The sequence below is a fragment of the Haliotis asinina genome, chromosome 2 (genome assembly GCF_037392515.1).
Source record: "Haliotis asinina isolate JCU_RB_2024 chromosome 2, JCU_Hal_asi_v2, whole genome shotgun sequence".
NCBI lineage: Eukaryota > Metazoa > Mollusca > Gastropoda > Lepetellida > Haliotidae > Haliotis > Haliotis asinina.
The window spans coordinates 3,833,080-3,969,960 of record NC_090281.1 but is presented as its reverse complement, the minus strand read 5'-3'; the positions used below and the strand labels follow the sequence as shown (position 1 = coordinate 3,969,960).

At 42.9% G+C, this 136,881-nt stretch overlaps 4 protein-coding genes across 4 annotated transcripts; 3 read left to right on the top strand and 1 right to left on the bottom strand.

Moving 5' to 3' along the window:
• Positions 1-10,067: 10,067 nt before the first annotated feature.
• Positions 10,068-16,359, top strand: LOC137272199 (uncharacterized). The gene is made up of 3 exons (XM_067804553.1): positions 10,068-10,881; positions 11,915-12,022; positions 14,665-16,359. The coding sequence occupies exons 1-3, from the start codon at positions 10,673-10,675 to the stop codon at positions 15,350-15,352; spliced, it is 1,005 nt and encodes a 334-aa protein (XP_067660654.1). The 5' UTR covers positions 10,068-10,672; the 3' UTR covers positions 15,353-16,359.
• Positions 16,360-19,620: 3,261 nt separating this feature from the next.
• Positions 19,621-31,769, top strand: LOC137273152 (cytochrome P450 3A6-like). The gene is made up of 12 exons (XM_067805628.1): positions 19,621-19,769; positions 21,886-22,079; positions 22,622-22,701; positions 23,464-23,598; positions 24,320-24,432; positions 24,712-24,827; positions 25,254-25,366; positions 25,984-26,129; positions 26,992-27,113; positions 29,543-29,715; positions 30,600-30,713; positions 31,149-31,769. The coding sequence occupies exons 2-12, from the start codon at positions 21,903-21,905 to the stop codon at positions 31,411-31,413; spliced, it is 1,554 nt and encodes a 517-aa protein (XP_067661729.1). The 5' UTR covers positions 19,621-19,769; positions 21,886-21,902; the 3' UTR covers positions 31,414-31,769.
• LOC137273149 (breast cancer type 2 susceptibility protein-like) lies at positions 31,738-112,416 on the bottom strand. The gene is made up of 28 exons (XM_067805622.1): positions 112,296-112,416; positions 109,291-109,424; positions 108,357-108,512; positions 99,057-99,171; positions 92,676-92,836; positions 83,113-83,144; positions 79,870-82,648; positions 73,266-79,559; positions 72,746-72,790; positions 71,417-71,495; positions 69,763-70,516; positions 54,312-54,487; positions 53,560-53,688; positions 52,744-52,815; positions 51,557-51,671; positions 51,110-51,268; positions 49,565-49,744; positions 46,909-47,059; positions 46,174-46,283; positions 45,211-45,327; positions 44,923-45,004; positions 44,333-44,429; positions 43,954-44,062; positions 42,818-42,906; positions 42,021-42,099; positions 36,004-36,189; positions 35,435-35,530; positions 31,738-32,934 (listed from the first exon to the last, which is right to left on the bottom strand). The coding sequence occupies exons 2-28, from the start codon at positions 109,385-109,387 to the stop codon at positions 32,659-32,661; spliced, it is 12,735 nt and encodes a 4,244-aa protein (XP_067661723.1). The 5' UTR covers positions 109,388-109,424; positions 112,296-112,416; the 3' UTR covers positions 31,738-32,658.
• A 2,146-nt stretch (positions 112,417-114,562) lies between these two features.
• On the top strand, positions 114,563-117,423 carry LOC137272198 (uncharacterized). Its single transcript, XM_067804552.1, has 4 exons — positions 114,563-114,638; positions 115,727-115,908; positions 116,757-116,870; positions 117,373-117,423. The coding sequence occupies exons 1-4, from the start codon at positions 114,563-114,565 to the stop codon at positions 117,421-117,423; spliced, it is 423 nt and encodes a 140-aa protein (XP_067660653.1).
• The last annotated feature ends 19,458 nt before the right edge of the window (positions 117,424-136,881 follow it).

Genomic DNA, 136,881 nt, shown 5'->3' with positions numbered 1-136,881 from the left:
GCTTTGAGCACGTGTTATGAAGAACTATCATAACTGTGACATCTTCAGAAGCACCGTACAATCTTCCATTTAACGTATGTTTTAGCTGGGACTTCTCAGTAAAGTAAACGGCATTGTGTCTTCATGTCCAGTTTGGCATGATAATCTCAATAACATGATGAGTATTCACAGACGGTGCTAAAGTTCACGATGTTGTTACGCGACAACGGCAAACACGTGAACGCCAGCTGTGAACCTGCTTGGGTTCTTCTCTCACATCGGTGATTGCACAGTTTTGTTTTCTGTTAGCCGAAGTTTTGCGTTTCAGGCACTGAGTACGTAAGTCAGTATCTTGCAGTGGTGGTTGTTATCAGGGAGTATGTGACGTTACGAAATGTTGTATGCTACATCTATATAGACTGTAGAACAAACAGTCCTCAATTCATCATGTCCTTGTGTACGCACCTTTAACTGAATATACCTGTCATGTATTTACAGGTACATTGTCTTCAGTTATGATGTAATTATGTAAATTATGCAGTTTTAAAAACAGATAAATTGACTTTCAGTTAATGCAAACATGTCATTATATCCTAATTAACAATACCAGTTTGAGAGAGGTATATGCTCGTCTTTGTGAACATAGCGGAGATGCTGAACACTACCTACTGTAGGCTAAATAGGCAGAGTTAACTCGATTCGGAATACCAACCTGTCAAGATGATTCTACCAACTCCACATCAAACCTTGCGGATGTTGCATCATACGATTAAAATGATTAGATTCTTTGTGAAACTAGTGTTATTTGTGTATTTGGTCACTGTATCGCTCCTTACTTGACTGAAACAATTTTGGAACTTACCACTACCGAAATGATGACGGGTGATTCCTGGATATATCTTACTCCAGTTCTGTTATTGCTGAAGGAACATTTGGACTGACACGTATTTAAACGGGGGCATTTACTTGTATGGATGAAACAATGTGATTATGATTTATTCAACAGTTCGTCATTAGATCTGACCCGAGATGGAATAATAAAGGTAGTATAGAGTAATAGAAACTTAGGTGTTATTTGTCAAATATGACACTGTCGATATCGTCCCTCCATGAGTTAGATGACATATGTACAATAATGTTTTACACCATGTATGCTACTTGGTAGTAGCTGTGTAGTTGCTAACTATAGGTTATATCCCTTGTATATCTATCAAACGGAACCCGAAGGCCGCCATAGTGCAGCAGTAATACACGTACTAAGTACAGTATCAAGAAATATCCCCAACCTCTCCCTGACACCACAGAGGTGTTTGTATACCACTTACCCTGCGCGGAAGACACATTCGTTTGCCCCCAACGGGTAAGGGGGTTGTTCGTGCGTCTGTGTGAAGTGAAAGGGGAATAAAAAGTAGAGATAATCCATTAATACATTAATCCGGTAGGCTCCCCGCAGAGATCCTGTACCACCAGTTTGACGTTATAAGTCTGTCTCACATTCCTTGAACCATATCTTTTCCCTTCCACCCAGACCGGACCCGTGAAGGTCCCGGGGTAGAATAGGCCTTCAGCAACCCATGCTTGCCATAAAAGGTGACTATGTTTGTCGTAAGAGGCGACTAACGGGATCGGGTGGTCAGACTAGCTGACTTGGTTGACACATGTCATCGATTCCCCATTGCGCAGATCGATGCTCATGTTATTGATCACTGGATTGTCTGATCCAGACTCGATTATTTACAGACCGTCGCCATATAGCTGGAATATTGCTAAGTGCGACGTAAAACTAAACTCACTCACTCACTCACTCCACCCAGACCTCTCAATAACAGTCCCAGAAGGCACAAGTCTGTTTTGTACCAGCGGGCCTCCATTTCAAATGAAATGAAGATATTGCTAAAATTAAAAGTATATAAATTCAAAGGATGCGTCTTTGTCTATCTTTGTCTGGACTGTGTCTTCGAATTATGGAATCTTGCTATTTAGCTAACTTTAGCACATAATGGGTATATATGCTACAATACTGGCAACCTTACTCTTATTTACATGGAATTGTATAGCATATAGATGATTGTTAACTTGTATGTGCTGAAATTGAAACATTTAGCTTGCGCCAGTATTGTGTACCTAATAGTTGATGTATCATGATATTTAACACTTATCAATGATTTATTATATGTCTTTTCTATATGTGTTAGGACACTTCGTACGTGTTCTCTTGTCTAACTGGGAAGAGAGGAGTCGGAGTTTATATGTTGTTGCATTCAGGGAGACAGTGTTTATAAACAAAACAATTCTGGCTGTCCTCTTGTCTGTCTGGTACAGCTTCAGGACCCCATTGGTTGATAATTTGGTGTAATACCGTCTTCTGACACGCCTCACTCAACCATACTCATGCTCACTCTTTCCCTCACTAACGCACCGGAAACATTTTCACTGTTGCTGTAGGTTTTGTTCGTCTTGTCACCTTGTGCAATACAGTATCATGTCAAGCCTTCACACTTAGCATGCCTAGACTAGAATAACCTGACAAGCGCGAAGACAGAGCGGGAGTTACACGATATTTACGGTGCAGGAAAGCCACATAGAAAACATCGATAGGAAAATGTGAGGATGCTTCCGGTCATTGGACGCCGTTAGGTGGCGTGTTAGTGTCGGGACTGCCAACATGCACGAGATATTCCCTGCCGGATCGATATATACAAATGAGCATTAATCAAGCGCCACCCACCTTTTTATTGGCTAAGTACGAAAACACTGCACGATGTTGCATGTGATTTGAACATCAAGGTATGCCTATTTACATGGTAACTTTAAGAGATGTTACTCTGATTAAAACGAAAACAAATCTGAAGTTGAAATTTACTTGCAGACTGAGAGGGTGGCACAGAAAAAAGATGAATGCTAACAGTGCTGAAAAGTGTGGTCACGCCACAAATAATGATTGCTGTGATTGTATGAACCACTATTGGCAACCCCATTAGTTCAACGTTAACCCTGAGTGTATGAACCACTACTGGCGACCCCATTAGTTCAGCGTTTAGCCTTAGTGTATGAACCACCATGGCCAGTGGCGACCCCATTAGTTCAAGGTATAGCCATTCATAGCTAGGATAAGATCTGCCAGTCTCATCCAATGCTGGCAATCAAGCATCGAATTCCCTGTATCGGAATCCTCTGTCCTCTTGGAGTGTCTAACAAGCTCGAACGTGTCGTCCAAAGATGTTTGATGAGGTTCATGACGGAGGTCCTGGAAAGCCGCGGTAATGTTGTATTGGCGTTGTTCTGAAGATTGACGATGACAGCTCGAGAACGGTGACATCTACCATTGTTATGAATCGTGAGCTGATGTAATTCGTAACGACATCTCCATACGCGAATATGGCCTTTGGTAACACATAGAGGGCTTTCTGACTTTCATCAGACCGAGGAACCCAACACCATGTTCTGAAGCTACAATTCTATCGAAAACAGATGTTCCTGTCTGCCTATCTGTGAGGACGTCATGTCGGGTTGGAAGACGCACGCGGGGCATCTTGTCAGATGGACTAGGTCTCGACCATCAAGATCTTTTTCCTTCCTAGGTATTTGCCGTCCTTCGTGATCCTTTACTTTTCCCATGTGTCCATGTTCTTCCCCGTAAGAAGACAAATAACCCTCTAGTTAACTTTAGCACCGATGTTGCGACTGGACATCTTGGCGTCATGAGTACTTGTTTCACTGTGGTCTGTCAGCTGAGAAAAGCGTAGCGCATTATTGCAGCTGTGAAATGTAAAGCCATCTCTGCTTGGCGCTCTTGCAGCAAGTGAACATGCGACCTATAGCTCTTGAGATGTTGTGTGAAGAACACGTATTACATAATGCATTCGAGTATGAATGCTTTTGGATTCAGGTGAAACTGTGTTAATGCTGATGATATAATGTCACTTGGTTGATAGTATGGAGACCATCCAACCATCCAATCTCCTTACTATCCATTTAGACATTATCCACATAAAACAGTACAAACTGGACCCGTTCAGCAAGTCCTGTTTGTCGTAGGAGGCGGCTAACGGGATCGGCCGGTCAGGCTCGCGTACTTGGTTGACACATGTCATCGGTTCCCAGTCGCGCAGATCGATGCTCATACTGTTGATCACGAAATTGTCCTCTGCAGTATCGATAGTTTTCAGATAATCGCCGAATGGCTGGAATATTGCTGAGAGCGGCGTAAAACTAAACTAACTCGCACCTGGGTGACTGAAAATTGGTTTTCTTTACCACTGTGCATGCCACAGTACAACACTGTCATCTAGCCCTCCAGTCGTTGTTCCGTCAGATCACTCGGTTCATAGTGTCAGCCTGACATCCACTGCATGGTGGACTTCTCTGCTATATATGGGTGCACTGTTCAGTCATTCACAGGTCAAGTGTCTCGTAGATTCACAGCTGGATTATCGCTACTTGTGGGTAATCCCCCACTAAACGGCCTAGACCTTGACAAGAAATCGAAGACGAAATTGTTTTGGAATCATATCTGATACGAATCTAGCAAATTTGTACTTATGAAAAATACAAATTACTAAAGATTTACAATTGGATACAATATATAATAATTAAACATCTGTGCACGCGGTGAACTGTTCTACTGACCTGTTCCTGATCGAACAAACTATGATTGTGTGAATGACGTTTAATGCTGTTGGGGAAAACTCAAGCCCCATTACTTTCTGAAACTGTTGGACTCTAGATCCGACAGGCCAGAGGTCGAGGTCGATAGTGAGCATGACCATAGTCATCCCAGGCATTGTCTCAGCGCTGTAGCTGACTCCAGCTTGAGGGAGATAGTCCTGGGGATGTTCCCCATATAGACCTTAAATCTAGCGTTGGCTGCACCCCTACTCCAACATAGGTTTCTTGGTGTTTTCTTCTAGTTTGAACAATGCATTTTTCAGTTCAAAACATAAACTAAAAATATATCCGTCCGTTCTGTTAAGAAATGTGTGTTTACTGTTGATGACTGTCGTAAAATGACCAAACATCAACCAGAAAACGCAGAAAAAGAAGTATCAGAATCCAATACGTCTGAGGAAACTAATTAACATTCCGGTATACCTACCAGTGACAACAGCAAATGTGAGTTAAAGATGAGCCCAAGAACATTGAGTCATGGAATCTGTGAGCAAACGCAACGCATGCTGTATTTAGATATTATGCAATTTATTTACTGCAAGTGTGTCAGATAACATTACCCAGCGAAATAGGATGAAGTCTTGATTACGTGACTGGCAGCAGAGACCATATAATAGATCTATTATATGGTCTCTGCTGACAGGTTGTGATTTCAAGATCTAAGTGATGGCGTCTAAGATATAACGACCTCGTAGAGCTTGTACTGGCGAATGGAGTGAATGTTTTATGCCATGGTAACTCACAAAATCCGGGAAAATTGGAAATATTTACATAACTATGGTGGAACACATTCTGTAGTGCTGCAAAACCTCGGAAAGACATGAAGTTGAAGGAGCATATTGAATTGAGTTACCCAAGGCTGTGACAGAGTTGCAACTGCTATGCTATAGAAACCTTACGGAACAGTATTGAACTCTGAACAAGAGCAGAAACAGGAACAAAGTGAAACAACAAAGTGTAGCTCAAGCTTTGTGCCTCTTGGTGCCTGATCTGACAATAACACCACTGACACGATCCAGTGTTTCTCAATCAGATATATTAAAGTGCATCATTTGCCAGAAGGACAAACGTCTGCGTGGAGACAGGCGCAGATTAGCTCACGGCACAATGACATTGTACTCAGCTGTAAAAGCATTACGGCAAGCTGCGACAATCAGAAACGAGTAGAGGGCACTCATGCATCAGTCGAGAGGCGCAAGAGGAGAAACCGTTAATACCGCTGGTGATGTACTTTTGCACAGATCATGTCGTAGTTCGTATTCGCACTGTACAAGTCTCACCTTTGTCCCAGCACACAATCCACAGACAGTGCCTATGATTCAAACATCTTTCAGATAAAATTCTAAAGGAAATCATTGCTGGCTGTGAAGTTTGGAAGATGTCTGATATTAGAGATTTACTGAAATTCTTCAAGATGTGGAGAGCGATCAGACAAATTTCAAATATAAAAACCCGAAGAGATGTATTATAAAGACATTTCGAAAGACGGTTTCTTCCTGACATCCAAAGTGTCGACGTGAATCTGAGATGATGTTTTTCTGATATCGTCCCAAAAGCATGTATGTCAAGTGTCAGACATTAGCAGACGCAAGATATGGAACATGGTGTTGAACTACATCCTGATGAGAAATCTGGAAATTATGCTTAGTATCACAGATGGATGACCATAGGGTGCAAACAGTGAGAAACATTGAATATGGAACATCCGCCTAAAGTTCTGAAGAAGGTAGAGAGGCAAATTCTTTCAATTCCACAAGACACAGTGTACTGCACCTGAAGAGAGCCACTGTTATCTTGCATCTGGGCGAAATGCTACTCTCTTTGTACGCCTGGTGATGACTGGTCACAGCCGAAGCATACCTCTCTAGTCGAGCTCTTCAAGTATTTCATCTTTCTATTTCAACACCAGAGGGTAGTTTCGTGAAGACAGTCCTCTCTCCTGACAGAGCTTGAGAAAGATTCTGAACCTGTAAATGTAGTGCTTTGTCATAGTACATGGATTACATAGTACATGGCCGTCCTACAGGCACTTAGGCTAAATACAACTATGACCTACAAGGAAGGAATTGTCACAGCTCGTCCTGAACATTATTTTGAGAGCTGCTGGAGTATCTTCGAGAACTGACTTGGTTGTATGCACATATCCAGCTATTTCAATCAATCAATATGTATTTGTTGTAGCGGAGGTCACAGGCACATTCTACATTTACACATGACCATGAGAGAGTGTATACTATATGCAATACAAACAGTAAATTTACAGTTCGGTTATGTTACAATATGAATTATGTAGAAATGACTGTTTAGCGGTAAATACATACACTGCTAGATGTTTAAAATGTCTAGATTTAACATGTTAAATTTAAGTACAGTAGGATACAAATAATATTTCTCTCTTTGGCAGAAGTAGGGAACTTAGAATGGTATACATTACAAACTAATAAACAAATGATACTAACAGCTGCGGTGGAGGTTTAGGAGTATTCAGAACAGAATCACTGCATCAGTTAGCTGTACCAGTGAGTTTAGTTTAACACAGCTTTGAACTGTGAATTCCTCTGTATCAAACAAGCCCAAGTGATGCAGTTTACCGCACTTGGTGAACCCCACCAAAGCCGATATATGGTGCTAACCAGTCTGCGACTGGAACCGCTGATAGTAGGTGTCTACCATCAAGCACGCACCACAAGCTTCCTCTACGTTAGACTTCAGTGACACATGCTTGTCGTAAGGGGTCAGGCTCGGTTTACTCTCGTCAGCGTATCCCAGTTGCGTACATTGATGCTCATGCTGTTGATCACTGCATTGCCTGATCCTAACTCGATTCTTTTCCGACCGTCGGCATATAGGTGAGTGTGACGTTAAACAAACGGTTTTTGTAAACGGCTTCAAAATCGGATTGTAAAATTAATCTCTATTCGGATTGTCTCTGACACATGACACATGCTTTGAAAAGAAACAATTTGTTTTTACTTTATATTTATATATCTATATATTATTTATCTATTTATTTACTTGTTAATTATTTGTTGACGGGTGGGCTTTCCTACGAAAACATAGACTTTGAAAATAATACAGAATGATACTGTATATGCTGAAGCAGTTTAGGGTCGTGGCCTTCTTTATTTTCCTTTTGAAATTTCAAGATAATTCATTTCAGTTGATCTAATCTTGTACTGGGTAAATAAAACTGGCATACATGTGTAATATATTAGTCCGAAGGTCTTAGCGACCTCTCTCCTTGTGTGCTAGTAGGAAATCTCATAATCGATATATAGTTATTATTAATTTCTAGATTCATTTATTCTGGATTTTCCAAATTTATGCTGTCAAAGATTTATTTTTTACTTTGTATAAAATAATATTTGACAGGATAGTGATTAATGACGCCAATTAATGTTATCAGGAGAACTTTGATTAATTTATGTCAGCTTTAAATCATTTTAAATTTTCAAATCGGTCATTAATTAAACTGAATAAAGACAATATTCTCCTTATATGGCGGCATGTCGGCTTCATGTTTGTGTGAGTTGTGGGGAAGCGAAGAAGTGATGCACTTTTACGGATTTACTGAAACCCACGAGTCAGTCAACTTATATCACACAAACAGATCTTATACATAACACGAAACAAGGCATTTAATAGTCGATCGTCCCTGTAAACCTTTATAAAACGGATACGTGTTTAGATACTTGAAACAAAAATGTATAAATGGTTTTGAAAAAACAAAAAAGCCCCATAATTTCTTTACTTGAAGTTGACTAGAAACAGTTAGTTCTGACGCATGTACCGGACATAGATACCTGGCCGTTGTTTTAATCAAGACGGACTATCATCCGCCAATAGTCGTGTATAATTAAACATCAAGCCGGTCGCCAGGCGATAACAGTCGACCATCAGACAGTACAGAACCTGGCCAGTGTAGGGAGTGGAGGCAAGTGTTTGTTTATCCCGATAGAGATGTTACACAATGTGGACGGTACGGGCAACATGGATACAGATCCTTTTTGGGGTGGTTGGGGGCTTGGGGATTGTGGGGTTGTAGGTAAGAGCAGGAAAGAAAGGAAGATGGAGGTGGTGAGTAGTGTGTGTGTACGGTTGATATTTAGATACCACATTACATGTTTTACACGTGATGCATTTCATAATCATTGCTACACCCAATCTTACTGAGAAACTTGTACAGATTTTAATGAAGACCATTGCCATTGGTATCGACAAATAATTGCTGACATCGTCTCCGTATATGCTCCACAGACCACGGACAAATCTGTGACTACTTCGACGATATGTCTTGTCAGTTCAAACAGAAAGAGAGTAACTGAGATTTCATTTCATGGCTAAGCGTAAACGACTTTCCAATACAAGTAGAATATAAATTTACTGGTGCAAGACTCGACATTTTTATTTGAAGTAAAGCCCCCGTTTCCTGCGCTAATTTGGTCCAAGCCAATGCTCACATAATACCTATCATTGTCACAGAGTACATAATGCAATATCGAAGATATAATATGCAGGCATAAGACCATGGGACACAGACATTTTTACAGCAATATACTTTACATGTGAGTATTTTGTTTCACCCTGAGTGAGCTGACTCGGACTTGATTAAGCCCTATATTCTGGAGACTTGATACAAGTCACCAGGCTTACTGTTAAGTCAGCATCGACCCGTTGCTGTGCCACGCCAGAAGCGGAAACAACCATAAGGCTAAATAGTCACGGTGGGGGGGATACGTCCATATCATAATGCCGACAATATTGCCCTGTTTTACCAAAGTCAAGTTAGAGGACTATTCTGAAGTTCTTATATAAACGTAAAAGATAGATTACGTTGTTCTTGCATATCGCATCTCAGGTTTATACTCTGTAGAGGTCGCGAGCCTATATATATTCATATCGCGTGTGTATTATATAGACTATAATCTGCCTTACTGAGTCACAGAGGGAATTAATCATGTGTAGCAGATCGCCGGGATTATTGCATAGAAGTGCGGACTCCTATTCCCAGACTGTTTGTTACTGTTACTCTGGGTGGAGATGGGATCAGATTAGCTTGACGACGGTTAATGGAGCATGGCTTCATGGAAGACTGTAGGTGGCAGCACAGCTCTCCTATATCTCCCGGGTAGTGAATACAACATGGAATACACATGGATACATATGAGATAATACCACCCCTAGCTTCACTGCGAGCAGGAGGCTCTAGGACACGACTGATAAGTGTGTTGAGTTTGTGCACATCAATATTGTTACTGTTCCTCAATATAGTGACTTACTGCTGTGGGTATCGGGGTTACCAGGATTCCAGTTGTAGGTTGCAATGACTTCTCGCAGGTTATAATCGTGTTAGACTTAATACCCACCAGCAGTACACACAAAATACGTGTTCCGTGGTGGGTATCTCTGGTAAACTCAAGTGCTGATTTTTCTTTTTAAGGTGTCTGTGGACTCAAGCAGATATGGAAGGACGGTGTCACACTGGATATTTACAATATGGAATGTGACTGTAGAATATATACACCAGGTGAATCTCAGAACTGATCGAACAGTTTGCAATTAATCTGACGAAACAGGAGCTACGAAGAAGGGGTGGTAATCAGAGGAACTGTTGACCTCTCATTGCAACTATTAACAGGGATCTAATTATTCTCCATAATTAATTTGGGGATTACGACCGGTTCGGTCGCCAAAACGAGTAATTCAAAGGAAAGCTATTAAGATACAAGCAGTGCACGGGGTGATTGTCGTAGCGGCGGTGCTTCATAACATGAGATAATTTATTGAAATAGTCGGATTAGGTTTTTCGTCTGGAGTAATCACTTCTTGACGTCTTTTCTACTCACCAAGACACTTTACGTATGGGCTCTGTACCTGCTTTAGGATAGAATATATCACAGACAACTGATCTCTCCATGAACTGTCTGTGGTCGACTGTTAACACACCACTGATACAATAAGATCGTCGTGAGAAAGCAACCAGGATTATTGGTTTTCGGCTAATGTGAAGATCTGGTTTAGGACGATGTCTCTGCTTCTATTAAAGACGAAGAACCTGTCATGGCAGGACCATACGTTGAACGTGGAGGTAATGCTTTCTCCCAACCACTCTCAACTGTTGTTCAACAAGCACAAGACGCTGGGGACTCAATACGTCAAAGAGGTTGACCTGTACCAGAAGCAGATCAGCACGTTCGTCAAGGACATCACTGTGGAAAAGAGGCTGATGGAGAGGTAGGTTAGCGTCATCCACTATAACTGTGATAGTGCACTACCCATGTGGTTATCACACTCTCCACACGCCCGTGTTATATAGTATTTACCCATTCCCTGTGCTCCCGTGAAGGTCCACATTTGAGTACTGGCCTTCGTTAACCCATGCTTGTCGTAAGAGGTGGCTAAAGCGATCGGGTGGTCAGGCACGCTGACAGGGTTGACACATGTCATCGGTTCCCCGTTGGTGCAGATGGATGTTCATGCTGTTGATCACAATATATCACCCATGGTCTGTCTAATATAGCACCATCCTCTCATCTAATTGAAATAGCATTTACCTCTCTCCTTTGAAATAAAGAATTTTTCTCTCCTGTGTAATATAGAATTTAACTCTCCCTTGTGTAAAAAAAATCATTTTACTCTTCCTCGTGTAATGAAGCATTATCTTCCCCTCCGCGCGATTTAGCATTTTATGCTGCTCGTGTTACAAAGAGTAACAGGAACGCAATATGCTGTCGAACACTCCATATACTAAACATTCAAGGATATGGGACAGGAGATATCCTTTTTTCTGTATCCCAGTCCCTCGTAATACAACGGCACCTCCATCCTAATATTGCCTTCACCCTGTATCCTGATGATTTCACCTTCTTCCGTGGGTAAAGTAGCTTCCTCTTCCATGAGTTATTCTTCCCCACAGCAATGTGACTCCACAGGTATAAAGCTAAGCCCTCTGTGTCACAGTAATATAAGCCTCAGGTGTCATATTTGTGTCGTTTGTGGGGTTATATTTTCTCAGGTAAACCTCCTTTCAGGGTCATATACAATATAGATTGTCCCAGAGATATTCTATACAGTACAACAAACTTGGCCCTGAAAGTAAATTTTCACGAAATGAATGTTTCAACATTAACATTCAAAATCAATTGGAAAATGCCGGAAGTCGTCGGGTTTCTCTCGTCCTCATGTTTACATTTTCAACCAAAACCTCGGATCGTGTTATATCCTTCATGTAGAAATCGCCCATCTCTAACACTGCTCCTGTGTCCAGGTACCGTCATCGACTGGTGTCCAGACAGAAGGAGCTGATCGTCCAGAGGTCCTACTCCGCCCAGGAGATGAGGAAGCTGCAGCAGCTCGACATGAAGGACAGGAGCAGGTAGAGTGGATCTGGCGCCATGTTAGCGGGGTGGGGTTTGTGGATGTTCAGGGGAATCTGAAGACGTGGGGACCGGGTGAATCTGAGAAAGGGTGGACCCGGTGAATCTGAGGTAGTGTGAGTGGATGCTTATCAGAGTAGGCTTGGAGAATGTTCAGTATGTGAATGCATCTGGTGGATCTGAGGGTGGGTGGACCCGGTGAATCTGATGTAGTGTGAGTGGATGCTTATCAGAGTAAGCTTGGTGAATGTTCAGAAGGTGAATGCACCTAGTGGATCTGAGTGTGGGTGGACCGGATGAATCTTAGTAAGTGTGACGCTTATGGGAGAGACATTGACAGATGTTTTTAAAGAGGGGGCTTCGGGCACACTTGCAAACGTCTGGTTTAGGTAAACATCTAGGAGAGTAGGCCATGAGCATGGAACTAGGATTTGAAGAACGGTAAACTGGCGTGGGTGTGTCTGTGTAAAGGTGGATGGCATGGGTCTTCGGAAAGGTAGACGTGGTGGGTCATGAAATTATATTTAAATGGGGGTTCTGTATTTTACAATTTTTGAAACTAAATGGAACTCTATACGAGGGACCTGGAGGATCTGTACAGAAATATGGACCGCGTATGTCTGTACAAAAAGTGAATAAGGTGGACAGAATGGTGAATGATGTTGATGTTTAGAGAGATGATCTGAATGGATATGCAAAACTGGGTCAATGTATAGTAGTATGGGGTGTGTGGATCTGTTGTAGAGGGAGGGTGGTATGTAGAAAAGGGAAAGGACGGAATGTGGTCTCCCGGGGAAGGATAACATTGACTGATCTATATTGCTGGACTCTAGAGACCTATATATAGCTGAGTAAGGAAGAAATCGGTTTTGTAAAGCCGGATAGGCAGCGATTTTAAATCTGAGTAAAAGGGTTCAGAGTGGACTTATAATTCTGGGGAATACGAAATGAAACTGTTACTTTCCTCCAAATCCAATGAATATGATGTATCAGCATGATTGTGTGGATTTATGCAGGATGTTATTTACAAATTAATTTTGATTTGACACTTTTATACCGCCGTATTTCTATATTATATGTCCAGGTTTAGGCAGCTTACCTTAACTGAGAAATCGCAGACTTCCCTTTTTGATGAGGCCGTAAAATGATTCACAATTAATGCATCTGGCTCTGGTAGACAGGAAACGAAACTGTTCTGTAATCTATGTTTTCAATTGAGAACGACCTGTGTATCTTTGCACAAGTCTAGATACCCCTAACATGACAATCCGTTATGTCTCGCCTTTTTTCTGACATGAAATCGAAAATCATGAACACAAACTTGATATCCACCTTGATTTGTGCGTTATTCTATTGAATCAAATGCTCCCCAATGATTGTTACACTTTTCAATTATCATTACTACTACACATCAGTCGATAGCGGTCGATTCGGTACCTTGAAACCAAATCGGACATCGTATCTGCAACAAATAGGGGGTGCAAAATATACTGGGTGGTCGTTTTCAAGTCAAAACATTGAATACAGAACGATCTCGTTTCCAGTTTACTTGACCCAGAAGCATTGCGAATCATTTCACTATCATTCTCATCAAACAGGGACAGTGTTACTGTTAAGAATTTAACGTGAGAAACGATGTAAGAAATCCCCTTGTGAACCAGCAAAACAGAACAAAGACAAGCCATAAACGTTCAAATTATGTATTATTATGCAACGAGAGCAAGGTATACATAGTCACAAGTCAATTTCACAAAGCTGATTACAAATTCAATACAAATGAGACAAAATCTAAGGCAATGGGTGACAAGATATAATATATCAAACTCACCAAAGTCTCAGTACGAGAGGTAATCAACTATACAGAATGTAAACACAGCGATCGGTCTGACAGCAGATAATGTAGATTCAGGCGTTGACGGGTATTGATGATCAAGCGTTGACAGTGATGTATATCCTCCAGTTAATATGAATGAGTGTCCCCCACAGCACGGCAACCAGCCTTTTTATATATACTAAGTCATTTCCCGAAGGTTTGGGCACATAGGACCATTGTCAACACTGTAGAATGCCCTCGAATAAGTCTCCCGGAAGTAAACACATAGAAAACTAGGAGCAGATAAGTTCCGGAAAACCAGAATCCTAAACGTGTTGACCAGCTATTAAAACGAAATGTGACCCATCATAATTATTATTCAAAACAATAAATGTTGTGACCCAATAATAATTATTACTTAATTCATAACAAAAATGTACAGAAAATACACACTCCTAACAACAGTCTGTGATTTCTCAGTTAGGTATGCTGCCTAAACCTTGAAATACAATATAGAAATACATTATTATTAAAGTTTAAATTAAAAAAATTGTAAATAGCATTTTCTTGTGAAACAAGGAAATGGAATTCGGTGTAACTGGAGTTGTTGGTGGTTTATATTTTCACTTTCATAGGAGAAATTTAGGATCGGCTGAAAAGGAGGTCATTGTCTGAATAGGTTTATGAAACTCATGTTTAAGTATGTGAATTCTACAACTGTACTTCAGATTTCAGAATTCTATTGTCCTATATTTCATTTATCAATATTCACGTGACCTATTAATCATATACACCAGTGTCGTCATTGTCCCTGTCTGCTCTCCACAGGTCAGCCCCAGTGGGTTCATCCCGAGACGCGAGTCCACAACGACCACCAGGGAGGAAATCCCGTGGTGTCTTCCTGACAGAGATAGAGGAAGACAAGATGGCCAAGTTGCCAGCTCTTCCCTCCAAGAGGGGAAAGCTACAAACGATTGTTGTTTTACCCAAAACTCTCGAAAAACCCAAACCCAAACCTAAGCCCCCTAACCTGGGCCCCAAGAGGTATGTGACGTTCGGTGAGCGTCCGCCGTCTGACTCTGAATCAGAAGAGTCAGCGGATGAGGCAGAACCAGACACAGCCTACCCTTTGGAGGAGAAGATCAAGAACTTCCTGGACGAGGTGAAATCATTTAACGAGAAACCTGTTCCCAAAAGACGATTGCAAGGATCTGCTGAGCTGTTTCGCTATTTGAAGGAGAACGAGAGCGTCCCTACCAGCCCTGTGGGCAAGAGATACAACACGTTGACTCTCGATAGACAGAAACTTGAAGCTGCCTTTGACTCCTTCTGTAAGAGCCAGGCCAGGGAGGACTTGGTGAAAATGATGCGTTTGGCAGCTAAGATGAAAGCGAACGCGGCCCAGGCAAGAAACACGTCCATGGTTCCCACAATGTCGTCTATGAAGTCTTCCCGTGCCTTCCTCTCACTGAACGCCAACAGAGTCTCTCCATCAAACTCGAAACATCCTACGTAGAACCAGATCTGATCTATACCTTAAGCCAATGATCTATAGAATTTTTTTCAATGCAGAGACTGTTACATTGCGAGCTTGTGTTTTAACAATATCTGTCTGCACTAGCAAGGAGAGTTACTGAAGGTGTTAAGCCTGGCCATTGTTGCAGAAAGTGCTACAGTGTGTGGGATTTACAGGTATATTCTACAGTGCGTGAGCTAACATCCTATCTGTAAGTCGTCGACATGTCCCAATGACCTTGACACCTTGTGGAGACGTTGGTGTGCTATCTGAGTGCATTTAGTCTTCGGTCAGATATGTTCTCATGACCAAGGACAGTTGCTAATGTACATAACACTGTGGCACATTGGAAATGACTGCAGACAACTTGTGTCCTGGTGAAAGGTATGTCTGCTCACAAGATTCGTGTTTTCCATTTCGTACTTTTATATCGGCTGACAGTAAATCTTCCACGGTGACTTGCAAGTGTAATGACACTGATTTTATAAGGCATATCAGCAGAATAAGTTGTACTGACGTCCCATTTAAGTCACAATCCTTGTGGTTCCAGACTGACTTGACATTGAAGTCACATGCCTTGTGGCTTCAGACTGACTTGACATTGAAGTCACATACCTTGTGGCTCCAGACTGACGTGACATTGAAGTCACATACCTTGTGGCTCCATGCTGACCTGACACTGAAGTCACATACCTTGTGGCTCCAGACTGACATGACACTGAAGTCACATACCTTGTGGTTCAAGACTGATTGGACACTGAAGTCACATGCCTTGTGGATCCAGGCTGACCTGACACTGAAGTCACATGCCTTGTGGATCCAGGCTGACCTGACACTGAAGTCACATACCTTGAGGTTCGGTATACTCATACTTGTGTCCCTCTGCTTACACTTGTGTTCAGGTGCTACTCGCCAACAGGATCTCTGCTTTTCGAATTTGCTTTTGCGAGGATGCTGTACATATTTGAATGCATTTATTGATTAAACTTTCATTGTTTGAATTACAAGACTGTCTTGGAGTCTTCAGTCAATGTCAGTCATATCATGTTTACGTTTTATGAGTGATGGAGAACATTCCATATCAGAATTCCTAAATAATAAGAAGGAACTGGCAAATGTACCGAATTGCTAACCCCGAGATGTGCAGGACGGAATCTGTAGGGGGGTTGTAAAGAAACACATGCAGGCGGGAAGTAACGCTGCTCTGGACTTGGAAACCGTGCTCTCAGAGAAATGTTAATTGTCTTTCTGAAATACCAGGCAAAGCATACACTTCAAAATTGGAATTGACCCCAAAAATATAATATCACGTCAATATAGCGTCATTATGAAAATATCAACACTATGGCATCGGTATCACTTGTATCGCCTTTCCCTGTTGGTTTCACGTCGCCACCAACAGTACGTGAGCGACTGAGTATTGGTTTACGCCGCTGTCAGTAATATTCCATCAGTATCACGGCGGGAGACACCAGAAATAGGCTTCACACATTGTACCCATGCGCGGATTCGAACCCGGGTCTTCGGCGTGATGAGCGAACGCTTTAACCACAAGGCTACCTCACCGCCCCTCATGTTTGTGTGTGATTTTCTTTTGTAAAATTACAAACTCGAACAAAACAAGTAAACACATCAAGACGTCTGAAGTTATATTCCAATAAATGCATAGGTTCGGAAAAATCTACAAACTTCTCTAAGTTACGGAGGGGCAGTACTTTAAATTAACTTTGCTTGAAAGAAACACATCATTCACAAGAAATGTTAAGTGACAATATAAATTAGTGCCCTATTTCCAGGCGACAGGCAAGAGAAACATATAACAACATCCGCGGTGTGTTGCTTGAATATTGCTACAAGCGGCGTCAAACCAAACTCAGTCTGGCACATTTTTTCACGTTTTAAAACTTACTGCAAGTTTCGCTACATAAGTGACAAGGGACAGTATTTGAATGAAAGATTTGAAGATAATGCGTTACCTCTCCCAGTGGAATACAAAACATGTACACAGTTTTCGAGTACTTTCTTACCTTTTGCTGAACTTGGCAGTCTGATTAGCAGGCAAAGTAACAGCTTTATAACAAGGTATCGTGATACTGACAAATGTGAGATATTTCTTGATGGGTGTAATATTATAAGCTCAACAAAAATAAAAACTTTACACTCGTTTCAAAGTCATTAATTTGAACATTTTGGGAAATGGGTTTGAAATAACGATAATTGTATTCAATTATCTCGTCATTAAAGATGCTACAGATCATGTTTGTGATGGAATCGGTTCCACCGGAAATGCGACTACCATGTCCATGATCAAAAACTGTGAGTCACAACTTAATGAAATCATTTCAAAATCGGGTGTGTCCTCCATGTAACTGCCATACAACCACTCCTCATTGATTGGATGATGCGTCTGAACACAGCTTAGGAATGCGCCGCCATATTCGTACCAGCATGGCAATAAGCGCCTGCAAGTTTTGTGGAGGGTTCCTTTCTTGACGGAGTCGCCTGCCTAACACATCCCAAACATGCTATATGGGGTTGAGGTTGGTAGATCTTGAGGGCCATTCCATGATATTGATGCCAGCGCTTCTGAGAAAATTCGTTGTTAAATTGGCCGTATGAGGTCTGGCGTTATCCTGTTGGAAAGTCAGACCTGGGCCTTGAGCTGCCATGAATGGCAAAAGCTCTGGAACAAGCACCTGATCGATGTATGCTGCCGCATTAAGGTTTCCCTGGATGACAATGAGTCGGGATCGAGCATGGCCGTTGATATCACCCCAAACCATCACGCTATCGCCCCCAAATCGATCCACTTCCTGTACGCAAAAACTGGGCATTGTGTTCTCCGCGTCTTCTCCAAACTCTAACCCTTCCATCAGCAAAGGTTAATGTGAACCTTGATTCATCACTAAACACAAACCTATTCCAATCTTGCTGGTTCCATCTCAGGCGCCGTCGTGCCCAGAGAAGACGTTGGCATCGATGGAAACGGGTTAGAATTGGTCCACGATATGGTTGCCGTGCATGAAGGCGATTTCGAATAGTTTGGGCAGTCACTCGACCTCCAAACAATACATTCACAGTGGATGTGGCAGTGACACAGCGATTACGCAAATGACGTAAGACAATTTGTCGGGCATCTGCGTGTGACGTCACACATGGTCGACCAGGACGGGTGGCGGTCAGCTGTGGTGCCAGTTTGATGGACACGTGTCTGGAGATTATGGATGGTCTGTCGACTGCATCCCATAACCCTCGCAACATCAGTGACGGACGTTCCCGTATTAAGCATGCCAATGGCACGTTCACGCTGAATGTTTTACAGTCGTGGCATTGCAAATTAACGAAAAATTAACCATCAAACCGTGTTTTTCTGAGATGACACTAGTACTGTACTCTGCTACCGTGATATCAACTGCACGTGTATCAATAAGTCAAGTGACTTGTGGCACGTGGAAACGTGATTTTAGCGTGCAAAGCTCTCGTGCGTGATACGTAGGCCCGACCAGTAGAATGAATATGTGGCGTAATGCCATTCACAATGCATTTAACCATAATCGCAACAAGAACTCTTTCAAGAAAAGTTTCAAAACACTATTTGAAAAACAATGAGTGTCAAGTTTTTATTTGTGCTGAGTTTATTTGTATAGGACAGCGATGACTTGATCAGGTTCGGCGTGTGAATGTGACCAATCGCTGAGAGCAAAACACATATGTACATTTTGAAACAGTGTGGCCTGGGCTTGAACCCTGCGGTACTCCATGAAAGTAGTAAGCAATTCGGTTTCCTATTTAGCAATGTTCCTTTAAATATATTACAAACCGTAGAAGAAAAAGAAAAGTTTGGTTATCCTGTAAAGCGCCGTCAAGTATCCAGCTTGTGGAGCCAGCTGTCTGTACCTCTAGTTGTTGATAGTGCTGGGACTGTGGGGGAAGCCTGGTGGCTAAAACGTCCGCTCGCCACGCCAAGTTGGGTACAACTCCCCTCGTGGGTACAATGTGTGCAGCTCATTTCTGGTATCAGACGCCGTCATGTTGCTAGAGTATTGCTAGAGTATTGTTATAGATAAAGGGAAAAAAAAAACATAGCATGATAGATAACTAAACGATATAAAACATAAAATATGTTACATTGTGTAACACATGGATATTTACTAAGACAATTCCGTTTGATAAAGTTTTGCATTGTCCCGTGTGTATTTCCTACAGTGTCTGGTGTACAAATGTCTCGAACGCCTGTAAGGGATCTTGTTCCGGGTTCGTGCCGATCCGTCTTTTTACATCTGTTGTGATCAGCTGGGCATGGACTGTGAACCAGGTGAGAGTTCCGTTTGCTGTATGTGACGAGGAAGCGAAAACACTTCTCACAGCTGATGTCATGCACTCAGTTTGAGTTTGGGTGCATCTAGCACATATCCAGGTAATTTTATCATCTATTCATTTCGTCTTATGCAGAAATACTCGATCTTAGAGGCTGCATTTTCAAGTATCTTGTTACTTGAACTTACTTGTAAACACTGAAACACCATTACAGTCACAATCAAGTTATCACTGGCGGTCTGGTATTGGTAAGCGCAGACACGTCACGGTGAAATTCAATGGAAGCAGAAATTCACCGAAGACCATACCAAGAGTTTAATGTGTAGATTGTGAAGTCGGACGAGCGATAACTGACATGGTACCTGTTCATGGTATATGTCAAAAGGGACATCGTATGTTTTTGTTCTGGGTTTGCTATCAGTGTATTGCAATAGAGCGTATTGTTAACCAGCCACAGGTGCAGTATTCGTGGACAGAGTTGTTCCATCTGTATAGTCTGCCTGCAGATAGTCTTAATCCCATTAACTACCTGGATACAACAGGTACACATTCAGGTTGATGAGTATTGTGAGTAAGGGTTCAAAGTACAAAAGTTGTTGTGTTTTCTGCAGAGTAGCTGTGATTTTCACCTATACATTTGTTGTCTGATGTGTACTATGTGTTGGCTGGCTGGCATTGATGCTGCACTTCATATTCCACCTGCATGGCAGCTGCTTGTAAATAATTGAGTTTGGACTAAACAATCACTGTGATCAATATCATTAGCCATGTATTTTGGATGTGATCATACAAGTGAATCAGTAGTCGCCTCTTATCCCAAGCATTGGTCGCTGAAAAACAGTTCTTGCTCTGATCTTCACAGGTACGTCACTGTGACCTCACTGAAATTCATGTTATAAAATGTTACACTGTGAAATAGACAGATGAAACAACTTGCATATCTTATTTAGCCATCAAATCATGGCACCTAAATCTTATTTGTGTCACATGAAAGTATACATAATAGCATTTATCTTTTAATATATTTCATTAATATATTTTAATCACATATTGATAAAAATGTATCTGTAATTTATCCTCGATAATCTCTGAGTATATGTTCCAATAAATCTCCTCTAGTATCCGGGATGCATTTACAGCTCAGCCCATGATTGTTTTACCTGCCTTTCTACCTTTTGTGTACCCAGGAGATCATCAGGTTCTTGTATGTAAGAGTGACAGGGTGTCTTTGAATCAGCACAGCATCATGTGTTATAGCACTGTGAGCATGTTGAAGTCCTCACACAGTGATGCCATGTTTTGAAGCATCAGTTTCACATGTTTTATATGGGGATTACATGGTTTGAAGCATCAGTTTCACATGTTTTATATGGGGATTACATGTTTTGAAGCATCAGTGTCACATGTTTTATATGGGGATTACATGTTTTGAAGCATCAGTGTCACATGTTTTATATGGGGATTACATGTTTTGAAGCATCAGTGTCACATGTTTTATATGGGGATTACATGTTTTGAAGCATCAGTGTCACATGTTTTATATGGGGATTACATGTTTTGAAGCATCAGTGTCACATGTTTTATATGGGGATTACATGTTTTGAAGCATCAGTGTCACATGATTTATATGGGGATTACATGTTTTGAAGCATCAGTGTCACATGTTTTATATGGGGATTACATGTTTTGAAGCATCAGTTTCACATGTTTTATATGGGGATTACATGTTTTGAAGCATCAGTTTCACATGTTTTATATGGGGATTACATGTTTTGAAGCATCAGTTTCACATGTTTTATATGGGGATTACATGTTTTGAAGCATCAGTTTCACATGTTTTATATGGGGATTACATGTTTTGGTTTCATGTGCAGCTCTGCATCTTCATGCCCTGTGATTCTCAGTGCCAGCTGATATAGACTGATGTCCATGGTGTCATTAGACCACTACCTTATGCTCTTGATGTTGATCACTGGATTGTTTGTTCAAGTTTCAATGAATATAGAACTGCTTCTAAACAAATGCACAGGAGAAATAACAGTGTTAATAACACTGTATGTACATGACAATTTCACCCCAGTGTCCCTGACTATATTTCTTTACATATTGTAATTTGCAGTGTACCATATGTAAGGCTTATTATCACCTTTTCATGTATTCTGTTAACCAATTTGATCACCTCTCAGCACTGTATTTCTATATGATATTGTTTTCAGTACAGAGTATACCATCAATGGCCGCTTCCTCCAACACAGTCATGGAATGCACGATGGAATGGCTGAGAGATGTGTACATCCGACTGAACCAAGGGGTGACGTGGCGAGATGTGGGAGTGTACTTGACAGTAGGGGGCAGCACATGGCTTGTGTACAAAGTGCTAGTCAAGCCCTTTCTCTCGCCACTCAGACAGGTAATACTGTAGAGTACATTGGGAAAAGTGACCAGCTGACTCAGTCTTAAGAGCTCATTTGTCTTGTGAAAACTGACCATTGCCATAACAGATCAGCTCTCGGGTTATATTGACCTAATTGACCAGTATGCCACACTTACCAATATTTCAGCTATTTGGTGGCGATCTGTAATAACTGAGTTTGGACCAGACAATCCATTGATCAACAACATGAGGATTGGGATATGATGACATGTGTCAACCCAGTCAGAGAGTCTGACCACCTGTTCCATTAGTTACGTCTTACGACAAGCATGGTTTACTGAACACCAGTTCTAACAGGTCTTACATATGAGATGTGAGGTCAGTAACAATTCTATAACTGGAATACGACATGCTGTGTCACAGACTACAGGAACAATGAAGAAACATTAATGTTTAATTTAACATTATTTCTTAATGCAAATTTAAATTCTAAATTAAAAGTTAAGGTGACTATAAAAATGACTTCTCCTATACAAGACAGTGCATACATCTCAACAAATGTCCTCTCCTCCCTGCAGATACCTGGTCCGCCGTACAAGCCCATCGTAGGAAACATGTTTGATGCTCTCCGAGCAGAACCCATGACCAACACCATTGAGTAAGTGGACAGACCTTGTGCTCTGAGTGAGAGAGACAGTGTTTCTGGCAGACAGTGTTTGGGACATTATTGAAAAGGCAAATGTGTTGATCATGGAAAGTAGATGGCAATCTAAGTGTGGTAGTTTCAGGCTTAAGGTCTTCTGGACTTTGGTTTGCTCACTCTAAAACTAATGTACCACATGAGGGGACTTATTCCGAATGACTATGGCAGCTAAGGACTTTCTTTCATATAAAATTGAATAGTGCATACTGGAAAACTGATAAATTGGAAATTTTCTCTGCTGCCATTCATATTTGGAACAGTGGGATATCGTATGATGTTTTCATTAATTATGTCATGCTGAATGATAAGGTGTATGCATAGTTACTTGTAGTTAATGAATGTGTGGTAGGATATGATAAGAATGAACGGGAAGGAGATAAGTGGTTTGGGGGTAACCTGGCGGATAAAGTGTTTGCATGTCACGCTGAGGACCCGGGTTCTATCCCCCACATGGATACAATGTGTGAACCTCATTTCTAGTGTCCCTCTGCTGTGAATTTGCTGTTATATTTCTAAAAATGATGTAAAACTAAACTCGCTCACTATTTATATAAATATGTAAATGGTGATTAGATCAGTCCATGAAACCCTGGCCATTGTTGTTGGATTGCAGGATACTCATGGATGATCTCATTCCACAAGTATGCTTGCTTAATAATACTTATGTCACAGTGCTTACTGTGGACTCAAATGGCAAATGTGTCTGCATGTCACCAGATGGATGAAGACGTATAAGTCTCGCATCATTCGCTACTACTTCCTGTACGGTGAGGGACGTGTCCTGGTTTCCGATCCTGAAATTGTCAAGTACATCAGCGTCACCAACAGCAGGAACTATAGCAGACTTTCATCGTAAGTCACAGGGAAGGATCATTCAGGATTTTATCTGACAATGGCCTTGGTCCCTGGCTGTTAGATCTGAGTGTGTCATGTCATTGGTGCGGTAAAGGGGTAACAATTGCAATGTGATTAGGGGAGGATATGGAAGAGAGCACACTTACATTGGTGGGGGGGCTCGCATCAGGAAGATTGAATGGCTGGAAACCATGATATCTTGAGTTTTTGTACCCTATGTACACATGGGTACATGGGTCATGATCACCAGATTCTTATTCGGCTCATACAATGATTTGCTATAACTGCCAAGTGAGCTGATTACCCATGCTTCTCTTCAGAAGTGGAAATCACATGCAGGCACAAGAATTCCAAGTACGAGACAATTCCATTGATCTGAATACAAAGTCATTACCATGAGAATGTAATACAGGAAAATAATATGTTGGAAATTTGCTGACTTGGTTGATATGTCATCGTATCACATTTATGTAGATAGATGGAGTACAGCTGGAATATTGCTGTGTGCGACTTTAAACAACAAACAAAAAAAAAAAAAACCCAATCCATTACTGATCAGTGTCATGTACCAGGAAATTAATTCTGAGTGCATCATTATGCACCCAGCTAGCCAACATCGATGTGGTGGAAGTTCAGTGCACTCATTAAAAGATACCAGCAAGTTTCGATGTTAGATCTTGTGTCGCAGTATCAAGAATAACTATCTTGGTTGTTGCAGGGGCTTTACTATCCGTCGTCTGGCCCCAAGATTCGTGTTGTTCACGGACAGAGATGAGCATGTTGCCCTGAGGAAGCTTATGAACCCTGCCTTCTCATTGAACACAGTTGAAAGTAGGTGACTGTTTGAACCCCATCTGAGGCACGTGATGCTATGGTTGGGTAACTGTAGAGAGAGGATATTTACATGAGTAATTCTCACATAGCCTTAAGTGAAAACTGACTTGAACGCCTGCTACTGTGTGAGAAACTGTCAAGATGAAGCAGTGATAATGCTGCTTACTTGGCTTTATTGGACTCCTGATAACCTTCTAGAACTGTTCATGCAGCAAGTTTAGATATCCCCATGCATGTTCCCTTTCGACGTATTGATGAAAGTGTGTTGTTCTGTAGGCTTCCTACCAACGTTTGTGAAACACACACAGAAGGTTGTCGCCATGTGGGACGCTGCCATAGGACAGCAGGGTGACATGGCTCAGGTGGATGCTCAGATGATGATGATGAGGCTGGTAAGGCTGGAGATGATAATATTAGAACAGATGCCTTGAAATAGGACAGCGACAGACTGCTAAGGGCTTAGTTTGGTATATTTATCTGTACATTTTGTGGTATTTGACTGATGTTTGGTTGATGGGAGGTCAAAATAACTGCTTCAAAATAGGCATAAAGGATAACAACTGTTGCATTGTTGAGAATCCAGTGACTGGTCCCCTTCTCTGACATGCTTCCATGTTGTGAGCCCAATAACTTGTCCCTATGTCTGACATGTATCAATATTGTGAACCCAGTAACTGGTACCTTTGACTGACTTACTTCTGTGTTGTGAACCCAATGACTGGTCCCCTTGTCTGACATGCTGTGAACCCAATGAGTGGTCCCCTTGTCTAACATGCTTCCATGTTGTGAACCCTATCTCTGGTTGCTATGTAATTCAGACCCTGGACCTGATCTGTGAGTGTGGGTTCGACTACCAGCTGCATGCTTTGGAGAGCCCAACAGCTGCTGGAGTCCAGAGTTTTAGAAGAATACTTCAGGGTAGTAGAATCAGGTTGGTTAAGTCAGTGTTTCAGTACCAGATCAGTGAAACAGGGGTTATAAATCAGGCCTCTTAAATCATCAAACTGCAAAACCATTATCATGATTATACCCCACATAACTGTTTGCACAATGCACTAAACCCGCAAAGAGAAACTGTCTTAAGATTGAACTTGTGCTCATCCTGTCAGTGATTTCTGGACAGAATTCATTCAGGATTTACAGGAAGACCTATTCCAGTTATTTGCATGGAATTTCATTTTAATACCAGACCCTCAGCACCCTGTGTTGATTTTTGGACATGTGGTAAAGAGCAAAATATTCAAACCGACAAATTGTTGCTAGTTTGAAGAATGTTTTTGTGTATGGCGTGATAACATGTAAACTTCACGTCATTTCTCACATATTTATGCATATGAACTCCACATACTAGAATTCCAATCGGTGATCCTACCTCAGTAGTTTCAGAGATGATAGAGGGAATCATTGATGTAATGATGTGTACATGACTCCAGGTACCCCACATTTCAAGTGCACAGAGAAAGGAGTAACATATATTCAGAAACCCTCAAACATTACTTGTGGTGATAACCTTTGGGTGAATTTATGTATATTCTTTCAACATTCCAGATTGATGCAGATGATTCCATTCTTTCGTTCACTTCCGACCAAAGAGAACCGTCAGCTGTGGCAGGACAACAAGACATTTGTGTCGGCCATCACAAACATGGTCAGTAAGAAGCGGAACCAGCTGGAGAACACACAGTTGGGGCAGGGTGAGCACTTTACCTTCAACAACTGTCTTGTCAGTCTTCAACAGTTGCTTTGTTGATCTTATTCGACAGCTGTCTTGTTTATCTTCTTAAACAATTGCTTTGACCTTCTTCAACAATTGCTTTGTTCATCTTATTTCACAACTGTCTTGTCTGTCTTTCAACAATTGCTTTGTTCATCTTATTCAACAACTGTCGTGTCTATCTTTTTCGACAACTTTCTTGTGTATCTTCTTCAACAATTGCTTTGTCAGTCTTCAACAATTGCTTTTTTCATCTTATTCAACAACTGTCGTGTCTATCTTTTTCGACAACTTTCTTGTGTATCTTCTTCAACAATTCCTTTGTCCATGTTCTTTAACAATTCCTTTGTCCATCTTATTCGACAGTTGACATGTCCATTTTCTTCAGTGCCCTTGTCCACCTTCTTCAACAACTGTTTTGTACATCTCCTTCAAGAAGTGCTTTGTCCTTCTTCAAAAACTTTTTTGTCCACCTTAGACAACTGCTTTGTCTATCTTCTTCAACAACTGTTTTGTTTCCTTGAAATATAGCTTTGTCTGTCTACCCGAAGTACTGCTTTGTCCATCTCTTTCAGGAACTGTTTTGTTCTTCTGACCAAAGATCTTTTATAAAAGAAAACGTATCTTACATTAAATGTGCTTATTTGATCATTGGTGACAGGTTGTATGTGTAGCAATGTTTTTGGATGCATATGGTTATTTGTCTTAGTTCATCATCTGATGTTTGTAGAGGAGAAACTTGATTATTTGTTTGTGGAATGTAGGCAAGTTATGGTTAATCATTGTTTGTAGAACTGTGCAATTTGACTTTGATGCTGGACAGCTGTGCATCTGGGTTTCAGGAGTGGAGCATAAGGGAGACCTGCTGTCCATTCTGTTCCAGGCAAAGGATGAGAATGGCAAATGTCTAGAGGACAAAGTGATCTTTGATCAGATTGCTGGATTCCTCTTTGCGGGGTTCGAGGTGAGTTCAGACTGCCAAGGTGTGATGTCTACGGAAGTAAACAGTGACTGCTGGAGTTGTCCATGCCTCACTGTAACCCTTTCCAAGGCACTCACAGCACCTTACAGACCTGGGCATACATTTTCGAAGTTCTCTTAGCACAAAGATAGTCGTAAGTTAATGGTAATGTGTGACTAAGAGAGCTTTGTAAATCTAGGCCCTGGACACTACTGGTTGTGGTTGAGTTGCAGCTGTCCACTTCCATGCTGTACCTCTGTAACTCTCAGACCACCAGCACTGTGTTGTGATGTGGATAATGTTGTTGTTGCTGCTGCTGCTGCAATCCACTTATATAGTTTTACACTCTCACATAAACTTCTAGCACCTTTCTGACATGGAAGATGATACTGCTGGAGGAGTACTAGCTTCCACTTTTACAATTTACTTTTCTTGCTTAGACTTCAAGCACCCTGCTGACGTGGACACTGTCGAAGCTGGGAGAGTTACAACTGTCCACTTACACTCCATTCCTCTCTCACAGACCACCAGCACCCTGCTGACGTGGACACTGTCGAAGCTGGGAGAGTTACAACTGTCCACTTACACTCCATTCCTCTCTCACAGACCACCAGCACCCTGCTGACGTGGACACTGTCGAAGCTGGGAGAGTTACAACTGTCCACTTACACTCCATTCCTCTCTCACAGACCACCAGCACCCTGCTGACGTGGACACTGTCGAAGCTGGGAGAGTTACAACTGTCCACTTACACTCCATTCCTCTCTCACAGACCACCAGCACCCTGCTGACGTGGACACTGTCGAAGCTGGGAGAGTTACAACTGTCCACTTACACTCCATTCCTCTCTCACAGACCACCAGCACCCTGCTGACGTGGACACTGTTGCTGCTGGGAGAGTTACAACTGTCCACTTACACTCCATTCCTCTCTCACAGACCACCAGCACCCTGCTGACGTGGACACTGTCGAAGCTGGGAGAGTTACAACTGTCCACTTACACTCCATTCCTCTCTCACAGACCACCAGCACCCTGCTGACGTGGACACTGTTGCTGCTGGGAGAGTTACAACTGTCCACTTACACTCCATTCCTCTCTCACAGACCACCAGCACCCTGCTGACGTGGACACTGTCGAAGCTGGGAGAGTTACAACTGTCCACTTACACTCCATTCCTCTCTCACAGACCACCAGCACCCTGCTGACGTGGACACTGTTGCTGCTGGGAGAGTTACAACTGTCCACTTACACTCCATTCCTCTCTCACAGACCACCAGCACCCTGCTGACGTGGACACTGTCGAAGCTGGGAGAGTTACAACTGTCCACTTACACTCCATTCCTCTCTCACAGACCACCAGCACCCTGCTGACGTGGACACTGTCGAAGCTGGGAGAGTTACAACTGTCCACTTACACTCCATTCCTCTCTCACAGACCACCAGCACCCTGCTGACGTGGACACTGTCGAAGCTGGGAGAGTTACAACTGTCCACTTACACTCCATTCCTCTCTCACAGACCACCAGCACCCTGCTGACGTGGACACTGTCGAAGCTGGGAGAGTTACAACTGTCCACTTACACTCCATTCCTCTCTCTCAGACCACCAGCACCCTGCTGACGTGGACACTGTCGAAGCTGGGAGAGTTACAACTGTCCACTTACACTCCATTCCTCTCTCACAGACCACCAGCACCCTGCTGACGTGGACACTGTCGAAGCTGGGAGAGTTACAACTGTCCACTTACACTCCATTCCTCTCTCACAGACCACCAGCACCCTGCTGACGTGGACACTGTCGAAGCTGGGAGAGTTACAACTGTCCACTTACACTCCATTCCTCTCTCACAGACCACCAGCACCCTGCTGACGTGGACACTGTCGAAGCTGGGAGAGTTACAACTGTCCACTTACACTCCATTCCTCTCTCACAGACCACCAGCACCCTGCTGACGTGGACACTGTCGAAGCTGGGAGAGTTACAACTGTCCACTTACACTCCATTCCTCTCTCACAGACCACCAGCACCCTGCTGACGTGGACACTGTTGCTGCTGGGAGAGTTACAACTGTCCACTTACACTCCATTCCTCTCTCACAGACCACCAGCACCCTGCTGACGTGGACACTGTCGAAGCTGGGAGAGTTACAACTGTCCACTTACACTCCATTCCTCTCTCACAGACCACCAGCACCCTGCTGACGTGGACACTGTCGAAGCTGGGAGAGTTACAACTGTCCACTTACACTCCATTCCTCTCTCACAGACCACCAGCACCCTGCTGACGTGGACACTGATGCTGCTGGGAGAGTTACAACTGTCCACTTACACTCCATTCCTCTCTCGCAGACCACCAGCACCCTGCTGACGTGGACACTGTCGAAGCTGGGAGAGTTACAACTGTCCACTTACACTCCATTCCTCTCTCTCAGACCACCAGCACCCTGCTGACGTGGACACTGTTGCTGCTGGGAGAGTACCCTGCCGTCCAGGACAAGTTGCGGTCAGAGATTCAGTCCCTACTGACACCGTCTTCATGTCAGCTGACCAGCAAGATGCTTGACAAGATGACTTTCCTTAACTGTGTAGTGAAGGAGTCTCTCAGGTGAGAACAGCAAGCAGCTTCATACGTAGAGCACTGGCTGCCTTCCAGTCAAACATGAAATTATTGTGGTTTATATATCATGTTTATCACAGGAGTGAGTGAGTACGTGAGTTTAGTTTTATGCCACACTTGGTAATATTTTAGCTATATGGAAGTGACCTTTTTGGGTGAAATGCTAGTATGACAAGTTGTGAGTTTTCCATATTCGAAATTTATGTAGGGTGTCCCACATTATGACATTTTGCAAGTTTAATTTGTCTTCAGAGACCAAGTTCTACTGAACAAACTTAAACTGTGAAATTGAAATATAATCTATTTCATGAGTATGTTTTCTGTAAAAGCTGTTAATGATGTTCACATGAAAATACAGCCTGCTTCTAAATTGTCTCCCATGTACAGGTTTGATTATTAAAATTGAATGTAAATATTGATCAATGTCATGAATTGGAACAGGGGACCTGATATAGATGCTTATTTGTACAAACAGTCTGACTGACTGGTCCGTCATTTTGTTCTGACCATGTAAAATGGTACCATTTTTGTATATTGAAATCTGGTACCAGATTGTGTGGAATGTGAGGGTTTTTCATACTCTCAGGGTTTTGACAAAACTTCATGTACACATACAGCAGCTGAAGGTACAAAGAAAATAGAAGCGACAAATTCCTTTCCATAAGAAATCTCTGATAAAGGCAGACTTGATTGTACAAGTGTGACTATGTCATGACCATGTGCTTCAGCTGGATTACGGCTGTACAATGTTTGTGAAAAACGTCAGGTCCCAGTCTGCTGTCAGTGGACATACATCTTTAACTTCCCATAATGTTCAGTGTGAAGAGAGAGATTCCAGCAGGAGCTACTAAACATGCTGTCTTCATCGTCAGATTGTATCCACCAGCATCTGCTCTGTTCCGTCGGGCAAGAAGTGATGACAACCTGGGAGGCTACTTCATCCCAGCTGGGACCATCGTTGGGATCGGCATTGGGGGCCTGCATAGGTGAGTGGTGACACCAGGGGTCTCCATGTGGGTTCATCGTTAGCATCGGTATTGAGGGAGAGGAGGGCTTGGTGGCTGCCTAGTTCAATGGCGACTCCAGGTGTTCTCACCTGGTACCGTATTTGGCATCATAATTGGGGGTCTGCATAGGTGAATGGTGACACCATGTGTTTCCATCCAGAACCATATTTTTTTATCGGTATTCAGGGTCTGCACAGGTGAGGTCATGACAAGGCTTGAATTGTCTGTCTTGGCATGGCCATCTTAAGGTGGGTTATACAGAGGGTGTTTTTAACATCTTTTGAGTAGTATATAAATAAAACCATATGTTTGTGTATTCAAGAGTTGAAATTTACTGCTGAATGTAAAACATCAGAGAGGTGTGTCAGATTCGTTCATGTGACCTTGAAGATTAATTTCATTCATCATCTGCAGACACCCTGAGAACTGGGAGGATCCAGAAACCTTTCGACCTGAGCGCTTCCTCCAGGAGGTCAACCCTTACAAATTCCAGCCCTTTACTGCTGGTCCCTACATGTGTATTGGGCACCGCTTTGCTATGATGGAAGCCAAGGCAATTCTTGTTACTTTACTGAACAACTTCAAGTTTGACATGGTTCCTGGCTACAAATATAGAACAGTGAGATATCTGACCATACAGCCACACCCACCTCTAGTGCTGAATGTGTCACGGGTGTGACATCACCTCTTGTAGTGATGAATGTGTTACATACATCACATCTGAACACACCCACCTCTTGTAGTGCTGAGTGTGTCACATGTCTGACTGAACACACCCACCACTTGAAGTGCTGAATGAGTCAAATGTGTCACAGCTGAACACATCCACTGAACACTCTGGCCAGCTATAAATCTACACCATGTTGGGTGGTCAGACAGGCCTTATTTCATACACTGCAATTACAAATGTATGTACGTTTTTGATGTCTCCTGAAATGAAACATTCCACTGGGCCCAGTGCGTTAGATCTCTCAGGGATTAATACTTGTAAATACTCAACAAGTGCAACAAATAAAATATTTATTTTCAACAACATTAAAGTTTGTAATTTTTGTAACATGGAACAATTTAAAGTAACATTCAGACAGCCAACTCAACAGGTGCTTGCTACAGTTTTGTTAAACAACACACACTTCTTTCTTACAGAAAAGCCAGACGACCTTTACACATTAATATAACATTAGAAAAAGGGCCTTCAAGGATAATTCTGATTCCTAGGACTACAAATTTTCTATGTTTGGACAAACTTAATTTTAGTAAGTAAACTTGGACACTGTTTCACGGATAGTGTAATTATGTTGTTTATCAAGTACTGTCATTATCAGGAGCTGTAGTGACTGTGCTGTAAGGAATTACAGATAAACTACTCAACTCAAATTTAGAACTCATGATCAGCATTCAGTCATTAAGATTTCTCTACACTTTGTTCATAATACTACATTCACAAGTACGAACAATGCACATACCTGATCATTGTTGTGTTGATGACAATCTGTGCCTTTGTACAAAATGGTGATTGCTACTCTCACACAGATTTACAATAGTCGTGGTACTGAGATTGTTTTGTGTAATAGCACCCACGTCTTGACAGATCTATGAACTGTGTGACTATAGGGTTATGCTGCTTTTAGCAAATATTGTGGCAATATCACGGCAGAAATGGGCTTCACACATTGTACTGATGTGGGGAATCAAACCTTCGGGGTGAAACGTTTTGACCACAAGGCAACCCCATCACACACACATATTTGGAACAATCTTTGGTTTATAAATAACACTGGAATAATTGAATAACTATAGATAAAGACTTCATTCTTTGGTTTCCTAGGAAACTGTCTCATAAAATGACCTTAGCTCTAATGAAAGTCCATGTAAATCTTAATTGTGTTCCTAGCAAGATCTCTGTAAGGAACAGACACTCACATCAGTTGAAGGAATTCTTCATATTTTTGGCAAGTCCAGACGGCAGTTTGAAAGCCCTGGCCACAGCAGGTGATATTGGACAGCTGATGGGTGAGAGGGGATGCGGAGAACCATATGCCATCAGTTTGGCTGACTTCTCTCGGAGAATTGACCGTCTTTTCTTCACTACATGATCTGGTGTTGCAGAATTATCCCCCTTTGAGAGTTTTTCTCCCTGGTCATCCATTGGTGAGAAGAGTTTCTGGAGGCACTCCGAGGGAATATCGGAGAAATATTTCTGTGAAAACAAATATGAGTGAGTTTATGGTGACTGCCGTCAGAACATGTCACTTGCTAGTTGGTCTGTGATATGCTTTTTAACCTTTTACTTACTGAATTTTCTTTGTGTGTTCCAGTACAAAAATACATAAGAGAAATAGAGTTTTGCCTTTCTTATGAAATACTCAGCCTAGCATATATCCAGAAATTTATTCACAAATGATTTTTGTCAAAACTGCTGGATGCAATGGTGGTAGTAACTCATCTCTCACTTTGGCGACGCTGTATCTGTGATGTCTCGACATGTTGCGTAACATTTACTTAAGTTTGTAGAGAAAATGATCCATGAGTAGAATGACTGCCGTTTCAAGCTGTCTGTTGAACATTCTCACAAGCATAGTGGAACCGTTCCAGGAATCCATGGCGCTTACCCACTATTTCAAATCTGAAATGCTATCATGTGTCCAGACTAATGTTGATTCCCATGTGTCTTTGCTCGCAAGAAGCCTATAAACTGATCTAAGCTTCAGGTTTCCTGGAAATAATACTCTACAGACAGAGATACATGGCCTGCAAGGCATGATAAATGTATAGCCCCAATGTAAGGGGCATATATGGTTCTCCGAATGCCCTTCTTCAACCTTCTCACTTTGTGATTCAGAACCTTTAGAACAGGCATGCTGTTTGGTCCGACAGTCCACCAAGAACCGGAGAAATTCCCTTTTAATTACTAGGCGTGAGAGATGATTTGTCATAATTTATCACCCATCCATCACCCTGATCCCACCAAGAAGTGTTCTTTTGAAAGGATGGTCTGTTCTGGCAAGTGTGCTAAAATCTACACCCTGAGCTTTGGTAACCTTGGACATAACCACCCCTTCAGCTGAACCTGCTGCTTTGTGGTGGCCTGAAAGCAGCCGCAATGGTGGTAGTGTTACAAGGATTCCTCAGTAATTGAACATGTATTTCTCTGCAATGTCCTGTATATCCCTGCAGTATTGTGGTCAAACTGGCCTTGTACTATCAGAGATAACTGGTCCTCATGCAGATAACGTATCTGTGCGAGCTAACATGACATAGTTTAACCAAAGTGTCCTGCATGAGGTTTCTTGTATCATTCACTTGAAACAAAAGTTTCAATGTTGTTTCACTATAACACACACACCTTGCTACAAGTGCTGTATGTTGTTGATCCTCACGTTTAATACCCTGTTTGGAATCAGGTACTTTCAAATCTGCAGGGAGTTTTACATTATTTACAGTGTCAGGTATCATGTGATACTCTCCCTGAATATCCAAAACTGCACTTTGTACCAAAGCGGCACCTGGGCACTATTGTGTTGAATACTGTCAGGACTTCAGTTATCTCTTGACATATCATCAGTTTGTCTTGCATTGTTGCTATGTCTATCCTGTGCACATGCAGTAGGGTCAAAGGTCACTGAACAATGCCATCCCGATTGCCTAGCAACGCCCTCAAAGTCATTAGTCAAGGGTCTGAGAGAACAGATATCATGGTCTAAAGGATCTAACCTATGTCTTGTTGTGTCACTATTCTGCACTTTTAGCTCCTTCAAAGCTTCAAGAATATCATTTAACTTGCAATTTTCTTTGTCAGCCTTTTTTGGACATGTCGGTGGACATAGCACCAGACAAAAACAACTAGTTAACCTTCACTGACTAGAGATTCCCTTCAAGGGAAGGAAGGTATCTCTGCGTAATCTGCTAGACTACTAACTAGTGTCATCTCTGTTTGATGCATTTTCTTTTCTTTAGTAGTATATCATCAGTGTATGAAATAGTGTCTGCTGGCTGCTTGCTAGTTACATTGCGCGCTTACAACTTTATTTTATAGCTGGCCCTGTTGGCCAATTCATTTTCCATGGGTATATATTTTACCATGTCTCTGACTATGGATGATATTTTGAAATAGTTAAACTGTGGTAGCTTGACGATGTCTGTATGTATAGTTCATGATCAATCAAACCATAACTTCCACAGATCAGCCTACCCTTTTTTTCTAACTCTTAACGAGATTGGTCTAAAAATTCCTTTAGCGACCAAGTCGTTTTTGTTAAATTTGCTATTGCACATGTTTACTTTTCACAAGGCGAGTTACAAATCCCCTGTGCTAACTGCATGAAGAACATGTAGAGACCATTCTTGCCAAAGATACTGACCATTCTGACTTTGCCTGTTTGTCTCATTCACAGGGCAGCGACACTGAATGAAACAACACGGACCACAAAGCTATGTGTTGTTTATGTGCTTTTGCATATGTTTAAGTTGACCTCACAATAAGTAATTCTTTGATAAGAGTATTTTAATACCTTACCTAAGTTTCTTATTTTTAAAAAGGGCTGATTACATGTTCACAGGTCCAGCAACATCTTTCAGTCATCAGCCCGATGGGCTTCCTGGTGTTTTTAGGAGTTTCATACACAGATATCATGCCCATGACACTGAAAGGTTTGTTACACAGTTGAATCATATAAAGACTAGTTGCTATGGATACCCACCTCGGGAGTTGCTAGTTGTGTTTGGGGAGCCTGTGACTTCCTCTCATGTTCACTGAGTTTCTCTCTGGCTGCAGCCAGGAACTTGTTCTTCTCGGCCTGAAAGGTGATCAGAAACTTGAACATAAACATGCAAGATGGTAATGACTGAGTTAATGATGCAGTTTTATACCACTCTTAAAAATATTCCTGCCCAATGAACTTTCATACAGAAGGAAAGAGCTGAACACACTTCTATGTGGAAATCAGAAATGTGAGAACTTGGTTAGTTAAACAAACACTATCATGACATTGATGGAATGTTACGCTGCTGTTGCTGTCTGCAAAATGACTATTACCTCATCAGTCTCAATGGAGACATTTTTGAAATATGTAAGATATGACTCAGAATTAAGAAAGACAATGAGTGAGTGTGGGCTAATGTTGCTTTTCGAAGTCTATCAGCAAACCAGGAAGAATCATGTGACTTGCACAATATAAGGGAATGATAAGCAAGCACCTGAACCTCCAGAACTACCCCACCTTGTTCAGTACTCATCTCATGTAAAGTTTGTTTGAGTGACGTCTTGTACCTGTTTGAAGCTCGTGAACCTGGCCAGATACTTCCTGTGGTCAGACATCTTGGTCATGGAGGAGAAGCGGGTCACTTCACTGCAGGCATCGGCCGAGACAGGACCAGAACCACGAGACCACTTAAGAATGAGGTTGGTGGCGACAATACTCTTCCCAGCCACCAAATGATCCTCCAGGCCAAAACTCTGTGACACAGATTAATAAATGCACAGCTTAGTGAATTTCTGTTTGAATAGTATTTCAGGGCAAATAAATGTCAACTGAATGGCCTAGCCATCATCTAATAGGGCTGGCTATTGAAATATGCTACAAACAAAAAGTATGGGAACACCTTAATATTTGGTAGTCACCTATAAACTTAAACATTGTGAGGTCATTCATACTCTAACATAAATGCAACTTTTGTGTGTTTAATGGGCACTTTAAATGACACGTTGGAACATGCAGTGATAAAGATGCAATGATTCTATAATGTAAATCTGGACTGAAAAATGACAGTGAACGAAAGAAAACATGATGCACTTGCTGTATAAAGTGCTTGAACTGGTAGAGTCTGTATCAGCACAGAATGGAAGGTAACATCTGCCCACTTCCTGTATAAAGTGCTTGACCTGGTAGAGTCTGTATCAGCACAGAATGGAAGGTAACATCTGCCCACTTCCTGTATAAAGTGCTTGAACTGGTAGAGTCTGTATCAGCACAGAATGGAAGGTAACATCTGCCCACTTCCTGTATAAAGTGCTTGAACTGGTAGAGTCTGTATCAGCACAGAATGGAAGGTAACATCTGCCCACTTCCTGTATAAAGTGCTTGACCTGGTAGAGTCTGTATCAGCACAGAATGGAAGGTAACATCTGCCCACATCCTGTATAAAGTGCTTGACCTGGTAGAGTCTGTATCAGCACAGAATGGAAGGTAACATCTGCCCACTTCCTGTATAAAGTGCTTGACCTGGTAGAGTCTGTATCAGCACAGAATGGAAGGTAACATCTGCCCACTTCCTGTATAAAGTGCTTGAACTGGTAGAGTCTGTATCAGCACAGAATGGAAGGTAACATCTGCCCACTTCCTGTATAAAGTGCTTGAACTGGTAGAGTCTGTATCAGCACAGAATGGAAGGTAACATCTGCCCACTTCCTGTATAAAGTGCTTGAACTGGTAGAGTCTGTATCAGCACAGAATGGAAGGTAACATCTGCCCACTTCCTGTATAAAGTGCTTGACCTGGTAGAGTCTGTATCAGCACAGAATGGAAGGTAACATCTGCCCACATCCTGTATAAAGTGCTTGACCTGGTAGAGTCTGTATCAGCACAGAATGGAAGGTAACATCTGCCCACTTCCTGTATAAAGTGCTTGACCTGGTAGAGTCTGTATCAGCACAGAATGGAAAGTAACATCTGCCCACTTCCTGTATAAAGTGCTTGACCTGGTAGAGTCTGTATCAGCACAGAATGGAAGGTAACATCTGCCCACTTCCTGTATAAAGTGCTTGACCTGGTAGAGTCTGTATCAGCACAGAATGGAAGGTAACATCTGCCCACTTCCTGTATAAAGTGCTTGACCTGGTAGAGTCTGTATCAGCACAGAATGGAAGGTAACATCTGCCCACTTCCTGTATAAAGTGCTTGACCTGGTAGAGTCTGTATCAGCACAGAATGGAAGGTAACATCTGCCCACTTCCTGTATAAAGTGCTTGAACTGGTAGAGTCTGTATCAGCACAGAATGGAAGGTAACATCTGCCCACTTCCTGTATAAAGTGCTTGACCTGGTAGAGTCTGTATCAGCACAGAATGGAAGGTAACATCTGCCCACTTCCTGTATAAAGTGCTTGACCTGGTAGAGTCTGTATCAACACAGAATGGAAGGTAACATCTGCCCACTTCCTGTATAAAGTGCTTGACCTGGTAGAGTCTGTATCAGCACAGAATGGAAGGTAACATCTGCCCACTTCCTGTATAAAGTGCTTGACCTGGTAGAGTCTGTATCAGCACAGAATGGAGGGTAACATCTGCCCACTTCCTGTATAAAGTGCTTGACCTGGTAGAGTCTGTATCAGCACAGAATGGAAGGTAACATCTGCCCACTTCCTGTATAAAGTGCTTGACCTGGTAGAGTCTGTATCAGCACAGAATGGAAGGTAACATCTGCCCACTTCCTGTATAAAGTGCTTGACCTGGTAGAGTCTGTATCAGCACAGAATGGAAGGTAACATCTGCCCACTTCCTGTATAAAGTGCTTGACCTGGTAGAGTCTGTATCAGCACAGAATGGAAGGTAACATCTGCCCACTTCCTGTATAAAGTGCTTGACCTGGTAGAGTCTGTATCAGCACAGAATGGAAGGTAACATCTGCCCACTTCCTGTATAAAGTGCTTGACCTGGTAGAGTCTGTATCAGCACAGAATGGAAGGTAACATCTGCCCACTTCCTGTATAAAGTGCTTGACCTGGTAGAGTCTGTATCAGCACAGAATGGAAGGTAACATCTGCCCACTTCCTGTATAAAGTGCTTGACCTGGTAGAGTCTGTATCAGCACAGAATGGAAGGTAACATCTGCCCACTTTCTGTATAAAGTGCTTGACCTGGTAGAGTCTGTATCAGCACAGAATGGAAGGTAACATCTGCCCACTTTCTGTATAAAGTGCTTGACCTGGTAGAGTCTGTATCAGCACAGAATGGAAGGTAACATCTGCCCACTTCCTGTATAAAGTGCTTGACCTGGTAGAGTCTGTATCAGCACAGAATGGAAGGTAACATCTGCCCACTTCCTGTATAAAGTGCTTGAACTGGTAGAGTCTGTATCAGCACAGAATGGAAGGTAACATCTGCCCACTTGCTGTATAAAGTGCTTGACCTGGTAGAGTCTGTATCAGCACAGAATGGAAGGTAACATCTGCCCACTTGCTGTATAAAGTGCTTGACCTGGTAGAGTCTGTATCAGCACAGAATGGAAGGTAACATCTGCCCACTTCCTGTATAAAGTGCTTGAACTGGTAGAGTCTGTATCAGCACAGAATGGAAGGTAACATCTGCCCACTTCCTGTATAAAGTGCTTGAACTGGTAGAGTCTGTATCAGCACAGAATGGAAGGTAACATCTGCCCACTTCCTGTATAAAGTGCTTGACCTGGTAGAGTCTGTATCAGCACAGAATGGAAGGTAACATCTGCCCACTTCCTGTATAAAGTGCTTGACCTGGTAGAGTCTGTATCAGCACAGAATGGAAGGTAACATCTGCCCACTTCCTGTATAAAGTGCTTGAACTGGTAGAGTCTGTATCAGCACAGAATGGAAGGTAACATCTGCCCACTTCCTGTATAAAGTGCTTGACCTGGTAGAGTCTGTATCAGCACAGAATGGAAGGTAACATCTGCCCACTTCCTGTATAAAGTGCTTGACCTGGTAGAGTCTGTATCAGCACAGAATGGAAGGTAACATCTGCCCACTTCCTGTATAAAGTGCTTGACCTGGTAGAGTCTGTATCAGCACAGAATGGAAGGTAACATCTGCCCACTTCCTGTATAAAGTGCTTGACCTGGTAGAGTCTGTATCAGCACAGAATGGAAGGTAACATCTGCCCACTTCCTGTATAAAGTGCTTGACCTGGTAGAGTCTGTATCAGCACAGAATGGAAGGTAACATCTGCCCACTTCCTGTATAAAGTGCTTGACCTGGTAGAGTCTGTATCAGCACAGAATGGAAGGTAACATCTGCCCACTTTCTGTATAAAGTGCTTGACCTGGTAGAGTCTGTATCAGCACAGAATGGAAGGTAACATCTGCCCACTTTCTGTATAAAGTGCTTGACCTGGTAGAGTCTGTATCAGCACAGAATGGAAGGTAACATCTGCCCACTTCCTGTATAAAGTGCTTGACCTGGTAGAGTCTGTATCAGCACAGAATGGAAGGTAACATCTGCCCACTTCCTGTATAAAGTGCTTGAACTGGTAGAGTCTGTATCAGCACAGAATGGAAGGTAACATCTGCCCACTTGCTGTATAAAGTGCTTGACCTGGTAGAGTCTGTATCAGCACAGAATGGAAGGTAACATCTGCCCACTTGCTGTATAAAGTGCTTGACCTGGTAGAGTCTGTATCAGCACAGAATGGAAGGTAACATCTGCCCACTTCCTGTATAAAGTGCTTGAACTGGTAGAGTCTGTATCAGCACAGAATGGAAGGTAACATCTGCCCACTTCCTGTATAAAGTGCTTGAACTGGTAGAGTCTGTATCAGCACAGAATGGAAGGTAACATCTGCCCACTTCCTGTATAAAGTGCTTGACCTGGTAGAGTCTGTATCAGCACAGAATGGAAGGTAACATCTGCCCACTTCCTGTATAAAGTGCTTGACCTGGTAGAGTCTGTATCAGCACAGAATGGAAGGTAACATCTGCCCACTTCCTGTATAAAGTGCTTGACCTGGTAGAGTCTGTATCAGCACAGAATGGAAGGTAACATCTGCCCACTTCCTGTATAAAGTGCTTGACCTGGTAGAGTCTGTATCAGCACAGAATGGAAGGTAACATCTGCCCACTTCCTGTATAAAGTGCTTGACCTGGTAGAGTCTGTATCAGCACAGAATGGAAGGTAACATCTGCCCACTTCCTGTATAAAGTGCTTGACCTGGTAGAGTCTGTATCAGCACAGACTGGAAGGTAACATCTGCCCACTTCCTGTATAAAGTGCTTGACCTGGTAGAGTCTGTATCAGCACAGAATGGAAGGTAACATCTGCCCACTTCCTGTATAAAGTGCTTGACCTGGTAGAGTCTGTATCAGCACAGAATGGAAGGTAACATCTGCCCACTTCCTGTATAAAGTGCTTGAACTGGTAGAGTCTGTATCAGCACAGAATGGAAGGTAACATCTGCCCACTTCCTGTATAAAGTGCTTGACCTGGTAGAGTCTGTATCAGCACAGAATGGAAGGTAACATCTGCCCACTTCCTGTATAAAGTGCTTGAACAGGTAGAGTCTGTATCAGCACAGAATGGAAGGTAACATCTGCCCACTTCCTGTATAAAGTGCTTGAACAGGTAGAGTCTGTATCAGCACAGAATGGAAGGTAACATCTGCCCACTTCCTGTATAAAGTGCTTGACCTGGTAGAGTCTGTATCAGCACAGAATGGAAGGTAACATCTGCCCACTTCCTGTATAAAGTGCTTGAACTGGTAGAGTCTGTATCAGCACAGAATGGAAGGTAACATCTGCCCACTTCCTGTATAAAGTGCTTGACCTGGTAGAGTCTGTATCAGCACAGAATGGAAGGTAACATCTGCCCACTTCCTGTATAAAGTGCTTGACCTGGTAGAGTCTGTATCAGCACAGAATGGAAGGTAACATCTGCCCACTTCCTGTATAAAGTGCTTGACCTGGTAGAGTCTGTATCAGCACAGAATGGAAGGTAACATCTGCCCACTTCCTGTATAAAGTGCTTGACCTGGTAGAGTCTGTATCAGCACAGAATGGAAGGTAACATCTGCCCACTTCCTGTATAAAGTGCTTGACCTGGTAGAGTCTGTATCAGCACAGAATGGAAGGTAACATCTGCCCACTGATGTACTTCAAAGGCTACTTATGAACTGTAACAGTAAGTTATCTTTCCGTTTTTTTGTGTAGAGTAGATTAGTCTAGGTTTGACTTGGTGCATAATCTAGTGTCTATGAATGAATGTGCATGAACTTGAGCGTCACAGGATCCACCAAACATCCAGAACAATATATTCTCCACTGATCAGATTTTCTGACACAGAAATGGAGCTTACAGTTTTCATGCAGACAGGATGGTGTATAAACAAAAGGGTTTATGTTGATGAGATTTTCATGATCTGACTGACATTCAGTCAAAGCAACATGAAGATATTGCTCATGCTTTCAATCACATGTTTGTCTGGTCTACACTTAACACAAATACTGTTTATAGATAACAACCTGTCCTGGCTTGTTAATACAGGCTGTCCTAGAAGAGATGGAACATATTGCCCACTCATCTATCCTGAGGCCTCACTATCACCTAACCTGTAGTCCCCTCCAGAAGCTTATACTCAGGATCTCGCCATCAATATCTGAGATGTAGACTGTATCACAGCTCCGTTGGCTGAAACAGTAACGTTTCTAGTAAGATGATGAGTTTCTATTGGAAATGACAGCTCCGACAAACCACAACTAATTCACTGTTTGCGATAAACTAACCTTTGCTTGAGACAAATTCAGTCATATTGTAAGAATATAATATCCAGAACTTTTGTTTAAAAGCCAAATGAAAAAGATTTGGGCACTGATATAACTTCTAAACATTCTTGACATGAAGATCCAGGCTAGAACTAGGTCTTCAGCAACCAATCCTGTTATTAAGATATGACTGACATGATCAGGTGGTTGGGCTCTCTCACATGGTTGATGGTCATCAGCACAGGTGCCCACCGCGGGTCCGAAAATCAATAAACTAAGTCCCGATTTACTATCCAACCCCCTGACTATATAACCTGTAAAGGTGCATCATGAAATCACTGCGACATGATGGAAAAGGGGACAAGTATGCACTCATCATCGAATATATCGTATTTTAAAAGTCTCACGAGTATCAAAAGCTTAACAGGGACTTAGTTTATTGATTTTTGGACCCGCAGTGGGCGCCTGTGGTCATCAGTACTCCCAACACCAGTCACTGGATTGCCTGGTCCAGACTAGATTATTTCCAGGCAACCATCGTATAGCTGGAACACTGCTGAGTGAGGTGTTCAACACATAAAATATACACTATGTTAAAATGCAAATATTGAGTCTTGGACTATGGTGTAATTTTCAATTTTCACCTGTTGCTCTTTGAGGTGATGACCATTCCTACAAAGTCAAACTCCTTAAATGGTGGAGATCGTGAACGTAGGTCTTTCACACTCCACACCTGAAACATCAATTATTTCAGCTGATAGCAGAGCTAAGCATGTCTTGTCCTAAGAGCATTAAATGGATTCTCATGATTCGACTTGTAGAATGAAACACAGTTGCAACACCATTCACTCAAATCACATACAACTAGTTGCAGCAGATTGTAAGAACACTTGTTCTAGTTCCTACCACAAGTGATGGGCTCTTGACCAATCAAATCTTGACCAAAGCACAGATCTGAGTCAACATCACAGTGTCATCCTCTTGTTTGTGTTGATATCATGTCAGATGTTATTGTTCTAACAATTTGTATGCTACATGTACTAATTTGATCCAGACTGATTCCAGTATTTACAGAAAGCCATCATCTAGTTTGAATATTGCTGAGTGCGATGTTAAACAACAAACCAACCAAAACAACCATAGTTGAAGCCCTTGGCAGAAACCTAGGATCATGCATGTATATCCCTGTTTGCCTGATTATGGCTCTAGCTTCAACATCAGCAAACCCTTGCTCATGGGCTTCATTACAGCTCATGGGTTTCATTACAGCTCATGGGTTTCATTACAGCTCATGGGTTTCATTACAGCTCATTAAAGTTTCATTACAGCTCATGGGTTTCATTTCAGCTCATGGGTTTCATTACAGCTCATTAAAGTTTCGTTAAAGTTGCAGATGCTTGAGACATGCATCACTCTCCTATCTGACACTAAACATCATTGGAATACTTTTCAAAGTGGTGTTAATACCCAAATCACTCCTTACTTAAAGAAGGAGTTTTCTTTTGACAGGCTCTGTTGTCAATAAAATATAAGTCTACAAAGTGAGTGAAACAGATACAGATAAATACAGTGATGCATGACTAACCCTGACAGTTCCTTACTGTCCAGATTATGGAACCATTGGTATAACATTAATATTCCTTTGGCTGCACTATTGCAACAAGCCAGGGTTACTGAATAACAAGAATAACTAGGTCACTCTTTAATCAGGTCATGTAATAACATTCTAATCCTCATACATCTTGTTTCTATTCCCTTTGAAAACATGTTACTGACTTACCTCCCTTTGATCATACACAAGGTCAAGGTAGTTCTCATCAACAGGGCGTGGCTGTAGCTTGGTCTGTCTGTTAGCCGTCAGGTGTACACTGTGACTGTCAAGACGGGTCCTACACACAAACTCATTCTCAATCATCTTTGTTTTTACTGAATAATTTTATTATCAGTCATTTCAGAATTATCTATGCTCTAGTACAATATGCTTGACCAAATACTCACACTAGCATCTAATGAAAATTATGCAACATTGTATATTCAGGCTTGGATTGTGATTCTAAAAATACTCACTGTACTGCCTGGTCCAGACTGGATTATTCACAGGCTGCGGGCATACAGCTTAAATATGGCTGAGTGTGGCATTAGTTGACATCTGAACTTACTTGGCAGAGGAAGCGATGAGACCGTAAATTTTGTATCTCTTCCCCTCCACCAGGTGGAGCCACTCTGAACTGGGTCGCCACACTGTCACAATTGAAGCTGCAACAGTATTACTAGTTGAGAGGACACAATCAGTATAGGGAATGAGAATATCATTGATTCCACTAGGATGTAACCATACTTGCATAGTTCCTTATTGCCAGATGTCATTTCTCATTCCATTCTGTCACTATGCTGAAGGCTTAATCTGCATTATGTAAAGGAAATATGTGCAGCCATATTAAGTATAATGTAGTTATGTGAGTGAGTGAGTGGGTGGGTGGGTGAGTGAGTGAGTGAGAGAGTGAGTGGTGAGTGAGTGGGTGGGATTCGTGTTTACACTGTATTTAGCAATACTCTAGCAATATGACGCCGGGGGCACCAGAAATAGGCGTTAAAGTGTACCCACGAGGGGAATGGAACCCTGGTCTATAACATGATGAGCAAACGCTTTATACACTTGGATATGCTACTGACCCTCTCTGTCAGGGAAACAAGTTTTGTCATTGTTTAGGTTTTTTAGAGAGAGAGAGTGCTACTGATGATGACTTACATATCTTGGCATCAATATCTCTTTTAGCACAGCCAGACACCCTCAGCTTCAACACTGGAGTCACATTCCTTGAGGTGTGACCCTGAAATCAGAGTCACTATGTTTTTTCACCACTTTCAGCAATATTCCAGCAATATGACCACAAGTGACACCAAATATGAATTTCACACTTTGGAGAATGGAACCAGTGTCTTCAGCATTATGAGCAGACACTTTAAACATTAGGCTACCCCACTGCCAGTGTCAGTGACTTGGCCATGAGGCTAATAAGCTCCAGACACTGCCTACCTGTTGTGCTTCCTCCCAGGCTGTGTGGAGCTTGTCCTGAAGCTGCTGGTGTTGCAGGTCCTGCAGTTGGCGACGGTGGCTGTCCATCATCTGGGCCTGGTGCTCACTCAGCCAACTCTGTAGAGGCATAGAGTCTCTTGAACTCTGCGTTATGTCATTGTGCAGAAAACTTGAGACAGGGAGATTGACAGACTGAGAGACTGGGCTCATGAAAGACGGGGAGGGAGGTTGATGAGCTGATGGACTTGGTGCAGGGATTTTGATGGGCTGACTGACTTGAGGTGGGGAGATTGATGGGCTGACTGACTTGGGGCAGGGAGATTGACAGGCTGACTGACTTGAGATAGGGAGATTGACGGGCTGACTGACTTGGGGCAGGGATACTGACGGGCTGATTGACTTGAGGTGGGGAGATTGATGGACTGACTGACTTGGGGAAGGGAGATCGGCAGTCTGATTGACTTGAGGTGGGGAGATTGATGGGCTGATTGACTTGGGACAGGGAGATTGAGAGACTGATTGACTTGAGGTGGGGAGATTGATGGGCTGATTGACTTGGGGCAGGGATATTGATGGGCTGATTGATTTGAGGTGGGGAGATTGACGGGCTGACTGACTTGGGGCAGGTAGATTGACAGGCTGATTGAATTGAGGTTGGGAGATTGATGGGCTGATTGACTTGGGACAGGGAGATTGAGAGACTGATTGACTTGAGGTGGGGAGATTGATGGGCTGATTGACTTGGGGCAGGGAGATTGATGGACAAATGGACTTGGGAGATTGGCAGACATGACTGGGGCCATGAGTAAAAGGCAGGGAGATTGATTGGATGATGGGTGTGTGTGTTGGTTTGTTAACATAAGGGATGGATGTTGTACTGACAGTGCATCCATTACAGCCACTGATTCCGTGAACACAGCTGTACATGTACATGGTATGCAGATCAAAGGGGAGACAACTCACGTGGACCTCTTCTGGTTGTAGTGACCCCTCTACAGCATCGTATATCTCCTGGCCAGTCTGGAGATCTTGAACCTCCCGCTGTGACCAGCGCTTCCGGGATTTACGTCGACCTAAGCAGGAAATTGTTTAACTGTGACCAACATGATGAACATGACATTGTAATACAAACTAATCAACTGATTAGTGATGAAACTCATCTGTCCCATGTTTACTCTGTCGATTATGAGCAGGAAGATACTCACTCCTGATTCTATACTGAATGGGTGAATGGGTATGAAGAAAGACCATGAAAAGTGAAAAGTTAACATCAAACTTTGAACAATCAACTTTTGTAGCACATTCCATATCTATGGGTCATAATTAATTTGTGTATTAAGTTTGGTGAATCTACCATGCATAGTTTCAGTGATGTGGCACGGTAATCATCAAACACATTTTGCACCAAGTCATGTTTCCATGGAAACAACAACAAAACAGATTCTGAAAAAAATTGAAATAGCAAAAGGCACACCAATGGGTAATGATAGAGTAGACCTAGCATGTAAACTTTATGAGATATGCTCCAGACAAAGTTACGGTACGGAAGGAATGAATGCTATATGGTACGCTAGCGTTGCAGAATCATAGCGATCAGTTAGTCTCACCTCTCTGCAACAAGGAAGTATTATATGCTAAATCAATTATATATGAACCTCTCCATTCTCCTTGACCAGTAGGTAGATCAGTGAAGCTCACCTCTGCCCAGGTCCTTCTCCAGACCAGCCTGTATCTCTATGTACAGCTTCTCCATCTTGTCCTGCTTGTGACGATCAAACTGTCGCTGCATCCGCTCCTCTGCGTCCTCTGTCCGGAATATGGTCCCTCCCTCCACCAGCTTCTCCATGTACTGGGCAACACATCCAACATGGGAGTCAATAATGACAATATCACGGCTTCATACACTTTCACACATCTTGCTAATATTCTAACCAACAAATACAATCAACTTTGTATATTAAAATCATTTATTAAGAAATGACAGATTTAAGAAACGAGGCTCTAGCATCATACCTTTCTCTAAATGCTTGTAATAAACTTAAAAACAAACTAAAATTAACAGACTCTATAATTTTGTTATAACTCTTGTTTACCTGTATGTGAATCATTGAGTGAGTTTCACACTACTTTCACATATAGGATCCTGTTTCTGTTAAATTTGTTCACATACATAAACCAAATATGAGTAGAATCAAACTAAGAAAGTAAAAATATATCAAAGTCCAAAAATGTACTCATGGTTAGTTGTATATCTCCTCCTCCCTGGCGAAGGTAGTGGAATACCTGAAATCCCTTGAAGTTCCCTTCTGAAAGAAATGGATGTAAAATAAACTCACCCACCAGTAGCCTCCCTTTTCCCACCAAATCGGTTACATGACCAGCCATGTTTGTCACTCGCTCCTAATAAAATCTCCTGACACGAGAATTTTGGAATTCAGTGTGGCTGTGAGGGGTGGCTGGGAGGGCTTTCGTCTTGAGTCAGGATAAGTATAAAATATCAAATTTATTCAGAAAATTACATATTTTTCCTTATCCTGACTCATGCTTAATTGTTTACAGAATCCGAGGGAAACAGCGGTGGGTCAGGCCACGCTGGATTCTGCTGGCTGTCAAAATTACGTCCAATATTTCACCCCCTAAAGGGAACTTGTAACAGCGATAATTTGGTCCTGTTCTTACAATATTCATCTGTAAATTCTGGGGGATCAGATCCAGTCGAACTTGTCTTCTGAAGAAGGCTTCTTTGACTGGAACGTGATGATATCTAAAGTAACTACTGTCCTGCTAAGATGTGGGCGTGGACTTTCAACCATTTTACTCTGCAGAGCATCTGGTTTCCACAAGTCACGTGATAAAACGGGTGAGTGAACTCAGCGCCTTTAGGGAACTGTTAGTTGCTGAGCAACGACAAGAAGCCCAAACTGATGAATGCCATTGACATCCTCGTAGATAATGGTTGACAAACACCATGTTTGACTTCCAAAAGCAGCCCTCCATTATTGTTGATAGCGAACAATTTCCGTGTAGAGCTAGTGTAGAGGCCAAGGCTCTGACTTCATGTGGGTTGGAGGCTTGCGGAGGTTCTAATCCTGCTGCTTTTAGGCTCTCAGTATAACAGTTCTGATCCACACTGAGATAGTGTTGTGGGATACTTCCGTAGGTGTCTCAGCAGATATAGGGATAAACAGGCGCTTGAAACGTTGTCTTCTAGACTTGGTATGTGCGAGATATATCTTCAGTGCTCTGATTGGACATAATGATAGATCTTGAGTATCATGAGGTCCTTGGATCGAAGATAAAGCCGATATGTGGAATTGTCTTTCCGGGTGACCTGGCAGTTGATTCATTGCAATAAAATCCCAGTAGACCTAGATGAACCGTCACTTTATGACTTGCATCAAATCTCATGTGATTGAAGTCCAGAGCAAGAATTTCTTAAATTCAGCTGTAGCCAAGGCAAGTAAAACCAGTGTCTTCTGAGTCAGCAGTTCAAATGAGGTCCAATCGAGCGGCTCTGGTACTTCAGTCAACTTGATCCCTGTTTTCGTGGTGATGACTGAGCTGAGGGTGGCCAAGTACGTAGATAATGTAGAGCCTTTCAGACCTCTGGAATGTCGTAGATGACATAGATAATCCGCTATCCGAGGATAGCCGTGAATCCTTCTTGCAGATTCTTTGAATAGAGTCCTCCTTGGGGTACGGCCACCCGCCTCCCCACATTCTGTCTGTATTGGTTACAGAACGGAAGTGTTTGGCTTGAGACTATAGCCGAAGGATTACCTGCTCTTCGCTGTCACGGGGCCAGGGGCCCTGTATTGGTGGTCTCACAAGACAAAAATGATGTTTTTTGTTTTGTACATATTTTTATTTCAAATGTATGGTTACAACTGTCGCAAGAATTTAAAGAACATTTAAATGCTTATATGTACCCCAAGGAGGATCTCTATGAAAAAGAATTAACAAATTGTGATGCATATACATAAGCTAAATACCGCATACAACTTAAATTTAGTTAAACTTTAAAGGACCGAAATAATTGAAAGACTCATCGCTGTATACGGAACACCAGGTGCCTCCAGCTGTCTTCGTCGGGCGATGAGGAGCAAGTGACAAGCATGGTTAATCATGTGACCGATTTGGTGGGAAAAGGGAGGCTACACATGGGTGAGTGTATTTTAGGTCCGCTTCTTTTAGAAGGGAACTTTAAGGGATTTCTGGTATTCCACTACCTTCGCCAGGGAGGAGGAGATAAGCAATGAAGCAATGTCAAGATAAGGAAAAATTGTATAATGCTCAATGTGAATGATGTAATGAATAATACAGCCCATATGTACATTTGATCAAATACACCAACCATGACAGGATATATCCTCGTTACCACGATGTCCACACAACCAGCCATGCCCCCATCTGCATGCAGGGTCCTGATTGGAACACAGAGAGGTCGGGGGTCACGCTGATAGCCAAGCTTGCTGTCTCCTGGGGCAGGCCTTGTGGAGTTCATGCACATCTTCAGATAAAGAGACTCCGGGATCTGCAACGCAACATCTGTCATGTTTTGAATTGTTGTTTGGTGAAAGATAAATAATGAGAATAGTTCTACACTACATTATGGCTACGTTACCCAATTGCAAGGGATACCATTCCCACTGTCAGGATTTATATGTGAAAGGTACAGAGAAATACTAGAGATATTAGATAATTTCCTGTTTTGATTAATGAGCCAAATATAGATAAAATGGCCACCATTCTGCATGTCTGTGATATTTGTTTTGTTGCAGCCATAACCTGTCAAGGAATTCTATTGAGGCGTCGTCATATGCTATAAATGTAGAAAGTGTATTGTATTTTAAAATGTATTTTAAATCATTTTATAGTCTCCCATAACTCCTTAGAGGAGTAGTGATGTTTTATGCGTGTATATTCTTTCCATGATAAGATGTAAAAGTAGAGAAACTGAAATAAACTTTTGTCTGTCTGCATAACAGAGAACTAAAAACTGTAATGTCATACACTGACTCAGTATCACATTTAATTAGTGATTAAGTGCGAAAGGTGTGCTACGAAATCTGATGTAGCATGTGATTTGATGTTGATGTTGTACTAAGTTGTTTAAATGGATAACCTGTTTATCTAGATAACTTGTATATATAGTAAATAAATACACACAAACATGGAGTCAAAAGTCATAGTATTTTATCCCATTTGGTCCTTGATACTATTTCACGGGGAACAATATAAGGGATTGAAAGGGGACGATCACACTCAGTGGTTTCTAAAACAACAGGAGCTGGGTAAGTGGGAAGACCCCACTGAGTCTGGTGCCCTAGTTGCTTCCCTGGCAACAGCTGCACCATCCTCGATATCTCCAGGGTATACGTTCCGATAAGTCTCCACTATACCCTGGACGCATCTACGGCTCTGCTCGATAAATTTATTACCTCCCTTTGCTGGCTCTGCCTTCTCACAGTAGCCAATCAGCTAGGCCGCCGTTATAACCGAGCTTGCCAGTGTCAACAAAGGCAGCGGTCGCAACTGCAAAGGTTTGCTCACAGTGTGTCCCACATTTTAGAGAAATCATACAAAGAAATTGACAGGTCCAAAACTTTAAAACAACATATGTAAGAACGCCTTCTACCTCTTCTAGAGAACCTCTGCATGGTTTCTGTTGCCAAGTATAATCGGTTAAATAATTCAAAATACGAAAGCGAGTTGTGATTGGTTCGCTCAACTTCCCAGCGTAGACACCTGACTGGATCAAAAGACAGTCAAGGGAGGTAATAAATTTATCGGGCAGAGCCGTAGATGCGTCCAGGGTATAGTGGAGACCTATCGGAACGTATACCCTGGAGATATCGAGGATGCAGCTGCACAATCAGGCACTACAGCCCTGACTCACCTCCAGTGGGGGACACGCCTCCTGTGACCCTGTCAGCTCCGCTCCACTCACGCAGATCTTCTGACCAATGGAGATCTTCTTGGTGGCCACCAGTTGTGCCAGTCCCACGTCCAGCTGAGCCTTTATACAGTACCATCCATCAGTCAGCTCTACCACATACTGAAAACATGTGTATATTGAAAAACAATAGAAAACCCTAGCAGAAATGCATTTAGCAGTTCCATGACATGGTTGACCACGCAAGTTAATAATTCTGACATATAGACCAACACATACCACACACATCTGTCCCTCCCCCTTGCTGTCTGCTACTCAATGGGAGTCTCTGATCTGTGACACACAACCCCTACACACCTGTTCTCTCACCGGTCCCATCTCCTCACTGTTTACTACTCACTGAGAGTCTCTGATCTGTAACACACAACCCTTACATCCCTGTTCCCTCACCTGTCCTGCCCCCTCAGTGTCTGGTCCTGACTGGTGCTTCTTGATCTCTGACACACACAACACCAGTCTCTTGCAGGCAGCATCGTCTCGCTCAACTATTTTTTTCAGGGCTGACCTGCGTAGGAAAGTCAGACAGTAGGCATATCAACAAGTAGGCACTGGTTCTGGTGCATCAGAAATGTAAATAATTATAGAGATAGGAGAATGAGAGATCTACAGTACAGTCCTGTCATGTGCATGAAATCTCTTGGTTATGAGAAAAAAGACAGATGTCACAGCTCCATTTACTGAAAACAAAAATTAGGTGTTACCCATCCTCCTTCCTACATCCTGCCCCTACATATTGAGCCAGACTACATCTCTTTCCCACCAACCAATCCACCCACTCACTCTCCACACATGCCAAGTCAAAGAATCAACTCTTCCTCAAATCCACCCCATCCCACAACTAATGCAACTATTCACATTCACCTCACCACTAACCTCAATCAAGAAGTCACCCTCACTCACATCCACTCACTTCGAACGAAGAATCTGCTGTCCCTCACATCTACCTTACCCATTTACCTCGAACCAAGAAGTTGCCCTACATCTCATCCATCCCACCCATACCTCTCAAACCAAGTACCGACTCTCCCTCACATACATCACACAGATTCAAACCAAGGACCTACCCTCCCTTAGATCCAGAATACCCACACCCCTCAACCCAAGGATCTGATGAGTCATACACTCTATCCTCACCTGTGACGACCCGTGAAGGTCCCGGGGTAGAATAGGCCTTCAGCAACCCATGCTTGCCATAAAAGGCGACTCAGCTTGTCGTAAGAGGCGACTAACGGGATCGGGTGGTCAGGCTCACTGACTTGGTTGACACATGTCATCGGTTCCCAATTGCGCAGATCGATGCTCATGTTGTTGATCACTGGATTGTCTGGTCCAGACTCGATTATTTACAGACCGCCGCCATATAGCTGTAATATTGCTGAGTGTGGCGTAAAACTAAACTCACTCACTCACTCCTCACCTGTGACAACAATCTGCTGAGTCTTATACTCTATCCTCACCTGTGACAACGATCTACTGAGTCATATACTCTATCCTCACCTGTGACAATGATCTGGTGAGCCACATAATCTATCCTTACCTGTGACAACGATCTGCTGAGTCTTACACTCAATCCTCACCTGTGACAGCGATCTATCTCACGGTCATACCGGTATTTCAGCTGCAGCATCACATTGTTGGGGGTGAGGCACCTGAGGATCAGAGAAAACTTTACAGGGTGGCACAGCAAGGTAGAATTGTGTGTGACATCAAAACAGAAAAGAGGCATTTGGATACCTTGGAATTTCATCAGAAACAGGCTTTAGTGTGTGAGTGTATGTTGTTTTGTACTGTAGTCAGGACAACTGCAGCAGCCTCAACATAATGAACTTGTAGACAGGCTCATCACTATTATTATTGTCATCTGTGATTCAACAAGAACTGAAGCAAATAGAACCTTGAACCATATTCTGTCTACTGGCAAACAAGGATAAGTTGAGCACGACCTGACAGTTAACCTGTACTAGCATGTATGTGCGTCCCCCCACTGGCGCTTACAATTGTGAGCAATGAGGTCCCTGGTTGTCCACAATCAAGCGTAGTGTGATGGGTTAAGCGTGAAGGTCTTATAAGCAAGGCATGCAGAATCAATTTCATCTTCATGCACTGCATATGCACTAGCCTACATCAGCTCTCCCTTTCACAAACCAAATGGGTCCAACATGTTTGCTAGTAATTTTTATTTTCACAAGTTACTTTTTAATGGAATGTTTCTATTATTCGCCTTCCATGATTATGTTCCCATTATGACATCTCAAAATCTGCGAGTAGCAGCTGAACATACTTGAAATTGGAGCTGTGTTAACTTGCATTCCAGAAAACCTGAGACAAATATGTTGCATGCATCTTAACGTCTCAAAAGCAGCCACCTACAACACAGACTCAGACCAACTCACCTTCCAGAAAACTGAGCTGGATATGACGTCTCGTAAGCAGCCAGTTTCCACACAATCCACCGGTAGTGATTATACACCCAGATATCCGACACCAAAGCCGGGTCAACACTCTTCAGGCTGATAAATGATCTGAAATTTAAATCAAACCTGTACAATGCTACTGTCTTTCATGAATATGACAATAATTTCAAGATGCCATCTGGGGTGAGGTGGGAAGGAGAAATGAAGTCTACTGTCATGATGAAGACAGGTTCATTTACACTGCAACATGCATGGGTATATGTATGTATGTGCATATGTAGCTGGTTGCACCAGTGTAGACCTATGTCAGTCCCATAATGTCAGCTCTCTTGAGATATATTGATGGACATTACTACCCTGGATAAGCCTAGCTGCCCTAAGGCGCTAGACGGTAATAGTCATATGACGTATCCTACAGGGTACCCATTTTCTGCTGGGGGAAGAGTCAATGAGACCACATTTGTATAAAGTATCAATGGTCCAGTATATAATGATTATTATTCCCTACATCAATCTGCCAACAAACCTTCAGATCTTTTTAAATGGAAAAATAACGGTCAAATTGCCCTCATATTACTCTTTGGTCAGTAGGAAATTCAGGTGGTTGGGATGTGCAAAACAAAGTTCTGGTGGTGAATGGTTCCAGGTGTATATCATCAAAGAATTTACCCAATAGATGACACACTGAGGGAAGGTATACCGCTCTTGATAATTACTATGAGAAAACTGACCTGTAGAATTCCTCCTTGCCTGCAAAACCTGAGTTGTCAGGAATCAAGTGTGCTCCGTCTCCCACCAGGACACTCCCCTTCATGTTGGGGTAGTAGAGGAGCAAGTTAAAGCGGAAGTCCTCAGAACTGATGCTGCTGATGTCTAAAATCTCCTGTCTCACTCCAATCGAACACAGCTGGAAACAGATTTACATTTTAGACACTTAGTACAGGTATTGTCAAGACAAGAAGACAAAGTCATCAATATCACATGCAATGGCAAAATACTCGTCATGAACATGTTTGCTAGTTATGATTATGTAAAATGTTTGGGTGAGTATAATTACATAGCAAAGTGGCAGGAGAGTCTTGGAAGGTTTTTAAGTTCTGCCCTGGAAAAGAGCACTAACACCAAATTCAGTCGAAGCCAAATTTGTTGCCATGGAAACACAAAAATTCTTTTACTCAGAATTCCAAAACTATCAAAAGGCTCCAGTTCTACAGCAGACCCATCTACGTGCCAAGATGGGTGAAGAAAAAGTGAATGGTATTTCAGTCCTGCTTTGGAAAATAACACTACCTCGCTTTGAAGTTGAAGTCAAACTTGTTGTCATGGAAACACAAAAAAAACCCCATTTAATTCAGAAATCGAAAACTACTAAAAGGCACCACCAGATCTATCAATGTGCCAAGTTTGGTTAAGAAACATTGAATGGTTTTTCAAGTCCTGCTCTGGAAAAGACAAATGTGCATGAATACATAGACGGACATTTTAATACCAAAACGTGTTGCTGGAGATAAGAAAAGTGTCAGACATTATATTGTGAACCATGCTCTGTCAAAACTTCATCAGTTTGAAACATGGTAAGTCCTTATTGGAAAAACTAAGAAACAACTAAAATGTAAAGTTATGATTTGTGAAAGAACAAGTAGTATAGGGAATGATAGTCCGAAAACACTTTTCAAAAACCCCTCTAAAAAGCCTCATTTACTAAATGAGGTTTTGGTGGGACCATTAGCTCTTGCTATTATTGCCCCTACTACAAAGCTACGCCATCACGTTTACCGTGACTTGGCAGGCGGTAACACTGTGCCGTACGGTACGATCAATAATTCTTCTCTTACAAATCCCCTACCCGGCCCATCCCTCAAGTAGTATAAGTTAGGTTCGTCGGCTTTCATATCCACTTTATCTATGTTGTAAGTTTTGACTGACCATATAGGATCGGTGGCTCGCTTACGGCTATCGCCCTCGTGTTCCCCCGGCTGGTATAGATACCTCACTAGGGTCCTATCCGGTATCTGTTTCTCCTTCCCACGCAATGGAGCGGCCGACTCTGCAACTATTGATTTTAGTTTGATAGCGTCTGCCGGTTTCTTACCGGTGAGACGGGTGACTTCATGGTTGATTGCCGACACCACCTTGGGTAACCTCGTGACCCATTCAGTCGATCGTTTTCCAGGGGTGGTCATCTCCCTAGCATACTGATAGCCGAACAAGCGCTCAGCCAAAGTCCTATTAAATCTCTCAACTATGGCTTGGCTGCGATGGGCTCCGGCCGTGCCACGCCTGACCTTTGTATCGTGTTTGGCTAGCAGTTGTGACACGGCGCCCATGAACTCCCGTCCGGGGTCAACTTGCAGCTCTGTTGGCCACGTCAGCGGGCTGCGTTTGTATATACGTTCAAATCCTCTGGCTACCTGGGCCGAATCTTTCGTGGTCAAGGGTTCGGCTTCCTTGTAACGACTGGCTACGTCCACTACGGTTAAGGCATACTTGTACCTCTTATCGTGGGGTAGGAACAGTAGGTCTGCCTGGTGAATGCTATTAGGTATGTTAATACCGAACCTCCTTCTAGGTACGTAGCGTGGTGCAGGCAAATAGATCTGCCACAGGGCTTGTTTTTCAAGCCACGCTTTGGCTTCCTCCGGGGGTACTCGCGCTAGTTTAGCTAGCTTATCTACTGCGCTAGCTCCTTTCCAGTACCCACGCGGGCTGTAGTAAATAGACTCAAATTTTTTCATGTCCATACGCGTATGTGTTTATCCCATCAATAGCTATCCAACGTTTCGTGTCCATAGGCGATAGGGACGTCTTGTTTATAGTCAGTCCGTATATCTTGTGCCCATCACTTCTAAGTGTGTTCATTTTATGCCTAAAGGTACGGGTCTTGAACAGGGCTTCCTTGAATCTGGCGTGTTTGATGTGTTGTTTCACCACATACTTCTTAACCCCCTTAGCCTTCCGGATCTCGCTATTGTCGGCTTTCAGTATGGAGTACATCTTAGGTCTCAAACCTATGTACTCGGCTATGGGCGTGCCAGCACACTCGTCCTTCATCTTACCTAGGACCTTTTTATTTACCGTACTGTGCATGGCATGGGTCTTAGGGTAGTCGCTGGTGTCGTATAAATCGATGTGTTTTTTCATGTCCTCGTACACGTCCTCGGTTCGAATCTCCATCAGCAGGGAATCCGTGTCAGTGTACAGCACTTCGCACCTGTCGCCGTACTGTTTCTTGAGCTCGTTGTAGTAAAAGTCGTACATCAGGTGTTTGGATAAATCGAGGATGCTCATCCCCACGTAAACAGGTCGGTTGAATTTTATGTGGCTTTTCTTCATGTGTAGGGCAGCCAGGTCGTCTGTGAATATCTTGCTACGGTTGAATGCCGGACTGGCTATCAATTTCCTGAGCTTGTCTTCCTCACTAGATCTAACCAGCTTCACGGTCACGCGTTTCCTCAGGTTCTCCATAGTCTTACCAAACACCGAGTTGTTCATGAGCTTGTAGAGATTTTTCTCGAAATCACTGGTGGCTTTTTTTCGTAGGTCTGTGTTCATTCTGATGTAGGGCTCCATCCATGGGCTCTGGTCAAACATGAGCACCCTGTGTATTTTGGCCAACCTCATACCCAACGACAGGTACAGCTGTAGGTTGCGATAGTGAACGATGTACTTGGTCTTATTCATTAAGTTAGGCACGAGTTTTTCAACGTCTGTCACACGACCACCTGACAAGTTATGTTGGTACTCAGACATCCAGTCTGGGTTAACCCTCATACGTTCGGGTGCAAGGGGATAGCTGTTGTGCGATGTGTGTAATTCCTTGGGATACTCTAAGTCAACTTCGAGGATATAACCTTTGTTCGAATCTGGTGCAATGCTAATAACATCAACGTGGGGTACCCATTCGAATCCCCCTGTAGGTAGATACTGACTCATGGCCCAGCCGTACAGGTTATTTGCGTCGAGGTAGAGAATGTGATTGGTTGGTTTGTTAGGATCGTAACCTTTCACGTATTGATTATTTGCTTTAGCGTATCGTTTGGATGCCATGGAAATCCCACCTCGCAAGCCTTTCTCAATGAATAGGTGCATGTCGTAATCTGTGAGCAATTCTAAATTAACTCCGGTCTTTTTAAGCAAGGCGTCCCACGACAGACCTGGGCTGGTGTAATACCATGCGGGGTCGAGTTTATACTGCTTGAAACATGTCCGCCGAAACGTCTCGAACACGTCGGCTAACAGCAGTACATCTGTCCTCAAGTACAGGTCGTGATAATCGCCCAGGTTCTTACAACCCAGTTTATTCCATACGTTAATCGCGTGCGAGTAATCGTCTCGTGAGACGGACGCCTCATTCAGCTTGCTATAAAAGCAGTCGATAGGAGGTAGTCTGGTCTCGGTGAACTTGACCCAACTATCCATGTACTCATATGGGTACACACCCTTCCTCATAAGCAGGGGTCTAGTCTCGGCGTCTGTGTATCGATCGGTGATAGGGAAGGTATTGTTGGCCTTGACCAGACTGTCGAGTGACGACAGGAGGAACTGAAACGAGTCAATGAACCTAAGTCCGTTTAAGCTGAAGGAGATGTATCTCTCCATGTTGTTGGGGATGCACGTTATATTACCATCGATTTTCGCGATGGCCTGCATGATCAAGTGTGAGTCGTACCCTCTCAAGTTGTGAAAGACAACGGGGATGTTTATTGTCTTAGGGTTGATTTTAAGCTTGAGGTTGCACGCGTTGTGAGCGGCGCCTCTATACTTACCAGTTATGTGACAGTGATCTCTCACCGAATCACCGTTAAGCGGTGAGTCACACACGTGACAGTTAGTGCTACTAGCGTGAGCTAGCCTGTCGGCTCGGGTCATAGGCATGGGAGCGATTCTATACAATGTATTCCTAATAATTTTTTCTTCCTCCTGCAAGCACTTTAGAAACCTTTCAGCCGCGTCAGGACCCCTATACACTACAGGAGCTTTCGTTTCCCCGTCACAACGGACGACGATGTATCCAAAACCGCAGGCTATATGCTCTTGTGTCTTGTGGGTGAAACTCTCACCACTAGGGGGTGTTGGGGATGATTCCCCTACCACCAAGGCTTCGAAGTCGGCGTATATGATATAAGGCACAGACATTTGGTTCTTGTGGTTGTCGAATTTTAGGATATTTTCACCTTCCTTAGGCATGTCGACTCGTATGGCCGTCTGCCCCACACCTTGGCAATCCTCCCGGTGGGATTCTAATAAATCGACCCGACTGAAACCGTGTAGGCATCGTACACAAAAGTGTTTTTCCCCAACGTGTTTCGACTGGTCGTGCAACAACCGGCTGAGATTTTTTATCCACGTGTAGTGATACGTTTCACCTCGCTTGATCATGAATAAATTAATAACTTGGCGATCCTTCACCGGGCTGACCCTGTGTACTATTGTTGTGTTACCTTCGTGTCCAAAGACATTTATAGCCAGATTATTCTGTTTTTCTACTTTAGTGATCTGGGATATTGGGGTGGGTTCATCTATACCATCCCAGTTGAGCCCATCGTCCTGTGGATAATTAGAAGGCCTGTTCGGATTAGTGGCAGCTGGAAATAAGGCTGACCTGATAGCTAACCTCAGGCAATCGTTTCCTCTATTCTTAACGTTTACTATGGCTTGTTTGTTCTTATAGTAGGGAGGCAAGGCTAGGTATGACCCACCTCTGAACGGCACGTAGTTAGCTATATCTAGATAGACGTTATCGATTTTATCTACAGCCCACCCGGACCCCATGTGCGTGTAGCGTTCTAGGTATTCTCGTATCTGCTGAAAACTATTATCGATTGATGCGTCAATGGTCTCTGTATGTGTGACGACCTCTTGTTTGCCTCGGAAGTAAGGTTGAACATACTCAGTGACCCCTGTGGTGCCCTCCTTATCGAGCGACATTTTCACCGTGATCTGAAACTTGATACTTCCTAGGTTATTTAGTTCCTGGTTGACCTTATCAGCTATCAGAGGCTTGATATCTGTAATGTCTATGTTTCTATCGACGAGCATGCGCCAACCTCTCAAATAGTTGCCTACAGCGCGCTCAGTGCGAACGAACTGCAGGTCAACAGCTCTATTCTGTTGTAATAATTCTACGAGCTGTGGTTTCCTCATACGGGAATACCCGCCTAAACCCAAATCGTGTGCCTCGGTTTTCAGTTGTTTTACAGTGGGAGGTTTTGCTACGGGGGCATGTGATAACAATGCGGTTAACCCGGCTCTCCCCAGGTGTGAATAACCCGTGTGTCCAAGCTGTTTCGCTTGAGCTTTTAATTGTTTTACCGTAGGAGGGGCTTCTAAACCTAGTAATCTCAACAATGCTGGCTTCCGCATTCTAGAATACCCGATAACACCTCTCTGTTTTGCGACCCTCTTGAGCTCGCGCACAGTAGACATCGTGTTTACACCTAAGAGAACTAATGTCTAATTGGTTCACAGTAAGGGGAGGTAACTCTTAAGTGGCTATCTTGAGCAGTCGCCTACGTTCTTTTATGTAGCCTTTTTTATTCTCGTATATGAGTTGATGTCTGACTACGTTCGCTCCGTGAGCTTTACATAGACAGTAGTGCCCTTTAACCCCGATACCACACACAGAACACGTGTAGTTAGGACTTCCCATATGGAAACAACAGAACCCCTGATTCCTGCATTTCCTACCACAGGCCTCGGTCTTCCCCATAAGTATGTATTCGCATCGGTATGGAGCGGGTCTCATGTTTACTTATATAGGTATTTTAGTTTAATTGCTTAGCAACCAACGCAGTAGCTGCTATACCCAACACTATGAAGCCCAGTTCACGATTCATTTGTCCCTTGGATGGTGTGTAGTACTGAGCGAGTGTGGGTTTATTGAGCGGTTCCAATTGTTTACCAGTTAGTAGATAGTATTCTTTCATTGCTTCATCAACATCGTTGAATGTTTGAACGGCATGGTTTTCACGCGTGAGTTGTTCGTTAATAAAATCGATCCTCTGGAGGCGTTTTTTAGGGTACTCGGCCTGTGCTCTTTGTAATTTCTCAGTAGCGAGATCGTGTCGCTTCCTTTCTTCCTGTATTTCAGCCGCGTGATCATCTCGTAGTTTCGAGAAGAGGAAATTACTCCCGGAAAATGCCAGGGCATTCACTAACGCCCCACCGACCATCATAGCTATCGTGGCCATCCCTATATTTATTTCATTATATTATCAGGTATTATTCCTTGTTTTACTAGGATGTCTTTTGTGGCCATCGCCATACCAAGGTTCATTATGAGCATACCCATATCCTGCAGGTTGAAATCTAGCTTGATAGTTGGTTGTTTAAGCACCATTTTAGTCAACCGAGCGTACCCTACGGCTAGACTAGCGACCACTGTGGCGTGGTATGCGTCGTTGACGAACGTTTTCCCCTCAGACATTATGTATATGATATAAAATATTAAAATTATAACATGATATGCGGGTCGACGGTGGGGGTGGGGGGCTCACTGTTGGGTGGTGGCTCACTGTGGGAGGGTACCCCCACGTATAACCACGAGATAGCCAAGGCAGCAGTTACACCTACAGCCAACAACAGTCGGGTTGGGTTGGTCACTTTATGTTGGTTACACCACCGTTTTTTACCGGCAGCTACTCTCTTAGGATTCTTCTGTCTGGTTACTGTTGAAGTGGTCTCCACCGTCACTGGTTCCGTCACCTCGGGATTCACTGTTTGGGGTGTGGGGGGTACCACCACTGGGGTCTCCTCCACTGGGGTTTCCTGTGCAGCATCCATCTATACTATTATTATTATTCTTTCTCTCAAATTGACAATGTTTTGCCGTGATAATCGCCGCCGTCACTGGAGCCAACAACATACCATATTTGTGGTACAACCCGCAGCTGATAGAGCTCACGGCGTGTTCGATAAAAGGGTCTTTCTCGAGGTCCTCCCACAGGTAAAGTCGGCGCTCTGGTGGAATGGGAAGGAAATGTGACACAATACCGGTGTATATCTGGGTCATAGCCGATCCTATTGTCTTTGTCATTTCTGCTCCGAGCCGGGACTCGTATCTAGCGTACAGCTTATCGATTTCTTCGGCTGACATTTTGTGAATTTTATCCGGGGTGTAGTCTCCAAAGTAATGTTTGGCTTTGCCGCCAACAGCCAACGCCACCAGTTTCTCTCGCTTGTCATCAGTGGGGCCTGCGGGCGACAATTGTTCGAGCAATTCCTCACACTCCATCTTATAATATAACAAGTAAGATTTAGTTTTAACTATATAATACCCGATACAAACAAAACACAGAGAAATGAAGGTTAAGTTGCACACGACAAATACTTCAAATATCATAGCTATGCTTAGCATTTGCTTAGCTTTGCTTAGCTTTGCTTAGCTTTTGCTTAGCTTTAGCTTAGCTTTAGCAAACTATATATGCTACTGGTTGGTCGGTTTTTAGAACGAGCTTAGCGTGTTTAGTTTCAGCGAGCTGTTTCTTCACCCGTTCCCGTTCTAATTTACTCATCACATCGTTCTCTCTCAAACACTCCTCAAACGAATCCCTGTCCTTGCAGTGAAATAAGGCCACCCATCGCGTCTGCTCCCTGAGGTCTTTCAACACCGAGTTGAACTTCTGCGTTAGCACCCAGACGCTGTGATTTGCATGCCGGCCGGAGAAGGCCAGGTACGATAGCATGTCTCTCTTTTTTGTTATCTCGCGATTAGCGCTGCAGTCGTCCAGTATAAACAGCGTCGGTTCCCCTTTAAATTTCTCGTGAAGAGCTTTCAACCAGTCCTGCAGGCGTGTTCCAGGGTCGATTTTGTGTACGTCCGGGTCCGTCATCACCCAAGGTCGCGCGTACGTTTTATTCATGCTCAGAGTAGGGCACATGATAACGATGTTATCGAACACATCCTTGTAGTAACCCTCCAACATATCCAACACGAAAACGGTCTTACCACAGCCAGTCTGCCCGCATATGATAGCGCAGTGTGGGTCAGTGGGTAACCCCAGGGGGTCTCCCCCACTAGTAGATGGCTTGCACGAATCTCCCATTGTCTATATTAAGTTGCGCGTCCATAATAACGTACAGATATAATTTCAACTTACCAGCGGTTTGAGCCTTCTTAGTAATCTGGATGGTTATCCCTTCGCTGCCGTTATCTATACGGCGCCCGCTACCGTGCAGTTTATCATCATCCGTGGATCGCATGTCCAACCATAGGGCGTACTTAGTGGTCAGGTATTCACCGATCTGCACGGAGCCGAGGTCCAGGTCCTTTGTTATGTAATCCCCCACTGGTAGCTTTTTTATCTCATCCCACTGCTGGTGTGGTCTCATACCATGACTGAACAGCTGGTTGGGCACGCCCTCGATGGTCACTTCCACCTTTTCAATCTCGGGGTTGAAAAACTTCTCGCTGTCCCTCCGGAATGGATCATAATCCTCCACGGGGACGACCAGGATACCTTTCATCGATCGCGCCGGCACGTTCAGGTTGATATTCCACACAGTGTCGCTCTTATCTCGCACGATTGATCTATGCCTCAGTACGCGATCGTATAGGATAGCCATCTTCCCAGAGTACTGACTTCGAACCTGCCTGGCCAGCTCCGGGCTAGTGACCATGTCGAACTCCAGAGAGATGTTGTCTATGGCATAACTGGCCTCATCACCGTTCGGTGTACGCACTACTTTGCTATAGTCGTTAAACGTGAGCTCGTATTCTAGCCTATCACCCAGCGCGGCCTGGTAAAACGGCGCGTGTCCCGTGAGCAACTCGAAGTCGAGCGGCACGCAGAATCGATTCCCGTATGCTAGAGCGATAGCCTTTTCACCGTCCGATAGCTTGTCTTGCTGGTCTGTCGTGAAGACGTATCCTATGCGCGCCCGGGTTGATTTGCTGATACCCTGGTACACATCATTGACTCGTTCTCTCTCGCTTTTCCAGAGATCCTTGTAGCAGTGAAACACGTCGCTGTCGTCGATGCTCAGTACCTCGTTACCGCTGATCTTGACGGTCGTTTTCTTGATGATAGCTCGACCCACGTTCCGCACTAGCTCGCGTTTGTCGTTGTTGGAGGTCAACGTGATATTGAACGCCAGTCGAACAGTGCCTGGTACAATGAGGTCATTCTCACCAAGGTTTGGAAATCTAACCAGCAGAGTTTGATTCTGGTCTATCTTGCTGGGATTGTTGGTGATGGTCACCGACTGTCGCACGGCTCTGGCACCTAATGGCTCTCTCAATCTTCTGAAAGGATCTAATTTTCTACCGTACATTGTTATATAAATGAAATATATTTTTAATACTAATGGATGAAGACATACCTATGGATGATATGTGGGACGATAGTGCCCAGGCATTCAATGATGACCAGGAGACCTCATTCTCGCAAGGTGACGAGCTCCTTAAGGACGCCGTCAACGATTATTACGATGTAGTTGAAAATAAATCCAAACTCAAGCCGTTGGGAAGGAACTATTCCGATTTTACCCTCAGCAATGGCACGCTGCGTTTGAAGGCTCACCCGGATATCGATCTCATGCATCAACACACGAGAAAACCGCTTGCCTTATCAACATTGGCCGGTAAACATGGAAGTAAGTTTGTCCAAGATGAACTAGGCTTCACAGATTACGGTGGCGCGCGACCTAAGCAGTATCCTCCGAAGTTAGTTCAAGGTCTGGAAGGCATCAGGGACGCCACATCAGATCAAAACATGACTTATGATATTAAAAAAGTGTTGGCCGACTACGAGAACGAACCCTTCCCGGGGCTCGAATTTACCGTTCGGGAACTGAGGGGGTTGGACCTGTTGATGCAAACCATTCGTGGTCAGCTCTGGAAAAGCACAGCCAAAATGAGTGAAATAGACGACCACATCGCCTATGAAAAGAAAAAACTCGGTGAAACTGAGGACGAGTCTATGAAAGCCACCATTGAGGAACGAATACGTAATTTGGAAGATGAAAGGCAGACCTGGTTGGAGACAGCGTCCGGCTACAAAGAAAAGCTTAGATCCCAGGTCAGCCGTATACGGGAAACCATCAATCAAGTCCTCCACCGAGACACCACGTTAGCAGACAGGATTCGGATATTGTTCCGGGAGCAAGGGATCACCATCGCCAGCATTCTGACTGCATTGGGTTTTATCATATCAACCCTGGTGGTGTCACTAACAGGAGGTACCCCTGTGGGGCCTGCCGGCGGGGGAGTTACCCCCACACCCCCTGGCGGTGGGGGTGTTAAAGACTGGATTAAAAAACTCGGGGAAGGCCTAGCTAAACTGGCTGGTAAAGCCGCCGAAGCCCTTCCCGGCATCCTGGGTAGCATCGTCTCGTGGTTGTTGAGCGCTCTGTCTAAAACTGCCATGTGGCTCAGTCAAAACCTGTGGGCAGCCATCGTCGCCGTGGCGGGTCTGGTGTACGTAGCGGCTAAGAAATCTTTAACCAAATAAGTCCCAAAGTTACCCCACCAACCACTAAGGCTGTTTTATTATCAATATGCTGCTGATAGGAGACCTGCATATGAGGGGCCACCTCCTGTGGTGTTGGTTGAACTTTAGGCTCCGGAGGTGGCGCCACTATACCCTTTTCACGTGGTTGGGTGTGTGGGATATGTGGGGTGTTAATATCGGGGTTGATACCCAACTTTTGGTCCGCCGTGGCTATGACTATTTTGTTGTTATAACCCACCACTTTTTTTACTCTCAGTTGCATATCACTCGGAGACATATACAGCCCCACACCGAACACGTAGTTAACTTTCGATCTGGCGTATTCTAACACGTTTTGGTAGCGTTCGATGGCCCGCGGGAGATCAACTGGAGAATTAATAGCATCCTCAACGTTGGCAACGAATTGTTTCTGAGCGTCGTAAGCAGTTCCCTTACCGATGATGTTGGAACGCGTTTGCGACTGCGCACCCAACAGCGACCACACATACGTTCGAATCGAGTCGTTCAAGCGTATTGTACCAGCACGAGTGAATCCTTTCGATGTGTCCAGCATGAACATTTTCCACCCGTCTGCGGTTGACTGCTCCACTTTCTGGACTGTGAAAGCAACACCACCTTTAAAGTTCATACGATCATCCCTCCATTCATTACTCGACAAAGCAAAGTCCGGGCGTAGTTTACCTTGTTTCAGTACAAGATCACTGAGTTCTTTCACTGATCGCACGCCATCAGAAGGAATACCCAACCCGTGGTTCGGCCCCGGCAAACGCCAATCCGTCTTCGGGTTTATTTCGAATTCATTACAAATACGTTCGTAGGCCCGTCTATCGTATGGGTTGTTTGTTGCGTCCCACGCTTTGTCCTGTGGGAGGGGGGCACTGATCTCTTTAAGGATACGTCTGACCTGGTAGTACACGTGGAACTTGAACACAGACTGACTCAGCGGTCCACGCTGAGAGTCGGCCAATGCCACACCACACCCCGTTGTAGCGCACCACACAGCAAAGTTGAATTGATTCTGCCAGAACTGCATAGGGTTGTTGAACCACGCGTGGACTGCCTCAATGTTAGTCACCATAAGCTTATACTTATCGAACACATCTAAAAGCTGGGCATTGAAATACAACTCAGGAGCAACCACGATCTTCATGGGGGAGAAATCTACATCCAGTTTAGGGTAAAACACACCAGGGGAATACATTTTAAAACTATTATATAAATAAATATATATGTAATATGTACATAACACTTCCAGGAATAACGAGCGGTGAGGCCGTTCAGCTGACGCACGCGATCGATAACACGTCAGGTCAACTCGAAGTCGCACTCTGCGATATCACCTACCTACCGCAATGGACTAACATTAATATCAGCAACAATAAGCTGTTCGTCAGTGGAACTCGCAGCCAGATAACTGACGGCTACTACAGCGTGTGCTCTCTAAACGACGAGGTCTTCAAACCCCTGGGAGCCGAACTCAAGATGAACGACTCAAACGGTACAGTGGTGTTAATCAACAATGGAATAAACCCTTTGAGGCTCGGCCGACCATTAGCAAGGATACTCGGTATGTCTCCTGACGAGATAAAACCAACAACAACCGTCACAGGCACGAAGTTACCCGACCTAGTACCGTACCGAGAGCTGTACATTCATCTCAGTCAGGTGAGCACAACGTATAACATTCAAGGAGGTCACCCTTCCACTATATTGAGAGCAGTGCCGGTGAAAACTGAGAAATTCAACGACGGTAGAACCGAGTCATTTTCACCACGGCAGTATAAGAAATTAACCCAGGGCAACATACCTGAGCTGACAATATCGGTGTTAGATATAAATCATAATCCTGTAAATATAGTATACCTCAGCTTAACGCTTCACGTAACATGACCAGCGCACAAGGGCCCGGAGTGAAAAAATGCGTCAATATCGGGATCTCCGACCTCGGAGACACACGCGGTTTCGACGCTCCCGGAGTAGATGGTAAATCGTATGCCTTGCAACTGAAAAACAACATTTACAAACGCGTTGAAGTCTCCTCCGGTGGAGCCCTAAGTGATATGATAGATACCACAGGAGCAACAGCCAACACTAAGTACGCCCTCGTCAACACCGGTGATGACAACTGGAGAATATACCCATCATTCGGGGGTAAACTGTTCGACTTAGACAATGTTGAGAGCACTACCGTCGTCAAAAACAAACCATATATGCTCGTCTTCACCGAAGATGACAAGTGGGTGTTGTTACCCGATAACAAATGGTTTCTCAATATTAGACTCGTCTCCCCTTACGTGTTCACGGATAACAAAGACAACCACCTAAACAAAGTCGTGAACAATGGAACCCTGCTCGTGGCTTACGTCCCAACTCAGAGACGTAGCATAGTCGTCAGCCCAGTCAACACTATAGCAGCCCACATGCTATCGAGTAAACCAGCCATACAAAACGTGAAATTGCAGTTGGTGTCTGAATTCGAAGGTGTGGTCAAGATACTAGAGAGTCTACCGGCAAACTCAACACTATTCATCAAAGTCTACCTAGGGGAACCATCGGTGAATGATGTCGAGATCGTGAAGGGGATCAAACTCGGGTGGGTGAAACGACACCAGTATCAAGTTTGCAACGTTTACGTGCGGGTGGGTGTCGACTCCAGGACCAGTCTGCAGGGGGTCAACGTGATCGTGGAAAATAAGATATCACTAATCAATATCTTCCTGCCTGACAACATACACTTCATGGGTATTAAGTTAACCCCTGAATTATTATCAGAAAACCAGTTGGAAATTATATCATAATAGTATAATAATGACTAGTCATCATCCCAACACTACACTTAACGACCTGGGAGATACGGAGGGATTCGATCAGCCTGGTGAGGAAGATGAATTATACATCCTACACTTCAAAGACAACGTGTACAAACGGGTGTCGTTATCAGATTTTAAAGAACCCAAATGGCTGGTCAACTTAACACCAGCCTCACCTTATATCACAATAGGTGAAAATGGGGTGATCTCTAAGATTAAGAACAACGGTAGTTGGGTCGGGGATTTCATTCCGGAGAGGTCATTAATCATGATGGCTGCTGGTCCCGGGAAAAATAGGTTAAGGACTATAGTAACAAATAAATTACCATTTCACAATAATTATTATAACATACATCTTGATATATCCCCCCCTTTCACACTCATCATAGAAGTCTTCTTTTTCTATTTAGGTAATGAAAACACCTCAAAAGAACAACAAATTTTACCCGGGGTGTCAATACACTGGTTTGATGAACACACAGGCAAATATTGTCGTATTGTTATACAACAGGATACCCACGGGGCCCCTATAAACCGCTTAATAAGCCTCAGTGGGGTTTTTATTACAACAGAAAAGTCTATTAGCCTCTCACCTATTACCCTGATTGATGGTCTAGATCTTGTAGGCTTCAAATACATTGATAGATTTTTAACTGAACCCCAATTAAAATATCTTTCAAAATATATATTATAGGATGGGTCTGTACCCAGTCGTAGAGGAAGTAGCGAAGACATTGGAAACCGTAGATGGGTTCCGCTTGAGGCAGTTATGTGATATGAAACGCCAACTAGAACAAGACCGTGACACGCGAAAAGCACTATGTAAAAAATATAATAGAGCTTTCAATATCGTGGACGGGGCTGACACTACCCTTATGGCAACCAGCATGGGACTAGGGGCGGCAGGCGTTGGGTTGTTAACCACCATCGTGGCTGCACCTATAGTGCTAGGTATTGAAATAACGGCTGGGGTGACAGGGTTGGTAGGGTTGGCGCTTAAGTTAGTATCACGCAGACTTAATCGTAAGGCATTGAAACACGACGAGATAAAGGTTCTGGCTGAAGCAAAGCTAAACACAGTGAGTGAGCGTATTTCCACGGCACTCTCTGATAGTAAGATCTCAGAAGAGGAGTTTCGTTCAATCCTCTCTGAACTCAAAAAATATAACGGAATGAAACAAGATATTCGATCCAAGTCTCGTAAGTCTGCTATCAGCGAGGACGAGAAAAAAAAGTACATAGAACAGGGGATACAAAAAGCCCAGCAAGCCTTTATTATGAACACCAAAGAGATCGTAGGCGGTTCACGTTAAACTGTTTCATTAATATAAACATAACATAACCGTAAGCGAGCCACCGATCCTATATGGTCAGTCAAAACTTACAACATAGATAAAGTGGATATAAAAGCCGACGAACCTAACTTATACTACTTGAGGGATGGGCCGGGTAGGGGGTTTGTAAGAGAAGAATTATTGATCGTACCGTACGGCACAGTGTTACCGCCTGCCAAGTCACGGTAAACGTGATGGCGTAGCTTTGTAGTAGGGGCAATAATAGTAAGAGCTAATGGTCCCACCAAAGCCTCATTTAGTAAATGAGGCTTTTTAGAGGGGTTTTTGAAAAGTGTTTTCGGACTATCATTCCCTATACTACTGAACATTTGTGGCCAAAAATATACAAAGGATTTCAATGGTCAGTCAGGATGAGAATGCCATGACCTCAACAAACACCTGTCATGAAATCAACATATTCTACTAGGTTTCCCATCACCTCCTGGCATGACCCCAAACAACATAGCTCACATGATCTCAACATACAAACTTGACCTCCAAAAATATACTTTAATTGACAACCAGAAACAACCTGACATGACCTCACAAACAGCTGACATGACCAAAACAAAACCCTCTCTATCTTACCTCCTGATCACTCAAAGATCCCTCCACCATGAGGTCTCTGTACTGTAGTCTCATCCCTGCAGACTGCTTCTCACTAAAATGTCGGCCACAGCTCGGACAAACCTTCTGCTTCTTCTTCCTCTGAATTATCTCCCCTTGTTTCTGTCTCGCTTCCTCCAGCTGGTGATTCGAGTCAATTGAAGCAGAGGCTATTTCCTTTGAATGAGTTGAACCTATTTTGCCTCTTTGAAACATAAGACCTTCCTCAGCTATCCCTACACATCCTTTGTGCGGCCTAGGCAGGTCATTGTCATCAGACTTGCATTGCTGTTGTCCACCATCAGTGTTCATTGCATCCCCACTACTCTCCCCCATTGTCATGGAACTTGCTCTGCCAGAAATGTCCTCCCCTGACTTTGAACTTGTAATAGATGGCTGACTTCCATCAGTGTTGTCATTCTTAGAACCCGTTGTTTTACTTGTAGTGGATGGACCAGTTGCACAAGAATCATGTCTGTCTAACTCAAGTCTTCCTTTGCTGTGATTGGTTGGACTGTTTCTAGACTGCTTTTGATTGGCTCTCAGAGATGCTCTGGGGTAGAATACAGGTGTTTTGCTGGAATTCCCTGAAGTATGCTTGTCCTGATCACTGGCTTTGCGGACTGGAGTGACGAATGCAGTGTTCTTGTAGGGAGTTTTGAAGCTAGAGGTAGTGTTCGTTGTCCGCTTCTCTGATGACTTGTTTAGAATGCCATCAAGATCATAGTCATCAAACCTGAGTCAAGCAGAGAATATCTGAATAGTAACCTTACAATGCTTATCAAAGTGCAAACAGCTTTTAGAAAGACAGCTTCATTTTGTGATTGAGTGTCTGCATTCAGAAAAGAAATAATTTTGTTTGCATAAAGGCATATGTTTATTCATGACGTTTCAAGAGACAGTAGTGTAGCCAAGTGGTTCAAAGGATCGCTCATGAAGGTCTGGGTTTATATCCCAGGTGTGGTAGAAATGTAAAGCCCTGCAACAATGGATAAAAAATGCTAAAATAGCAGAAAACCATGTTCACTCAGTAATCACGTCCTAATGAAACAATGTCCTTGTAAACCACTAAAGGAGAGTGACTATTGTTTCATGTCAACAACATTCCACCAGCATATATCTAGTCACGTGAGAGCTAAAGAGAATTGAGACTGGAGCTTGAATGTACATCGATAGGATGACTGGCTTAGAAACATGCCATTACCTTCAAACAGAATTGTGTATGGTAGTGGTGGTCCGATTAATTGAAATAATCTAAACGATGACGTTTCCTCATAATCAAACTGACTTGTGCGTGGTGCTACAGTTCAGAAAGTCACTTTTCATTTATTTAGAGAAACCTGAGTTCAAAATTCTTCAATGTTTGTAGGCCATCTATTGAGAACAGGTTGTCCATTAAGCGATCTAATGGTACTGCTACCATGTGTCCTTTCTCTGTTTATAGGAGGACGCGGTAACGAGGACAAATATACTGAGCAGCAAAAGAAATGCATGCTTTGAACAATTGAAATCTCACAAATGTAAGCTTTCATGTTTATGCCTTCTATTTAATCACTTCACAAGTTGCAATTCTTTGCTGTTCAGTGTACATGATCATTTCAACTGCACATCACATTATGTGGCTGACAGATGATACCTGGGTGTGGTGCTAAGTGACGTGGACATGATCGGCTGCAGTCTCCGGCCTTCTTTCACCAACCGGTCAAGATGCATCGCTGTTCAGGAAACAAATCAATTAACTTATCCACAAAGCAGTGATAGCCACAGCCCTAACATTAGTGAGAGAACCAGTATGTATACTGCATCTAAATCTGCATGCTTCTAATCATGCCAATAACAGGATGAATGAGAATAGGTTCTAGTTGAAAAACGATTTCTATACTAAACACTTTTTATCAGCCATCATATGCTTTGTCCATAATCATCGTAATGAGTGAGTGAGTGAGTGAGTTTAGTTTTACGCCGCTTTTTAGTAATATTCCAGCAATATCACGGCGAGGGACACCAGAAAATGGGCTTCACACATTGTACCCATATGGGGAATCGAACCCGGGTCTTCGGCGTGACGAGCGAACGCTTTAACCATTAGGCTACCCCACCGCCCCATCATCGTAATGATATCTATGAGCAATTGTACACTTCAAAATAAGTTTTTGCAATCTTCAAAGTCTTCTACACATGTTAAAACTCCAATGTTTCAGGGCCACTGATAATGGGTAAATCACTCTACCACAAACACTAAATATATTTGTCTTGAACATTGGCACACTTCACTTGAACAGATTTTATCAATCCAAAAATGTCTGACAAATTTTAATCAGTGAAACAAGAAGGTGGCTCTGTATCACCTCAGACTTTAATTGGTGGAAGTTTAATTGGTAGAAGTGGAGATCCATTTTATAGTTTGTTGCTGCCAAATTTATTTTAAAATATGTTCAGTGGCTCAAAAATGCTCACTCGAAGGGCTTAATCCTCAAGCCCTAAATGAAGCAAGTCTACATTTCCTTAGGTTTCTGAATCTCCCAACTCACTGGGGCTCCTTTTCAATTTGAATGGGTTTGTTATTATCAAAATTCTATACATTCTGGGACTATGTGTTAGTCTATGTGTTAGTCTATTTGGTAGTCAGTTGTCATGATTATTTTTGCAAAATCAATACACAAGATATCATCATGGACACATAAATTCTAAGAAGCTGATCATCTCAATTTAATTCATCTCCCCCAATATACATTTCAGTCATCTTACATTTATGATATTCCACTGGTATTTTCTCCATTTGGTTTAGCTTTTACAGTTTCCTTATCAGGACCACAAAGCACAGGTACGACAAACCATGGACTATTTATATGAATGCAAATCTAATGTTGATTTCAATGTTGATTTTTTTTCTCGGCAAATAGTCTCAATTAATAATGTAGAATTCGTTTAACAAACAAGCAAGGAATTGAGAAAGTGATCTTACATTCTGGTGATGACACCACTGGAGTCTTTGATCTGGATCTGTGACCTGCAGCAAAATGTTATCATTTCCTTATTTCAGTAAGGGAAACAACAGCTACCCTATTTTGGTACCTTTTTATGGGAGCCTTGTCTGTGAGGTACAAAAAGTATGTGGACTGGAGAAACAATTACTGCAGGAACTGTGGTTGCCGAGTAAAATCACTGACTTTGTGTGATTGAATCCCAGACTGGACTGAGCCTCTGAATTCATACTTAACTGAAACAATGTAATCCCTAATACTAGTAATAGAACATTTATAACCATAACTTGACTAAATTCTTCTATGAACATTCAGTATAAATCACCAGGGTTCAATTTGCTTTTGTTTGGTGTGACTTGTTTTCATGACTACATGCTTCTGGTGCAAGTTAATTCAGGTTCCTTGGAAAGTAACATCAACCATGCATCTCCTTGAAGGCTTCATTATTTTAACATTAACATTACTAATCCATGTCATCAACACAGTTTTAACATAACTCACCAAATCTCCTCTGTCCATCACTTGTAAGAAGCTGATCATGAGATTCAGTCTGACGTACTTCAGGGACCACACTGTCCTCACTTGCCTCATTCACCAGCTTCCTGGAGGACCCCAACAAAGACTCAGCCACAAGTACACCTCTGCCAGAAGCAGTGTGGAACCCATGCCCAGAAGTAACCAATGCTGTGGGTGGTTCTTGTGCTTCTCCCAACAGTCTCTTTCCTTGGGCTACAGTAGAAACTCCAACACAAGACCCAGAGGCTTGCAACAGGGATTTAGATATCACAGCTGATGAGTTATGATCATCTTGTCTCTGGGCTCCAACCACAACATTTGCTGAAACACCAACTGCACTTGCTGAAGCAGTTTGGAACACATTGGATGTATGTTGAGCATTATGTTCACTGAATACATTACCACCCAAAGCTGTAATGGCAGAACTGATCAAGTTTGATGATTCTGTTGATGTGTCATCTACTGATTCATTAAATATAGTCTTTGCCTGATCCAAAGAATTGGAAGATACAGTAACTGAGCTGCCTGATGCCGTCTTGAACAAACTGGTCTGCTCATCAGTGAACATTTCCTTTGATTTGACAAGGGCACTCTCAGACACAGTCACTGCATTTCCAGATGCTCTTTGAAACAAACTTGTTGACAGCGTAGTTGATAACTGGGTTTCATGAGTGTCTTTCATTAGCTTCTTTGCCTCGACTAGGGACTGCTTGTCCACAGTGACTCCTTTTCCTGATGCTGTTTGGAATAAGCTGGGAGGTTTACTATCAAAGTCTTCACTAAGTGTCTTCCGGGCTGCCGACAAGGAACTTTCTGACACTGCAACACCCTTCCCCGAGGCTGTTTGGAGTAAGCTGAGAGGTTTACTATCAAAGTCTTCACTAAGTGTCTTCCGGGCTGCCGACAAGGAACTTTCTGACACTGCAACACCCTTCCCCGAAGCTGTTTGGAATAAGCTGAGAGGTTTACTGTCAAAGTCTTCACTAAGTGTCTTCTTGGTTGCCAACAAGGAACTTTCTGACACTGTAACACCCTTCCCCGAGGCTGTTTGGAGTAAGCTGAGAGGTTTACTATCAAAGTCATCACTAAGTGTCTTCTTGGCTGCTGACAAGGAACTTTCTGACACTGTAACACCCTTCCCCGAGGCTGTTTGGAACAAGCTGAGAGGTTTACTATCAAAGTCTTCACTAAATGTCTTCTTGGTTGCTGACAAGGAACTTTCTAACACTGTCACCCCCTTCCCAGATGCATTTTGGAACAGGCTAGACATTGACTTATCGTCTTCTTTATACAGCTTAACCATATGTTTGACATCTGACGAATATGAAATACTTTTTACTCTTGGTACTTCTGCCACGTCCCTACATTCACTCATCACCTTCCTGGCCTGATTCAGAGCTGCTGACGAAACACTGACTACCTTCCCGGAGGCTGTCTGAAAAGGATTCAAAGTCATCTTCTCATCAAAAACATCTCTTGCAACTAAATTCTTATTTCCACTTGAAAGTGTAAGCGTGTCTTCATCAATGGAGGTAGACAAAGCAACAGTTGATTCAGTTCTTAGATAAACCTCAGTGTCCTTCCCTTCACATTTGCTATCAAAGTTGCAAATATTCGGCACCACATGATCTTGAACACTGCAAACATTCAGCATCTTCCTGCTGATTGTGGCATTTTCTTCTGAAGCAGCATTTGTTTTTGTATCAGAAATAGGAATATCATCCCACATTGCTTTAGCACGAGTAAGTGAGTCTTCTGAAAGACACATCTGTTTTCCTGAAGCAGTATGGAATCCAGTCCCTTTCAACCTGGCATCAGATAACACACCAACTGAGGAAGCATCTGGCTCAGGATCAGCTGTTGCTCTTCCTGAATCTGACACATCAGCACTAGCTTCATGACATCCATCACTCATTCTTTCCATCCCAGCAGGTGCTGCCCTTACATAAAGCTGACTGCTCATATCTCCTCGGAACAGCTCCTCCTCCAGCAATGCCTGACAGTCTGCAGTATTACCATTACTTTCATCCATCAGTGATCTGGCTGACATCAGTGCCTCCTCTGATATACTCACTCTTCTCCCTGATGCTGTGCTGAATGGACTTGATTTGATGTTATGAATTTTTCCGTTCTTGTAACTGTCACAAGGTTGATTGGTTGTTACAGCTTTGTGATTTTCATTACTAGAAGATAATTTACAGGACACATAGTTTTCAATATTGACTCTTTGGTTGCTTTCAGTGCCATTATCTCGATCATACATGGTATTAGTGACAGCAACTGATTCTACAGTGTCATCTGCTTGAGAGAGTCTTTCAGCACATGTTTCATATGGATCTTTGGGGGCACTTGTTTGAAAGCCACCTTGAGATAACTCTGTCATGTCACCTGTGAACTCAAGCAACATCATATCACATAACTCCGAGTCAGTATTTTCTTTGGTTGTTGAGTCCCCTGGAGTGTTCAGACGACCAGAAGGTTGTCCACCTCCTGTAGTACCAGAAGACGTTTTTGGAGAATCTACCTCCATCTGTTTACTGGTTCTGTCTAGAATCTTAGGTTTCGGAACAATCCTTGGCTTCTTAAATGGCCTGAAACCTTTAGGTTTCAGCATTGGATCTCCCTTTTTGATGCTGTTGTTACTGACAATCTGAAGACCTTTCTTGCCAGCAGCTGAGAAACCTGGTGATGGTGAATGGAATTCTTTAGGTTGATGCATGATGTCTGCTGAAGTTTGAAGTACATCCTCAAATCTTTTTATCGCTAACGATTTACGTGATAGAGGATTAACATTGTCACTTTGTGACTCACTATCTTTGGATTGTTTTTTCAATGTACTTTTCTTTGATTTGAGGAAGTCCTCAAGCATTGATTCCAGCTCACAACCATCAACAGGAACAGTGTCTGAAGCAGCTTTAGAACTACTCTGATCTGGAATTCTCTTAAACTTTTGGTTGTTTGGTGGTATATCAGTTACTAGAGGTTCTTCCAATTCCATCAAGGTCTGAGCTTTCACGAGAGCATCTTTATTCAGAAACAGATGTTTACCACTAGCAGTAGCAAATGATGGAATATCACTTTCAGCAGCCTTCACACAACTTGCTGTTACATCTGCTATATCAATGTATGTCTTGTGTCGTCTGGGATGAGAGTTGCTCTTACTCATGCTATTGCCTGGAATCACCTTCCCTTGATTAGTGTCAACAATTTCAGACATATCAACATCAATTTCAAGCAATGATGTTGCCTTCTGGAGAGATTCTGGATCAAAGTTAAACTTCTTGCCACTTGCTGTTGAGAAACCTGAGACAACATTTCGGGAAATATTTGGGGAATTGACATTTTCACACTTACTGAAATGTTTTGAAACATTTGTTCTTTCAGACAACACATCAGTTTCAAGCAATGTAGTTGCTTTCTGAAGAGACTCTGAATCAAAGCTGAACTTCTTACCACTTGCAGTTGAAAAGCCAGCCACTGCATGTTTCATGCCCTTTGAACTGTCATTTTCTGAAAGGTTGTGATTGTCTTCTGTATTATGCTTCCCTTTAGAAATGTTGACATCTGTTTCAAGCAATGCAGTGGCATTCTGAAGAGATTTTGGATCAAAGCTGAACTTCTTGCCACTTGCTGTAGAAAATCCAGTTTTAGACATATCAGTCAAAAAAGATGTATGTGTGTCTTCAGATATATCAGCATCAGACTCGAGCAAATCAGTGACCTTCTGCAGAGATTTCTGATCCTGGGCAAAAGGCAACTTGACACCAGCATGTTCTAAGCAGCCCTGAGGACAGTCAAGGTTATAGACTGGTGGTCTAGCACTTTCCTGGTTGTTAAATTCCCCAACCCTTAAGATAGATTGTTCTGAATCAATATTCATCAGAGGCAAATTACTTGTGTTGGTCGATGATATACCCTGACTCAAAGAGATCATGGAGCCTTGAGATTCTGCCTGAAGTCTTACATTTCCTGTCTCTGGTCTTTCATCTTTGAGAACTGTTTTTATCTGCACCTCCTCATCAACTGCCACAAACTGATGAGATACTGAGGACACGGTAACAGTCTCAGCTTTTTCTGTCACAAAAGATACACCAACTGTTTCCTCTTTAAGAATCTCCGCTTCACCCTGTTCAAGATCACTCCACACCGACTCAGATCCTGAGGTACTTCTAGCTCTGTTTGATTTGTCTGGCTTTTGTTTGTTGTCATCTTTCATAGTTACAGAAGCAGGGGACTTTGCTTCTTGAAGGGCTAATGATTCATTTCCCATTTTGTTGGTGTCTGTTTGATCCCTCTTCAAACGTAATTCTTCTGCATCTGATGCAAACCTGATATTCTGGATATCCTTGTGACAGTCAGTCCCATCTGTTTGACCACTTGTGGTAACATCTTTGCGATGAGATTCAAGACCACTCCATAATATGTCTGGGTCAGATTCATTCACTAATTTTGGTTCTTTTTTCTTGGGAAGCATCTCAAAGTGATACCCTTTTCTATTTTTGTAAACAATTCTCTCACAGTTGACATCAGAGTCAGAATCCCCTATTATCAGTGATCTGCTAAGAAGAACAGAGTCTTTTCTTGATGTCCTTGACATTGCACTGATTTTGTTTCTAGGAGTTTGATGCTTGACTTCAGGAGACCATTCCTTTATTTCTTCTGTGGACGTCACATACAGATCAGTATCTGAGTCACTCAAAGGCGAGTCAGCTGCACAATTTGATTGGTTTACATTAAACTTTTTGTCAATCTTAACATCGCTTTCACTCTTACAGGATTCAAAATCACTGGCATCAGTGGAGGACATATCATGGCATCCTTGAACTGAACTGTCAAGCTGTACTCCTTTGTCTTTGACATGTGTTTCAGAAAGGTCCATATCACTAAGCATTGCATCTGTGTCCGAGTCACTGAACACCAGAGCCTTCTGAGTGCAATCCTTCCCTGGAACATCAGGCTTCTTGAATACATCCTTTAACTGGTGTTCTGTGGCAGAAGACACATTACTTCCACGAACTGATACTTCTGATTCAATACATTGTCCAGACACTAATAACACCTTCTCAGAAAGTGAATTTGACATCATTTTGTTTCCTGTGGCTGAATGAAGAGCATCATCATGAACTTCCCTGCATGATTCTACCTCAGGATCAGTTCTGACATCTGTGGTCTCATTGGGTACACTATCTACTTGGGAGAACTCAATGTCACTGAAGAGCTCCTCCTGGACATCCTTCACCAAGTTGTGGACATATTGAGAAGAGGGCAGCCAGTGGGACTCACTAGTGACATCACAGCATGCCTTGATCTGCTCTTGACCATCATCCTTCAGATACAATTCATGCACCACTGAAGCATTCTGTTTCACTGCATCAGATACAGCAGACTGACCCATCTGTGACCCATTCTTAGGTGGTTTCCCATCTTTACCATGCTCAAAAAGAATGTTGTTACATAACATATTATTGCCTGGTTGCACACAAAGACTGCTTGATTCATTCTTCTGACTTGATAGGGGCACTGGCAGAACATGTCCTATCTTCCCTTCTCCTGCATGTCGAACAATGTTATGAGTACATGAAGAAGTTGGGTCATCACCACCACTATCAGTCAGCACACCAGCCTGTGAGGTTGTATCTACATTTTGTACAGCTTGTTGGAAGGTGGCAAGTCCACCAACATGAGTCAGTATAGCAGCTTGGAAGGTTGTTTCTAGACCTCCCTCAGCAGGTACATCAGTCTTGGAGGTCATATGTTCAGAAGAATCAGGAGATACAGCAGTATCAGATGCAATTTCTCCACCAACATCAACAAGTTTGGCAGTCTTGGAGGCTGTTTCTCCACCAACAGCACTAGATACAGCAAACGTAGAGGTCATGTCTCCATCAACATCAGCAATTACAGCTTTCATGGGGGTTGTTCTTCTTTCTCCAATATCAGCAGGTACGTCAATTTCAGAGATCGTGTCTTTGACACCATGAGAAAGCACAACAGACGTAGGGGTCAATTCTACATCAGGAAGTACAGCAGATGTGGAGGTCAGTTCTACATCAGGAAGTGCAGCAGAGGTGGAGATTGGTTTTCCATCAGTAAATACAGAAGACTTGGAAGTCAGTTCTCCATCAGGAAATTCAGCTGACATGATATTTAGTTCTCCCTCAGGAAGAACAGCAGACATGGAGGTTGGTTTACCGGGAAGTACAGCAGTCTGGGAGACAGAGTCCCAGTCTTCCCAGTCAATGAGACTCTCATCAAACATCTCTGAGAACTTGGTGAGACCTGTGGAAGATAAGATGTACAAAGCAATTTTCAACAAATTAGACAAACCTCAGGTATACCAAGTGTGAGAATGCAAACCTCAGTAGTACTTAATGACGTACCAAGTGAAAGATAATGTTTATGTGATCACACTTATGATACAGATACTGATTTCAAGTGTTTCACTATCTATGCATGGATGTAAAATCCTAACTTTCTCTAAAGGCTTTTCTACTTTTGAAATTCTCAAAGGACCATTAATTTGGTTCATTTTCAACTGTCGCACATCACAGCCTTTATCCCTTGCAAAAAGAATGAGTGAACTACCCACCAAAGTCCTGCTCTTTGGTCATGGTCCCTTTCTTGTCTCTCGGTGGTGGAGGGTCTGCCACAGTGTTCCTGGCAATCCCTGTGTCCTTATCTGTCTGCAAAACATCAGCTTCCTTCACAGCAGCAGCGCCATCCTTGGTAGCATCTACACCAACACCAGCTACTGCAGCGACACCAGCTGAACCAGTTGGTGCACAATCTATGTTTTGTTCAACAACATTAATGACTGACGTATTGTCTACATTAGGACATGAAGCAGCACTGGCAACAGGTTCTGCTTCTCTGACTGTAGCAGAGACTTTGGCATCAACATCACAACCTTTGAAACTAAACACTGTCTTGGGACAGACAGCCCTTATCTGGGATGAGGTAGGGTAGAAGAACCGCTTAGCCTTGGGTTTCTTGGTGAAAAGGTTCTGGACATATGGTTCAGTAACATCTGTGTGTCCTGTACATGCACAAGAAGATCTATCTGCAGTAATTGTAAGGTTGCTTGATTTCAGAACTTCTCCTTTGCTTGCTATGATGTCTGTTGTTGAGGTCTGCATGTCTGTTCTAGGTAGTTGAGATAAGGAACTCCTGTCATTTTCTGTTGGCACTGACACTGCCCCCTTATCAGGGCATTTAATGCTACTGCCATCAGAAGAGGTAGCAGCTCTGGGCTGAGCTTGAGGTAGAAATGTCTGAGCTGAACTGGTTCTTTTTACAAGCTGATCAACATGTTGAATGGAATGTTGGTACAGAGCAGCAGAGTCTGTTATTACATCACTGGTTTTTTCTTGAACATCAATTTCGTGTGCTTCTGAGGAGCAGAATGGTTCTTGAGCATCAACATCATTGTGGAGTTTAGACTGATCAGAACTGGCCACAAGACACATCTCAGATAAACTGGACGGAGAAATCTGGGAAAACATTTCATCATGCACAGCTGGTAGAGGACGGACTGGAGTGGATACAGAACTCTCACAAACACCTCCACTGGGATTTGGTACAGATATGTTGTTCATACTTTCAGCCAGTGAATCAGCTGCAGCCTGTACTGGGGATTGCTCTGTCTCTGACAGTACTTTGGTAACACTGGGACTGGACAGAAAATCTCCACTCTGACATGTGAGCTGATCAGAATGTACCATGTGTGATTCATCACTATTGTTTTCATTAAGTACACTCTTACAAGAGAAGTCTGCTTGGATATTACTGATGATGTTTGATTGACATATCTCTAACTGAAACTGTTCATCTGGTTGTGACTCAAAGAGTGGCTGTTCTCCATCTGTTGGCTCTGCAGAATGTGGACTAATATGCTTGTCTTTAACAGGTCCAATACCTTTCTCATGTACATTTCCACAACTGTCAACAGGATGTGGACTGATATGATTTTCTCGAACAAGCTTGTTATTTTTCTCTTTCTGTGTTCCACTACTACTATCCGCATGTAGACCCACACACTCTTCTTGAACAGACTCGGTACATACTTCCTTAAATATTTTACTTTTGTCATCTGCATGTAGACTGACATGCATGTTTTGAACAAACTGGGTAGCTTTTTCCTTGAGATTTTTATTATGTCCATCAGTTTGTGGGCTGGAACAATTGTCTTGGACACTCTTATTATCCTCTGGCTGAAAAAGAGCACAGGTTTTATCGTCCGGCTTAACAGAACCTGATAGATCGGGTTCTTTCAACATCAAACTGTCACTGCTTGTAAGCTCAATGGTTACTTTGGGAGCAGAGGAACACACATTACTGGTATCTGTGTCTGTCCACTGGTCATAGTTCAGCTTCTTATTGGCTCCAACTCCCTCCCCTTCACACAAGTTCTCAGCAAACCTCACTTTCTTCTTGCCAGAGCCATGCTTTCTTTTCTTGGAGGAGGATAGTATAGAGTGTGGTTTGATGGCCTGACTTCCATGTGGAGAAGGAGTAGAGAACAGGGCACCATCCACATCACCCTCAGGTAGACAGGCTTCTGTGGACTTTCGTTTCTTTCCCTTCCGTGGAGCAGTGCGGCGTCGGACCTCAGCACTGGAGGGACTGTCAATGAAAATGGACAGTGCTTCATTCACAACAGACTGCGTTACATTTAGATCAGATGACAGGCGTTTCTTCTGTTTTAACTGCTCTTGAGAATTCCTCACTCGTCTGTTTAACATGGTGGAGCTGGTCCTTTGTTTAGAAGAATCTGTGTAATTGCCCTCATCTCGTTTTCCTTGATATATCTGGTTGCTGTTTGTCAAATGATTCACAACATCAATCTCTGTATCACTAACCACTTGATTATCAACCACATCATCAGTGGGAAGGGAAGATATATCACCATTAAAACTGGCTGCCATTTGCAAAATATTTATTTTCAAGCGAACATCTTCATTTTCAATATCAATTGCAGTCTTATGTCCAGTCGTTTTGGAAACTGGTGATGTATCATCTTTTACTAGAGGTGATGTAATGTTACGATTCACAGCAATATTACTGAAATTCCCCCTCTGGTGCTTCTTACAACTGGCTCTAGGTGTAGCAGTTGATTGGGCAGTCTGGAAGAGAGGATGTAGTGCTTGGGGAGATCCACCTTCATGCATCTCCTGGTTCTGCCCAGTGGACCGTAGGAACAGCTCCTTAATAAAGTTTTTCCTTCGGTCAGTTTGCACCATCATGGAAGTACTAGGACCAGGAGAAACGCCAGACAGACCTTCCTCTTCCATTGTAGCATTAAGCTCCTTTACCAACTCATCTGAATCTGTTCTGCCTTGATCAGGGGAAAATAGTGCTCGTGGAAACCCCTGAAAAGATCAAAGTAATCTCAAAACAATACTGCGTTTCACTGAGATACATTAGTTGGCTAAACAGAGATGAAACAGATTGTAGGAGAGTTCTATAAGTCTACACAGTTTAGGACCTGATTCAGCCTGATTCAATCAGCAACTACCCATGAAAGCATTTGACAAAGAAACAAAGACAGCAATATTCTATCTCTGTCCGTTTCCAGTAATTAATCCTGCTTTGACTAGACAATCAAATCCTGCCTGGACTAGACAGTCGACAGATGGACTCCAAGAGCGTCAATATGGGCAGCTGATTATGCAATGTAATGCGAGACTGCTAGTCTGACCACATGAATACATTAGTCACCTCTTACTGCAAGCATCAGAAGACCAAATCAAATGGCTGAGTTATTGCTTCATATACCTCGACTGCATTATAGGTGATATTCAGAAGACACTCATGACAATATGATATATCTTACTTTGGGTTTTGGTGGGGTAGGTGCTTCCTCAGCTGAAACAAATTGTACTTTCATTAGAACAAAGAACTTAATCCTCATGATCAACAGCATTAGCATTGATCAATACAAATGGGATACAGTGATATGCGTCAACCAAGTCTGTGACTATATTAAAAAGTGGAAGGAGAGTATTTATACAAACCTGTAGAGGTGATGAATTCTTTGAAGTATGTCCTCCTTGGGGTACATATATAGCATTAAAATGTCCATTTTAAAATGCCTACAACAGTTGTAACAATATTGAATAAATATTTTACAAAACAAAAAACTTGTTTTTGTCTTGTGAGACCACCCCTACAGGGCCCCTACCTGGGCCCCTAACAGCCAAGAGCAGGTAACTCTTGCCGTCTACCTCGTACCTCACTTTTCATGCTGAACTCGTCAGACAGAATGTGGGGAGGTGGGTGGCCATACCCCAAGGAGGACATTCTTCAAAGAATTCATAACCTCTACAGGTTTGTATAATTCTTTTTCAGAAGAAGTCCTCCTTGGGGTACATATATAGCATAAAACAGACTCCCAACGAATGTGAGTTGGGGAGAGGCATTCTGTCTGCTAAAGTGTACCCTTCACACACTGCCAAAGCTGCGAGAGATAGAGTAAAAGACTTACCCAATCACCGAGACCACTGATGTCAATTAGGCGGGGGCGTGGCAAATGTGGGTCATAAGCCAATCAACTGTGGAGCCACTTAGAAATGGCTTGCTTGTTCGCTGGCAGACCTGCTCTCCCTCTGCCATAGCAGCAGAACAACTGTTCGTTTGATATAAGCTCTGAGAGTTTTACGGACATCAAAGACGTGAGCATGTTGAAGAGAGGTACTGGGCAGGGGAGGCTGCATGAGCGTAGGTAGCTCGATAGGTGCTGTAACAAGAAAAAACGCATGCGATCTTAGGACGGTAAGAATCTTTCAGTTTAATACTGACCCAGTCTTTATGAAAGACAGTCAGAGCAGGATCCGATGACATTGCATGAATGTCGCCTGGCCGACGTTACAGCTGGAGAGAAAGAGACGACGACGACGAAAAAGAGGACCGGACAGACAATCAAGAACGATTGATAAGTATCACGGGGGACAGTCGGACGGATCTTATCCACACCTGCTAGAAAGTGCTGCACCACAGGGTACTGCACCAAGAGAGCACCGTCGACAGGAATATAAGGAAACCTGACATAGCTGTGGAATAGCCTTGGATAGTAGATGTGGCTAAACCAGTCTCTAACCGAGACTGTAAAAATTCTGACACTTCAACTAAAGTTGAAGAAAAGGGATCAAGAATCCCCCATCAACACACCAGCGCGCATAACAGGCCCATCTATCCTCGTTCTGAACGTTTGTCGAATCCCTCCACGAAGCCAGAACTGTGTCTGCAACTGGTGTAGGAATTCTGCTCGCCTGGAGGCGACTCCTGACAGCAGCCAAGCCATTGAATCCTTGGATTTGGATGCGGCGCTCTGTTATGGGATAGTAAGTCCGGTCGAAAGGGTTATAGGACAGGAGGCAGAGCCAGAAACCTGAGAATTACCGGAAACCAGCTTTGAGACAACCAAAGAGGTGCAAGAAGCACTAGCAGTCGAGCTGGTTGGGTGGCAAGCTGCGAGGGGACCTTGGGATTCAGCGATAGAGATGGGAACGCCCACAATACCCTGCCTGTCCAATCGAGCTGGAATCATCTGTCCATCGCGTCATGGGCGATGGCCCTCGGATCCAGTATCCAAGAACAAAATACCGGAATATAGTTTGTCCCCCCAGAGGCAAACAGATTCACCTGGAACGACCCGAACAACCAGGAGATAGTCTCGAATATCTCCCCATGCAGCATCCCCTCGTGCGGGGCCAGACCACGTCAAGAGAGCGTGTCTGCTCGAACATTGTCCACCCAAGGGAGATACACGGGACACACCCGCACATGAACTGGTCGCACCACAGCAGAAACCGCCATGCCTCCTTAAGGAGGGACGGAGACACTGTACCGCCCTGATATAGGTCATTGTCATCTGGTTGTCCATCTCCAGATGCACCACACAGACGCAAACCATCTCCTGAAAGTGTTGGAACACTAGCCGGACAGCTCTCCATTCTAGCACATTGATGTGCAGGCGCGTTTCGCTCTGTGACCACTGGCCTGAAACTGATTGACTGCCCAGTACACCCCTGCCTCCTGTGAGGGAGGGGTCTGTCTGAATTGTCCACCACCGTAAATGAGGAATTAACCATCCCGGAGTGTGGAGAATAGTCTCGTAACTCTGGGAATGAGACCACATCCGAGCCAAGGCACACTGAATGGGTCGCATCCTCAACCGCGCTCTCCAAACATTGTCCACTGTCGCCGCCATGTCGCCTAGCAACTAGAGCCAAATCCGAGCTGAGGCTGAGGGGGGCTCGAGAAATTGTAAAACAACTCTGAAGATCAGATTCTGAGTAGGAACTAGGTCTGATTTTCTGAGATTGATAATCCAGCCCAACTTGGCGAGAATACACATGACGGCGAATGTTGTGTCTTGACTCAAGTGGGCGGCAAGTGCCCGAAGGAGCCAATCGTCCAGGTACGGTTGACAGCACCTGCCCTGTGATCTGGCCACTTGCGCTGGGATTAGCATAAGTTTGGTGAACACCCTTGGAGCCGTAGTGATGCTGAAGGGAAGCACCCGAAACTCATAGCATACCCCGTCAAAGGAAAACCGAAGGTACTTCCTGAACTTGGGATACATGGGAACGCTAGGTCATCTTTGAGGTTTGGAGTGCAACAGATCCCGGAAAAAGAGAGGTGGGTCTCGCTTCCACTGTGGTGAGTGGCCGTCCCTGAGTGTGGATAGGACTGTAACCTTTTCCCATTCCGACAGGAAGAGAGAAAGGCGGCCATCCACAGGGATGTGCGGTAACAGGCAATGAACCCCCGACGTCAGCAGTACTCAAGACTGCTTGATTCGGTGTCAACAAGGGCACCGGAGGACAAACTACTGGGAAGCCGGCGTCGACTTCCCCTTCCTCTGAAAAGGCTGCTGGGGCCAGGCAGCCTTGCCCCTAACCTTACCTTTGCCCTTATGCGCCTGTAATGGCTGCATCCACTTGGCAGTGTCGTTGGCTGGAGCCGAAGGATATGCCGAGGCAAGGGTCGAGGGCCGTGCACGAGACGAGTGAGGCTGCTCCAGCAAGGGTTTAGTATCCTTGAATGTAGAGACAGCCACGACGGCCTCTCAAACCACCGTTGCCACTCCCGGAAACAGGGTAGAACCCATCGGGTACGATAATGCTAAGAGAGCCTGCTGTGTGGTGGGCGAATACCGGGCCACCAATAGCCAAAGTATATGGAGGGCCATGAGAGCAGACATCATCTGGCACGCCGAGGCCAGATGAGACTGCACCTCTGTAAGCTGCTGTCCCCCTCACCGTCCACCAGCTGGCGCTGTAACACCAAAGTGTATGAGGCATGAATGGTGAGATACTGCTCCTCAAAAGATTGATACGCAGACTTGAGGGCAGTAACATTTGAAGTGAATGGCGGTAAACGACGCCCGTGCTTGGCAGAGGCTAGTGAACTGCCGGAAGAACCCCCCAGGGCGACTTGGGTTGTATTAGCCGATGTCTCCCATGAAGTATCTACGATCAAGTTCCGGCAAATCGAACCGTGATAGAGGCCCGGACAGGAGAGGATTGATGACATCGGCCAAAATAGAAGGAATTATGCAGAGCCGGGTATCCGCCACCTTCGCCGGAGCGAATGCCTCGTCCGGAAGCCGAAACTCTGTGTGGTTGGGCGTCACCGTGGCAACGACCACCTGAGGCAGGACAGTAGCTATACGCTCCCGTACCTGCCTCAGCGAAGCTTTGCCCGGCCCACCCCTCCTCCACCCCACGACACGATCGCCCAGCAGCGACGTCTCTGAATCGAGAGACAGCTCCGGAGGATTGGTTGAGGCAACACCTGAGAGCGAGAGAGGCTCGACGCCATTGACCTGACCGAGACGGAGTCAGGGTGGTGAATAGCCGGCAACGCTTCCATTGTAACAGATGCCGCACCGACGTTGGCCGCCCCAGAGTGACCGGTTACCGATGTTGCCATCGGCACCGGCTCACCCTCAAAGGAAGTACCCTCACCACACCTGAGGTTTGGCTGGGGACCCCTTTGAACACCATATTGGAAACTACATTCAACTCCGGACGGACGCTGATCTCCTGGCGGAGACATCACGTCCGAAATTAGCATATGTACAGAAGCCATTCGCTGCTGCAAAAGATTGGATATTAAATCTAGTGTTAAAGGTTGAAGGTTTCAGTGGGAGGTGCATGGGAAGTAGAAGCCAGCGCTGGCGGGGATTTGGGCTGGGCTGGGGGACGGGACGACAGTACTTTTTGCTGATTAGGAAGATGAAGATGAACCCTTCTTTTCACCAGTTTTAGCATTTTTGGGGGGTAGCTCCTGGGTCCATATATCTCCCCCCGCCTGAATAAGGAACCGATAGAACATTCAATCCGCATGCCTTGTTTTCATGGCTCTTGGCGAGAAAGCCTGGCATATTTCACACCCCTTTTCGTCATGAGCATCCTCAGAGAGGCACCTGAGACATGACAGGTGTCTATCCTGGGGAGGCAGCACGGCACATGTTGCGCATCCTTTAAACTGGAAAAAACAGAGCCAAGCTATGAGTAGTAGCAAGGTCCGTAAATCCACCAAAGCACAAGGATATTAACAGAAACAATAAAACGCACGGGCGATATTGAACTGTTAAAACAAGAGCTATTATACATATATCTGTACGAACAGCATACTGTGCTTCAGTAGAGAAGCCATGAAGGATACTATACAACAAAAAACACTTCACTTTTTTACACTCAATTGCTTAAAACATAAAAAAGCAAGCATATTAATACTCCTTTTTCCCTTAGCAATTGTATCCATGCCCATGACAAGTCATCACAAGGCTGGAAACATTAACCACGAGGAACACCACCATCGTACCGGCCACATGGCCGGAAGCCATAGACACCACATAAAGTTACAACATTTTCTCACTCATAATCTCTATCGTAAGCCTTCACAGTACTTGTGAGAGTGTCTTGGAATAGACGTCTGTCTTGTCTGACGACAGAATGAAAAGGGAGGTACAAGGTAGTTGGCGAGAGTTATCTGCTCTTGGCTGTTAGGGGCCCAGGTAGGGGCCCTGTAGGGGTGGGTCTCACAAGACAAAAACAAGTTTTTTGTTACAACTGTCTTAGGCATTTTAAAATGGACTTTTTAATGCAACATATGTACCCCAAGGAGGACTTCTTCTGAAAAAGAATGAAAGGTTTTAAAGTTCTACTCCGGAAAAGAGCACTACCACCAATTTCAAAGTTCATTGTGCTGTCATGGAAACACAAAACTGAATATTCTAAAGGAAATTGTATACAGTGGAAACTGTCTAAGTAGAGATCACTCAACTAAACAAACCCCATAAGTAAACATTATTCTTTGGTCAAGGCAAATTTCTCCATTAATTATCACTATCAGTGTCTCATTAACTGAACTTGGATAAGTAAACAATGCTACTTAAATACATGTCTTCTCATGGTCCCTGGAAGTAAATTGGTTAAAAAGCAACCAGATAACTAATTTAGTGATCACCACATAATCTGAAATGGGGAGCATGTGTCAGTCTCCAGCTAAACAAACATCCTTCTTACAGCTCGTCATAGCTGATTTTACTTCTCAGGTTTCTACTATATTTATATATACTTATCCTGTCTCACGATATGCACTTTTGTCTCTTGACTTGACACTGAGTGGAATGATGTTAACTTTCCCCCTAGTCCTGTCTTGTCCACCCGCCCAAGTACTCCATTCTACCCTCATTATAAGATAGCTTCCTAGTTATCATTCTTGGAGCCACTGGATAATATCAGTCTTGGAGAATCTACATGGCGGGAAGGACGAGAGGGACTCTGTTGTGTAAGTATATAAACACACAACTTATATTAAATATTTCAAAACTTAAATCTCTTCCTTGTCATGCGGCCCATGGATCACAGACAATGGTGGGATGGTAAAAGTATGATCAGGTTGTCCTGGCAACTGGTTCTTTACTATGAAATCATAATGAAGACAGAGGACAACTTTGCCATGCTTCTTGTGTTTGTACTGGCCATTGTTCCTGAAAGATCTGAGGGTTCAATTGTCACTCCTTGGGAGACAGCCAACTGGTGCAGGACAGCACATCTGTGATGACATTCTTGATTCCAGGAATGTCTGGTTCAAGCATCGAAGGAGAGGGAGTTGATTAAATGGAGGAGCTGAAATGCCAGCTGAAGAAGCTTCACCGACCCTGTTGACCTGAGATGGTTGGTGACTGCTCCCGAAGTTTAGTTGCCCAATTTCTAAGTTTGTTGATAAGCAAATCCCGTTCAGCAGGCAACCAAAGGGACAAACAAGGGATGCGTCAGTGTGAACTGCCTCAAACAAACTCAGGCGAAAATGTTCTTTTTTTTTCTACGAGCCACCTCTGAAGAATGGGGCGTAAAGGTTCAAGAAGACAATTTGACTTCATGAGAGTCTCTGAGACAAAATATGGGTGAAGAAAGTGTTGCAACAGACGTATTTGCAATTGTCCCTGACCTGTCAATGCCTATGTTGAGGTCAAGAGACCCAAAAGTTTCTGCCACTGCCATAAAGCGCTGGCATGGGACAGTGCTAAATGGAATTAGGTGTTGAATTTTCAGCCATCTGTCTTGGCGTATGAATATTGGGCTCTGGTGCATGTTGAAAGTAGTCCCAATGAATTGGGGAGTCTGGGCCAGTGTAAGTTAGACTTCTGAGCGTTTAACAGGAAACCCAGCTGCTACAGAAGCTTAGAAGAAAAACTGGGTCTCTGTGCTTGAATGCAGTTGTCTATGCAACTTTCGAACACAATCCCATGAAGATGAAGAAACCTGGTGATCATGAATCAGAGGAATTTCTGCGAATTCGGTTGAATAGGCACATAAAGATATGCATCTACGAGGCCTCGGCTGAATAGAAAATCCCCTTTCTTTAGTCTGGTGTGAAGAAGGGTGATCAAATAGATGAAAATGAAATAAGGACTTTGCAGACCACAGTTGATGGAAGAGTTCAGCCTTAAACCTGTTATCCAATGATGACAAATTAAGAGGGTGGCAAAGTCGAACTGCCAGGAGATATCCAAGGAAATGAGAAAGCTGGTCAAGTACGACCTGAATTTGGCCTAAGATAAGGGACAAACAGTTTCAGATGTATGAATCCTGGTTGGTGAAAACGTCCACTGATGCCTCAACTGTGTCCACCATTGAGATGATAGAGGTAAGGAGCTGTATCCAAATCAGACAGGGTTCTCTTTCCTCAACTTTGAAGGCTAAACAAGTCCTCTTCCTTCAAAGCGTTTGGATATCTTCATTAACCAAACAGGCCGTGGACAACAACTGGAATCCATGGGAGTGAGTCACCGCTAAGGTATATGTAGGCGAGGACAGGCCATCCTTAATCCTCTTCAGGCTTCTAAAAGCATGATGCAAAGATGTAGTTAGAGGATCAATAGAAGGTCATGGTGGGAAGGTAATAGATGCCAAGTCTCATCACATAGATAAGGAAAGCGTGTGTCCTCTGGGTTCTGTGACATCGGGAGACAGAGTTTCTCCAGTTTCCAAGCAAAGATTTGAGCCTCATTGGCAAAATCCAAACCTCCATCTGGGGAATCCACAACCTAATGTGCTGGTGATCTGGACAGGGGGCTGCAGGAGGTGGTCTGAGAAGAGCAACACTACCTGTTGAGTACTAGTAATAGTTCTCAACACTGGCTGTTCCAATATATACTGCTTGGAAGTAGTCATTTTTGCTGAAAGTCGACTCACCACATCCTGTTTTGGTGAAAGCTGCCGTTTCGGCAGCCGTTGTTTTGACAAAGCCCGTTAAGGTGAAATCTGTTTGGAATATGACTGATCCACTGAATGCTGAAGACTGCTGTTTCAATAAAGACCGGTTCAGCAAGAGTTGTTTCATATTGAGTGGTCTAACTGATTTGACAAGTGCTGATTCGGCGAATGTAGACATTCTGGTGAAAGTCAATGTAGAGGGGTGTGGACAGGCAAAGCCTGATCGGCTTTGGTGAAGTAGAAGACTGAGGTAGCTGGACACCAAAGACAACACTTCAATCGCTGAATCCAGCAAATTCTGCAGGTTGTTCGACAAGTACGAGTCTGACAATACTCTCATGAAATCCTCTTCATTCGAAGGAGGGGACTGTGATCAACACACAGAGAAAGCAGAATGCTTAAACTTGCCTTTCGTGGAGGGACTGGGTCCGTCAAGAGAAGTGGCATAATGAGTTCTCTCAGCAGCACAACGCAAGCAAGCTCCAGCGCAATCACCAAACGCCTTGAAGGTAAGATCCTTGCATATATCTCGATGAGAGTCTTATTTACACTGATCTACACAGTCCACAGAAAACACATGTGGATCACTAGCAGAGAACATTTTATTGCACCGTGAACATTTCTTCCTTTTTGGGGCTGATGTGCAAATCCTGTTCAGCAGACAACCAAAGAGACAAACAAGGGATGCGTCAGAGTGAAGAGCCTGAAACAAACTCAGGTGCAAACGTTCTGTTCTACGAGCCACCTCTGAAGAACGGGACATAAGGGTTCAGGAAGACAAATTGCAAAACATGTTCACACTCACTCAAGAAAGAGAATGATCATTCTGAGATTGTCACATGGGTAGCTAGTGGTGCATGTTGCATGCTTTGCATGCTAAGAAGCAGCTAAGAAGCTCTTTTATAATGGGAGTAGCATGGAGTGCTTGGGTGGATGGACAAGAGAGGACTAGGCAAAAAGTGTCGAATCCAGAGAGGGAAGTGCCAACCATGAGAAAGGAGAAGTTTAAAAATTATTAGTGCTCCCCCTAGGGTTCAGAAAGGGCAGGGTATATTCATGGAAAAGGCCACTTCATAACCTCAAAGGGCTTGTTGGTGAGGATTACTGAAAAAACAACAAAATGTGTAAGAAGTCAAATTGTCTTATAATTTCAATTTTGAAGTTTGTTTTTACTCTTCTCAGTTTGCATTTTAAGATCAGAATTTTGAAAAAGGATTCCAAACCTGGAGAATACACACTAGTCATAGTAAAAGACTGACGATTGAGGCGAAAAAGGGCAGGCGCAAAATAAAAAGGGCAGGGCGCAAAAGTCAAAGGGCAGGGCGCTGCGCCCTCCTAAATGTGCCTAGGGGGAACACTAATTATGTTTTATTAAGAATTTATGATGAAGGCCTAATCTACCCTGGACCTTCACGGGTTAAGAATTCCAAAACCACCAAAAACCACCAGTACATCACCAGACCTATCCATGTGCAAAGATAGGTGAAGAAATAGTCAAAACCCCAGAAGGCACATCTGGGCATCATGTTTGATATGTGTACCAAGATGGATGAAGCTAACATGTATAGTATAGTTTGTTGTTGCCTGTGATAACAATAGGCAGGAACTGCCTGAAAAGTCTTCAACAATTATTAAAATGTCCTACAAAGGAGGTTTTACTCACCCTTTTGTGATGTGTGGAGCTCACCCCCTAGACATGGTGTTGCCATGGAGTTTGTCCAAGACATGTTGGAGTCCTCGTTGGAGGCAACAAGACCGAGCTGTTCGCTGATGCCACATGTCTTCAGGCAGGACTCAACATCTGGTGGAGACAGCAGACAAGGGCTGGAAACCAAGAACATTCATTTTGTCATGTGTAAATATTTATTTTTCCTTATCCTTCAAATGCTTATTATGCTTGACTCCTTTTCCTACCTGAACATAGTGGAACACTTGAATCCCTTAAGTTCCATTCTTTAAAGAGATGTAAAATCAACACTCACCTCCTTTTGTAGTAGCCTTCTTTTTGCCCTTGCATTGGTATGGAAACTGGTCACATGACCGGTCATGCTTGGCACTATCAATCCATAGGTAGCTATCCACAGCAACTCTTTCTTCATGATGTATGTCCTCATCATGGAGTTGCGACCTTTCATCAAGTACAAGAAACAAGTACAGGGGGTGAGTGAACTCAGCGCCTTTGTGAAAACGTTAATGTTATGGTACGACAAGTGGCCCAAACTGGTGAATGCCAGGGACATCCTCAGTGGTGGCGGGTGGCAAGCACTGTGGCTGATGTCCAAAAGCAGCATCCCATCATCTTTGTAAGCGAGCTATTTCCATGTAGAGCAGGTGTCAACACCATGGCTCTTACTTCATTTGCATTGGAGGCACATGGTGGTTCAAATCCTGCCTACACCTACGCCATCAGTATAGCAGCTCTCATCCATACTGAGATAGTGTTGGGGGATACTTCTGAAGGTGTCTCAGTAGATAGTGGGATGAATAGAACTTTTGTCTCCTTGACTTAATTTCCTGAAGATATATTTTCAACGCTCTGACTAATCATAATGATAAATCCTGTGCATCATGTGGCCCGAGAACTGTCAATAATGCTGGGATGCGGAATTGTCGTACCGGTAGTGGCGATAAACTGAATCACAGTCTTGGTGTGCAATCTCCTGATGATTGGCGTCAACTAGTGTACACCTGAACTCCAGAGCATGTATTTCTGACATCTGTGTTGCTATTGTTAGGGCAAGCAGGAACAGCATTTTCTGTGTCAACAGTTCAAAGGATGTCCGATTTAGAGGCTCGTAAATGTCAGTGGTGAGATGTTGGAGTACAACATTCACATCCCAAGCTGGTGCCTTAAATCAAAGTATGGCTCTTGACGTAGTGAAGCACTTCCGCTCGGTGTATTTTTCAAATCGCATCCCTTTATCCTCGTAAAAGGTGCAAGTAGATCTACGTAGAGCTAAGGTGACTACCTTCACCGCTCTAGCGAATATCCTCGACGTATCGAGCAGGCTTTGATACGATCCATATGTGTAGTTGGAACGATGTCTGATTGCCAGGTGCTTGTTTGGTGTGTGGATGGACGAGTACGTTCTGCCACAGTGATGGTTGTCCTAGTTCCTCTTTGAGTACTGGGAACCATTCTCTCACTGGCCAGTGGTCGCGACCAAAGTCAGTTGCATCATCATCATCATCATCTATTTCATCTTTCTAATGACCTTCAGTAGTAAGCTAGGAGGCTGGAATCCATCAGTGTTCATTCCTTCCTCTGAGAGCGATGCCGACTCGCTGCATGGTGCATCCTCTAAACTGAGATGAGATACAGCTGATGGTGAAGAACTTTGTGAACAGGAGTGCTCACACATTGCATAAACTAAACTGAATGTAGATGTCTGTCTGTGTTGAAAGTAGACTCTCTGAAGGTTGCGGCATCGCTGTAGATGCAGTAGATGAAGGTCTGACAGATGTCGAATTGTCATGCAAGGTGACTGTAGTTGACTGACGATTGCTTCGATGGTTGGAGAATCGCCAAAGCATCTGACGTGTTGAATGTAGATGTCTGTCTGTGTTGAAAGTAGACTCTCTGAAGGTTGCGGCATCGCTGTAGATGCAGTAGATGAAGGTCTGGCAGATGCTGCGTGTTGCGCTGATTCCATGAAGCTCTGTAACTCAGGTAGTAGACATTGAGATACGTCTTAGATGTGTCGTTTGTTGGTGGAGGTGGACAAAATCATCGCTTTAGGATGTTGATAAGAGTTGGTCTGTTGTTTCAGGGAAGATCGAGGAGTTGCAGACTAGTCTAGGTAGATGTAGATGACTTCAACTTCTTTGGTTGAGATGACATCAATTCTGATGACATCCTCTCCTGAGACTAGGACCTTGTCTCCATGCTATCTCAAAGCTCCCCAGGGGTAGTCTGGGGATTCACTATAAATCTGAATATCAACAGTAGGTAACACATGGCTACCAGATGTAGTAAGAATCGAATTGCCAGACATGACTGACAGAGCCTACATAAAAATATTTTAGCATGTATTTGAACTGAAAACCAATACAAAAAGAATTCTTGCAAAGTTACTCGTGAACACTGGAAGGACATAATAACACGGAACAGCTGCAGACAGCCACAACCTACACCAGGAGCATGATTTCATCTCACAAGATGAAATACATGTTCAACAACATAACAAATATCCGTAAATTTATTAACAATTTCATATCATAATGATAATAAAGAAGAAAGCCATACAATGCTAAATTTTGTGGACAGGACCGAAATATAAAAGGATATTAACGTCGTAGCGGGATTCAAGTTGACTCCAACCGTCCCAGTTGGGCGATGGAGGAAAGAGTGACCGAATTGCTAATTCCGCTTTGGTGGACTCACAGAGACAACATCTACTGGGGGACCCTACCTAACAGAGCCGGACTGCAACGTTCCTCTGTATGTAGTAGCATCTCTCCAAGGATGGGGTGTTCACCTTGACAACGAAGAATAGTCTGGCAGAAAATGTTTCAGTTAACTAATGCAAAATGCATGTGCTTTTAGTCACATGACATGACCTGCCGAGCATAATGTAAGAATGTGACATGTGACCTGCCTATTTGCATGACCGGGTCGCTGTTCCGTTAAGTAGGTCAATACCCTTGACATGTGAGGTGTTGTTGTGACTTGAAATAATGACAGCGCTAATAGACAACTTTCTTATTATCGAGTCATAAATTATGACAATTAAAATCCTCAATGGTAGAGGAATTATAAAGCCTCATAGCACTTATAGCACTTATAGTTTTAATGTAAAGTTACCACACACCGTCCTGAAACATTTTCTGCCAGATTATAGCTTCGGGGAAGTGGTCAAGACAAGATCAAGCTCCACACATCAATCTCTTAGAGATGAAAGCAGTGATCAACACAATACAACACTGGTCCAGCCTTCTCAAGAACGATAAGCTCAAAGTTCACGCAGACGGGTCAGTTAGGTCACCAAGTTTGTTACTGCTCACATTTCATCTGTACAGCATTGTTGACAAGGTGTACATTTTCTTGAAACCATGCCACATTCCAGGAGCAAAGAATGTCATAGCAGACATACTATCATGACCACTAAAGCAGTCTCCAACACAACAGATTTTACTTTCAGAGGTGTTTCAGCTCATAATGCACACATAAGGATCCCCGACAACAAACTTGTTTGCAACCAAGTTCAACAAACGGTTATAGACATTTGTGTCTCCAATACCTGATCCACAAATCTGGGCTACAGCCGCTCTCAGCATATCATGGGACGGACTCAATGTGTACGCGTTTCCGCCTCTAGTACTACTGCCTCAAGTATTACAGAAAATACTATGCGACTGTGGTTGCGCTGAGCCAGGGAGGGTGTTAACTCATTAAGCCCGAGAGCCACTTCACTACTCAACACCTGGAACCCCGTGCTCACTGCCTGGCCGGCTATGGCGAGACTAATTAGCGCTTTTCAGGCCTGATATCCCTGGCAGGTTTCGGAGATTACAGGAAACTGTCTCGTCATACAAGCAAGTCCCGATTGTTTAATTGTTTAATTGCGTTGTAAAGGTATATGTTGAAAGAAAGCAGGAGTGAATACATGACATATATGTAACGTTTTACGTGATTTTATTGCACTTTCTCTAGTAGACTTTTGGTGGCGTGTGTATTTACTTAACACGTTTGTATTCTTTGTATGTAATACATACTAAACAAATTGTCCCTCTCATATCATTGTGTGAGGTTAAATTGTTCAAAACATCTATGTCCATGGCAGTAAAGAAGAATCTACGTACATGCCTAATAATCTTCTATGAAAGAAGCGTTTTCGCTGATACGTCGCTAGTATATATTGAATATTTTAAGGTAAGTACTAATAAGCTAATGTGTGACTTACATGGAACAGATTCACAGTTTGTCACTTTGGTTCATCTAGATTTAATGCAGAAAATATATGTTATCACATGAACATACATGTATGCATATTGTATAATGGTATTCCTTGCACATACATAAGACAAAGGGTCATGGGTGGGGCGTCATCAAAATTCCCGAATAGGAAGTTTTGTATATCAACTGTTCAATATAGTGGCTGATTTCTTATCTATGAGCAATCGTATCATGAGATACCTGTCACAGAGTAAATGACAGGTGATGGGGCGTGGGCTAAATTTCTGAAGAACATGTTCGGTCACTAGACAGCTTGGATACAGATTTACTATTGGATTGATCGTTGACCAATCGATATGCTGGATTTCGGTTTTATCAACACTGGCTATCATGAAAAAGTTTGTGTATCGTGAACATACATAATCGTAAGGATGCCTGAAATGTACATGTAGGACTAACAAGCACTTTGACGAGTTCATTTTTCTTTAAAGTGCTACAATCTGATTATTTTTACCTTGGATAACCCAATCCAACCATTGAGTAAAGATAGTATTTATTTGCATATACATTTTGTGCACACTACTTGTACATCAAACATAATGGCTTGCTGAACATTTCAATATCATCTGCACATTGCTACGAATAAATATCACAATTCAAGTACATGTATTATAGAATTAAAATAAGTTACACGATACTTTTTTATTGTGATGTATACACTTGCAGTTGAATATTCCCAAATATTTATGAAGATGGGCATACTTATATTTGTTTTGAAAGCAAACGAATTTCAGAAGATTGACAATGGACTGCACAAAATGAATGAATGAATGATTTAATTTAGAAGGTTTCGTAACCCTGTCACCATAAATTCAATCAATGTGCAAACAGAGTATCTTCGTATTCACTCCCAATGACGAATAACAAACACTTACCTCCTGTAACAACATCTCATAATCCCTTTTCTCGCAGACATGTGTTCATTTGCCTGTATAAGCCCCCGACATTGCAAGCAATTGTTATCAAAACACATTAATAGTTCTTCTGATTAACACAGAAAGTAACCTCTTTCATAAGAAAAGCTAATCTTTGATCATTACAGCTAAATTGAATGAAATAATAGGTACAATACGAATTTGAAATTTAAAACCCCCAATACGCGGCTATCGCTGAATGGGAGGTGCTTTTTATCACCCCCAATACGCAGCTCTCACTGAATAAGAGGTGCTTTTTATAACCCCCAATACACGTCTCTCGCTGTGAGATGCTAATTAATTTGCCCCACATATGCGTCTCTTGGCCTTAATGAGTTAAAACTACCAGATTTTCTGAATCTGCTAATTCGTCCACTAAGCAAGCTCTCGGAAATCTGTCAGCATTCCAGCTACACTACTGACGACATTAAAGCTTGTTTGAAGAAACGAGAATATTCTGTCTGAGCAGGCTGACTACTTGTGTCATTTACGACACAAGACATTTAAGAGGCTCTACAATACCAACTTACTTATGGGCACTTAGTACAGTCGTCACTATGGAAACTGGCATGAAGTTGCCTAAAGTACCAGAACTACTAGCGTAACTATGTTCATTCAAGTTTGAAGATCAACAAAAGACTTTCAAGGCTCCTGCATGAGATCTCAACATAGTACTACAACAAGCAACGCTTATGGTTGGCTCGCGTGGTTGAGTGTTGATATTGCTTCCTCTTCAGTGAAGGGAATTTCAAGGGATTCAAGTGTTCCACTATGTTTGCATGGATGGAGACAAGCATAAGCATGAGTCAGGATAAGTATCAATTTTAATCAGAAAATTGCATTCTTCAAACTTTTCAAACTTGTAGCTGGTGTAAGGGTATATCATGTCCATCCTGCTTATTATGTGCCTCACACTAGTGAGTATCAACATTCCAGCAAACATCACGGTGGGTTGAACCCATGTGTTTGGCAATAAGCAAAGGCTTTAGTCACTTGGCTATCCCACTAACCCCCCTCAGACTAGTGGTCTCTGCCATGTCAACTGCTGCACCTAGTTAGAGGTACACTGAAAGGAACTGATAGCAGGACTTTTTAAGTTTCATATATAATCATCCTTGCACTCCATGGTTCCTTGTTGTTTAAAAGAGAATAGTTTCATCTGTATCATTCTTACCTGTTTCCTACATTGGGATGATCCGCTGATGTTGGTGTACTTGTGCTGGGATCCTGGGAATTAAGAAGAGCCCATGCACTAAGGGGTGTCAGGCTGCCTCTTCCTGGTGTAGTAGCTGTGCAGCAAAGTGAACAGAGTGAATGTAACCTGTAACTAATCAGGTCTCAGGACACCAATGTTAGATAGCATGAGCAACAATATGTATCTGTAGGAAACAATTTGAAAGGGTGCCGTTCCATTAACAGTCCTTATCTAAGATCAATCTTTAGAGGTTATGCCAATCGTCTTAGCTAAAAGTTACGCCCGTTCAACTAACCAGTCTTAGGCTGAGCAAGGCTTGTCCCAATCTTATGATCTGATCCAAGCTAAGATCGAAACTCTTTTGTGTGAAAACTGTGAGGCATGACTTATCGCCTTTAGCTTAGTCTGGCATATGATGGAAGTAATTTTGGAAAAAAAAGTGTAAATGTGAAGAAACCCTTTCCCTGTCTAAAAAACGTCAAGATTCATAATAACACCCTACGCACGTGTAGGAAGCTCCCATGTAGTGCACGTGCTTCCCATGTATTGTGTTTGCGTGTGTTGATAACGTGGAATGATGCTGCATACACAAGATGAATGTCTTTGTAACGTTCCTCAGTGGGTTCTTTTTCTACCAGACTTCAAAGTTCACCTTCCCCTACATTTTTTGAAGAGTACATGTTGCTCAACAAATCATCCTGTACATTGCCACAAGAACATCATCTACATAATGTATTTAGAATCTGTTATCGGTATATTTCTAGTATAATCCTCGCTCTTCTTCACACAGAATGATTAAAGATGCCAGGTTTGGTTTGTCTATGACTGATTCTTAAAGGTCACATGCAACGTAAACTTTGCAGATTCTGGTACCTTTCAGTATGCACTTACCGAAACAAATCATAAAAAGTGCCAATTCAACCTATAAAGTTGAAAAAAAAAAACGCGATGAAAAAAGCCCGCGAAATCGGAGTTCAAACGTTTCACTAAATTCCCCCCAGCGCTGGGGGGAAAACTGGTTTCAACTGCTGTGCTGCGCTGCGTCCATAGCGCATGCGCAGTGAATAGTTTCGCGGAGCATGAAACAGTATGCATGCCCAGCGTCTGAGGTCGTGAGCAGTAGTCTAATCTTGGTTGTGTACACAAACAAGTAATTAATCTACTCGTTACGTAAAACAACTTGTTGATTGTGGTAAGCAGTCTCTGTCACAGAGAAAGCTCAATGTCTGGTTTATTGACACCTGTATGTCTGTCTGCCTGTCTGCTAAACACAACATGCAATACACAGCTTCAATCATTGACCACGTGCAATTTGAACTTAACACCTATCAGACTATACGACATAAAGAAAATAAGTTGATTCATGACGCGTGCACCCGAGTCCCGTGTCTGCCACATTATGTAATTAGGCACGTGTGATACACATGACGTTTTTATATCTGTGGGTTGCAAACAAACTACATTCACTTTTTTCGGATGACTGGATCTGACGGAAACTGGTGCAAACTCTTGTCAGTTTCAAGTCCTGCTTTGTACTTGGACGAATGACAGATTCCAGCCACGCAGTAGTTTACCATCTCTACTGACATGATTTTTTATTGGATCGAGCGCAAATTCAGAGAACATGTATTTTCCAAACCCAACATCTCTATATACATTCTTCATGGATAACGACTTCTTTTCGTGTATATGATTTTGTTTGACAACAGTATATGAATTCATACTGAAACGACGCATCAAGTACACAAAAAGAAGTTGTTATCCATAAAGAATCTTACTTTCTTGTGACTGGCTATACTTCTAAAATGCCCATCAAACAGATCATCTTTCTGTACACGCAATGAACCCTCAGCATATCAGCAAATGAATCAGCCAATCGGAAGCCGTCGTTACACTTGGATGCATAGCCACCCGCTATGACTGGGTTCGGTCTCCCGAGGGCTTCGTTTCGGGGGAAGTAAGCCCAAGTACAAAATATTGCACCTTTGAACTGCGATTGTACGCTTATAATTTTGTTTATTTGTTTTTAAAAAGCAGCAATGTATATTATATGTCATGAATAAGTGATAAATGTGTTTTAATTATGTTTGATTTTTTGGTTGCATGTGACCTTTAACCTAACTTAAGTTGGTTGTGAGCAACTTATACTTTGGATCTTAACTTTAAGATTGACTTGGGTAAGACTGGTCAGTGGAATGGCATGCTGATTGTAATGTCATGCTAAGATTCAGTGTTTGCGTGAGGCATAATAATTTAGGAGTCATGATAACTCTATGGTGCCATGAAAGGGAGTCATGGATGTTATTGGGAGTCAACTACAGTATGGAACTTTAATCAAGACATCAACTGTGATTGTTTAATGAGAACAAAAGAAACAAGGCTGGGCATTGCAGGTATTTGATCACCACTGACCAGTTAACTGGCAAACATTAAACTATGTAGTTTCAAGCAGCAGCAAATTACCAGTGTGGATTATCTGAACCATTGGTCCAGTAGCATTGCATCAAAAATGACACTAGCTTATAAATTCACTGTGTACTTGAGATCATTTGTACATCAAATACATAAGTTTTCTGGGTCGGGCAAACACTGAGAGCTGTAACATTTTTATTAAAATTAATATTTTATTTCAGATGGAACACTTGAAATCCCTTGAAGTTCCCTTCTAAATGACGTGCATCTACAATACATTCACCCATAGGGAGCCTCCCTTTCCTGCCAATACAGTCACATGACCAGCGATGCTTGCCACTCTCTCCGAACTCGACATGATGCCTGAGAAGGGCCCTTGGGAGGGCTTGACATCATGAGTCAGGATAAGTATAAAATATCAATTTTAATTAAAACTTTCCCCTTTAACATATTTTCCCTTATCCTGACTCATGCTTATTTTGCTTACAGAATCCAAGGGAAACAGCGGCAGGTCAGGCCATGAAGGATTCTGTTGACTGCCATGTAAGTATGTCCAGTACTTTCACACTTTTGGGGACTATAACGGCGATGGATCGGTATTATTCTTCCAATATTTCTCTGTGAGATGGGGTGATCACATCCAGTTGATTTTGACTTCTTTTGATGCATTTGCTGACTGGATCAGTATATAGATCAGCTAGCGTCCAAGTGTCTAATGCAACTGTATGTCAAGATTTCCTAATCAAGACCCTTCTTCATGTGCAAGTATCTTCATTACGAGTACAGGGTCACCATCACTCGTGGTAGCCTGTTCAAGGCGTGCGAATGGCCTCTCAACCATTATACTCCACAGATTGTCTTCATCTTGACAAGACACTTGATAAAAAGGAAAAACTCAGTGCCTTTGTGAAACCATGCCCAAACTGATGAATGCCAGTGAGGTCCTCTGCGGTGATGTCCTGTAGTTAGTGACTGACATAATGATAAATCATGTGTATCATGTGGTTCAAGGACACTCAATAATGCCGGGATGTGGAAACCTTTCTTTGTAATGTATGTTTCAAACAGCATCCATTCATCATCATATAATGTGCGGGTAGATCTACATAGAGCTAGGGTAACTGTTTTCGCTGCTTTAGTACAATATCCTCGATGTTTCAAGCAGGCTTTGATACGATACATACGTAAAGTTGGAACAAAGCTGGATTGCTGTGTGCTTGTTTGGTGTGAGGATGGATGAGCAGGTTCTTCCACTCTGGTAATTGAAGTGTTAGTTGTCCATGTTCTTTGATGAGTACTGGAAACCAATCTCTCACTGGCCAGTAAGGCGCGACCAAAATCAGTTGTACTACCATCATCTGCTTTATCTTCCCGATGATTTTCGGGTGTAGTGCTAGAGGGGGAATGCATAAGTGTTTTGTCCCTCCCGCAAGATGCTGAGAGCATCTGTTCATACAAGTGCATGAATGAATGGGGAATGATGTCCAAACAAGTGTCATCGTGGTCCTCCTGTCTATATGTATCCCTGGAGTGACTACCATTCTGTGAGTGCCTCCGCTCTTTCCTATGTGAGTCTGCATCTGATGAAGACGATGAATGATGACAATGTCTCCTACACTTGGGGGATGCAGACAGTGAACACTTGTGGCTGTAGTGGGATCTATGAGTGTGAGCAGTCAGTGAGTCGATGGAAGAAACATCATCCATACTGCGAAGAGAGGATACAGCCGATGACGATGATTTCTGTGAATAAGCGTGAGCGTACGATGCCTCTTCTTCATACCGACTTTGACATTTTAAGTGTAGACGTTGTCTATGTGTATTTAGAATCTGTTATCGGTATATTTCTAGTATAATCCTCGCTCTTCTTCACACAGAATGATTAAAGATGCCAGGTTTGGTTTGTCTATGACTGATTCTTAAAGGTCACATGCAACGTAAAACACAACTTTGCAGATTCTGGTACCTTTCAGTATGCACTTACCGAAACAAATCATAAAAAGTGCCAATTCAACCTATAAAGTTGAAAAAAAAAACACGATGAAAAAAAGCCCGCGAAATCGGAGTTCAAACATTTCACTAAATTCCCCCCAGCGCTGGGGGGAAAACTGGTTTCAACTGCTGTGCTGCGCTGCGTCCATAACGCATGCGCAGTGAATAGTTTCGCGGAGCATGAAACAGTATGCATGCCCAGCGTCTGAGGTCGTGAGCAGTAGTCTAATCTTGGTTGTGTACACAAACAAGTAATTAATCTACTCGTTACGTAAAACAACTTGTTGATTGTGGTAAGCAGTCTCTGTCACAGAGACAGCTCAATGTCTGGTTTATTGACACCTGTATGTCTGTCTGCCTGTCTGCTAAACACAACATGCAATACACAGCTTCAATCATTGACCACGTGCAATTTGAACTTAACACCTATCAGACTATACGACATAAAGAAAATAAGTTGATTTATGACGCATGCACCCGAGTCCCGTGTCTGCCACATTATGTAATTAGGCACGTGTGATACACATGACGTTTTTATATCTGTGGGTTGCAAACAAACTACATTCACTTTTTTCGGATGACTGGATCTGACGGAAACTGGTGCAAACTCTTGTCAGTTTCAAGTCCTGCTTTGTACTTGGACGAATGACAGATTCCAGCCACGCAGTAGTTTACCATCTCTACTGACATGATTTTTTATTGGATCGAGCGCAAATTCAGAGAACATGTATTTTCCAAACCCAACATCTCTATATACATTCTTCATGGATAACGACTTCTTTTCGTGTATATGATTTTGTTTGACAACAGTATATGAATTCATACTGAAACGATGCATCAAGTACACAAAAAGAAGTTGTTATCCATAAAGAATCTTACTTTCTTGTGCCTGGCTATACTTCTAAAATGCCCATCAAACAGATCATCTTTCTGTACACGCAATGAACCCTCAGCATATCAGCAAATGAATCAGCCAATCGGAAGCCGTCGTTACACTTGGATGCATAGCCACCCGCTATGACTGGGTTCGGTCTCCCGAGGGCTTCGTTTCGGGGGAAGTAAGCCCAAGTACAAAATATTGCACCTTTGAACTGCGATTGTACGCTTATAATTTTGTTTATTTGTTTTTTAAAAGCAGCAATGTATATTATATGTCATGAATAAGTGATAAATGTGTTTTAATTATGTTTGATTTTTTGGTTGCATGTGACCTTTAACCTAACTTAAGTTGGTTGTGAGCAACTTATACTTTGGATCTTAACTTTAAGATTGACTTGGGTAAGACTGGTCAGTAGAATGGCATGCTGATTGTAATGTCATGCTAAGATTCAGTGTTTGCGTGAGGCATAATAATTTAGGAGTCATGATAACTCTATGGTGCCATGAAAGGGAGTCATGGATGTTATTGGGAGTCAACTACAGTATGGAACTTTAATCAAGACATCAACTGTGATTGTTTAATGAGAACAAAAGAAACAAGGTTGGGCATTGCAGGTATTTGATCACCACTGACCAGTTAACTGGCAAACATTAAACTATGTAGTTTCAAGCAGCAGCAAATTACCAGTGTGGATTATCTGAACCATTGGTCCAGTAGCATTGCATCAAAAATGACACTAGCTTATAAATTCACTGTGTACTTGAGATCATTTGTACATCAAATACATAAGTTTTCTGGGTCGGGCAAACACTGAGAGCTGTAACATTTTTATTAAAATTAATATTTTATTTCAGATGGAACACTTGAAATCCCTTGAAGTTCCCTTCTAAATGACGTGCATCTACAATACATTCACCCATAGGGAGCCTCCCTTTCCTGCCAATACAGTCACATGACCAGCGATGCTTGCCACTCTCTCCGAACTCGACATGATGCCTGAGAAGGGCCCTTGGGAGGGCTTGACATCATGAGTCAGGATAAGTATAAAATATCAATTTTAATTAAAACTTTCCCCTTTAACATATTTTCCCTTATCCTGACTCATGCTTATTTTGCTTACAGAATCCAAGGGAAACAGCGGCAGGTCAGGCCATGAAGGATTCTGTTGACTGCCATGTAAGTATGTCCAGTACTTTCACACTTTTGGGGACTATAACGGCGATGGATCGGTATTATTCTTCCAATATTTCTCTGTGAGATGGGGTGATCACATCCAGTTGATTTTGACTTCTTTTGATGCATTTGCTGACTGGATCAGTATATAGATCAGCTAGCGTCCAAGTGTCTAATGCAACTGTATGTCAAGATTTCCTAATCAAGACCCTTCTTCATGTGCAAGTATCTTCATTATGAGTACAGGGTCACCATCACTCGTGGTAGCCTGTTCAAGGCGTGCGAATGGCCTCTCAACCATTATACTCCACAGATTGTCTTCATCTTGACAAGACACTTGATAAAAAGGAAAAACTCAGTGCCTTTGTGAAACCATGCCCAAACTGATGAATGCCAGTGAGGTCCTCTGCGGTGATGTCCTGTAGTTAGTGACTGACATAATGATAAATCATGTGTATCATGTGGTTCAAGGACACTCAATAATGCCGGGATGTGGAAACCTTTCTTTGTAATGTATGTTTCAAACAGCATCCATTCATCATCATATAATGTGCGGGTAGATCTACATAGAGCTAGGGTAACTGTCTTCGCTGCTTTAGTACAATATCCTCGATGTTTCAAGCAGGCTTTGATACGATACATACGTAAAGTTGGAACAAAGTTGGATTGCTGTGTGCTTGTTTGGTGTGAGGATGGACGAGCAGGTTCTTCCACTCTGGTAATTGAAGTGTTAGTTGTCCATGTTCTTTGATGAGTACTGGAAACCAATCTCTCACTGGCCAGTAAGGCGCGACCAAAATCAGTTGTACTACCATCATCTGCTTTATCTTCCCGATGATTTTCGGGTGTAGTGCTAGAGGGGGAATGCATAAGTGTTTTGTCCCTCCCGCAAGATGCTGAGAGCATCTGTTCATACAAGTGCATGAATGAATGGGGAATGATGTCCAAACAAGTGTCATCGTGGTCCTCCTGTCTATATGTATCCCTGGAGTGACTACCATTTTGTGAGTGCCTCCGCTCTTTCCTATGTGAGTCTGCATCTGATGAAGACGATGAATGATGACAATGTCTCCTACACTTGGGGGATGCAGACAGTGAACACTTGTGGCTGTAGTGGGATCTATGAGTGTGAGCAGTCAGTGAGTCGATGGAAGAAACATCATCCATACTGCGAAGAGTGGATACAGCCGATGACGATGATTTCTGTGAATAAGCGTGAGCGTACGATGCCTCTTCTTCATACCGACTTTGACATTTTAAGTGTAGACGTTGTCTATGTGTGTGTAGATAGTAGACTCTCTGACAGATGCAGCATTGTAGATGATGTAGATACTGAAGGTCTAGTAGATGCTGCTTGTTGATCCTGCGTGATGATCTGTACCTCAGGAAGTAGTAGTGGAGGTTTGTCGTAGACGTGACGTTCGCCGAGAAGGACTATCTCACTTCGAAGCAGACATGGAGTGTTGTTTCAGTGCAGGTCCAGTAGTTGAAGACTTAAGTCTCTGACGATGATGACATCAACATCTTGAGATGATCCCGATTCTGATGACGTTCTGTTTTGAGATTTCGACAACGATTTACTGGTATTCACTGGTATTCAGTGGTATCTCTACCATGCCCCCGGGGTATGTCTGGCTGATCACTAAAATGATGAATCTCAGCTGTTAACAACATGTGCTGACAAGACGCAGAATCAACTGATTTAGACATCATTAGTGGGAGCCTACCTTGTTTTTCCTTTGCACGCCTCTGAACAGAATATAAAAAATAAAGCTAATTCTGAATCAGATAAACAGGTTTGCATGAAGGACAAATTACATATGAATGAAAGGCTGACAGCCGTAATTTACACTGAGAGCATGAATACATCAACTAAGACCAAGTCTAAGCTGACGAAGAAATGTGCCTAAAACACAAGAAAAGTTATAAATTTTACATAGATATGATAATAATTACAATCAAAAAACTGAAATTATATGACATTATGATATAATTCAGATTGCAGGACAAAAATGCAAAAACTTATCGCTGTATTGGGACCCAAGTGTGCCTCCAGCCATCCTCGTCAGGCGATAAAGGAGAGAGTGGCAAGCATGACTGATCACATGACTGTATTGGTGGGAAAGGGAGGCTCCCGATGGGGGAGTGTATTGTACGTCCTCTTCAGTTAGAAGGGAACTTCAAGGGAATTCAAATGTTCCACTATCTTTGCACAGAGGGAGGAGATAAGCATAATTAGCATGAGTTAGGATAAGAAAAAATTGGCATTTTAGGGGTTTTCGACTGGCATAGGGTTAAGATGTGTTTGTGGAATGGTACAGAGATCACACAGTACAAGAATCATCAAAGTTGGGACATGATAGCAATCTGGCATAAGACACATCGCAACTGACCCCACATATTTACCTTGGTCTACACAATGGAGGATGTTTTGGTAGGGAGGGCCATAAAAATGTAGATCTAAAGATGAACACTATCAGAAGGCAACAGATTATGAAGGTTGTACGACACTATGCAAATGTTCTATATCATTGTTTATGCAAAGGGGTTTCTTTGTCTTAATCTACAACTTGGCGATAAAGTGAATCACACTGACTGCTGATTGTATTTCTTATGAATTTTTATATGTCACAAGAGTACATCAGCTCAATTAGTTTCCATCAGAATAACTTTATTATGAAAGTGTAACCCTAAAGGTAACACAAATTACATTTCAACACTTTCTGAAAAAGCAGTTACTTTGATATCGAAAGGCATAAGATGTTCACCTTGATACCCTTCAGTCTTGCAAGGCATTAAGATGTTCACCTTGACCTGCTTACCTTGCACCAGCTCTGTTGGCTGTAGCAAGAAGCTTGGCGAGTCAAAACCAGCAAGGTGAAGGTCATCCTGTCTCGGGGTGGCAGCGTTGGGCATGTGCTGCAGCTTCTGCTGTGCCTGATGTGTGAGATCCTCAAACCAGCTCAAGTTCCCTCCACCTACACCTCCACCAATTTAATTATCGACAAGTGAATACCACAGTTATTTTAAGATAGATTTACTAAATGATTTAGACATATTAGGTATCTCAGATATTCAACTGATCTGATACTGACAACAGTTGCAGGGATATACAATGGATACAATAGTATATAGTATAGTATATAGTTTTCTGGTAACAACAAGAAAATATGGCACAGAGTAAAAGGTTTGCTGTGTTGCAACTGTGAGAGTTGTCAGTTAGTACAGATGTATGGAGGGATTGGGAAAGGCAGGAGCCATGGGCCATTTTGCACACTACAATACAAAATGGCCCATTAAAACTTTGAAGTTTACCATTAATACAAGGGCAACGACCCATTCCAAATTAAGAAAATGGCCCATTGTCAAAGTTGTCTACCCCAATTCCTGCAGAGATGACAAATGTTAATATTGCAAAACTTTGAGTGTCTGATGAACATAGTAAATTTATAATTTCTTTCTGGAAATGTGGCTGTTGTTTCCTGCAGACTAAGTCTAGACAACTTCTATCTACTGTCCTAGACAACTCCTTCTATCTACTGTCCTAGACAACTCCTTCTATTTAATGTCCTAGATAACTACTATCTACTGTCATGGGTCTTTTCAGAGAAAAAACCCTTCTTCTAGTGACACTGTGCCTACAAAGGTGCTACAGTTCCAAATGCTTGAACTTTTTTATTTCATCTGCCAAGTAACGTGCTAAATAACATGCTAATATTGATGGAATGAGAACAGTAGTTTTTGTAATTTGCTCACCCTTCTCGAGCTGGGAAATGTCCACTTTTCTTCTCCTTCTTCTGACCACAGTTGTGACATCCACTGATGGACATGCACATGCTACTGCTGCGTCCATTGTCAGAGAGTGTAGGTCATCCCCATACCAACAGTTTCTGAATCAGTGGGAAAATGATATGCAAGGCACAGAGTCAATGTAATTTGGCACTGAACCTTAGCTCACATGCCTGGAAGAAACTTGGAAAAGAATAAAGGAACTGTTCATGTGTTCTCTTATTTGTTTCTACGAGTGTATATATCATGCATTAGTGATAAAACGCAAACAGTGGTGAAGTGTATGATCATGGATAATTCAGCACATTATCCCCTTAACAACTTAAGATCTCCTGTGATCTTGTAAAACGGAATGGACATATAAAGCAAAAATTAAGACAATAATTTCCCTTACAAATTTGTGTTCTTGCTAATCAGAACTCTAGTGTAGGCATTTAGCTACACTAACCTGCTTTTCCCAAGTCGGAATGAACATACTTTGTATCCGTGTCGATATAGTTCACCACACAAAGAGAGACGTATAATATCAAAGCTCTGAGGAGAACAAGCAGAACTTAGCACATAAAGAAACTGTGCATACAAAAATTTAAAATCGAAATTTATCAAACCTGTGTAGACACATAAGGATTTAAACTCAGGGATTAGTGACATGCATGCATGTGCCATGATCCGTGACGTCAGTGGTTTTGTCCTTAGACATGCAATACGTTGCTGCACATGCAAGCCGGGAAGGAAAAACAGAGCAAATGAATGCCACACAATACTGTCAGTCTGGAAAGATCAACCACTGCCCTTGTGATTGTTAAAAAAATTCAATGGCTATTGAAACACATAGAATGACAAGGCTAACATCTGACCGTCATGAGGCCATTGGGATAGTCTGTGGGGAAGTATCTCAACGACAAGTGGCTGCACATTTCCACTGCCACTGGAACTCCATTTCTGGACTGGTGAGACACTACCAGAACACAAATGAGGTCATCAATCGGTCACGTGTTGGACGTCATCGAGAAGCTTGCCGAATGTGGTGCTGAAATCATGTCCACAGACCCTTGTTTTGGTGGAGAAATGTTGTTTTTACAGATGAGTGCACGTGATGGATGTCAACGTGCCTACAGACGCATGGGAGAATGTTATGTACAGGCCTGTGTCTTGGAGAGGAATAATGGGGTGGAATAATAGCATGTCAAAGAACTCCTTTGGTGATTATTCTGGGCAACAGGGCTAAAGGGATCAGATTCCTCGACCTGTGGCAGTTCCTTTCCTGCAACATCATGGCCCTGGGTTTACATTCCAACAGTACAATGCCCGCCCTCACACGGCAAGGGTTGCTATGGATTTCTTGCAACACAACAATGTTGACTTACTGCCTTGGCATGCAAATTCACTGGATCTCACCCCGACAGAGCATATTTGGGACTGATGGATCAACATCTACGTTGTCTTCCTCATCCGCCAGATGACGTCCTTGACCTTGCAACAGAACTTGAGAGAATCTGGCGTGACATCCCACAAGCCTTCCTTGCATGTTTAACAGGCTCTATGCATCATCGATGCACTGCTGATCTCAATGCCTATGGTGGACATACCCGTTATTGAGCTTGTGACACTGTCGTTTGACCTGTCCCACTTGTAGACTCATGGCTTCATTGTTGAGTTGAAATTCTCCCGACTTGTTGTGGTCTCATGATCCCTCCACTATAGATTACATGTACATTGACAATGTTGCATTATGTGGCTAGTATATAATCAGTGTAGGCCCATCCGACCAGCGAGACAGGCTAGATTTCTGACGATGGTCTAAATTTACAACTAGCCAGCCTGATGGTCTATAAAAAATTTTGACAACATGTTCCATACATCTGAGTTATGATCTTTGGATTGTCTTGTCTGGTTAGATCTATTTTGGACTGGTAACATTTTGAAGTTACCAGACCTGATCACGGGCTGGGCTTGGGCATATTCTATACACTGTATACACATTTTGTAAATAATAATATTGTGGTGATTCTTATCTGAAAGCCATGAGCACTTACTATGAAATATATGGAATAATATTTAGAATTGCAAGAAATAATGATATAGGAGCGAAACATGTGGCATCTCATAAAAGCCTGTTTTAACCAGGAATGTCTTTCTTTCCAAAGATGCAATACCATTTGGGGACAAGATCAAAACTCAAAAGTTCATATTATGGGAAACTTATTAGTCTTATTAGTTTGAAAATCCTCGGTAATAGGTATATTTCTAGAAATATCTAAAAGTATATATGACTGCACAAATATCAATAGGCAGTCAAACTACTACTATCATCTGACAGGTTTCAGACGACAAATCAGACAAATGAATAACCTAGGTAATAACCTAGCTACCACAACTTAACATTGTGGTACACACCTTTGTAAAAACAGAATGGTTACCAGCATATTTCAGATTCTTTTCTTCACAATTGCTAACAAGGATTACTAGGTTCCTAAACCTGTGTAACCTTGGTGACTGTTATTAGGAACCGTGCGGGACGTGGCATAGCAGGAAGTGAGGTGACATACGTCTCAATAAACGATAATGGGTTGTGGTGGAACCGTCAGCATGGTCACACATCTGCATGAACTTGTCATAACATGTACAATAATATTATGACACCATTCGAATGCCATACACAAAATGGCAATTCAGACTTTTGCCTCGAACATATGACATTTCATCCTGGCTCGCGTTCCACAAAGCTCTCGTAAGCCTAAGATCTCGTAACTTTTCTCGTAGCATTCGTACCTCCTATACTGTAACATAAAGGAATGCTACGAAAAATGATACGAGAGCTAAGACTTATTAGAGTTTTGTGAAAGGGCCCCGTCTGGCTGCCGTCGTTATACATTGCTACTGCTAGAGTCGATGGCTACTCTTTGATAATCATATGATGCAGATAATTCACGTCATAATCACTGGTACAGGAAACCTATTTACAAACTTACAAGTATCCGCCAGTGCCATGCGGGTACTGAGCACACAAATCAGTTTCTAATGCTGTTATCCGCTTTCTTTAACTATACTTCTTTCGGGAGGAAGACATCTTGAAAATGGCGCTCTGGGTTTGATGTAAATTGCGGATTACAGGAAACGAAATAGCATTTGCATTTGTGTGTGCGAAGTGTAGTCTTAGGTACACAATATCATTTAAAATGTGGTCAAATGCAACATATGTTATGTTACTCAAAGTCAGCAGCCTAACCCGCTCAGACACCTAGGCTGACTTTGAGTGCTGGCGATGAGGTGCCTGACTCGGGGGTTCGTACCCAACAAAAGTACTGGAATCTGTACTTTACTCAGAAAGTGTAATCCCAAACATATGTTTCTGCAACCCCCGTGTGGGTGACTGAGATATTTCGCAAAATGAAACAGGAGACATGTGTTTCGGTAATGAAATTTAGAAAGTAGGTGTTGAATATGTCAACTGAATTAATTGTTGCTCTAGGTAGCATTATACATTTAGGTTATGACACCCGCACTCCAACACTAAAACCTCTCCTACCATGCACCGAGTCTGGTTGTTATTTGGATGAAAAAGGGTGACAAAATAACAGACAGCGAACTATTTCTAAACACGCCAATGTTTAAAAAAATACTGGATAGAAATATATGTGTTTCATGTCTTGTAACAAATAAGACAAAATACTAAAACAACTTCTTTATTGCACTGATCGTGAGCGACGTTTCGATGTAGATTCTTACACCATTATGAAATTAAAAGTACTGCAACCAAATGGTGGGAAATATGTCCACATATTATGTTATGACAAGCAGCAGTATAACATTAACAGCAAGGTGTGGCTGAATAGCAAGTGCTACACAACTGGAAGAGGCCAGTTTATGACTAAGAATAACACTTTGTATCCCTAAAATTCAAAACACTACAAATGGCAGATGTAGAAATAACTCACATCGGTCTATTGGCGTTCAGTTAGATGCGTAAGAGGATATCCAGAAAAACCATGTTTACTCGTAAAATTGGGCAAAACTTAGAAAAATACGAATAGCTGCTGAAAACAATACAACAGGCTATAGAGGGCAGTCAGGTTACACATCCAGATATGATGACGGAAAGTCGAATCACATGACATGAAATGCATGAGTTGCCGACATGCACGAGGGAATATCTCAAAGATATTTTATGCTTTTTCATGTGTGCTGAATATGTCTCATCTACTGATTAACATCTTGAGTGTCTTTCCTTCATAACGTTTATGCTGAGATATGTACAGCAGTATGCTACCCATAGAGGAGTTTACATCAGCCATCGTATTAAATGTCTGAAAATATATTGATGGCATGACCTCCCGATGATCAACATAGGGATTTTACGTGGGCATCAGAGTATTGAGAAAGGAGAAACGAGAGTTTCAATCTTCGAATGATTGCTATACTTTCGATTTCGATAACCCTATTTATTTCTAAGGGTAATTAAAAAGCATCTGTGCAACGATAGTTCTCCCTTCTGTATCACGAACAGCGAAATTCGGAAAACACGTGTAGCGGCCACAAAATTTCCCAGTCCAGTGCTGGGATTCGAACGACGGACCTTCTGATCTGAAGTCGGACGCAATGTCCACATGACCAATGAGGTTAACCCCGTCAGCAAGCTGACAAGGTAAGGATGTCATCTTTGGGATGACCCATGCCCTGCTACACACGCAACCCATATATTAGAATAAATAGATACTTTGACGTGACCTATCCGAGTCCCACCTGTTTCCTGTAGACCAGTCAACAGGCCATGCGTTTTATGAGTTGTACTGGATTAATAATAGAGTGTGTGAATTATCATTTCTGAAGTTATATACACTAAATATGAACACATATATACACATTGCATCATATTGTATTGTTGGGAGTGGCGAAGTCAGTGGTTAGAGTGTGGTGTTTTATTGCACAAAAAGCGATCTGCCAATTAAGAGCAATGAAATTTTATAACAGAATGGCCATACTGCTAATTTAAGTATTTGATGATAGAGACACATGTCGAACGACAACACATGCCATGGTAAATCTAGACATTTTATCACAATAACTCTCTGTGAGTTTTGATGAGTTTTAATGAAGTAGAATAGTAGTTACCTGGTAATGCCTCACGTGACATGAGACGGGTGGCCATAATGATCTGAGCATTGATCAACAGTCCGGGTATAAAGGCAGGTAACCGTGCAGACGTTGACAAACTCGGGTTGATCTCAATACCTTCACAATGGAAAACATGATCGGACACTGGGCACTGGTGCCTGAACTGACCACTGGCCATGATGAGTTCGCTGAAGCTATGGGTAGGTCTCCATGCTTGCATTGTGTATGACAGGTATACGTCCAGGACGAGTCAGCTGATTCCTGCCAGTTCAGTGAAAAATACGTATATTAAACAACACACATCTTTGTATATTCAACCTCAGTAATTTCATGGGATCCTCGCTCTGCAGGATTCTGCTTTCGGACTTGTCATTTGATTTACACGTTTATGTGATTGTTGAACCTCAAATGAAATATCTGTTTGAAAGTCAATCGCCAACAAACCTAAGTCTACGCTATTTCAAACGACGATTTTGTCTGATTAAGACAGAATATTTGCCAAGTTTTTCCCGGTACCGTAAATTGCATACAACAAAGACCTAAACAGTAGCAGTCATGCCTTTGTATTTTTGATATTTTTATGTCTTAAATACAAGGGTAACATTCATCTATGTGATGATATTCAGAACACTGTCCATATTGATAAAATATTGTCACTCAGATTAATAACTCATTCACCCAATGCAATGCTTGTAGTCTCAATACCATTATTTCAAAGGTATATGTGTCTCTCAAACTCATGTAGGGAGATACCCATCTGTTTGCTGATATTAGTGTGATTGGATTAGTGAGCTGAAAGTGAACCAATGTTGGAAGCTTATAAAGCACACTATCAGCACAACGTGTTTTATTGTCTCGCACAGAGGACCTAGGCACCTTTGTCTTTGCACATGCACAATCTTTTCCGTTACTTGGTCTGTTTAGAAGTGATCTTCAGTAAGCCATACTTGTCATATGAGGAGATCTTTCACCTATGTCACCGTATCCCGATTGGGATGATCGATGTTTATGATGTTGACAAATACATACAAAATACAATGCATAAAATTGGTTCGGTTGTCAAGGTCGCTGACATGGTTGACACATATCGTCGCATCCCATATTGGATGATCGGTGCTCGTAGTGTTTATCACTCGATTGTCTGGTCTAGACTCGCTTATTTACATTATTGACAGGCAGTTGCCATACAGCTTGAATACTACAGAAAATGATCAGAATCGATGCTTTTTATGTGTTATATGAAGCATGACTATGTCGTTAATTAAGTGTCTCCCTGTTTCCGTGCTAGGCATGACTGATGAAGAAAGAGATACGACGCGCAACTTTGAATACAGCTTCCATCTGTCACGTGACGGAGACGGGTGGCACATGAAAGTCCGCCTTGGCCAGTTGGGAACGTTGGTTGACACGAAGTTTGAACCAAACGTTCCCTTCACCTATATGTTGCCAGATCAGGTTACCAAAATGACGGTAGGTGTCGTTGGTCGTATCTCACTTCTGGCCGCCACAGGCGTCCTATTTTTTATGTGTATGTTATAAAACAGTTAAAAACCTATGTTGTTACTGTTCGACTTGATACAGGCCCCAGACATCCCTCTAACGTCTGGACGTAATTCGCGGCGTTTGACAGCAGTAGTGTACCTGTTCAGGGAATCGAACTGTGTGGAGAGTGAACGCTTCAACCATCAGGCTGCCACACTACCCCACTCCCTCTAAATCATAGCTTTTGAATAGGGCAAGTTCACTGGCATTTATAAAATTCTTTTGTTTTACAACGGGGATATCTTGTGTTACCCTCGTGTGTTTTTGTACAGTTGACAAACGACTTGTCTTTACACGTGTTTGTGAGCCACGAGAGTGGAAGAATATACCCAAGTCTTCGCGAACATTGAACTGAAAGTACTTTTTGACACTTTCAATTTATCTAGGGACTTGTCTATCTGAGTGGTTATTTTTTTATCCCAGTTGTTGTAATACAGTGCGCCAGATGTTCTCCTCAGCCTCTCCAAAAATGGTATGTCACATGGATGCTGGAGTAACCTAGTGGCTTTAGCATTCGCTCATCATGCCGAAGACCCAGGTTCGATTCTCCAAACGTGCACAGTGTGGGAAATCCATTCCTGGTAGTTCCCCGCCGTGATATTGCTGGAATATTGCTAAAAGCTGCGAAAAAATAGACACTCATTCACTGGTGTGTTTCAACGATATCACACCAATTACAAACAGCTAATTATGAAGGAGAGTTCAGTGGTTACACAAATAGATAGATATTCACAAACAGATACTTTTTCACATAATCAGTATGTGGCCTGCTCCAGGATGTTGTTACGGAACGGAACGGCCATCTCATCGAGAGGATGAAGTCAGAGAAGGGCGGTGTCATCATCCAATGGGATGTCGACTCGTATCGAGACGGTGATGTCCTCGTGATGGTAAGTTAGTTGTATGTTCAAACACTTCATGCAATATAGAGTTGAGTCCTCTAGGCATGAGAGCAACCGCTGAGGTTCGATTTTCAACTCCACACAGATGCTCGTTGTTTTCACCAAAGTTGTAAACGTTCTAGACCAGCGTTACTTCGGGTTTCACTCCTACATTCAGTAGAGACACTGTCACTGGAACATTACTGCGGTGTCGTGAAGACCAAAACTACCAACGCCTAGAATTCTGGAGTCAAACTATGCACTGCCTTCTCAGTAAATCTTTATAGTCAGCATTTGTCATAGGAAGAAACAAGACACAACCTACGATGGCCACACTTACATGGGTTGTTATTTGAATGGAAACGACATACGGACGCTGTTTAACGGTCCCCACCCTGTAGACCACATGTTTATGCTGATTACAGCTGAAAAACATTAATAATGTTCATGTTGTCATCTCCTCACGCCTTCCCCCCATGCATTTACTCGTTGTTCTTATGTTTGTTTTAAGGTTCAAACCAAAGACGGGAAGTCCAAGAAACAAACGCTGAGACGGCAGTGATGACACCCACCTACCCTTAATCACCAATAACCACCTTGTAAGGGAGGCGCAACGACAATGTGATACCAAGGATACATTTTCTGTTGACCATTATTTGCAAACTGGAAGATGATTTCTTCTCAATAATAACCATCATGACAAGCATTGTTACTTCACTGATGTATTGTTGCGATAAGAAACCATTGTTACTTCACTGATGTATTGTTGCGATAAGAAACCATTGTTACTTCACTGATGTATTGTTGCGATAGGAAACCATTGTTACTTCACTGATGTATTGTTGCGATAAGAAACCATTGCACCATTACTTCATCAACTACTACGTACTGTGCCGACAAACAATTGTACATTGTGTTGACAATTACTTCGTCAATACCCTCACTACACATTTTAAATCAACATAGCACCTTGATGACGGTATTCAACACAAGTCAAGAGACAAGATAAGCATTTTCAGTAACCGTTAACTAGATAGTTCCACATGAGCCATGGCAGATTATTCAAATTTTGCCGTCATTTCATATCAACTTAATGCTGAATTAGTATTGGACTGTTGGGTTAGAAATTAATTGTGTTCTGAATTCTACACACTGTAATCTTCAGAAGGTCATAATTTGCGAAGTCACGAACGACCTTTTTGCTTCTCTGAATTGACTACAGAAAGGCAGTGTACATCTACGGGTTTGTTCTGAAAATGCAGATCCGTAACCTAACGAAACTTGCACTGATATGAAACATTTAATAGTTGGGGAGATTTGTTATGGACAATCCATTCTCACTTTATGTTGTGATGGGAAGTCGAAAACAGACATGATGTACCAGCGTTTAACGTTCCTACCTGTCCTACCGTCTGGAACGGTCTGTTTTCATCTCGGACGGTCAAGCTTCAAGAGTAGCCTGTCCGGTGGTCTGGTAAATTTCTTTACCCCTAACAACACTGAAGGACTTTATTGTTCCTGCTGCTGAGAAAACTGACATGACCATGCTGACTCACACTATGACTCACTTTTCTCCGATCCTGATTGTGAGGCAAAACGTGCAACACATTTCTAGTTTCTCTACCAGGCCATGTAGCTTAGCCTTGACGTTACAATACATACAGGAAAGAGTTCAGAAACTTGGTTGTTGTTTATTGTTGAAAACCGGACAGGCACGTTTGTGTCCGTACTGGTAATTTTTTAAAGCTACCAGCCCGGCTGTCCGAAATTTTGGGAGTTTTAAATTAAACACTGGATATACATAGATCATTTCGTGTGAATGAACTAAGTGACACCATCTCATGATTCTTGTTTCCTTATCCATATCAGCGTTGTATGCATGTGTAACATATTGGAAACTATAATATAATATAATATACTTTCCATTCTTTTTCGTCATTGCGTTGTGCTTTGGATATGATGTGTTTGAAGAAATAAAATCGCAATGTCTATGCAAATTTTAGTGTTATTGTGTCAGTCATGTACTGTGCTCGCTACTGTAAATATTTCCATGGTGACGTGTTTGCTGCGGAAGTTCATATCCCACCAATCTGACAGACACAACCGTCCTTATGTAGTATCAACGCTAATGGCAACTCTTACTGTGTGGCCATACGCTGTCTCCGGGCTTGGATTATTGTGCTGTGCGCTGAACATGCAGTAAACATGCTCAGTGAATTGGCTTAGAGTCATAGGTAGCTTAGGGCAGGCTGAGTAGTCTGATAAAATAACATGACTAAAACATGTGCAATGAAAATTGAATGATTGAAGTGAGTTCTAATTGATATACAAACTGCTAAAATATACAAAATCTGTTGCTGCAAAACACCTACAGACATCTACAGCCGTCTGCTTGTAGGACGGGGGGTACCGCCCACTGAGTCTGAAATAAAAGAGTGGAAGGAGGTCACTGTGAATAGAAAGTTAAAGACCAGAGCATTCGAAGTGGCAGAAGGAGACAGATGCTACGGAAGGATTCGTCAGCACTTGCGGCTTAGTTCCTGGTAAGATAAGAACAGGGTTGCAGTATGAATGAGAAGGTGAGACAGTGCAGCACACCCGCATCACTAGGGACAACTGACTGGTTTGACATGGTACCACTTTTATCATGTAAGACCTGCAGAGATCCTGCTCCAACTGTGAGCTCACCTGAGACGTAAGACAGCACGAAAGATCAACATGGGTATCGTACCAAATCTCAGGGAGCTGTCAAGAGAATCCAGAGAGAGGATTTATAGACATTAATGCTAACTGCCAAATCAAAAAAAGAACTCTAGTAGTATACACAATCTGGGCACGGAACCAGGTCATCCTTGAAAAATTAAGGTCCTTTATCCCATGCCCCAATTGTGTATACTCCTCGCTGATGTGCATGCTAAATTTTGAGTAAAATCAGTGGGATAGTTTCCAGTTCTCTCACAGGTTGAAATAGATTTTCTCCATGGATGTATGCATGCATGTGCGCACATGTTGAATTCATTATTCGCTCATATCCATACGCAAAAGTGGTGACCCCATCTTTGTGGATCCATCATTTCATGCCCATTGGCAAGAGGGAAATCTTGTTGGTCGTCAGTCTGTACATCCTGTGTCCATCTCTTCTCAGCATGTTCATTAGGTGTCTGAATGTCTTCTTCTCGAACAGGGCTTCCTTGAATCAGAGGTGTTTGACGCGTTGTTTAACCACGTATTCCTTGGTCTTGCCTTTCAGATTTCGCCATCATCAGCTGTCTTGATGGAATACAATTTTGGTCATAACCTGATGTATTCAACAATCTTAGTGCCATTCCATTCGTCCTTCAATTTGCTGAGGACTTTTTAGTTGAAGTTCTGACAGATTTGGGCTTCATCGTATTGACCTTGGTTGTGTCCTGGATGGGAGGAGGAACGACAGTGCTGCTGCCACCACCACAAGGAAGCAGCAGTGGTGACTTCAAAGATCTTAAGAACAGACATCTGAAATCCCTCAGCAAAGCCTTGGCCGAGCCTGCCAGCAAAGCAGCCAAATGGTCAAAAATGGTCACGTGGCTTGGATAAAACCTGTGGGCTTTTGTCATTGCCTCTAAGGAATTTTTTGCCAAATGAGACACAACCCTTTCTGCAATCCCACCAAACCCTGTTTTGTGACCAACATGCTGCTGATTGATTGGTTATTGGAGTCAAGGTTATTCAGGAAGATGTTGATTAACCCATTACATTACCGGGCACTATGTTATCCAGACATTATGATTTTGTTAGCTTGAAGTATATTCACCTTTTGACAGAAGAACAATTAAATGTCATTTCATAAGAGAGTATATGATTTTCAGGGGCACAAAAAATGTGAGTGTACCCAGTTGAGGACAGCATGGCAAACATGCTGGAAACAACCACAGGTTCCGTTTGCAGCAGTTATGTAAAATCAAATGACAAATTGCTCTAGAATGCTACATGCAGAGAGCTTTGAACAAAAAATATTTGTCAGTTATGGGGGATGGTGCAGACACTGTCCTGATAGCAACCGACAAGGGATTAGGCATGGTGGGTGGGGAGTTGTTGTCCACCATCATCATCACGCGCATGGTGCTGGGCATAGAAACAAATGCCAGAGCAACGGGGTTGTTCAGATTAGCACTCAAATATGTGTCTCGCAGACTGCGATGCAAAGTGAACAAACATGGCCGAATCGAAGCTCAACACAATAAAAGATCCACCATGCTCACAGTAAAATCTTGGCAGAGGAGTATCGTTTGATGCTCTCAGAACTCTCCAATAGCACAGAATGAAGCAAGAGATTTGAAGATCTTGTAAATACCCTGTCTTCAGCGAAGAAGAGAAAAAATAAGCCTATAGAACAAGGGAGGCATCAGGCCTGAGAAAATTATTATCAAAGAAGATTCACGATAAATTGCTTCGTGGATATCACAGCCGAATAGCCAGCTGAGGCAACCTCCCTGGAAGACCTGTGTTTTGTTCACCTTCAAACAGTTATCACCTCAGTATTCAGCCGGCCATGCATGATTATAGCCAAGCCAAGACACACATAAAGTTCAACTCGTCCACGGAACTAACTGAAAAGAGGTGTTGTTGCCTCGCTAATCACCTGACCATGCATCCATGCATCATTGTAGCTGAGACACACACTGTGCTTGCTTGGAGCAACTGCAATACTATACCACAGTGACGGGAACACCCCCCCCCCCCCCCCCCCCCCCCCCCAGGAGGACTGCATTTGATTCACCATCAGACAGCAATTGTCCTGCTAGTCAGTATCATCATATGTACATCTCGGCTTAAGTAATGCACCACCAAATTATTTTGTCAATGAATGTGTAAATAAACTTCTATGTTACACTCAGTGATTTAGACAAACATTTGCATTATGCACGTGCATTAGAGTTGCATTCATTCATTGTAATTTGATTGACCTGAATAAAGTCACAATTTTCACCATTTTCATAGCGATATCTCTGTCTATGGCATGGTGCATTACTTAGGCTGAGGTAGATATAACTAAGAAACACACTAATATGTGCACATTCACATCACCACAAATACGAGATGGTAGCAAGACAGCTCAAGAGAACTGCCGAGACCTGCATTTCATTCACCTTTGGACAGCTGTGTATCATCATAGCCAATACACACACACATTGATACTCGTCAAAATGCTCTGTCAGAGCAAACTGAGACAGCAGCAATATGTTAGCCTTTCACCATGCTCACTAAAAAGTGATTAGTCTATAAACTATTCGACCAGTTTATATGGTTACGCTACAAGGAAATGTTATTGGGAACACTCTTGATGACTCCATTTGATTAATTAAGGTTTAATTACAACAAAAAGGTGAACATTGTGCCTTTACCAAGACCGACCCCAAGTTCGTAGCTGATTCCTGATTTTACTCAAATTTTGCATGCACATCGGTGGGTAATGTACACAATGGGGGCACAGGATAAGGGGGCAATGGGACACCAGGTCCTTAATTTGAAAATGAGTTTGGGCCCGTGCCCCCATTGTGTATACTACTATTCTATCCATTGACCAGGGTTGAATGCTTAATTAGGGTTAATTTGCAAGTGCAAACGACTTTTCTGGTATTATCAGTCGTAAGGTACCTTTTATTTCAGTTTGATAGCACTAAAGCATTGCTGTTACAAGTGTTTAATGTTGCAAGTTTCATTTGTTAGGATGTAAACTCTTCAAAACAATTTGGGGAACTTAACGTTTTGAATTTATGATCGAAAAGAAGTGAAGAAGGAGTGGAAGTTTCTAATTTCCATTTGGAAAAAAACAGGAGAGATATCAGTCAGTCAATGTTCAATAGACAATAAAGAATGTTTTGAGAGTCCATTACCACTCGCTTGTCCTTATGACCTATTTGTTTGTACAGTAATCACACTTGGTGAATGACGCGAAATATGTATGTATGAGTCTCCCTATGGTCATTTGGGGGAACTTTTTGGGAAAACCTCCAAAACATGGAATTTGCTGGGTTTTTTCAAATATTCCTTTTCTCAACAGTGTAAAGCATAAGAACATTTTTCAAAAATTTTCAGAGGCAATTGATAGTTAATGACGTAATTCCAGTTTGTAATCTCTTGGCTACCATGCACTTGAAAACATCAACTACCCTGTTATGGACAACTGGTAGTCTAGACATCGGACTTTGCGTACCCTTTTGATGAGTGTAACATGACACTGTTCCCAAGGCCTAATGCCGTGAATAGACAATGCCACTTACAAAGTGGTCAGTTATAGCTGAGAAGGTGTAGTCAAATAAATATGGAACCTCTAAAGAAACGTTACCTACGTCATGACCTGCAAAACTGTCTCGCTAGGGCTACGGAAACTGCACGAACAATCACTGGCAATCACCAGAGACCAATCAGCACCGACACAGTTTGAGGCAGGGAAACGTCATATGTCCCCTTACAGGGGTCCGATCGTCACTGTTCGGCATCATCGCACTCATCGCCAATGAACCACACATCATCGGAATTGTTGTCACAGTGGCGAACAGTATTGCGTCTTGACGGCACATGGCAGAGGGAGAGTGTGGAGACGACATGGGGAGGGTTTTGCAGATGATTGTGAACTGGAAAGAGAGAGGTCCCAGGATAAGGTGTGGGGTGCTATTGCTCTCCACCACAAACTAGGCCCTATGGTGTTCCAAAATATTGATTCTGCTGGGGGAAATGGTGTAACATCTGCCCGCTGCGTTGAACAAGCGCTGAGACCCTTGGACGTGCAACTTTTGGTCGTCATGGAAGCCACGTCTTTCAGCAGGACATCGCGCATGCCCATACTGCCAAAGCAACTACGTTCTCCGTGAACACGGCATACAAGCTCTTCAATGACCTGCTCAGTCCAGGTTTTAAGCCGATAGAATACTTGGACGAAATTCAGAGGACGCTCAATGATGTGCGACCAAGTCCGACAACTGCAGCTGAACTCTCTCAGGCTTATCACCAAGTTTGGGCACAAGTTCCCATAGCCTTCATCAACCGTCTCATTAACGCCATGTTGTTGTCAACTCTCAAGAAGGCCATACATGTTAGCGACTTTCGGATCGCACTGTGGCTCCACCTCTCGTCATTTTGACTTGTAATTGTCTGAATTCGTCTTTAAATATTGATGATCAAACATGTCAAATTATGACATCCGACAATTACTATGTTACTAACATGTGTTTGAATTAAACTGATTAAATTTCAAAAAGGGAGTGATAGTTTTTTTGCGGTTCAGAGTACAATGTGTGTTATATTTGAACTCTTTCTGTGAAGATGTGGGTTCGAGTCCAGGGTGGGACGTGAGTCTTTACTTTACTGAGAAAGTGTAGTGTGTTACATTTGGCCACTATCTAAATGGAATTGTATTTTCACTGCCAGAGACGCAGTGCTGTCACGTATCAGTGGGATACTCACAGTTCGTGGTGAAACAAAGTGTCTTGTAAGCATTTTGAAAATAGTGATGACGTTATCTTGATCTGTGAGATCTAGACTTTTGGCAGGTGCGTGCTCACGTCCAAGGGCAATGTTACTGGCACCTTGAACTCTTGCAACGCATAGTTCATCTCAGAACTTTTCAGTCCCTTCCTTAGTTTCCCATAGCTGTAGTTACAAGGCATATAATAATGTATTCTTTATCCGCTATATTACACATCGGATGGTGTCAGTATGATGTGCATTCAAACATTATCTGTTTCTCCTGGAGTTTGAAAAATCACGAAATGCTCATTTGAATTATTTAATCTGCTATCATGTTCATGCAACATGGTTGGAATGGATCTTTTGGGCTTTGGGAACACCATGGGCTTTGTCCCGTCTCCTGATTGGTCAGTCAGCGATGATGGGCTCCGTCATCTCTTCTGATTGGTCAGTTACCAAAGACGGTAACAACATGTGGGGGTATGCTCAAATGGTGCTCACGTCGACGGATGTACTTGACACGCCTGGACCGGACATCGATAGTCATGATAGTACTGTTAAAACAATGTAAAATCAATAATATTTTTAATGGTTTGCCCAATATTAACCAAGTTCATGAGTGAGTTTAGTTTTACACCGCACTCTTTTGTATTCTAGTTATATGGCGGAGGTCTGTAAATAATCGAATCTAGACCACACAATCCAGTGATCAACAACATGAGCATCGATCTCCGCAACTGGGAACCGATGATATGTGTCCACAAAGTCAGCAAGCCGGACCACCCGATCCCGTTAGTGACCTCTTACGACAAGCACAGTTGCCTATTATGGCAAGCATGGGTTGGTGAAGGCCTGTCCTACCCCGGACCTTCACAGGTTCCAATATTAACAAAGTGGAAAATGCCTGGAAGAGAAAGTAACGATGACGAATGGTTTCTCGATGGTGATTACTTTGATGGGGGTTGCGGTGGGCGAACTGTCCACGGCATCAGGTTAGTTAGTAAGTGCGTGGAGGTGCCGGGATTGAGCCCACTTGTTACCGGGTGTAAAAACCTTGGAGTTATTTTGTATGCAGACTGCTTCAGTTTTTGTCACAACCGCTAGTGTATAGTGCACAACACTCTGCACTAAAAGAACCTACGAGTCCGTTACTAGATGGCCAGATGGTGGCTACATTGTTAGGAGAGTGTATTTTCTGTAAATTGTATTATTAATCAAGCAATAACTATTATTGGGTCACAGCGTTTAGTGTTGTGAATGATAATAATCATAGGTCACATTCTGTGTAATAAATGTTCAGTACGTTTCGTATTTTGGCAGCAGGCTTTAAGGAGGTGGTCCAGAGTTGCCTCCCTTGATTAATTGTTTACTTCCGGGAGATTACTTCTGTCCTAGAGAATTCTACATAGAATTTGTTGTTATTATTAGATGGTTAGTCTTTAGAAACTAACTGAAATTCCCCCAAAGTTCGAACGGCAGCACAGACACAGCAATGCACTAAAGTCTGGCAGAAAATGTTTCAGCACGGTGTTTGGTAACTTTACTTTAAAACTATAAATGCTCTCTGATTCCAATTTGGTATGAGGCTTTATAATTCTTCTATTCTTCTACCAAGCACGTCCATTTTGCATTAGTTAACGGTGTCAATACCTGTGTAGGGCAGAGGGGGGTCATCTCAAAATCAAATATGTCACATAATCTTTATGATATTTTCAAATTGCTATTGGGATGTCTTTTCATGCACATGTAAATAACGGAGAATTTTGATTGTTTAGTTTCGATGAAAATATTTTGAGCTTGGAAGTAGTTAGAGCACAGGATTCTTTTCTAGGCATTATTCATAGCCCATTAATTATATTTCTGTGAAACTATGCATGTACACATTACTGAAGTGGACAAGCAGATAAATCATCTAGTAAAGAGGTGCCACTACCATCTGAAGAACATTGGCAGCATCCGCAACGTTCTGACAAAAGACGCCACTGCCACCCTAGTGCGGACATTGATTTTATCCCGCCTGGATTACTACAACAGCTTACTGTTTGGCATCTCCTCGTCTCAACTCCATCGTCTTCAGAAATTCCAGAACAAAGCAGCACGCATTATCACTCTCACCAGTCCACGCTGCCACATCTCTCCCATTCTGAACTCTCTACACTGGGTCCGTATTCGTGAAAGGATTGATTTCAAGATTCTCTGCCTCACCTATCAGTCTTTCTATAACTCAGGACCTTCCTACTCTCAGGACCTCCTGACACATTACTCTCCAGAAAGAACCCTGCGCCCATCACAACAGCTGTTACTTGCTGTCCCAAGCTATAATCTGAAATCATTTGGCTCAAGAACGTTTTCATATGCAGCAGCGTGTCTGTGGAACTCTCTTCCAGTTGAGTTAAGATCATCCCCTTCTTTAAGTACATTCAAATCACGACTCCAGACTCATTTATTTCTCCGTTACAAGTGACTTATCACCATTTGTATCTGCCAGCTGTATATATTTCAACTGGAGCTCAGGAAGCGCTTTGAGCATATCCTTGTGACGTGGAAAGGCGCTATATAAATAGCCTATTATTATTATAAGTGGGTCTTTGATTTGTCTTTTGGGGGGTTGATCACTTACTTATTTTCCTCCAATTCTTCAAGATTTTTCAATCACAAAGCATCTCTTCTTCGGACAGGTCAGTATCTGATTCATCTCCAAGATGTTTTAAGATTGGTGGGATGGTCTCTTCTCTATTACCATCTAGTTTCCAGTACTCATTTTCAACTGCCAATACATGTTTGACACAGGCTTCCCACAGACTGATATCAATCTCCCCTATTGCCGTCACGGCGTGTGAACGTTTTTTTCAACGTCAGATAACTTGAATGTCGTGTTGTAGCTTGATACCTTCGCCTTGATATCCCCCCTTGATTCAAATCGCAATGGTATGGCGGTAATCGTAGGACCTCGTGACCAGTGTTCATCAACATATTATGACAATTAAAATCCTCAATGGTAGAAGAATTATAAAGTCTCACACCAAATTGGAAATGGATAGTATTTATAGTTTTAAAGTAAAGTTACCAAACACCGTCCTGAAACATTTTCTGCCAGACTTTAGTACATTGCTGTGTCTGTGCTGCCGCTCAAACTTGAATTTCAGTTAGTTTCTAGAGACTAACCATCTAATAATAACAGCAAAAGACCAACGACAAAATGGTTTCTTGTAAAGACAAAATATTTCCTGGATAGAGATGTGAAATACTATGTCTAAAAGAAAGTAACTAGGAAGTTTGTCTGTTACATCTCACCAGATTGCCTGAAAAGTGTTATAAAAAAGCCCAAATTTAATACAGCTCCAGGGCCTGATGGCATTCGAAACCGGCATTGGAAACTGTTCCCTTGTGTCCAAACAACATGACGTCACTGATTCAATTCTGTCGTCGCAATGTACTCCTTCCAAAGAACGGAGACTTGACTGACCCCAAAACTTCCTCTCTATCACATGTTTGAATACTTTATACATGATATTCACTGGGTGTTTGACAAACCTAATGCCATCTTACTGCTCTTCCAATGATATAATTTAGAGAGTGCAGAAGGGAGCGAGAAAGGCATCTTGGGGGTAAGGAGTTAATCCTTTGAGTTTTCTGCTCAGACGGGAAAGAGTTATGAACCCGGACCTTCTCAGCATAGACACCCGGCACCTCTCATCTCCTTTACATGGATGACACACAGCTCCTAGTCTTGTATTTATATCTTTGGAACTTTCTTCTCAATAGGCAGGATGATGATAAAATTTCCTTGTGTACTTTTTCAAATATGTGTGTATCGGATGCTCCTCTGGTGATACATGTTAAGACTCAAAATGAAAGCAAGCAATTTCCTTAGTTACATTAAGCGTGCCAAGGTTGTTGGCCATAATCTAAAATTTGAGGCTGATTTTGTTGACATCATTGTCATAATCATGATCTTCTTCCCATTCTGCATTCTAGCATTGTACAGGTCTGATATCTGAGTATCTGGTCGAGTTTGATGTTTTTGGGTTTATTCTACTGAAACGGGTCGGCAGTTTTGACAACGCTATCCGTAAATCATAAAGAAAACGCGCATTTCTCCAAGACATATTCAATGTCCTACCATTAGCAATATTGCTATTACTAAGACCTATGAAATATAGATATCAGCACCACTCTATTAGGTTTGACCAATACAAGTAACTTACTTCTTGTCTCGCTTGATCACGTATGCTGTAGGCCAGTGAAGTAGTAAGGAACACTTCACAACTGACATTTTGGAAGTGATGGGCTTTTGGAGCACTGGCAAAGTGTTTGTTGGGGAACGTATGTTTTTGAACAACAACAGGATCTTCACGGCGTTGAGCATGTATATCTCGTCACCTGGAACCAGATAATCACCAGATTCACTCTTCATTGTGTACATATGATACAGAACTATTCAGACACCGACCTCACCGTGATTAACGCCAATTTCCGGGTGTTACTGGGCACTGAAGCACGATACTATTTTATTTTAAACCTCCACTTTATGCCGTCGGTTCTAAAACAATTCCCGTGCTTCAAGTATTCAAAAACAGCTGGAAATTAGCCAACACATGATGTTTATCTCCTAAATAACACACCACCATGAACATCCTTACAGTAATAACGACTCTACACCATGAACATCCTTACAGTAATAACGATTCTATATGGTGTGCTCATGAACGTGGTCGGGACGAATTGTAGATGAACGTGAAAGTGTGTTTCTAAACATTTCACCCATCAAAAACACTAATGTTATTCTGATATCGTTTTAAACTCTGAGTTCTGTATACCAGGAGGAGGTGAGACTGCATCATGCTGCCTGAATACATACCCATACGGCAATATCAACACAAATACCTTCATGTTTTCTGTGTCTTGTGCTAGAAATATACATACGTGAGAATTGGGATTTACCTATATACCTTATTAATTTCAAATATGTTAGGCACCACTTACCAGATGTATTGATCGTGAAGGTGAATTTCGAACAACGCCACTGTCGGCTGCAAGTCAACGGTTTCATGCTTTTAAAATGCTTCCTTCCAGCCTGTGCGCGACAAATGCCTTCATACCTCTTATCACTCCAGAAAATGACGCTATAAGGAACGGAATTCATTAGTCCACAACAGCAGGTTTGTTTTGTATTCTGCCATAAACATTGATAAAGAAACACAAACACACAGGGTAATAAAGTGGTCAATGGCCAGGAACACAGCCAAGGGATCTGTGCTGTTGTAGCAGGGCGTGGAGTCATCCCACAGATGACATCCTTACCTTGTCAGCTTGCTGACGGGTTAACCTCTTTGGTCATATGGACAAGGCGTCCGACTTCGGATCAGAAGGTCCGTCGTTCGAATCACAGCACGGGACTGGGAAATTATGTGGCCGCTACACTATAACCAGTGTATGAAATAAGGCCCAGTGCTAAAACAAGTGCATAAACCCACTTTATCAATATTTTCCGGAACCAAGTGCTCATATGCTGATACATACCCACCCGTGAAGGTGCCGGGGTAGAACAGGCCTTCAGCAACCCATGCTTGCTATAAAAGGCGAGTATGCTTGTCGTAAGAGGCGACTAACGGGATCGGGTGGTCAGGCTCGCTGACTTGGTTGACACATGTCATCGGTTCCCAATTGCGGAGATCGATGCTCATGTTGTTGATCACTGGATTGTGTGGTCCAGACTCGATTATTTACAGACCGCCGCCATATAGCTGGAATATTGCTGAGTGCGGTGTAAAACTAAACTCACTCACTCACTCATTGATACACACCCTCTTAATGGAACACAAAACAGAAAGAAATATGTTGCAAATTAACCGTGCCTGTGCCCATTCTGTGTTTCTATGGCTATTTCGGATGGCTCTTCAACTTTGGACATCACCGTCTCAGGTTTCGAACATCCTCCCTGTTTAATCGGTATTCGAATTCGCTTTATTGAATGATCAGCATAGCCGTACAAATAGTTACTATCAAAGGGCGTTCCTTGTAAAGTAATCCCTGAAAGAGTAAATACAGATGCACTTATCAAACACAATCTGCATAGAAAAACCATATGTCAAAATCTAACATACTACAATGTAAGTGAATTAACCTCATTTAAACTAATTTATCGGACACAATGTCGAAAACGCCTGAGCTAACATTTGACATCTATCATTCTTTCTGATACTATTACTTCACAAACAAATTATGCTCCTTTTCGATAAAAAATACTATATTATGCCTTTTCAGTGGAAAATCAGTCCCTGCTTATCGTTCTTGCTTTATCAATAATGCGATGTCATCACTCGTGAGATTCACAAAAAAAAATGAACCATAAGCTTGACATACACATGTACACCTGAGATATCACAAGGGTGCAAAACTGAAGCCGGGTCTCAGAGAAGTCATTTGACATGGGTCGACTAGGGAGGTTTCTTTGAATGTGTTAACCCACGAAATTCTTAAGTTGATTGATGATGGTTCATATGTGCTTTATAAGGACAGGAACTAACGGATTCACAGTTGCAAATTCGAACTTTGAGTCTTAAAAGAATTTTGTGGTGATTGTTAAAGATAAGATTATAGCGCCTTTAAGGATAATGCGTCCTTAATCATATCACTGAAACTTACAACGTGTCTGTAATTTCATGCACTGCATGTCAGTGAACTTTACTCCAGTACACACATAGCCCGGATAGGAGAGAATCAGAATACGGATTCCCTGAAACACCCCTCCTAGAAAACCAGTCACCCACTGGCTCGGGTCACCACTCGCGTTTATCCTAGCAATCAGTTGCATTGTTCCTTCCTGTTGGCTATAACGCAATATTTTTGTCGCGCCATACTTCCCGTCTTGGTGCCATTCATTAGTTGACGTGCGTGCACTCAGGATAATTGTTTTTCTTCCAGCCATTCTTCCAGGACTTCTGTTTACAGCAGCTTTCTCTTGAATGGGGGGCCGATTTCCTGGACATACCGAAAAATGAGCCTCATAAAGTTTTTCAGACAATGACCTACTTTTAAGTCGATACGAATGTTGTCGTGTGAAAGCGAAAAAACACACCACAAACACTGAATTTCAATTCCCTGTGTCATAAGAAAATGGTAGTTTCAAATGAATTTTAAACTTTAATGACACCGTATTTGAGATTGCCATGATTTCCAGGTTTCCGTTTGTCAGAGCTCGCTGAACGACATAGCACACTGTTTGCAAGGATTAGAAGGAGTGTAGTGTTGCCATATACAACTGTTTAGATGTATCAAACCATACTCATTAATATCTATGTATCCAGTCAATGAAAAAGTCTAAAATTTCTTTACTGGTTATCGTACTCAGATGCGCATAGGACAGAACCCAGTAAAGAGGAAACAAGACTGTTGTGTCATCAGTGTTTTGACTTTACAACCTGATAACACAGAAAGCGTGTATCAGTGTAATGTAGCACTTGTCTGATATAAAGAATGCCGTCAAGACCATGATGTCATTGGTGGTAAGTTCATCTGATAAAGGATATTTACTGGAAACATTTAGTGAGGCTGCAGATTAATGTTCTTAATATTCACAAGCAAAGTTTATCAGCCTCCTGTAATATGGTCTATGTGTGTGTGCTCTGTCACCGCCCCTGGTCTGTTATAACCCATACAATTTAAACCTGATATGGTCTGTTAATTCACACACATTGTACCTGCTATGGCCTATTAAACCACACTCTTTATATGACGCCTTTATATATCATGGGAAGTGTTTGTTTATAAAAATGGATGTCACAGATGGCGTCCTACAGGTGTGTACTTTTAGTAGTTCCTATGGTAATGTTGTACTCAGGACAAGATGACATTTATGACTGGGTCTCTGTCGGGTGTCCTCTGTTTAAGGTTACAGGAGGACACCTGTTTTAAACGTATGCCTATAACATGAGTACCTGACTGTCTTTTCCAAATCATCCCTCTCCTGAACGATATCTTCGTCAGTGTCTTACATGTGAATCCTCCCTCGGTCCCCAATATAGCGATGCAATTGTCCTGTGATAAACACCGCCCTGCACACAGGATCAGCTGTACAGCACGAACGGGGTCCAGAGGTCGTTGTGTCACTGATGCTGAACTGAATGTTCCAAAACGAAACTGGACGCCATTGTGGCGGTGGTTCTTCCATCCGGATGTTCCGACTCTCCCTCCGACCTTCAGGGCAAAGAGACAAAGTATCAATACCAACACACACTTCATTAGATTTACGTTCTTGAAGGAGAAACTGATAGAAGTTAAGAGGACAGCTGTTGTATATAAGACTAATCGCAATTTGAAAGATCGCTATTTCTATATGCCTTTCCCAAGTCACGTGCTGGAAGTTCTGGTTGAGTGGATAAAAACAGAAAGAACACAGTAGGAAGAGTTTTACTTGAATAATTTGTACAAAGCAACATTCAAAATATACATGATTGTCCAAAAGTAAAACTGATGTAACGTTAAATTATTAATTCGCTCAAAAAGCCTATTTACTCAATAAATTCAGGTTCAAAAGAAACTTCCCCATTGTTGGAAAACGGTTTGGATAGTGGGCAAACGGGTCAAGAACACTCAAACTTAATCAAACGTCACACTTAGAAAATCTTACAGCTTGTGACGGATCTCATCTACGGGCGAAAACTCTGATGACGTCATTTACCAGTTGCTGAGCACGATGACGTTATTTAAAAGCTGTTGTCCGTTGGCTGGAGGAAGGGATCGTTTCGGAGACGACGATCCTCGACATACCTGATATGTATTGTGGGGGCACATTTCTGATAAAGCACAGTAGAGGTTGGTAGCACACTATCTGTAGGTAGCACAGTATGGGTTTGTACCACAGTACCAGTAGGTAGCACAGTATCAGCAGGTAGCTCAGTACCAGTGGATCGCACAGTGTCAGTAGGCAGCACGGTATCAGTAGGTCGCACGGTATCAGTAGGTCGCACAGTATCAGTAGGTCGCACAGTATCAGTAGGTAGCACAGTATCAGTAGGTCGCACAGTATCAGTAGGCAGCACGGTATCAGTAGGCAGCACGGTATCAGTAGGTCGCACAGTATCAGTAGGTCGCACAGTATCAGTAGGTCGCACGGTATCAGTAGGTCGCACAGTATCAGTAGGTCGCACAGTATCAGTAGGTCGCACGGTATCAGTAGGCAGCACAGTATCAGTAGGTCGCACAGTATCAGTAGGTCGCACAGTATCAGTAGGTCGCACAGTATCAGTAGGCAGCACAGTATCAGTAGGTCGCACGGTATCAGTAGGCAGCACAGTATCAGTAGGTCGCACAGTATCAGTAGGTCGCACAGTATCAGTAGGTCGCACAGTACCAGTAGGTAGCACAGTATCAGCAGGTAGCTCAGTACCAGTGGATCTCACAGTATCAGTAGGCAGCACAGTATCAGTAGGTCGCACAGTATCAGTAGGCAGCACGGTATCAGTAGGTCGCACAGTATCAGTAGGCAGCACAGTATCAGTAGGTCGCACAGTAGCAGTAGGTCGCACGGTATCAGTAGGTCGCACAGTATCAGTAGGCAGCACGGTATCAGTAGGTCGCACAGTATCAGTAGGTCGCACAGTATCAGTAGGCAGCACGGTATCAGTAGGTAGCACGGTATCAGTAGGTCGCACAGTATCAGTAGGCAGCACGGTATCAGTAGGTCGCACAGTATCAGTTGGCAGCACAGTATCAGTAGGCAGCACGGTATCAGTAGGTCGCACAGTATCAGTAGGCAGCACGGTATCAGTAGGTCGCACAGTATCAGTAGGTAGCACAGCATCAGTAGGTAGCACGGTATCAGTAGGTCGCACAGTATCAGTAGGCAGCACGGTATCAGTAGGTCGCACAGTATCAGTTGGCAGCACAGTATCAGTAGGCAGCACAGTGTCAATAGGTCGCACAGTATCAGTAGGTAGCACAGTATCAGTAGGTCGCACAGTATCAGTAGGCAGCACGGTATCAGTAGGTCGCACAGTATCAGTAGGTAGCACAGTATCAGTAGGTAGCACACTATCAGTAGGTCGCACAGTATCAGTAGGCAGCACGGTATCAGTATGTCGCACAGTATCAGTTGGCAGCACAGTATCAGTAGGTCGCACAGTATCAGTAGGTAGCACAGTATCAGTAGGTCGCACAGTATCAGTAGGTCGCACAGTATCAGTAGGTCGCACAGTATCAGTAGGTAGCACAGTATCAGTAGGTCGCACAGTATCAGTAGGCAGCACAGTATCAGTAGGTCGCACAGTATCAGTAGGTAGCACAGTATCAGTAGGTAGCACAGTATCAGTAGGTCGCACAGTATCAGTAGGCAGCACAGTATCAGTAGGTCGCACAGTATCAGTAGGTCGCACAGTATCAGTTGGCAGCACAGTATCAGTAGGTCGCACAGTATCAGTAGGTAACACAGTATCAGTAGGTCGCACAGTATCAGTAGGTCGCACAGTATCAGTAGGTCGCACAGTATCAGTAGGTAGCACAGTATCAGTAGGTCGCACAATATCAGTAGGCAGCACAGTATCAGTAGGTCGCACAGTATCAGTAGGTCGCACAGTATCAGTAGGTAGCACAGTATCAGTAGGTCGCACGGTATCAGTAGGCAGCACGGTATCAGTAGGTCGCACAGTATCAGTAGGCAGCACAGTATCAGTAGGTCGCACGGTATCAGTAGGCAGCACGGTATCAGTAGGTCGCACAGTATCAGTAGGTAGCACAGTATCAGTAGGTAGCACGGTATCAGTAGGTCGCACAGTATCAGTAGGCAGCACGGTATCAGTAGGTCGCACAGTATCAGTTGGCAGCACAGTATCAGTAGGCAGCACAGTGTCAGTAGGTCGCACAGTATCAGCAGGCAGCACAGTATCAGTAGGCAGCACAGTGTCAGTAGGTCGCACAGTATCAGTAGGCAGCACAGTATCAGTAGGTCGCACAGTATCAGTAGGCAGCACAGTATCAGTAGGTAGCACAGTATCAGTAGGTAGCACAGTATCAGTAGGTAGCACAGTATCAGTAGGTCGCACAGTATCAGTAGGTCGCACAGTATCAGTAGGCAGCACAGTATCAGTAGGTCGCACAGTATCAGTAGGTCGCACAGTGTCAGTAGGCAGCACGGTATCAGTAGGTCGCACAGTATCAGTAGGTCGCACAGTATCAGTAGGCAGCACGGTATCAGTAGGTCGCACGGTATCAGTAGGTCGCACAGTATCAGTAGGTCGCACAGTATCAGTAGGTCGCACAGTATCAGTAGGTCGCACGGTATCAGTAGGTCGCACAGTATCAGTAGGTCGCACAGTATCAGTAGGTCGCACAGTATCAGTAGGTCGCACGGTATCAGTAGGTAGCACGGTATCAGTAGGTAGCACGGTATCAGTAGGTAGCACAGTATCAGTAGGTCGCACAGTATCAGTAGGTCGCACAGTATCAGTAGGTAGCACAGTATCAGTAGGTCGCACGGTATCAGTAGGTCGCACAGTATCAGTAGGTCGCACAGTATCAGTAGGTCGCACAGTATCAGTAGGTCGCACGGTATCAGTAGGTAGCACGGTATCAGTAGGTAGCACGGTATCAGTAGGTAGCACGGTATCAGTAGGCAGCACAGTATCAGTAGGTCGCACAGTATCAGTAGGTCGCACAGTATCAGTAGGTAGCACAGTATCAGTAGGTCGCACAGTATCAGTAGGTCGCACGGTATCAGTAGGCAGCACAGTATCAGTAGGTCGCACAGTATCAGTAGGCAGCACAGTATCAGTAGGTCGCACGGTATCAGTAGGTCGCACAGTATCAGTAGGTCGCACAGTATCAGTAGGTCGCACAGTATCAGTAGGTCGCACGGTATCAGTAGGTCGCACAGTATCAGTAGGTCGCACAGTATCAGTAGGTCGCACAGTATCAGTAGGTCGCACAGTATCAGTAGGCAGCACGGTATCAGTAGGTCGCACAGTATCAGTTGGCAGCACAGTATCAGTAGGTCGCACAGTATCAGTAGGTCGCACGGTATCAGTAGGCAGCACGGTATCAGTAGGTCGCACAGTATCAGTAGGTCGCACAGTATCAGTAGGTCGCACAGTATCAGTAGGTCGCACAGTATCAGTAGGCAGCACAGTATCAGTAGGTCGCACAGTATCAGTAGGTCGCACAGTATCAGTAGGTCGCACGGTATCAGTAGGTCGCACAGTATCAGTAGGCAGCACAGTATCAGTAGGTGGCACAGTATCAGTAGGTCGCACAGTATCAGTAGGCAGCACGGTATCAGTAGGTCGCACAGTATCAGTTTGCAGCACAGTATCAGTAGGTCGCACAGTATCAGTAGGTCGCACAGTATCAGTAGGTCGCACAGTATCAGTAGGCAGCACGGTATCAGTAGGTCGCACGGTATCAGTATTTAGCACAGTTTCAGTATTTAGCACAGTATCAGTATTTAGCACAGTTTCAGTATTTAGCACAACATCAGTAGGTAGCACAGAACAGGTAGGTAGCACAGTATCAGTAGGCAACACAGTACCACTAGGTGGCACAGTATCAGTATTTAGCACAACATCAGTAGGTGGCA

Excerpts from the sequence above, each read along its gene's own strand:
- LOC137272199 (XM_067804553.1), top strand. The coding sequence starts at position 10,673 with ATGTCTCTGCTTCTATTAAAGACGAAGAACCTGTCATGGCAGGACCAT. Across the intron at positions 10,882-11,914 it reads GAAAAGAGGCTGATGGAGAG|GTACCGTCATCGACTGGTGT; the intron begins GTAGGTTAGCGT and ends TCCTGTGTCCAG. Across the intron at positions 12,023-14,664 it reads GACATGAAGGACAGGAGCAG|GTCAGCCCCAGTGGGTTCAT; the intron begins GTAGAGTGGATC and ends TGCTCTCCACAG.
- LOC137273152 (XM_067805628.1), top strand. The coding sequence starts at position 21,903 with ATGGCCGCTTCCTCCAACACAGTCATGGAATGCACGATGGAATGGCTG. Across the intron at positions 22,080-22,621 it reads TTCTCTCGCCACTCAGACAG|ATACCTGGTCCGCCGTACAA; the intron begins GTAATACTGTAG and ends TCCTCCCTGCAG. Across the intron at positions 26,130-26,991 it reads GAACACACAGTTGGGGCAGG|GAGTGGAGCATAAGGGAGAC; the intron begins GTGAGCACTTTA and ends TCTGGGTTTCAG.
- LOC137273149 (XM_067805622.1), bottom strand. The coding sequence starts at position 109,387 with ATGGACGCAGCAGTAGCATGTGCATGTCCATCAGTGGATGTCACAACT. Across the intron at positions 44,430-44,922 it reads AGATATTGATGCCAAGATAT|CTTCAATTGTGACAGTGTGG; the intron begins GTAAGTCATCAT and ends ATACTGTTGCAG. Across the intron at positions 32,935-35,434 it reads CACAACTAGCAACTCCCGAG|AAATATTTCTCCGATATTCC; the intron begins GTGGGTATCCAT and ends TTGTTTTCACAG.
- LOC137272198 (XM_067804552.1), top strand. The coding sequence starts at position 114,563 with ATGGAAAACATGATCGGACACTGGGCACTGGTGCCTGAACTGACCACT. Across the intron at positions 115,909-116,756 it reads ATCAGGTTACCAAAATGACG|GATGTTGTTACGGAACGGAA; the intron begins GTAGGTGTCGTT and ends GGCCTGCTCCAG. Across the intron at positions 116,871-117,372 it reads ACGGTGATGTCCTCGTGATG|GTTCAAACCAAAGACGGGAA; the intron begins GTAAGTTAGTTG and ends GTTTGTTTTAAG.